General features: G+C 37.6%; 13 protein-coding genes and 2 long non-coding RNA genes across 72 annotated transcripts in view; 8 read left to right on the forward strand and 7 right to left on the reverse strand.

Moving 5' to 3' along the window:
• Positions 1-859: 859 nt before the first annotated feature.
• On the reverse strand, positions 860-2948 carry LOC133737570 (uncharacterized). The gene is made up of 2 exons (XM_062165102.1): positions 2924-2948; positions 860-1515 (listed from the first exon to the last, which is right to left on the reverse strand). The coding sequence occupies exons 1-2, from the start codon at positions 2946-2948 to the stop codon at positions 860-862; spliced, it is 681 nt and encodes a 226-aa protein (XP_062021086.1).
• A 760-nt stretch (positions 2949-3708) lies between these two features.
• LOC133738849 (uncharacterized) lies at positions 3709-9450 on the forward strand. 17 transcript variants are annotated; one of them, XR_009860313.1, is made up of 11 exons: positions 3709-4110; positions 4201-4285; positions 4442-4546; positions 4661-6002; positions 6369-6473; positions 6564-7431; positions 7633-7750; positions 8051-8091; positions 8297-8345; positions 8880-8991; positions 9158-9450. It is a non-coding gene; the product is annotated as an uncharacterized LOC133738849 (long non-coding RNA). The 17 variants fall into 17 exon arrangements; XR_009860314.1 differs by having other exon boundaries at positions 4253-4285; XR_009860302.1 differs by having other exon boundaries at positions 3710-4285; positions 4453-4546; positions 6564-6760; positions 7385-7431; positions 7534-7750.
• Positions 9451-29869: 20419 nt separating this feature from the next.
• On the reverse strand, positions 29870-33276 carry LOC133739604 (uncharacterized). 8 transcript variants are annotated; one of them, XR_009860703.1, is made up of 7 exons: positions 32744-33276; positions 32279-32358; positions 31730-31801; positions 31345-31482; positions 30490-30575; positions 30132-30170; positions 29870-30045 (listed from the first exon to the last, which is right to left on the reverse strand). XR_009860703.1 is itself a non-coding variant. In XM_062167388.1 (6 exons), exons 1-4 carry the CDS (start codon positions 33058-33060, stop codon positions 30533-30535), a joined length of 570 nt encoding a protein of 189 aa, XP_062023372.1. In that variant the 5' UTR covers positions 33061-33276; the 3' UTR covers positions 29870-30045; positions 30132-30170; positions 30490-30532. The 8 variants fall into 8 exon arrangements, 2 of the variants coding, with proteins under 2 accessions (XP_062023372.1, XP_062023373.1); XR_009860700.1 differs by adding an exon at positions 32088-32145 and having other exon boundaries at positions 32279-33276; XR_009860697.1 differs by having other exon boundaries at positions 31730-32358.
• A 14047-nt stretch (positions 33277-47323) lies between these two features.
• On the forward strand, positions 47324-55307 carry LOC133736523 (transcriptional corepressor SEUSS). 2 transcript variants are annotated; one of them, XM_062164044.1, is made up of 11 exons: positions 47324-47465; positions 47612-47799; positions 48239-49668; positions 49751-49870; positions 50128-50176; positions 50371-50585; positions 50678-50746; positions 51545-51642; positions 52233-52326; positions 53229-53298; positions 53898-55307. In XM_062164044.1, exons 3-11 carry the CDS (start codon positions 48586-48588, stop codon positions 54857-54859), a joined length of 2760 nt encoding a protein of 919 aa, XP_062020028.1. In that variant the 5' UTR covers positions 47324-47465; positions 47612-47799; positions 48239-48585; the 3' UTR covers positions 54860-55307. The 2 variants fall into 2 exon arrangements, with proteins under 2 accessions (XP_062020028.1, XP_062020027.1); XM_062164043.1 differs by lacking the exon at positions 47324-47465 and having other exon boundaries at positions 47476-47799.
• Positions 55308-55597: 290 nt separating this feature from the next.
• LOC133736525 (thioredoxin M-type, chloroplastic-like) lies at positions 55598-57243 on the reverse strand. Its single transcript, XM_062164046.1, has 2 exons — positions 56857-57243; positions 55598-56084 (listed from the first exon to the last, which is right to left on the reverse strand). Exons 1-2 carry the CDS (start codon positions 57086-57088, stop codon positions 55765-55767), a joined length of 552 nt encoding a protein of 183 aa, XP_062020030.1. The 5' UTR covers positions 57089-57243; the 3' UTR covers positions 55598-55764.
• Positions 57244-57795: 552 nt separating this feature from the next.
• LOC133736524 (glutamate--tRNA ligase, chloroplastic/mitochondrial) lies at positions 57796-62521 on the reverse strand. The gene is made up of 13 exons (XM_062164045.1): positions 62146-62521; positions 61947-62065; positions 61582-61703; positions 60911-61093; positions 60608-60726; positions 60463-60511; positions 60256-60357; positions 59946-60048; positions 59734-59797; positions 59371-59485; positions 58992-59092; positions 58296-58452; positions 57796-58187 (listed from the first exon to the last, which is right to left on the reverse strand). Exons 1-13 carry the CDS (start codon positions 62376-62378, stop codon positions 57957-57959), a joined length of 1698 nt encoding a protein of 565 aa, XP_062020029.1. The 5' UTR covers positions 62379-62521; the 3' UTR covers positions 57796-57956.
• A 1219-nt stretch (positions 62522-63740) lies between these two features.
• LOC133736628 (uncharacterized) lies at positions 63741-72503 on the reverse strand. Of its 17 annotated transcripts, none has more exons than XR_009859639.1 (16): positions 72354-72503; positions 71631-71780; positions 71200-71426; positions 70503-70640; positions 70330-70416; positions 70079-70138; positions 69485-69589; positions 68921-69066; positions 68295-68440; positions 67528-68177; positions 67336-67454; positions 66991-67061; positions 66651-66767; positions 65715-66040; positions 64930-65113; positions 63741-64253 (listed from the first exon to the last, which is right to left on the reverse strand). It is a non-coding gene; the product is annotated as an uncharacterized LOC133736628 (long non-coding RNA). The 17 variants fall into 17 exon arrangements; XR_009859640.1 differs by having other exon boundaries at positions 67412-67438; positions 72354-72502; XR_009859641.1 differs by having other exon boundaries at positions 67412-67454; positions 72354-72502.
• A 344-nt stretch (positions 72504-72847) lies between these two features.
• LOC133735296 (uncharacterized) lies at positions 72848-78016 on the forward strand. 11 transcript variants are annotated; one of them, XM_062162710.1, is made up of 6 exons: positions 72848-73006; positions 73448-74806; positions 75401-75487; positions 75891-75995; positions 76616-76741; positions 77795-78016. In XM_062162710.1, the coding sequence occupies exon 2, from the start codon at positions 73571-73573 to the stop codon at positions 74402-74404; it is 834 nt and encodes a 277-aa protein (XP_062018694.1). In that variant the 5' UTR covers positions 72848-73006; positions 73448-73570; the 3' UTR covers positions 74405-74806; positions 75401-75487; positions 75891-75995; positions 76616-76741; positions 77795-78016. The 11 variants fall into 11 exon arrangements, with proteins under 11 accessions (XP_062018694.1, XP_062018695.1, XP_062018693.1 ...); XM_062162711.1 differs by having other exon boundaries at positions 75416-75487; XM_062162709.1 differs by lacking the exons at positions 75401-75487; positions 76616-76741 and adding an exon at positions 76445-76561.
• A 2792-nt stretch (positions 78017-80808) lies between these two features.
• LOC133736521 (phosphatidylinositol N-acetylglucosaminyltransferase subunit C-like) lies at positions 80809-86183 on the forward strand. Its single transcript, XM_062164041.1, has 4 exons — positions 80809-82321; positions 83192-83286; positions 85653-85767; positions 85937-86183. Exon 1 carries the CDS (start codon positions 81080-81082, stop codon positions 81983-81985), a length of 906 nt encoding a protein of 301 aa, XP_062020025.1. The 5' UTR covers positions 80809-81079; the 3' UTR covers positions 81986-82321; positions 83192-83286; positions 85653-85767; positions 85937-86183.
• Positions 86184-88252: 2069 nt separating this feature from the next.
• Positions 88253-99964, forward strand: LOC133736520 (disease resistance protein RPM1-like). Of its 4 annotated transcripts, none has more exons than XM_062164038.1 (4): positions 88253-88507; positions 89519-92443; positions 92572-92659; positions 99409-99964. In XM_062164038.1, exon 2 carries the CDS (start codon positions 89544-89546, stop codon positions 92418-92420), a length of 2877 nt encoding a protein of 958 aa, XP_062020022.1. In that variant the 5' UTR covers positions 88253-88507; positions 89519-89543; the 3' UTR covers positions 92421-92443; positions 92572-92659; positions 99409-99964. The 4 variants fall into 4 exon arrangements, with proteins under 4 accessions (XP_062020022.1, XP_062020020.1, XP_062020023.1 ...); XM_062164036.1 differs by having other exon boundaries at positions 89523-92443; XM_062164039.1 differs by having other exon boundaries at positions 88253-88502; positions 89523-92443.
• A 1398-nt stretch (positions 99965-101362) lies between these two features.
• Positions 101363-103418, forward strand: LOC133738996 (putative F-box/LRR-repeat protein 23). Of its 3 annotated transcripts, none has more exons than XM_062166703.1 (3): positions 101363-101512; positions 101606-102453; positions 102602-103418. In XM_062166703.1, exons 2-3 carry the CDS (start codon positions 101978-101980, stop codon positions 103044-103046), a joined length of 921 nt encoding a protein of 306 aa, XP_062022687.1. In that variant the 5' UTR covers positions 101363-101512; positions 101606-101977; the 3' UTR covers positions 103047-103418. The 3 variants fall into 3 exon arrangements, with proteins under 3 accessions (XP_062022687.1, XP_062022688.1, XP_062022689.1); XM_062166704.1 differs by having other exon boundaries at positions 101363-101504; XM_062166705.1 differs by having other exon boundaries at positions 101363-102453.
• A 109-nt stretch (positions 103419-103527) lies between these two features.
• LOC133738995 (uncharacterized) lies at positions 103528-106164 on the reverse strand. Its single transcript, XM_062166702.1, has 5 exons — positions 105943-106164; positions 105404-105533; positions 105125-105325; positions 104473-104640; positions 103528-104250 (listed from the first exon to the last, which is right to left on the reverse strand). The coding sequence occupies exons 1-5, from the start codon at positions 106095-106097 to the stop codon at positions 103747-103749; spliced, it is 1158 nt and encodes a 385-aa protein (XP_062022686.1). The 5' UTR covers positions 106098-106164; the 3' UTR covers positions 103528-103746.
• A 151-nt stretch (positions 106165-106315) lies between these two features.
• On the forward strand, positions 106316-114254 carry LOC133738991 (small RNA degrading nuclease 5). The gene is made up of 14 exons (XM_062166697.1): positions 106316-106483; positions 106744-106800; positions 106949-107014; positions 107337-107470; positions 107576-107688; positions 108547-108654; positions 108766-108836; positions 109966-110025; positions 111575-111630; positions 112218-112278; positions 112420-112687; positions 113076-113257; positions 113348-113643; positions 113981-114254. The coding sequence occupies exons 1-14, from the start codon at positions 106367-106369 to the stop codon at positions 114102-114104; spliced, it is 1713 nt and encodes a 570-aa protein (XP_062022681.1). The 5' UTR covers positions 106316-106366; the 3' UTR covers positions 114105-114254.
• A 681-nt stretch (positions 114255-114935) lies between these two features.
• LOC133738994 (scarecrow-like protein 1) lies at positions 114936-118587 on the reverse strand. 3 transcript variants are annotated; one of them, XM_062166698.1, is made up of 3 exons: positions 118429-118587; positions 117992-118189; positions 114936-116935 (listed from the first exon to the last, which is right to left on the reverse strand). In XM_062166698.1, the coding sequence occupies exon 3, from the start codon at positions 116877-116879 to the stop codon at positions 115131-115133; it is 1749 nt and encodes a 582-aa protein (XP_062022682.1). In that variant the 5' UTR covers positions 116880-116935; positions 117992-118189; positions 118429-118587; the 3' UTR covers positions 114936-115130. The 3 variants fall into 3 exon arrangements, with proteins under 3 accessions (XP_062022682.1, XP_062022683.1, XP_062022684.1); XM_062166699.1 differs by having other exon boundaries at positions 117992-118137; positions 118429-118570; XM_062166700.1 differs by lacking the exons at positions 117992-118189; positions 118429-118587 and adding an exon at positions 117468-117832.
• Positions 118588-140720: 22133 nt separating this feature from the next.
• LOC133739529 (transcription factor LAF1-like) overlaps positions 140721-140882 on the forward strand; it is a 1929-nt gene continuing 1767 nt past the window's right edge. The window contains exon 1 of the mRNA XM_062167316.1: positions 140721-140882. This exon is cut by the window's right edge and continues 108 nt beyond it. Coding sequence (XP_062023300.1) covers positions 140822-140882 — 61 coding nt within the window. The 5' untranslated portion in view covers positions 140721-140821.

Genomic DNA, 140882 nt, shown 5'->3' on the forward strand with positions numbered 1-140882 from the left:
CACAAATGTCAGTATGTATGAGCTCTAAAAGTGCTTGGCTTCTATATGCAGTCTTTTTCCTTAAGTTAGTTATCTTTCCCTTAAAACATTCAACACAATCTTGTAAATCACAAAAGTCAAGTTCATTTAAGATATTGTTTTTAACCAAAATTTTCAATCTCTCTTTTGATATGTGGCCAAGTCTTCTATGCCACAAATATGCAGACTTTTCATTGCATTTAGTTCTTTTGACACCAGTTAAGGTGTTACTCGATGTGTTATTATTTTCAACAAGAGAAATTTCTTGTTGACTGTGTGAACAATTTAACTGTAGGTAATCATTCAATATAACACCAGAACCAATTTGAACTGAATCTTTAGAAATAATAATTCCATTATTGTCAATAAGAAGTCTACATCCAGATTTAACCAAAAGAGAAACTGAAATTAAATTCCTTCTCATGGAAGGTACATAATAAACATTATCCAAAACTAACAACTTTCCTAAACCAAGATCTAATTTTAAGGTTCCAATAGCTTTGACTGCCACTCTCATGCCATTGCCTACACACAGGTTCACTTCATCACTTCTTGGGACTCTCTTCCTTATGAATCCCTGCAGAGAATTAGTAATATGTAAGGGGCTTCCTGAATCAATCCACCAAGTTTTTGGTTCAACATTAACTAAATTAATTTCTAAGGAAAACAGTGAGTTAGTAAAATTACCCTTTTTGATCAACCAATTCTTAAAGCCTGTGCAGTCTTTCTTCATGTGCCCTATTTTCTTACAGAAATAGCACTTGAACCTAAATGGTTTGTTGGCTTTAGCTGCTCCTGAGGTAGATCCTTTTAAGATGGTTTTGGTAGGCTTGAGCTTAGACTAGTTCTGGTATTTCTTCTTAGGCTTCTCAACAAGGTTCACTGAGGTACTCGGCTCTCTTTCCTTCCTAATTCTGTCCTCCTCATCTACACAAATGGCAATCAGCTCCTTGAGGCTCCATTTTTCCTTCTGAGCATTGTAGCTGGTTCTTAGTTGGCTAAAACTATTAGGTAAGGAATGCAGTGCAGTGTGCACTACATAATCATCTGTGACCCCCATGTTGAGGTCCCTTAACTGAGCATTAATCTCAATAAGCTTCATGATGTGCTCTCTCACTTTTCCAGTTCCAGTGTATTTAAGGTCATTAAACTCCTTTGCCAGCCTAGCTCCCTCAGCCTTGTCACTCTCCCTATACATGTCATGAATAGCATACAGAAAGTCCATGGCTAGATCAGGTTCCTCTATACTTCCTCTAACTGTGTCTGACATGGTAGTTCTAATAACATTCTTTGCCATCTTGTTAGCTTTATGCCACTCCTTATAATGTTTCTTCTCTTCATCAGTGCTCTCACTGGTAAGTATCTCAGGTTCATCCTCGGTTAAGCAAAGGTCCATGTTCTGGTTCATGGCTAGGTAAAAATCTACTTGGTTTCTCCACTTTTTGTAGTTATAGCCAGTTAGGAGCTGAATGGTGTTCAAGGTCACAGTAGGGATTCCTAAAGAGCAAAAAACAAAAATAAAGTTTTGTGAGTTTTCCATCTGTAAAGTTCTTAAAAATTTATGTTTTATGTTTTCTGTAACTTCAAGCAATATCAAAACCAAAACAATGCAACCAGAAAACAAAAAAAAACACAAGCAATACCATATTTCAACCAATAGCCCTTTTATCTAAAATTAATATCATGCTACACTTTTAAGCAGAAGACATAATATTCTGAAGGTTCCAAATCAATAAGCCATATCTGTTGAAAGCAAGTTATCCAAAGAAAACAAATCACATCTTTAGACAGAAATTTGTATTCTAAGTATCCATATTTGAAAACAACAGTTATGCATATTGCTATTTGCATTCTAAAATCATACTGTACTACTTCTTTGGAAGCAAAATTATATGTATAATTTTAAAAACACAAGATACAATTTTCAGGTTTGTTAACTCAAGGCTTTCTGCAAGAATTAATGAAGAATGCTTTGTGCAATACGTTCACTCAAGCCTACAGAAAACACAAACCAAAATGAGCTTGTAAACTTGTTTTCTATCCGGATCAATGATCTTTATAAGAACCTAAGCTCATTGTACCTGTAAAATTTTAACAATGCCAAAAAAAAAAAAAAAAAAAAAAAAAAATTTGGGAGATTTCTGCATACATTGTTATACCAAAAATACAGATTCAAAACTCAAGAATTTATCAGAAACATGCATATCAATCACAAACACAAACAACACAGATATGCAAGCACAATGTCGATTTCATAAGAACACAAAAAAACATCCAAGAAATTTAAATTTCATCCGGTCACCATTTACTCTAGCCTATGCGCACGCCGGGAATGCTTCTAGGGTTCTTGTGCTCATCAATTAACAAAACAAAATTGAATCGAAACTGAATTTTTCTGTAAAAACCTGATCTTTGCAATTTTCCCAATTTTGCTGCAAAAACTTTCGCGGAAGCATGAATTCAGTAACAGAAGGCAGCAAAGAATCCTTATTGGCATCTCAATCGAGCAACACAGGGGTCTTGAATCCCTACAAGATGAGTTCATCTTGTGCGTCTCTATTTCCGAATACCCAGAACCAATCCTCGCTTCATGTGACCGTTGTGATAACAGTCACTTTCTTTAGTTTCTGAAGGAGGTTTTGGGTCGGGTCTGGGCTCGGATCAGCATGTGTTGTCGCGTGGGCCAAAAAAAGGGTTTTTCTGAAGGTGGCCAAAACGTGGCCTGTTTATTGCAAAGCAAAATTTTTTTTTTTTTTTTTTTTTTTTGTTTGAAAACCTAAAACGATTTTTACGTCGAAAATAAATGTGAAGAACAATTTGTGAGCGTAAGCTCTGATACCAATTGTAAAACTAGATTACAAACAAGCTCACACAATTACATGTTCATTATTAACTTTAAACATACCATTGACATCATAAGTTGAGGCCATTGCTGCAGCTGCAAAAACAAGGAAGAAGACGAGGTTGAAGTCTTCTGCTATTCACCAACTTATGCTTCTGAATGGGCAGAACACAATGCTTGTAAAACGGGTGGTGATAACAGGGACCCTAACCTCTTATTTATACAAGTACTAGTCCTAAGAATCCTCCCATAAAGGTTTTCCTTAAGGATCAAGTATTGTATCTAAGAATCCTAATCACTATGCCAAAAAGGCCTTCAGACGACACACTTCAGACGACATAAGTTTTGTTTTATGTCGTCTGAGTTTTTCAGACGACATAATTTTTGTTTCTGTTGTCTGAATATACACTAAAACCATACTGGTTTAATTTGGAAAAATGGTGAGCATTCAGACGACACATTTGTGTAGTTGTAGAATGTGGTGATTTCCTATCTCAAATTTGGATAAGTGGTGAGTATTCAGACGACACATTTGTGTAGTTGTAGAAGGTGGTGATTTCCTATCTCAAATTTGGATAAGTGGTGAGTATTCAGACGACACATTTGTGTAGTTGTAGAAGGTGGTGATTTCTTATCTCAAATTTGGATAAATGGTGAGCATTCAGACAACACATTTGTGTAGTTGTAGAAGGTGTTGATTTCCTATCTCAAATTTGGAGGGATATCCAAAAGTTGATGAGCTTTTCCCTCTCAAATAGCCAAGCCTAGTTAACTAGAAATTGACATTTGGACAACATTTAAATGTTGTCTAATTGTGGAGGTTGTTTTAAAAAAATTTGAGTTATTTTGGCTTGTGCTTTTTGACCCCTATCCCTCGCAATAATTAAGTCATTTTCTCTCCTTCTCACTCTGCTCTCTCAACCCGACCTGGAACCCGCGACTTGTGCTTTTTGACCTCTATCCCTCACAATTATCCTTCTCATCAGCTCTCTCAGATCTCGATTCTCACTCTCTCGATTCTTCTTCTTAACCTCTCCTTCTTCTTCTTGGTCTCTATTTCATCTTTCGCGTCCGGATTATGGAGCTCTCCAGCAACCAGTAGAGCACTCTAGAAAAATTAGGCTTCTTCGCTATTTAGGTTCTTCCATTTGTGGGCTTCTCGATTTGGGGATTTCACGGGTACTCAATTAGCCACTTCGACAATCCAATCTTGCTTAGATTCATTCAGTTTACTTTGACATCCATAGCTGGTGAGTTAAATTCGAGATTTTAGATTAGGGTTTTGATTATTTGGCAAAATTTAAGAAATCTGGTGTTTTCGTTTGTGTTTAATCTGAGAGTGGACATTGGGGCTTGCTAAATCAAATCAAAATTATTCTGTCATGGTCTCAGAGGATGGAACTGCTCCGGCTACTACACGAATGGGTAATCCATTCTCTCCTTCTCAATTTTTCTATCTTTTGTGGGTAATGGGTAAAACCAAATTGGGGTTTTTTTGTCTGATTTTGATTTTGGGGTTTCATTCTGATTTTGATTTTGGGGTTTGTTTCTGACTTTGATTTTGTGGTCCCTCACTCTGAGGATGACTGCAGGAGGCGTTCTAGAGGCAATCCAGATTCAAGAGAATTTTTGTGTTTAGTGGGAGCAGTCTGGTTATAGAAGAACATTTAATATTTTTGTACATAGGTATTATTTGCGCATCAGCATTATCGTTTTGAATGTAAACTTTCTTAGTCTTCAAGGTAGAGTTTCTTTGCTTTGGTATATATCATTGAGCTTATGTGTTTTTGGTTTGTACAGGGAGAGGGAATTTCAGTAGCAAGATGATCGATTTAGCTATGAAGACCACCTCAAACTCTTCGTCGACAACTCTAGATCGATCAAGACCAAGCTTACAGTTCAGTAATCAATGGTGTTTCTATTCATGTTATTAGTTAACTGATAAAGATAAAGCCTTTAACCCTCTTAATATGTTCTTTAATTTTCTAGGATTATTCATATGATATGAAGTAGAGTATTCACAATTGTGTTGGGCTTTGATTTTTGAGTGTGCTTTTGTTTTCAATGGGATTTCCTATTGGTGGTGGCATCAAAATGATTTTGTTTTTGGTTTTTGTTTTACTGAAATTGGGAGGTTGCTGTTAGCCTAATCGCCAAATTCAAAACCACCGGAAGTAGATCTTGGTAAGGAGAAATGTCTTTAATAATCTGCCATCTTCAACCCAACTCAACTCAGGCAGTTTCTTTGTCCATCTTCAGTAGATCTTGGTAAGGAGAAATTTCTTGGTAAGGCATTTTCTTTCTCCATCTTCAGCAGATCTTGGTAAGGAGAAATTTCTTGCTAAGGCATTTTCTTGATCTGCTGAAGGAGAAATTTCTTGTTGAGGCACTTTCTTTCTCCATCTTCAGCAGATCTTGGTAAGGCATTTTCTTTCTCCATCTTCAGCATTTCCATCAACAACCCAACTTAGGCATCCTCTTCCTCCTCCTCCTTCTACATTAGGTAAAGGTCATTTTTCATGTTTGCTTTGCTAAGTTCTTTGTTTTGATTTCTAGGAATTTGCTAGAAAATTTTTTGACATTGGAATTTAGCAATAGGTGGTTAACCATATATAGCCAATAAGTGGATGCGTTGAGAGTGTGGTTTTGATATGGGTTTCAAAGTTTTTGACCGTTTGTGTTTGAATGCCACTCCTTGAAATTGGTATCATGTGTTCACTTACTAGTAAGCATAATATTTTGAGCACTTTCAGTACTAGTAGAATTGTGTTTTCTTGTGTCTTGTGTTTGAGTAATAAAGTCTAGAATGAGATGAGATGAGAATGTCTTGAGAGTGTAAGTAACAAGGTTTTAGATAGTCTGATGTTGTAGGACATAATGAAAGAGATGTAAATAAGGATATAGTCAGTGACTGATTTACACCATCCCCTAAAAGATATTAATTGTGTACAAAAAATATATGAATAAGGGATAGTTTACTCCCATTTTCTCCATTTTCGGTACCCTAATTTGCAGTCTTGATGCTTCATGAGCAAGCAGCTCCTGTAGTTACTTAAAGAATGCTAGCTACATATACTTTGACTCCAACTACTTGAAGTTTGACAAGTTCGATGATCTTTGCCCGGTTGCACTTGTTAAAGAGGTACAACATCAATGTCTTCTATTTTGGTTACCTATGTAACATGACCCATTTACATTGATATTATAAGAAAATGTTTGTTTGTTGCGGTGCTGTAAGTCGAAGTTATAATGATAAATACTGCTATGTGACACCTCCCACTTTCTTTATAGTTTCTCAAGTTATAATTTACAGTAGTCATATTAAGTATACCCATCCAGATGCAAACTAGTCATTATTGCTGAGCAAATCATATAACTCTAGTCAGTCCCTTGTAAAGCCACTTTTTTTTCTTCTTTTCTGAAGCATCTCTAAAGAAATTAAAACTTATATATCCTTATTTTTGCATATCCAATATTATCCATCATTGACCAAACTTCTTTTTATTAGTTAACTGAGAGAGGTGGTTACATGGACCCTTGAAGCTATGTGACGCACCAGGAATAAGAGGTGCCTACGGGTGTATGTCAATAAGGATATAGGCATTGAACAAGGGTAAAGCTATGTGACACCTCCCACTTTCTTACATACCAACCTTCTCAGCTCTATCAATCTAGTTACTCCCTATATATGTTGTATTTGCAGGGACATCTACAATCATTTTGTAAGTGATGCAACTGGCCGGAGGAGCAACTCTATGCAAACAGAGATAGGTACTCCAGCTGATCCCTTCCCAGCAAGGTTTGTTTACTTATTTCTTTTAAAATAATGCACATATATAAGAGATCATCAAGATTGGGAATCAAGAAGGGGGGATTTGCAACATATTTGGGATCGGTAAGGTGAGTATTACATATTTCCTTATAGCTTCCTCTCTTTATTGGTTTTTTTTTTTTTTTTGGCTTTTCTGCAGTAGGTGTCTCTTGATTTATTTACCTTAACTCTTGTCTTATAAGTTTTTTAAGCATTCTCTCTCGTTAGGTGGGACTAGTTGTAGCATTGCAATGTGGTCATTAAATTTTTTTTTTTTTTTTTGAGTGCAAGGTTTAGAGTTGGTTAGGGTTTTCTGAAACAAGAATTATTACTTATGATATGATGAATTTTGTTGACCATTCAGAGTTTGAGTTTTTGCATCGTAACACAGGGAATAGAAGTTTTGTTTGATGTTAGAAAGGGTTAGAGTTGGTTAGTGAAACAAGATTTAGTATCAATGTAAAAACAGTAAGATGAATGAGCAGCCTTTTAGTTTTAACTTGTAATGCAGTAGATAAAGCTTTTGTTTGCTGTTAGAAATGAATTATATGGTTAACCAAAATTGTATTGTTTATAATGAATTTAACTAGTACTGGATGCATCTATAAATGGTATTTTCTGTATCAGAATTTTTACCACTGACTGTGTTTGTCCTTCAGGCTTGTAACTTTATTATTATTTAATTACCAGGGATTTATTTTGGTTGTTTTCAGGGGTCGGAATTCATGGTGTCCTACTTTTCATAACATTGATTGGAAAGGTGTGGTGAACTTATTTAGTATTCTGTACCTTTTTTTTTAAATATTTTATTTGAAGAGTGAACAATGCATTAGATTATAATCGTCTTCTGGTAACTACACAGATGTTTGTGAACCTTGGTTCAGCGGGGAGTGGTCTAGCTTTATGCAGAGAAGGTCCTCTCGATAATTGTCCTTTAATGATAATTATTCTTTGTTTCCAGAGAACGGGGGAAGGAGGAGGAGGAGGAGGAGGAGGAGGAGGAGGAGGATCCGACCAACAGCAGAGAGTTTCTCCACTGTTTGAGATTTGCAATCGACATCAATCCGGACAAAGATTGGGTTAGCATCATCAATCATTATCCTTAGCTTTTTCTTCTTCAAGTTATCCATCTGATACACTATAAATCTCTTCTTTCAATTAAACTAAACCTTGAATAGTTTTTGGAAAGCAAGAAACACATGTTCTCAATTGAAAACAAGAATTTGTATCTAATTTAAGGATTAAAATTTTGTGTTTTTGATAATCTCACAAAACAAGAATTTTGTGAGATTATCAAAAACACTAACCTCACATTATAATACCATACAATGGCTTCAGGACTGAAAGTACTGAGCTCTGGCAATTTTATTCTGTGGCAGGTGAAGGAATGCATGTCAGCCTTGCTGCGTTTTGCGAAGAGGTCTAGTTCTGAAAAATAAAAGTTAAAACAATGAAAGTATTTTAGTCTTCCCGAGCTGACAATGTGTTTCTGTGTAACTAAGTATCATTTGAAATTTTCTTTTCCGTTTCATATGTTGAATATAGGGATAGTGCCAGGAAAGCTCTAAGTTCTGCTACTTGATTATGCCTTAAACAGAAATTCAACTTTATTTTTTCTCTTGTAGGCCTCATTTGAGCGAGCAAAAAAATGGGTGCTAGAACTGAAATCACAAGGTATTGCTCGCACTTTCTTGCTGTCTAAACTCACTCAGTCCTTGGCTGCTTTAAACAATTTTAGGCTATAACTTTAATTTCAGTTTTGTTTAGGTGTTGTACTCTGTATACTAACTTTCTATGCGAGTTTGCGTCTTTCAATATAGCTAATTCTATCTACTTGGATCATTCTCTTATGACAAGGCAATCCAAATATGGTCATAGCACTAGCTGGGAATAAAGCAGATCTAGTAGAGTCAACTCTCGGTCAATATGCACTTGTTGCTTTATTTTAGCATTCTTACTATGGTGTTTGAAAGCTTTTAAATTTTTTATTTTATTCTTTTCTTATAAGGGAACACGTAAAGCCATGAAAGATGTTTGTTTGAAATATAATCGATGTCAAGATTTTGCTTCTAGTTAGTTTGTTAGTCATGAGGTATCATCTTGTTTCTTGCTATGTTCTTGCTCTAATTGGGCTCGTCGTTTGAAGGTTTTTGTTGTTTTCTTGCAAGCTAATATGTTCTCTAATCTATTCTCTGATTTGCTTCAAAGGGCTGTAAGACATCTCTTTGTGCTGGCTTGTTGTAAGAAAATGGATCCTTATTTACTGGCTATCATTTTCATGGATGCCCACAATAGCAAAGACAAATTTAATCATGCTTTGGTAAGCTTTTTTCTTTTCTTTTCTTTGGTAAGGACACTTGAGTAATGTGGCTTGATGTTTTGCTATTTTGTTTATTATTCTGCTAAACTGCTTTGTCCTTGGTTGCATGATATCTGATCCAGCAAAACAAGGATATAACTTCATTCTATGTGCATATTATCTGCAGGGTTATGCATATATACTCACGCACCCCGGAATACCTTCCGTCTTCGATGACCACTTCTATGATTCGGGTGATTCCATTCATGATCAGATTGTGAAACTGGTACAGCAGTATGGCTAGCTAGTTCTTTTATTAACTTGTGTCTAGTAGAAATTCTTCCTTCTTTAAGCATTTGGACTTGTCTGCATGTCCAGATTAGTAGATATGGGTCATTTTGAATTGATATTCATGATTAGGTTTGTGTACATGAGACAATGGTGGATTAATGGAAATTGTAATGACTGATTTTGGATGTAGATTTTATGGTTTCGTACTTTCATGAATGGGCAATTTTAGTTTCCAAAATGTATGCATACCAATTGTAACAGGGGACAACTAATATGTGTTATCTCAAATTGCAAGCTACAACAAAAGCACACCAAAATGTGTGGTTGCAACTGCACACAAACAACACAAAAATCAATTAGAAGTGTATTGTCTTTTTGGCATTCGTACAACAGAAAATTGTAGTCTGAATGGAAAAACAACAACAAAAGTTTGATAAAAATGTTGGCTAAAGCGTATCACAACAACAAATAAGTGTGGTTGGATTTAACCAAAGATAATATATAAGACTTACAATTTGTGGTCCCTTTTATATTCAGACCACAAATATTTGTCATGTTAATAACCTCAGACGACAGAAATATGTCTTGTAAATATGCTTCACACAATAGAATTTATATCAGAATGTAGTTGTTTTGTTTCTCATACAACACAAAACTGTTGTGTGATTACGTTTAAAGATACATATCGCAATGGTCCTGAAATGCAAAACTCATCAAACGACACAAGATTTTTATTTGTTTCTGTCGTCTGAAAAATCAGACGACAAAAGTGTTCTGTCGTCTGATACCCCCAAGTTCTGTCGTCTGATTTTTCAGACGACAGAAGTGTTCTGTCTTCTGATACCCCCAAGACACGACACCGTACTAGACGACATATTTTGGTTCATTCAGACGACAGAACAGTTCTGTCGTCTGAAGGCCTTTTTGGCATAGTGAATGCATCACAGTTTAGGACTTTCTTGTAGTCCAAATAATGGATTCCTAATCCAATGATAAATACACTATCACATTAGATATCTAGGTTGATTCTTTTCCAAATCCATGTTGTATACGATTTAATGTATTTGATGGTTTCCTAGTTACTCTAGGATAACTTGTGATGAGTCCACTTTTGATCTTACAATGTAGGCGTAGAAGAGTTTTTGTGTAACCAACCGTTGAGCAGTACTTGTCTTTCAAGTAAGGCAAGTTAGATCAGAAATATTCTACTTCCTTACTTAAACTAATCGAATATTCTCGATTACCACAAGCCTTATATATATATATATATATATATATATATATATATATATATATATAAGCCATGTCCGTAGAGGTCTCATCTATATTCTCTAAGAGAATTAATCACTTGGAGGACTCCCTACCTTAGGTTGCTTAGAGCAATTCCAACAGCTTCTCCATATCTTAATTTTTCTCCATTTTAGGAAAAAATTTGGTTGTTTTTCTCCAACAGATTCCCTATAACTATCACCAAAATCGGGATAATGATGAGAGAGAAAACAAAATTCCCTATATTTACAGCATTCTCTAAAATTTTATGGAAAAATTTAATGAATAATTATGGAATCTGTAAAATAAAGAATCTGTTGGAGTTTGAGCAGAATTTTTTTTGGAGATTTTGATTTTAATTTATTTTCCTATAATAGAGAAATTATAGAGAAGTTGTTGGAGATGGTCTTAGGACACAGTGTCATTTCTCGAAGCTCTATTTTCTTTTGTAATTAGGTGTCTATCCCTCTTTCTTTCTACAGTTGTACTTCTTGGTGCATTTATGGGCTTTATCAATAAAACGTTCTTTCCAAGATTTTGATTTTAATGCCAAACCTCTCTCTCTCTCTCTCTGATTTTTTTTTCCTTTTGTCATTGAATCACTTATGGGACTCACTTGATCGCACATCGGTATCTCAACCGTTCAGCTTTTAGGTATTCATGAATAGATTACTTATGCAAACTTTAAGCCAAATTGATAATTGTTAAGGCATCGAACTAGATCAAATCATTGGACCAACCAATTCTACCCAATCTGAATCATTCATGTTCATAATGGTAAATCATGGTTATGAATACCTTAACATTTTCAACTTAGTTGAAAATATGCATAAGTGATATACTCATTGAGACATAAAAATCTAACAGTTAATTTTTTATATAACCTTTAAAACAACCAAAAAAGGGGATCCCATAGTAGAAGAGTCATATATAGGGCTTATTTCATTTTATCTTCTTGACTATTCCACCTTAAATCAGTTGTGCCTCTAGATTTTGAATTTCATCATGTGTACCCCTGTACTCTACAGTTTTAATCAATCTTGTCCAATTATTAGTTTTTCTGTCAAGTATTTTGTAAATTGAAATCTTAGCTCTTGTAGGTTCCCTTATATGATGATGATTCACTAACGTAACATGTAATAATATTATATAGTAAGTGTTGAGAATTTCAAAATATATCACATAATAGTTGCCAAAAAAAACTAAGAGTTGTACTAGATTGAATGAAATTGATAAGTACGTGGGCACATGTGATGGAATTAGAAGTGTAGGGGTACAAGTGATTTAGGGTATAAAGATCAGGTAGGTAAAATGAAATATTCCCATACATATATAATCTTGTGAGCCATTAGATTTAAAAACATCCAATGGTCTAGATTAGTTGTTTCAATGTCAACACAACACCAAGTGATGTGGAAAATGACATGGCATTACATATTTTTAATTAAAAATTAAAGTAAATTCTTCTTTACTAAAAGAAAAAAGCAAAATCAAAATTTCAGGATTACTATTCTTATCAGAACTGTACACAATCAAAAGAAAAAAAAAGAAGAAAAAATTTTGGGACATACTCTAGATGTTTATTGTAATAAGGGGTTTAAGCTCAATGTCCCCCCCCCCCTGGTATTATGCAGTTTTATCAATCAATGCTTGAGGACAGCCGCATCAGCCCTTTATTCAAAGAAAAAAAAACAGAATAACAAGGACGCCAAATGCCAAAAAAAAACATCATATTCTCCAACTCAAAGCTCTCATCTCCATCCTTAAAATCATTAAAATAGGTTTCACATCGCACCCGCTTGTGTTCAACAGAATCATAGTCTAACGTTCTTGTTTCACTCTAAACTTGTGTTCTTCTACAAAAAGTTTCAGGAACTGCTCCAGCTTATATAGAGTGAGGCTTGATACAAACAGGTTAACAGGAAATATATCCGAAGATCTTGGAGTTTACCCACCATTGAACTACATTGATTTGAGTTATAACACTGTCGATGGGGAAATTTCTCAGAAGTGGGTGCAATGCCAAGTCTGCGAAGCTTGAAAATCTTTGATAACAAGATTTCAGATGAATTCCTCCTCATCTTGGGGAATTGCTTCCGCTTCGAGTACTCAACCTCTCTCGAATTATCAAGTTGGGAATGCTCCAAAAGAATTGGGCAGACTAGTATTACCATTCATCCTCAACCTGGGTGGTAATAAACTTTCAGGTTGTATTCCTTTTGGAAATTGAAGACTTTCCAATCTTGAACATCTCAACTTAGCATCAAACAATCTCACAGGATCAATTCCTAAGAAACTAAATAGGTGCTCAAAGTTATTGAACTTGAATTTGAGCACAAATGTACTCACACATAATCTGCCTTCAGAGATGGGCCGCTTACAGTATCTTTAGGTTCTCAATCTTAGTCATAATCTACTGAGAGGAGATATACAACCATAGTTTGCAGAAATAAAAAACTTGGAAACATTTGAATCTCTCTCATAATGAGTTCTCAGGTTTCATTCCAAACTTGTGTTCTTGTTGTAAGTATTATTTAGTTCCAATTAGCAAAATAATTGAGAGGAAGGAGATGAGAGCTTGGAGTTGGAGAAGACAAAGGTACTTTTTGGCCTTTGGCGTCCTTGTTCTTCTACTATTCTTCTTCTTTCTTTATTTTCTTTTTAATCATGTACAGTTGTGATAAGAATAGTATTCTTGATATTTTTTTTTGTATTTTTTTTTTAATAAAATTTTGTATTTTCTTTTAATAAAGAAAAGTTTAATATAATTTTTAATTGAAAATATGTCATTTCAAAAAAAAAAATGCCATGTCATTTTTCAATCACTTTGTGTTGTGTTGTGTTGACATCATTCAAACAACAAATCCAAACCACTGAACGTTTTAAGATGCGTAAAATACACTTTTCATTCTCACAAAAAAAAAAAAAAAAGATGCGTAAAATATAGTGTCCCATGATCCGGATCCTATATATATAGACACACACACGTGTGTGTGTGTGTGTGTGTGTGTGTATATGGGTTCGAATTAAGGGACACACAATTTTTTACACATTTTTTAGTACTTTTTGTATTTCCTTAGATTCAAAGAGGTTTAATATTGGTCTAAATTAATTGTGAGACTTCTAACAAAAAATAAAACTGGATTTGTTGTAGGACAACTAGTGCATTGGTTGTCCTATAAACTAATGTTCATACGAGATACAAGAAGTGGACTACATATATTGCATAAGACATCAATTCTTGAAGACATTTGGTGTTATGCCCCGTACCTAATTTACTTATTTACTGGTCATTTGGACGGTAAACAATAATTATCTTTACATTTTACCTTCATTTTGAACTATTAGAGACTCCAAAAGTTTATTTTCTTTTTTCGTTTACTTTTTAAGAAAATTTCTTTCGTGAAAGTTGTACAGTACGTTAAACCAAATTCATAGACATGTAGTAGCATGCAAAAATCACAGCTAAGTTGAATAAGTTAAGGTCTATGGAAATGGATTTTATAGGGGGGTGAAATTTGCACCCCCAAATTTACAAACTGCACCCCCTTTTTATTATTTTAATAATATATCATCTCCCACATTTTTAGACTTCCTAAGTGTGATGCCCCGGAATTTCATATTTATTTTCCGGAAATTAAATTGTGGTTATCGGACGGTTTCGTGGCTCGTGGATGGAGTGGAAGTATTTCGGACGAATTTTTATTCGGAAAGTATGACTTTAGGGGGTTTGCAAAGGTTGACTTTTGAAGTGTTGAGATTCTCCGAAAACTTCCTTCACGAAAGTTGTAGAGCGCATCGATACGAGTTCGTGGACATGCGGAACGCGAGAATCGGAGTTCGTATGAAGAAGTTATGGGCTTCAGAAAAACTTTCCATTTTGGTATAAAATGACGAAATTTTCCGAAAATTGCAAAGAAGGCCAGATTTCCAAAAACGGAAACCCAGCTCTTCCCGAGCCCGCGCGCAGGCAGCCACTTCGCCGGCGTCGTTCTCGCTAGTCCGGCCACCATTTGCTTCGATTCAAAAGTGGGTTTTGCTCGCCTCAATCCCCTCTTGAGGTCTGTGGAAGGATTGAAGAGAGATTCGAGCTGTAGAGGGAGCTACATCGACTGGAAGTGGCCGCTTCGGGGATGAAATCGCCTTGATCGGAGTCGGAGATTCCGGCCATCTTTGCCGGTGGTTCTTGAGGGCTTTTGAAGCCCATAGGACGTTGATGCTTCTCCCAAAGCGGCTTGGGACGATTTCACTTGTGGAGGACGAATCGAAGCATTGAAATTCTAGGGTTTCAATCGGTCCGGTTTGTTCTAAGGTAAAATTCGATCGATTGGTTTATAATTGGACTTTGTTGTAGTTATGAAAGTTGAAATTGGGGTTGAGATGAAGAACTTTGGTGTTGGAAGTTTTGTCAAATTTCGAGTTTGGTTTGGCGGCGGTGCCGCCACTGTGGTGGTGTTTTCCGGCGGTTTCCGGCCACCTCAGGGATAGTTTCTGTTCCTGAGTTCGATCTACTCGTCGATACGAGCATTTCGATATATTGTTTGTAATTTTTGGAGATCGTATGAGCATGTTGTGATTTTTACAGTTTCGGACCGTTCGATGTTTCGATCCGTGAGGATTCGAGCTTCCGATCGACTTGTGGTTTTGGCATATCGATCGTAGAAGTATTCCGGAGACATTGGGTGGTCTCGGATGTGGTTTCGCCTCGATTGGCGTCACCTTGAGAATTTTGGTTCGATTTAGGGTTTCGAACGTTATTCCTTGTGATTCGTTAACTGAATCAGAGTTGTGTTTCCTTAGGTACTTGACGAAGTATTGTTTGGACGGCTATTGTGATTGGCTGCTTTGTTCTGTATTGAAGACGCAGCAGGAGTTTTGAGGTGAGTAATCTCACAAGGTTCATTATGAACGGAATTACCATTATTGTTTTGGCGTTAATTATTTAACTACAAACTATAGTTGGTATTAGTAGGCATTCCTGAGCGAATGACTACGTATATATATATTTATGTGAAATATATATATTCTTGTGGATGATGTGTGATGAATAATATGCATGATGGATTCATATTATTGTTGAATGGGACTTTTCATAGAAACAATATTGTGGAAAAAGATGTTTTCTATTGTTTGAAAAGTATTGAGTTTGATGTTACATTTTGGAGTCAAGCGTGACTCATTTTAAATGTATTGGTCTTTGTACCAAGGGTCACAGATGATGAGCAGGGATGGGGAAAGCCGGAACTAGATGGTCGTAACGTTTTTAGGTCAGGTGTGACTTACTTAACGTTGACTTGAGACCAGATGGGGTCTGAAAAGCATGGGTCGCAGATGGTGACCAACGGTTGGTTCTAAGACCAGACGGGGTCTGAAAACCAAGAGTCATAGATGGTGATAGGTTGCAGATGGTGACCAATGATTTATCTGTGTCTAGCTTGAACTGAATTGTTGTTGGTATATCATGGGGGGTAGCGGGGAGCTATCTGATGCTCATGAGTACGTGTTTTTAAAAGAGAGTTTCGGGGATTCTTTCTTTTAAATGTCATGGGAGGACTTGTGAATCATATGTTATTGTTAGGTTAACGATAGGTGTGATTGATGTGCTTATGTGTTTTATCCAGGTTGGATCGATTAATCATATTTGAATTGTTAGGTTAACGATTTATATGATTTTGTCACGGTGTGACTTTTGTGATTTCCTTTTTGGGAAAAGAGTATTGTTTTGGGAAGCATGGTATGTTTTCCTTATTTTCGAGTCGAAAGATGTTCCTCGTGTTTTGCGTGAGTTGTGCGGGCTTTTATCCCGTAATTTGGTGTGAGTTGTTTTGAGTTACTCATACGGGCTTGCAAAAGCTTACCGGGTTTGTTGTGTGACAACCCGGTGCACTATTCAAACGGTGTAGGGGTTAACCTTGCAGGTCAGGGTGATCGTGGCTGAAGCTGAGGCGGCTTGTTGGCAGCAGAACGGGTAGGAAGCATATTTGGTTGGCCTTACCATTTTTATGACTTCCGCTATGTAGTAAACTCTGAGGAGCTTTTACGTTTTATCTTGTTGTTGACAATTTAATTTGTAAGCTTATGTAATATATGACTCTGTGGGCGGGTCAATATTGACATAGTGGGTTCAGGGCATCAATATGTATGTTGTATAAAGGAAAAAGGTTTTCCAGCTATTTGGTATTGGTGGCTGAACGTTCACGCATGTATAATTATGGGGTTATATATCGATTTTTATTTGTGTTAAAAATCAGGGGCGTGACACTAAGATACCCTCAAAAAGTCAAGACTGTTCTTTTTTCTGTTTGGGTCCTCTCTCTCTCTCACATGCCATACATCGAGTCGACCTATCATTAAATTAACAATACCCAAGTCCTGAAACTCTCTCTGGAATGTAAAGTTCACATCTTTAAGGTGAAACCATGGAGGGAGTAGCAGTGAAAGAAAAAATTATAGCTTGCACAGTTGGTTCATCGTCTTCATCTTCTTCAAGTTTGTTACCGCGGCCGATGGAGGGGTTACACGAGTTTGGTCTGCAGAAGAGCAGTGGAGGATCAGTTGCAGACGACTGAGAAGAAACAGCAACAGATTATGAATTTCCTTGCAAAAGCACTCCAGAACCCATCTTTTATCCAAAACTTTGCTCAGAAGAGAGTTGGTGTTGGTGTTGAAATAGGTCGAAGACGGAGAACTGCTATCCCAGTGGTGGAGAATTTGCAAGAATTTGAACGAACCAGAACCAGAGCAAAACCAAGTGAATGATCTCCAATCTCATCACCCTAATCAAACACTGCAAAACCCCCAAACAACTCCTCCAACTCCATGCTCATACCATCACCAATGGCACTCTCACTATACCCCATCACAAAATCCTACCCAACCTCCTCCACAGCTTTGTCTCCCTAATCAAACCCTCTTCCTCTGCACATTCTACCACCACCTCACTCAGCTATGCCGTCTCTCTCTTCAACCTCATCCCAAACCCATCTACTTTCTGCTTCAACAACATCATCAGAGCTCACACTCTCCTCTCCCTGCCCTCCATCTCTTCGCTTCCATGCGCCGCTTTTCGCTCCCCCCAGACTTCCACACCTTCCCTTTCGCCCTCAAGGCCTGCGCCCAGCTTGGCTCTTCTTCGTTTTCAATCACCCAGACCCTTCATTCCCAAATCCTCAAGTTCGGTTTCGCTTCCCACTCGTTTGTCACCAACACCCTCATTCATGTCTACTCAGTTTGCCAGAATCTGAACCATGCACACAAGGTGTTCGACGAAAGTTCCCACAGGATTTGGTGTCGTATAATGCGATGTTGAACGCATTTGTTAAGGGAGGTGAGATTTGTAGAGCGCAGCAAGTGTTTGATGAGATGGCAGACCAGGACTCTGTTTCGTGGGGGACTATTTTAGCTGGGTATGCATAGACGAATCGGTGCGAGGAAGCGATTGAGCTGTTTGGTGAGATGATTGAGTCGAAAATTAGGCCTAATGATATCTGCTTGGTCTCTGCGCTCTCTGCTTGTGCTCAGCTAGGTGGGAGATATGCAATTCTTCAGATCCCGGCGGAATGCTCCGGCCGACGAAGATTGAGGTGGACTTGATCTATGGGGTGTGTGTCAGTGTGAGAGAGAGAGAGGACCGAAACAGAAAAAAGAGAAGTCTGACTTTTTGAGGGTATCTTAGGAAGTCTAAAAAGATTTTTTTTTTTTTTTTTGAAAGGAATACGACAAAGGAGTACATGAAGCGATGCACAAAACATCGAAAGAACGCAATAAACATAACGAGATGCACAAACGCATCTGTAATGAAGAAAAAACAATAAAACATAATTAGATGCACAATCACATCAAGAATAAAAGGTAACCAGGTAACCATGTGACTTAATGCCGTAAGGCATTGTTGCACTGCATATGTCACTGAAGCAGTGTAATTAGGAGAGTAACCGTAACTGTAACGGATGATAGGACCACCTAGGAGAGGCGATTCGCTCACCAAGCGATCGAAAGCGACCAAGGGTACCAATACCAGAACCTCGGATTTAGGCAGACGAACTCTTAGGAAGTCTAAAAAGATAGGAGATGATATATTATTAAAATAATAAAAATGGTGCAGTTTGTAAATTTGGGGGTGCAAATTTCACTCCCCATTTTATATTACGGAGTTTCTCGGAGATTCTAGTAGGGTAGTATCGTCTTTTCTTATGGTGAGTATATAAGGACAGAACCCTAGCATTTTGGAGATACCTCTCCCTCTCTCTCGCCTCGACCTCAAGACCATACGCATGACATAACCAGATTCCGACCTGAAAATTACGCCTTCGTTCGACGTTTTCCGGCAGCGCCACCATCCTAGGTCGCTTCGTTTTATCTTCCTCTTCCTTCCTCAATAAGCGGTCTTCTTCGATTCACACTATACACAACTAATTGGAGGCCGAAAGACTAACTGAACCCGACCCGACTGTTTCTTCCTCTTCCTGCCATCTCCGGACGGTGGACCATCGGAGTTCGGTTCGTATCTTCAGCGCCGACGTCTTCCTGGTCTCGGATCGTCCATTCGGCGATGGACAGCGACGATACGAAGCTCCAAAACTTAAAGCTCCTCCGGCGGTTTTTCTGTAAATTCCGGCGACTCCGGCCGTTATCAGTGATGCATGATGTGAAGAAATTGATCTACACTTCATGCTCTACGTGTTGATGTATTTTAATTTCGATTTCAACCGAGTATTGAAGAATTAATGTTTTCATGGTTTCGGTCACCGTCGCGGGTTCTGTTTCCGGCTACGGTTCAGGAGCTCCATGGTTCGTTTTTGACGTCTTGGAGCATTAATTGAATATATTCTCCCTCTGTTCGTTTTTAGAGATACTAATTATCATTTCTATTGAAAACATAGTTCTTTTTAGTAAATATATATTGAAGCTGGGAACAAGCTTCTCATATCAAATGAAGGAACTATGTTCAAATTGTTTATACATATATCATTAACCAGAAATGATTTTCCCAACCGGAGTCGGGTTTAGGGTTCATGTACCAATCCAAATCAAACTAAAGTTTAAAATGGATGCTAGCTAGCGCAGTTACAAAATTAAAAATTTAATCGATGAATATGATTGTAAGTCATAACTAGCATCCCTTTTACGCTTTGGTTCGGTTCGGTTCGGTTCGGATTGGTATATAAACCTTATATATGCTAAAAAATTGCAAACTTACAATCACCAATAATATCAACCTAGACTCAAATTGTTTTCGTTACAAAAGTAATGCTAATGTTCTAATAAGATGACATGGATGACTTTGCTTGTTTTAATTGGAGTACAATCACTCTTTTTGCACTCTCGTTCCCCATCAAAATTTTTGGTAAACCATATAAAAATGAGGGAGAGAATTGCTCTAATCTAGAAAAGTCATGCTTGATTGTTTTATGACACCATAGTATTGTGAATGAGGATAGTTTAAGGTGGTGTTTCTAGTAAAATGTGAAAGTAACAAAGTCAGTTAATAAGTAGGAGATGTATATCTAGTATTTAGTAATGTGGTGAATAAAATTTCTCTTATTGAGTTATGAGAGAAAGAAAAAAAAAGATATGATTGTCATTTTATTATCTCAAGTAGTAAAATGAGTCCTCAAAATAATAAAAATAGTTAATATATGAGAAATATAACATACCATAACCTTACCCGATTAAAAAATGAAAGATATAATATTCACCCAAAAAAAAAATATTATGTTGCTCTTTGTGATTTTTTAATAAATAAAATGTTGGATTTTACCTTGTTTTAGGCTGTCTTCCGTTTCGTGGAACACCTTAATATCATAGGTGCTGCCATATCTTAGCACACCACAATAGTTTTCAAATAAAAATTATGTTATTGAAAATACAAAAAGAAACAAAGGCTTAGTCTTGTCTGCATCGCAGCCCACGGAATCAACAAAACCCCAGCCGCAAGATAGAGCGCGGACCTCCTCATCTAGCCGTCAGATTAGTATGATTATCATGAAGCAAATGAGAGATAGTCCGCAAACCACATACACGTGGAGGACGCAGGTATAATACTGTGGGATAACGTGTAGCGGAGTGGACCTCAAACAAGTATCACGTTAGAATAATTTTTGGGGAATAATAGGGTGGTGTAAGAGAAAGAATCTTCTTTAGAACCACTTAAGGTCGTAAGGATCCAACTGTCAGCTAATCAAGCTTGATATTTAGCTATAAATGGCCGTTACATTGCCTTTTTTCCGCTCGATATAACGGCGTCAACTCATGCATAGGGGGTCACTACCATCCAATCCCATGATGCATGTGCGTGATACACGTGTTATGTACATGTTATGGAAATGAGGGCATGGCATGTGTTGTATATGTATGTATGTATGTATGACTTTTGTGATAAGTGATAGCAAGTTTATGTTTGTACGCTGGTTTTAGGGTTTCTTGCAGTCCAGCTCTACCTGTCGTCATTTACGTCAAATTAAGGAAAGGTCGAGTCAAAATGACGAACGTATCCTCGTTTAATCTTTTTAAAGGGTTTTGATCTGATTGTGAAGGCCCTCTGTAAAAAGTTTCGAATATAATCCCTCATTCAGTCACTGTATTTTTTTTTTTTTTTTTTTTTTTGGGGACTGATACGACATCATCAATGGCTTTCAGTAGATTTTCTCTCTACAACAACAAAGGTTAAGTTTAAACACGGCTTTGATTGATAACGTTTTACAAAATTGAATTTTGGAAAACTTTTTTGTAAAATGAAACAGTGGATTGGACTTTCTGTTTTGAAGATTTGAGAATGCATGTGGTAAAATTTCTATCAAAATTTTTATAGTCTAAATTACCAAAATTTCAGTGGACCTTGCTTTGTAGTATTTTATTTTATGAGAAGACGACAACATATTAAGAACTAAAATTACAAATAACAAGCTATTCTTTTTGGAGCAACATAAGAAATCACCTAAGCAATTTCAGCTATTAGCAATTAACCCCTATACAAAAAGACATCCCCTGTATATTCAACCCTTAGAGCCTTAATAGAAAAGGAGAATTGTGCCAAGACAACTAGTCGTCCAAGAATAGAACTCAAGACTTCTCACTCATAAAAGAAATAATTATGTAATAAAACTTAATGGTCATTGACAAGTATTTTAACACGTATTAACACTAAACAACTGCTACTATATCAATCCAAATTTCCCAATGAGTTACGTACATGCCATTGTGATTTAGTGCATATATCTGAGTTTTGACGTACATGTCACTGTGATCTATACACTAAACAATTCAACCAAATCCTACTACGTACATCAAATCAAAGCCTCAAAATCTCTCCTGTAGCTTGCTCTCTATATTCTTAATGTTCATAATTTAACCTTCAGTAGCCTTGATAATCTTTATCACCCTGAACTTTCTATATTAACTTATTGCATGCGTACAAACATAGATGGATCTCCAGTACTCCCTAAGATCGAAATCAAACTCAGTCTAAGATGAAGATGAATCAATACCTTATTTTGGACAGTTTGAATTATGATTACGAGTCCCCTCAACACAACAGCAGAAGCATATTTTAATCTCCGCTTCTGTCAATTCTGATCGATATATGAATGAGTTGGGCATGCTTCTGCATGATATGTTAAATTTAATGCCTCTATGGTGTAGGCTTCTCAAAATTTCTATGTCTTTTGATGGTTATTTATGTCAGTTTGATATGAGTGGGCTGGAGATCGATCAATGGTTGATGTGTGGGTTGTACTCATCATTGGAAATAATTCAGATTCAGAGCCAAGCACCACATGGCAGTACCCCATCGATGAGGGTATTCTGTCACCTATGGCCAGAGGCATTTCAATTTTAAGAAGCTACTACCTTAGACCCCACCTTTTTTTTTTCTTTTTCTTTTTTTTTTTCCGAAAGGCCTTAGACCTCATTTTATGAGCTCTTAGAGTTTTGATCTTTGTATCTAGGGAAAAATTCACCAACGGTGTCTGGACACTTAGGGACTTTCAGAATGATACCTGAACTTACAAAGTTATCAATGTGATACCTGGACTCATTTTTTCGTATCAATGTGATACCTACGGCCAATTTCCGTTACGGAGCCGTTACGGAAATTGGTCATAGGTACGATGACTTGACCCCGCCGCCGCCGCCAATGACTTGACCACCACCACTCTCGTTCTCTCCTCTGACCCCCTTTTATACACCGCTGCTACCCACCATTGTGCCTCGCCGATTAGTAGACAAAGAACTCGGAGCCTCCACTATCAAGAAATTGAGGCTCACGTTCTGCGTGTCCTGCGCGGCGGATATCGGCATCGTCGGAGAAAATGTTGTATGAATATAAATTTAGTTTGGGTTCCACGGTGGCAGCTAGTCGAGCTCGTTGATTGCGGCCTTGGCTTTCTTGATTAGCCAATCGACGACCTTGCTAGGCTGGTCGTATCCAAGCCGGTCCTGCATGTCGTAGAATTGAATGGCGGTGTGGGCGACGAGCCTGAAGCTGCGGTCCCTGGGGCCTTTGGTGGTGCAAACCTTGCTGTGGCGGTCCTTCCAGCCGGTGGCCCTTAGAATGTGGCCTTGAGCCTCCACGATTTCGCTAGCGGTGGAGGAAGAAGCAGTCCTTATCCCCAAACCCAATCGAGAAGCAGCGGAGGACGACGTTGTTGTGCGGTGGTGGAGGTTGTTGTGGTCAAGTCATTGGCGACGGCGGCGGGGATGAACTCGGAGTGAGCGGTGAAGCCTCAATGCACAATTTCAATTTGCTATAGGATTTGAAGTTGGGGGAACCAGAAACATCTGTGGTGCATGAAGGTGGATTCAGACACAGCGGCGGTGTTTGATCGGCGATCGGCGGTGGGAATCGGTCGAGCAAGATGATTTGAATCTTGATGATTCAAATCAGGGGAAGAAGAAACCAGAAAAGAAGAAGAAGAAAGAAAGAAAGAAAGAAAGAAGAATAAATAAATAAAGAAAGAAAGAATTTGAGGATAAATCGGTCATTTTGTCTTCATTAAGTGACTCACGTGCATCGCACGTGCAAAATTGGGAAAAATTCACCAACGGTGTCTGGACACTTAGGGACTTTCAAAATGATACCTGAACTTACAAAGTTATCAATGTGATACCTGGACTCATGTTTTCGTATCAATGTGATACCTACGGCCAATTTCTGTCACGGAGCCGTTACGGAAATTGGTCATAGGTACGACGTTGATACGAAAAAATGAGTCCAGGTATCATATTGATAACTTTGTAAGTTCAGGTATCATTCTGAAAGTCCCCTAAGTGTCCAGACACCGTTGGTGAATTTTTCCCTTGTATCTAAGCACTCGATTGGAATCAAATTGAAAAAACATCAGCATAAGAGTGCTCCATATTTTATGACCTCACATATTTGCTGATTAAAAAAATCACAATTTTTATTTTCAAGCGAAGACCACATAATACGTAGAAATAATAAAGAGAGTTATAAATAACTTAGCATAATTTACAACTAGTATTACTACCACTTGTTGGAGAGGAAAGATCGGTACAATGGTGGGCCACGGGCCACGCTTGTCGCTGTTTAACACTACTAAATAATTCATAATAGAATATACAAATTAAATGATCAAGCAACAATCCCTCCACTAGAAAATACGCTTTTTACTCTTTTAGATATATACGAACTAGTAATTCAATTTCTCAGTTCAAAATTAACTGTAAGAAATTCTAAATTCAGAACAAAAAGAAGCACGAAAAATTGGTCCAGATTGGAGTTCAAAATTTGGAACCATCTTGTAATACAGGGCCCTATAGGATGCAAAACTCGAAACCGGTTTGAGTTCAAAACTCGAATTAGAATTAGGATAGTCTCAGATTCGATTTCCAAACCCACTAAGATCCAAGGTCCAAATATGAAGATAAATCCACCAAAAATGATGACGACGAACTACTGCGCCTCCGTGCCAAATGAGGACATTCGACAGTTAGAATTATCGCCAAACAAAGAAAAAAGATCATCCAATCGATTATTTCCACACTCGCCCACATATAGCACAAATCGAAAACATCCACCAAAGCATCACATCTAGTAATGAAGCACCAAACCCACACTAATAGCAGCACCTCAGTGAAAAACCTCTGGTTCAAACAATAACCAAACAATAATGAGCATAAGTACCCTACCAGCCTATAACTACCACAAAAGAAATTTTCGGCGACCACCTCACAGTTCTAAAGCTCACCACCATATCAACACAAAGCCACAGAAAAGTATGTCAACACAAAGAATAGACACTAGAATTCACCACCAAGAGGTTGAAAAGAAAGATCTATTAACTTATATCTAGCTAATAGATCTTTCTTTTTAAGTCTTTTACGTATCATTGGAAAGTTTATGTGCCACATATTGACTACGTAATTGGTAAAATATGGCTTGAACAAATAAATGGTTGTCTTTTGCCAAACAAAAGGCAAAAGAATAAAAAATTTGACAATGACTAAGTTCTTGATGGCCACATCTAAGGCCTAACATTCTCGCTAACATTTTGCCCTTTGCATATTTACTTTTACGGCGTTTTCTCTCTACTTTGCAGTGGTTTATCTTGTTTGGTCATCGTTTTCTACTATTAATGTGTTTTACTCATTTGTTGGAGTTTTGGTCTCATTGTCGCTGGTATTTTTTTATCGCTTTGCTTGATCGTGAGTCTTTTCATGTTGTAGGTTGATCTTGATTTTCTTTTTCTTTTTTCTTTTTCCTTTTTTTTTTTCAATTTTTAGAATCTGTAAGCGTCTTCTTGTTAATTCAACTCGTTAGTGGCTTTTAGTTTGACTAGATAGTACATTGTTGATGAGTGGCTTTTGGAATTTTGACCATTTTCAACTTTGCTTCTTAATATTTTTCTTTGAATTGGGTCGGATCTTGATTTGGAATGTAAATCCAATTCAAACTTGGGGTTTAGGTAGGACTGTCAATTTCGACACGACTCGAAACCCACATGAAATAAAGCATGTTGAACCCGCACGATTAAAAAGCGGGTCGGCCGCGGGTCAACCCGCCATGACCCATTTAATAAAAGGGTCGGCCGCGGATCAATCCTCCAACACGAAATGAACCCGTATAACCCGTTTATTAAATGAATTGAGTTATATATTATATATAACCCGCGTAAATGACCTATTTAGAAAAAGTAATATTATATGTATATAAAGGTTCAGTAAATCTTTTTCTCATTTTAAACTAGGGTTACCACTTCATCGTTAACACTATAAATTCTCTAGTGAATTTAATCAATTTATGCATTTTTTTAGTTAAATGAGTCGCAATGTTAACCCTTAAATGAGTCATTTTGTTCAACATGACACGACATATTTATTAAATGGGTTAAGCGGGTTGGAAACAGGTAACCCGTTTAATAAATATGTTGGGTTTGGGTTTAATTTTCGACACGATTATTAAATGGGTTGTGTTTGAGTTTGTCTCTTGTGACACAACAAATACCTTGACCCGACACGAACCCGACCCAACACAACCCATTGACAGCCCTAGGTTTAGGCAGGTTCTGGTATGAGATTTCTGCACTATAGGAATCCAATTCAATAGTTTGTAAAGAGAATCCTATTAACTAGAGGAATTACATCTTTCTTAGGTGGGAAATTAATTTGGTTATTTAATCATCACAGATGCTATTTTTCACTTGAATACACTTTTGTCGTCTCCCATTGAAAAATAGACGGATAATAATATCCACACCACATGTTTTTTTTTTTTTTTTTAGAGTAATAGTCAACCACTTTATTAATAATAATAAGAAAGATTACAACTTATAAATGTAGAAATTACATCAAAATGAAAGATAACAAAAACAATACTAGATGCCACGAGGCATCGAAAGTAAAACCTAACAAGAATCTTAAGGGATGCAATAAAGCATTTGATGAAGCACCGGGCAAACCCCGAGTTATGTAAAACAGTACCAATAGTTTGGTCAACCATACTTCTACGTAAAGGTATATATACGCCGAATAGAGGGTAACCTTCTATCAAGGTAACTGACGGTAGTGTGACCGACCTTACCTACTCCACGCAAAACAATACGTCGAATAGAGAGCAATCTTCTACCTAAGTAGCCGAGATTCCAATTCTAAAGTGCAGCCGGAAAATGAGCCCACAATAATTCCCTTAGATGCCAGATACGAAACCAAACAGAAGATAAAGCCCAAGCGAAGGCCCATCTTGAATAGTCCAACCCAAAAAAGGCCCAGGTCCACAATTGGGCACCCAAAGACTCTCTGGGCACCCAAACCCGCCCTGAACATGACCTCAGCCAATGCTCCGCCTTCCCTCGCCGGAAATAACCCGTCCCAGTTCCGTCCACTCGATTCCAAGCACCACCACCCACGCCACTAGTCTTACAACCCCATCTGAGGTCATTCCAATCGTGGAGCCCCACACCGGCATCAGACTGCCTCACCTCCATCCCATGCTTGAGCCAAAGTGTCGCGCCGCCATCACCTACGACCTGCTGCGCTGCCGTCGATCGCTGAAACTACCGCATCCTCCCTCGGATCTGATATGGGGAGAAGAAATCAGAATCAGACCTCGGCTCCCACCCCCATTCCAGAATCTGAATTTTGCCGGAAGTTTCCGTCAAACTCAGCTTCAGTCGCGCCTGGATTGGGCGGAGTCGCCCGACTTTTGGTGCCATCCCGATCCAGGAGGGCAGCGCGACATCTTCTTCTATGAATAGAGGAGCCACAAGAAAAAAGGATCTGAAAGGAAGAGGTTACCACAGGCCAAGGTGCGAACCATGTCCTGATACAGGACAAGAGTGTAGTCGTGCGCGACAGAACCGACACCGAAGAAGGTACCGGAATAGTACTCCATCGATGATGGAGGAAGGTACAAAGAGACCGGAGACGGCTCTCTCCCAACCCTAGCAGAGCCAAGCCGCTAGGTATTTTCATTAGCAATATATCCCCACCACATGTTAAAAGTACTCTAAACTATATTAGCCTACCAAGTAAGATCCTAACTCATGCCGTCTCATGATTAGTTAAATAAGAAAGGGAAAATTTTACAAATAGTAGCTCAATTATAAGTAATTCATCACTTTGGTACATCAATTTCAAAAACTATCATATTAGTACTAACATTAAAATCTGAATCACTTTTAGTACAACGTCAGTTAGACCTCTACTTGTATAAGGATATCTTCGTCTCACCATTCTAAACTCAATTTTTTTTTTCTTCGACTCAACAATTATCATTTTTTTTAAAGAGGATCAAAGGATTTCATTCCTACCCCCATGGTGACTCGAACCCATGACCTGAATCTTAGGTAGTGGGTGCTCTAACCACTGAGCTAACACCACTTCGTCACAATTATCATTCTTCTCAATCACCCACCACAGTCATCATCCACTAGTTAGTCCCCTCATCAACGTAACCACTACCACCCAATACCCCATTTCCCAATTCTCTTCTCCATACATTTCCATCAAATTTAGCTCCAAAACGTCCAAATTCTCATTTTTAATCAATTTAATCCAAAATCTAGATTCTCAATCCAACCCCAAAGCTGAAATTCATCTCACTCGATCAATTCTTAATTCCCAATTAGAGCAAGCAGCTGCTCTCTCTCCTTGTCCCTCCCTTCATCCCGTTTCTGTAACCCAATTCCACACCATCTTTACCCGACATTGTTTCAAGCACCTCCACTGAGGTTGCCAGTGTTTGCTACGATGATGATGATGATCAGCTCGTCTATTGTAACCCAGTTGCTGGTTATTCGATGGCATAGGGATCTTGCTCTCGATAGAGAAAGATGAGTTAGAGATGATGCTACGACAGGTTCTGTGTTGTTGCCGAGAAAGCACACTCTGAATTCTATGAGGTTGGGTCAGGGAAGATTACCCTAGAATATTCTCTGGTTGCAATTGCGAGTTAACTTTATATTTGGTTGTTAAAGATTGACTGTGGTAAGCATGTGGTTACTAATAATTGGTATTGTAGATAAAAATCAGTCATCTACCCGTTCAAGTAGAATACTGCAACTACCAGATGATGCTATGCTTTTCCTTTATGGATATTAAATGACAAATAAAATTGCATTCATTTCTAATTCTTCTTAGTTAAAGTATTGACCTCTAGCGAACCTCTACTAAGAACTTTTTACAGTCAATTACCAACTGACGTTGGGGATTGTGAGAGAGAGAGAGAGACAGAGAGACTGTGTTTCGTGATTAAGAGAGAAAGAAGATGAAAAAAAAAAAAAGATAGAGAAAATGAAATGACGAAAATGTCCAGGAAATAGCCTATGTTGCAATAGAGTTAACGCCGTTATAGATGGAGGGTAAGAAAATTGTATTAAGTTTAAATGTTGAGGTACCGATATCATACTTTTTAAATGTGATGTACCAAAGTGATAAATGAACTTTGTTAAGGGTGTTGTTTGTAAAATTTTCTCAATAAAAAATTCTCAAAAGTTCTTCAAGTTGAACACACAAAAAGCTCTAACATGTTTTATTTCTTTAACGAGCCAAGCATGAACAAGCTAGAAATGAATCACATATCTTATTGTAATTAACATGACCTCCCCCATTTTAAGAAAATGTGGGATGCTCCACAAATTCAGTACTTACCAAATGAAGAAAAAAATATATTAAGAAATGATCGCACCCTCACATGGAAAAGAATTAAGGCTTTGACTTCCTATTTTTATAGGTGGATTATTTGTAGGAACATAATTATCCTCATTATGATACAATTTCTTATTTGTCTGACCAAGAAACTACCTCAAAGATAATTTTCAGTTTTTTTTTTTAGATAAAAGATAAATATAAGAGGGTGTGATATTGTTTTTTACCGAAATGCCCAATACCATTTGGTCTAGTGGCATAAGTCTCCCATTTGTAAGTGGGAGGTCGTGAGTTCGACTCACCACTACTAGGATTTTTGCCTTAGACATCGGCCAGAAACCGATGTTAAAAAAAAAATCGTCCGATGTCTTAGTGGGTGATGTTAAAGATCATGAAAACCCAGACATCGGTTTTTAGCCGATGTTAAAAATAACTCTAGACATCAGTTTCTTATAACGTCTCGATGTATAAAATGACTCCAGACATCGGTTGGTTTATAAAAAACTGATTTCATTTCCTCTTGTGACATCGTTTTACAAAAGAAATTGATTTATATATCAATATTAGACATCTGTTCTATAGATAGAACTGATGTTCTTAGTCATTTATGACATCAGTTTGTTATATTAAGTTGTTGAGTTTTCGTTCTTTTTGCTTCAATTTCTAGTTTAAAAGTGGTTTGCTTCTTATGTGCATAAATCAGTTTCTTCACTAGAAAATTATCACAATCAGAATACAAGTGGTAACCAAAAGAAAATTCTCATTAATACTATTTTTGATAAAAAGTGTACAAAGAGTAGGGAGAAGGGGACAATGGCCTAAACTTCTCCATATACAAAACAAAGGGCTTGCAAAGAAGTAAAACAGTCATTGTGTACCATTCCATAAGCAAGGCCATCTTTGCACTACTTTCTGCAAAACAAAAATAAAAATGAGATTAAGTTATACCAAGCTATCCACTTCCACACAGATGAAGTTAGAATCTTCTAGATCCATACCTTCTCATCACTGGTTACATGGACACTCACACCAATTGACTGCAGACAACCAAACTCTTAATCAGAAAACAAAAAAGATTACAGGGAAACCATACCCAGAGGTATTACTTTATATTATAAATGCACAAGTGGTACGGTGATAAACCAGATTGGGATGCAAGCAACCACAGTGACTACAATATTTTACATAGGATGTTTTAGAAGCGAAAGGCCCCCCTTCAGCAATAGTACTAGATACAAGCTCACTATACATCCTGTTGAAAATAAATAGATCCATGCATATCACTACAATATTTGAAATGAAGATATATAACTGGACAACTGAAACTCGACTAACATCTGAAAATGTTGGTTATACCTGTAGACATTAAGCATGTCGAAAAAGATCAATGAAATCTGGGTTAAGAGAAATGTTCCAAGAGAGCTGGCAACCCTTGTGTTTGTCTGCAAACCAAAGAATAATTACAACTGATATCCAAAATAGGACCAACTAAAGGATGGTCAACAACGACTATTATCACACTTAATATTGTTATAACAGACATTGGATACACAGACAAAAAGAGAAAAAAAAATTAACATGTAAAAAGCCCATTTAGGAACCTGACAAACGAAAGAGAAATTGCAATCTTATGTACACAAAATAAACAATATTCAACAAAACAGTCACAGAACACAGAAAATGAAGATAATAATCAGGCTGCATTATATAGTTTGACCAGCAAAGCATAGTATGGATCAATTTTCTACAGGATACCACCATTATATTTCAAGAAATGTATATCTGTAATATATTAAGAACGGTTCGAATCACTTCCTGATCTTTAAGAACTTCGACACTTTGGCATGCTTGCCCAATGATCTCTGACCATTTCTGAATGACAAGTACCTCATAAGCCACACAATATACTATCAGCACCTGCGACTTTGCAAGTGTGTTGTGTGTGCATGCAAGGAGGATATGAACAGGTCCTAAAACAGTGGTATTCATATTTAACCTGATTTGGGAGACTCATCAATCTGTGTAAATATTCATCCCTCTTTTGGGGATCAGATTCTACTTCAATCATATATCACCATAAAATCTTTCTACTCATACATCAAAAATTGATCAATAGACCAAGATGGAGCTTATGGCCTATTGTATCACCATAACAGAAGCAGTAACTACCACCCTAAAAACAAAATGACAACAACTTGGTATATCTGATACCTTGGCTTTAGGAGCAAGACGAGCCATGAGAGCTGCTGCAGCATTACCCGCATTATTTTCCTTGATGAAACTAATGGTGGAGTTGATGACCAGCAGAGTAATAATAACCGCAAAATCTTGCCAGTCAGGAGGCTTCCCCTGCATACAGATAAACAAACATCACAAATCACCAAAAATGCAAGCAGTGTAAAAAAAATAGCAACAGTAACCCGAAAACTTGAAAAACTTGCTCTCTTGAAACACAACACCCATACCACACAATACCATCTACAATACCACAAAACCATATAACACACACCACTGAGTGTACTTACACTTAACAAACCACTAATCTAAGAACAAAAATACCAAAATACACCGAAAACAGTAGTCACTTCATATTTACCTGATTGGGGTGTTTTGGCAGATGCCGCCCTCGTCCACTTGACAAGGGAAGAGAAGTGCTTGATCAATGGCCCTGAGCAAACACAATCCAATCCAAATAACACTATAAGCCAGCCAATAATAAGAAACAAAAACACCAATATGTAAAAACAGATCAGTACGACCCAATTTAGAACAATTTACAGAAAAGATTACCAATTTAAGTACAATAAAGAGAAAGCAAAACTGGGTATCTGATTATCTACATAAAGCTGCACAGTAATACTATACTAAACTCTTTACAAAAGTGAAGCAATTGAAAAAACAAAGCAAACCCAGTAACCAAACAGATCAAAACACAAAACCCAAATCAAAGCTACATGCAGGAGCAGCATGAGCTTCAAATAGGGTGGATACACACCTTTTGCAGAAGTAGATCTGATGTTTTTTTTTTTCATTGAAATAACCAATCGCATTATTGAAGAACTGGTACTACCATGAAGGAAAATAATATGAAAAACTTGCAACAATAGTTACTGACAATGCCTATGAGGTGCATTAAAATTAATACCTTTGAAAATAGCACATCAAGGGTTCAACTTTTCAATTTTCACAAGCGAAAGCAATACTGCTCCGTGGGCAGATGGATACCTTCACATATGTACAAAAGTAGTGTAACTGATGAACAAAGTAAAATAATTGTCAAAGGAAGTGCATCTATGATTGTGCAGAGCCATCAAGAAAGGGATTAAGCTCCTCTGCAGTCAATATATCTCTGAAGTTATGAATTTCATAAAATCAACAGCAGTACTTTTCTGGGTATACCATTTTTGGCGATAGTTCAATTTTCTGTTCCATCCTCAATCAAAAAAAAACCTAGAGGATCTATATCTTCATATGACTATCATGCCAATAATCCAATCCATTCAATAAATTAAAGAAGGAATCACACAAAAGTGAAGAAACTTAAGAAACCCACTCACAAATACTTCAAAGACACAAAACCCAATCCATAAACTAAAAAGATTCAAATTACCCAGACTTCTTTCGGAGTTGCTCCAGTTCGTCTCTGAAACAGAGGCCTTGAACTCTGGAACATCCACCATCTTTGAGCCCTAACCCCTCGCACCCGACCTCTCTCTCCTCTTCGTTCTTAGACGGGTTGTGGTCGGAGGCGGAGAAGGAAGAAGAGGACGGTTCGGTGTCGTTCGGAGATGGAGGAGGAGGTTGGGTGATGAACAGAAAGGAAACAAGAACTCCACGAGACAAAGTGGATCTGGAGGACACTCTCTCCTCCGTCACGATCTCCAACCATCGGAGTGGGCTCACCGTAGCCACCATCTTCTTCGCCATCCTCCGACGAGTCAACGCCAGGCTGCACCTCCGAGATGAGCCACAAAGAAATCTCTTCGAATTCGTTTTCTAGGGTTTTGTGGTTCCGGTTCAGTTGGGACGGGAGTAAGAGAGAGAGAGAGAGAGAGAGAGAGAGAGAGGAGGGTGAGGAGGAGGAGGATAGGTTTCGGGGAAGGGCGAGAGAGTGTGAGTGAAGTAGAGTGGGAAAATTTTGTTCCCCGCGTGTACGAAATTGTTTAAGTTAGTCTTTCCGCGTTTTAAAAAATTTTGGATTCAAAATATAGACATCAGTCAACAGTAAAAAACGATGTCAGTTATATACATATAAATTGGAATTTGAGGAATCGATGTTAATGATAATTTTTTACATCGCGTGAATTTCTCACCGATGTAATTGTCGTGATGTCTAAGAGCAAAATTCTAGTAGTGCATAATAGACTAGTTGTTGTATTTGAGTTGTTTATTTGATCATAAAAAAGAAGAGAGGTGAATGAGGCCATTGTGGAGTTGCTTTCTAATTGGAATGTGGTACTCTTCCTGATCGTGCTTATGGCAAGGTTTAATAAAGCCACTTAAGAGCTCCTTAATTGCAAGTTCTCTATGCATGAATTTCAATTAAAAAAAAACAGAGAGAGGAGATATCAAGGGACAATTTTTTATTTTATTTATTCAAGGTTCAAATATTATTAGGGTATGACTATTACCACCATTTTTGTAGCTCACCCTAACTATAAGTCTATAACATTATTTTGAGGGAAAATTTCGCAAACAGTACACCAAGTAAAGGCCACTAATAATTCTTATACATAAAGTTCCAAGCCAAACATTTCGGTACACGAAATCTGAAACTCGACCCACTATCAGTACACGACGTCAATTTTTGAAACCAAAATGTCCATTATGCCCTCAGTTCTTTTTTTTTTTTAATAAATTTTTTTTTCTGTTATTTTTTTTTTCCTTCGTTTTTTCTATTATTTTTTTCCTTCGTTTTTTCTGTTATTTTTTTTTCCTTCGTTTTTATCTCTCTCTTATTCCTTCTTCCGGGCTCACTCCCTCGCTTCCAACGCCGCCTTCCTCACCTCCACGCTCGCTTCCAACGCCGCCCTTGCCCTCCAATTGGTGAGATTTATGGTCCTACAGCTTATATTTGTAACTCAGCCAATATTTAGTCATGTGAAAAGAAAGAAAGAGATAAAAACGAAGGAAAAAAAAATGAAGGAAGAAAAAAAAATAACAGAAAAAACGAAGAAAAAAAAATAACGGAAAAAACGAAGGAAAAAAAATAACAGAAAAAAAAATTTATTAAAAAAAAAAAAAAAAACTGAGGGCATAATGGACATTTTTGTGTCAAAAATTGATGTCGTGTACTGATAGTGGGTCGAGTTTCAGATTTCGTGTACCGAAATGTTTGGTTTGGAACTTTATGTATAAGAATTATTAGTGGCCTTTACTTGGTGTACTGTTTGTGAAATTTTCCCTTATTTTGAACAAAATATTCTAATGATGTCTTTGATCGTTGTAACTCAAAAGCGCTACATTATCATCGATATCCCACTAAGTATGGACCATCACGGCGGCGATCCTTTCTTTGCTGCACAACCCATCTGGCCATCTATGCACCACCGACCTTATTCCCCTCTTCTTAATCTTTTTGTTTATTTATTCTATATATTGATCCAATTTGGATGATCGAGCATGGGGTTGACAAGCATGCCTTAGAACAAATTGAAACTTTTAAATCAAACCAACAAGAGAAACATCTAAGCATAAAGAGGTCCAATTTTTCTACTTTTACAAAAGAACGAGTGTGGCAAAAAAAAAAAGAAGTGGAAAAAAAAAACATAAATAAGAAGTAGAAGATTGAAATTCTAAACCCAATTTTCTATCGTACTCATTTACTCTAAGGTCTCGTTTGGTTTGCAGAAAGGAAATTAATTCCTTTGTCTTTTCTAAGGGAAGGAAAATCAAATTAGGGAAATCAAAGTTCCCACAAACGTTCATTTCCGGTTTTTAGTAACATAAAGAAAGTTGTTAAAAATTTTGTAATTAATATAATAAAATAATGAAACGTAAGTAATAAATGCAAAGAAATAAGGGGAAAGGGGAAATGAATGTTGGGATAGGGAGGAAATCACTTGTCCCCAAACTCCATATCCCAACCCTGTCCCACGAATAAGAATTCGAGACGTCACGACTGACCACCTAACACCTCACTAACCTTGTTAACTCCCACTAAAACATAAATAATAAAATTTTAGACAAACAACTTCTCTCTTTCTTTTGTGTCCATTAAGCCCAGAAGAATAGGTTTTCATATCAGCATCGAAGACAAAAAGCTGAGACGAAATCCAACCAAGACCGAACTTAGAATCGAAGACAAACCAAAATTCCAAGAAGCTCGTACACGCCCTGTCGCCTCCACCACAACCACAGCCGCCACAACTCTCCTCAATCGCCTCTAAAGATCCCTCTTCCAAAATGCACCGCATTAGCTTTCCCTCTAATTAAAAGTAAGGGCTAAATATTATTTAGTACCCTGTGGTATCGGTCCAACATCGATTCAGTCCCTCAACTTTCAATTTCATCAAAAACACCCATGTGATATCATATTCTCACAAAATAAAGAGCCCAACCACCAGAACACTTGCATCTTCTTGGTATGCCTCAAACAAAATAATATATATATCTTTTTGGATTTTTCTATATCCAGTACTCTGATCTATTATATATATATATATATATATATATATATATATATATAGGATTAAATACTTGTTACTCCTCAAACTTTTGCCTGAAAAACAATTTAGTCCCTCGTCTTTCAAATTAAACTGGATAGTCATTATTCTCTCTAATTCTCACACAACAGGTCCAAAATAGGTCTAAAATGACTATAATACCCCCAAGATCCTTTTATTTTTATTTTTTTTCTCTTTTTTATCTTTTTATTTTTAATCATTTTTTTAATTTAATTTTTTTTTTTGCTTCTCTCTCTGCTCTCTCTCTCCCCCCCCCCCCCCCCCCAATTCCAGCTCCGATCCCATTTCCAACCAGGACCGAGCTCCACTCCCAATCCACCACTTAAACCCCCAATCTCTCACCCTCATCTGCCTCTTCTGCCTCTTCCACACAGGTCTCCTCCCTGCCAGCCTCCAGCCCTGCGCACACCTTCGCCCAACATCTGCAACAGACCGGTTCTTCCCAGACTGGCCTAATCCCCAGTGTTCCTCTTCCTTCTGCCACCAGCACCCCGCCTGTAGATCCTAACACGGCCTCCAGCATTGCCGCCTGCCACACACAGGTCACCAACAGATCTGCAGCCTAGCACCAGCCCGCCCACCATCCGCTGCAGACCTGCACCCAGCAACTCATCCCAGCACTATCCCTGCAGCATCATCCTCCTCCTAGTCCGACAGACCGGTGTCTCCAGTTCTTCTCCCTCTCCAGTTCGTCTTCCTCCACCACGTCCCTCGTCCGGCCAATATCCAGCCCAACCTCACTGCAGACACTAGTAATCGCCACCTGAGAAGACCAGATCCCGCGCCGGACACCACCGATCGCCCACGACCTGCGTCAACGACCAATCTGCAAACCAGAAGGAAATAGCAGAGAGAAAAGAGAGAGAGAGAGAGAGAGAGAGAGAAGAAAAAAGAAAACCAGGAGAGAGAAGCAAAAAAAACAAAATTTAAAAAATGATTAAAAATAAAAAGATAAAAAAGAGAAAAAGAAAAGAGAGAAAAAAATAAAAAAAAAGGATCTTGGGGGTATTATAGTCATTTTAGACCTATTTTGGACCTGTTGTGTGAGAATTAGAGAGAATAAGGACTATCCAGTTTAATTTGAAAGACGAGGGACTAAACTGTTTTTCAGGCAAAAGTTTGAGGAGTAACAAGTATTTAATCTATATATATATATATATTATTTTGTTTGGGGCATACCAAATAAATACAAGTGGTCTGGTAGGGCTCTTCATTTGCACACGTGGTGGGGTGGGTTTGAGTCTCCCCAACCGCAAAATATTGTGTTTATTTAAGATTTTTGGTATATCCGATTGGATATGAAGATATATATTATTTTGTTTGAGTTATTATCGTGCAAGTGGTACGGTGGTTGGGGATTTCATTTGCCAATCTGGTGGGGTGGGTTCGAGTCTCCCTAACCACAAAATATGTTGTTTATTTTGGATTTTTCCATATCCGGTTAGCTATTAGATAGATATTATTGTGTTGGAAGTGTGTCATTATCGTCCAAGTGGTATGGCGGTTGGGGCTTTGATTTGCATATTTTTGGGGGTGGGTTCGAGTCTCCCCAACCGCAAAATTGAGAGTTTATTTTTGATTTTTCCATATCTGGTTGGCCAGGGTTATTTTCGGTATTTGACTTTCATGTGGGTCCCACTTTTGCTGAGTTGGAATACCACGTCAGCAGTTAACGGTTGAAATTGACGGAATCCCGACGGAATGACCTATTGGATGAGAATATGATATCACAGGGGTGTTTTTGATGAAATTGAAAGTTGAGGGACTGAATCGATGTTGGACCGATACCACAGGGTACTAAAAAGTAGGACTAAATACTGTTTAGTCCTTGACCTTTTGACCATAAAACACTTCAGTCCTTAACCTTCTAATTTCACACGTTTAGTCCCTGTACTTTAAAATTTCGGACCAATAGGTCATTGCCGTCTAAAACCTCCGTTAAGTCATGGCGAAATGTCTATTATGCCCTTAGTTCTTTTTTTTAAATTAATATAATTATTTTATTTTTTTGGAAAAGGAATTTTTTTTCCCTTTCTTTCTTTCTTTCTTTCTATTTGTTTCTTCATGTATTCGATTCCTCCTTCCTCGGATCCCTCTCTCTCTGAATAAAGAAAAAAGAATAAATAAAAAAAGAGAAAGGAATAAATTTATTAAAAAAAAGAAAGAACTGAGGGCATAATAGACATTTTGCCGCGACTTAACGGAGGTTTTAGACGACAATGACCTATTGGTCCGAAATTTTGAAGTACAGGGACTAAACGTGTGAAATTAGAAGGTCAGAGACTGAAGTGTTTTATAGTCAAAAGCTCAAGGACTAAACAGTATTTAGTCCTAAAAAGTAATTGCTCCCAATTCCATCACGGACGGCGGCGGTGTTCATAAGCGAGCTCTTACTAGTGTCACCAACCATGATGGAATCCTTGATGAGATTCTGGCAAGGCTACCGACCAAATCTTTGATGCAATTTCGTTGTATCTAGGCTCAATCGATTGAAAAGAAGAAAGAAAAAGAGAACAAGGGCGGTGGAGGACCATGGATCCACATTGGTACTGGATTTCTGCAATTCTTGTGTCATTAGATGAGGCCATACTACTTCTAAAAGAGAGAGAGAGAGAGAGAGAGGCTATACTGGTGGTGAAGAATGGTGAGAAGAGAGCAAGATGGACGACGGTGGCTAGATCCCAAAACTAGTTCTCTTTTTTCTTTTTTGTTTGTTACTATTTTAGATAAAAATTGATAATATAAAAGCATTTAACAGAAATATTTAAGAACTTAACTCTGTTTTTTTTGTTTTTGAAAGAAGGCAAAGCCAATATATTGATCAAAAGTCAGAATGACCCTTATATACCCTTCTGCTGCCATCTAAGACAGACAAGAAGATGTGTTAGTACCCACAGTGGTACATAGAAACTAGGTCACTCATTTGACATTGAATACATCGTAGACATAGCGGGATCCCCCTTTGGTACTACACCGGAGGCGCTAGAAAGACCCGGCCCTCCCAACCTAACTCGGAAACAGTAAATCTAGTCGCCTAGAGACCTCAATTGGTGTACAACTAGAGACACTGAGAATTAAGTTGACAAGACCAAGACCCAATACTAAAACTAGATGCACAAAAGTGCCTAGACTGTCCATGAAAAACGGAACAATTATTGTAAAATAGACAAAACTAAATAACATAGTGGTGGGCCAAAGCCAAAACCCTAGCCCAACTCAAGGCCCAGCAGTACTGGATTGATTCAAGCCCAAACGTCATCTCTCTCACACCAGGAGATAGCACTGCCGCTCAACCTCGCCGCCACAGCGCCACCACCGTACCGCCCCATCCCTTGCTGCCTCAGCCGCCGCAACTTGTACCGCCATCACTAGTCCATAACAGTTGATAGACATCAGTTTTTAACTGATGTCTATCTCAGTCAGCAACCGATGTCTCGTTAAGTGATGTCTAATGTGATAATATTAGACATCGGTGGAAAACTGATGTCACTAGCATACTTAAACATCGAAATTTCAAGAGAAACTGATGTGGCATATATGTTATACAGCATTATTACTTAGAATTTTCGATGTCTAAACAAAACTTTAACATCAGTTCTTTGTGTAGACCTAATGTAAAAAGTAAAAACAAGATCAGTTTCCTAGTTGTATATGATATTTGAGATGAATTAAACATCAGTTCTTTGTTAGTTTGTGTTTATGAATCCAAATTTACACATTACAAAATGACTTGAAATGTGATGCGGTATAGTTTTACATATTATTGCTATTGCTCATATAACATAAGAGACTAACGAAAAACACTAAAAGTACCTGAAAATTGAAAAGCAACATATTTTATTAGCACCAAATGTAAAGAATACAACAGAGGGGGACATAAGGCCTGACCTCCTAGTACAACAACATATAAACAAGAACTACAACTACAAGAACAAGCATAATGGAAATCAATTAATATGTATTGACTAATTCTATAATACTTGATCTGCCCAAACGCTAAACACACTGTAGCTCTTTCCATCAAATCTGCTGATCTTTTGGGAGTTGCCACAAAGATGTCATCTTTCTAATTCAGCAACTATTCAAAAGTAATTCATTAATGTGTGCAACATATGATATGGACAAGAATGGTCAGCGTCAGCAAAGAGGTGAAAAACAAAAACAGGCAAAATTGAATTCTGACAAAACAAAAAAAAAAGACCAATAATCATACTAATGATGACAACTGAGCTCTTATATAGTAAATGTTATAAATATCATCATTTTTAACATATACATTTGATGGAACTAAAAAACCTCTAAGACAACCAAATATGAATTACTTTAATAATTAATCTAGTTTGGCCTTGCAACTCCAAAGATTAGCTTGAGATTTAGAATGTACTTCAGAGTAGATGTTTGTAATAATTATTACATGGAGTCATAAGTTGATAGATATTGATCAAGTCATCTGCAATAAAAATAAAAACAAAAAAATAAAGAAAATCTTATATTATGAAGAAAACATACTACAATTGTTACCCTTAATTAAGCAAGAGGAAATTGAAACATTAGTCTCTATTGATTAAATAAAAACACAGCAAATAAGCAAAAGAGACAAAGGAAATTTCCATCTCCAGAGCATTGCACTAACACTGAATTAAAGAACCCAAACAAATTGCATGTACATAGTAACTTGAATTGGAAAAAATAAGTCAAAAATTACTATCCTTTTGCAATTTAGAAAGGATAGTATAAGACTCACCAACAACTTACTGCACTTTCAGTTTGGTTAGGTTCAAAAGTCAAATCCATTATGTCAATGAATACCCTGTTACCAATCTAACCATATATAAAACAAAAACAAAAAAAAGAGTATTAATTTGTTGCAGCAATAGCAATAATCCAAGCAACACACAACACAAACAAAACAAAAATCAGCACAATGGCCAATTTATCTAGACAACAAGTTAAAAAGTGTGAAGCACTTGCAGATTGGAAGCAAAGTTCATTGTCATATTTCCGTTTTGCAAATTAGAGCAAATTACCAGATTAATGAAGGATATAAGTTCACCATAAACTAAACAATTACATTCAAATAATCAAAAGATTGATATTGTAAATTTAAACTCGTAGGGAAGAAATTACCTATAATCGATAATCGATAAGAAAGGATAGCTTTGGGTTCCAATTGAAAATGGAATTTGAGAGGAACAGATAAACCATAACCTAACAATTAAGAGGGCAAGGCCTAATATACATCAACGTCGATTAAATGAGAAAAAGATTAAATACTACCTGATCGAGATGCAAACTCTAAATTGGAGTGATGGTGACCCATTATGTTTAGGCGATCACGTTCGAGGTGATAGGTTGAACCTTGAGCCCTGATAAACCATCATATAATATTAAGTCCATGTGATACATCATCTTATCAAACTAAGAACAAATAAGAGAAACCAATGGATGAAATGCTAGTGCGAGCTTTTAGAAATGTTAGAAATATTAAGTAGGTGAGTGAAACATAATGCAACCCACCAAGCGAAATGCAGTGTATCGAATCCAAATAAGGATTCAAGTTGGGTAGAAACGCAGAGTTCTCATGTCCATAACCGAGCCGATCCCTATGGCGTTTACCCCAAATACAAACCTTGCCGTCCACCACTAGCGAAGAGTGAACCCACAAGAAATATCCATTTTGCAAAATGGAGTTGAAGAGTCTGGGCAAAGAGATTCGAGACGGATTGAGTTTGAGAGAGAGAGAGAGAGAGAGAGAGATGGTGACAACTTGAGCCAATAACCATCGATGGGTTGGACTGCGTTTGGATTTTCTAGGGTTTGAGAGTGGAAGATGGTAAGGAAGTAGATGGAGGGAGAGATTATGGGTGTCTTTTAGAGGAATGGGGAGAGAAGCATAGTGATATGCGGGAGTGGGAGCAGTTTTTTCCCTTTTCATTTGTGGTCGTGATATGAGGGAATTTTAAGCGAGCTCTCCGCACTTCTAAAATTTCCAGTAATTTTGAAAAAGACATTTTACATTAGTCCCTATAAGGCATGATGTTTATAATATTGTAAGACATCGGAATTACGAGAATATGATGTTAAAGAACTTACGACATCAGTTCTATACTAATCTGATGTCTCTTAGGTGATGTCTATTAATGGTTTTGTAGTAGTGCGCATGCTGCCATGGAACTATGCCACCTCGACCCTGGCAACCCGGTCCGCACCACTACGAAACTGACGACGATGTAGCGCACCAGATCATAGGCTCCACGATCCAAACGTCTCACGCCGGTCCTGGAAACCCACGACGAAGCACCTGCCACCGTGAAACAGAGACGACACCCAGAGACCTGCGCCAAAACCATCATACCGAAGCCTCAAGCGGAAAACCTTTCTCCCATGAAAACCCTGGGCAGTAGCATCAATATCCCGTCAGGCAGCAGACCGCAGTACGTCGGCGAGGCCAGAGGCCAGCCAAGACTTCCGGGTGCCACCGGACAGGACTGATCTTCACAGACGAGGACGCCGACGGCCTTAAAGGTTTTTCTCGCTAGAGAGAAAACTGACTCAAACGATTCTTGAACTTTTTAATGTAACGAATGGAAATGTTCATTGTGTATAGAACTTAACTCTGTTAAGTGAGAAGACAGATGGCAAATTATAAGGCCACTTGACAAAATTGGCACAGGGTTAATGGGACAGGTGATTTCCTCCTCGTTGGGGTATGGAAGGAAATGAAATAATGAAAAGTAAGTAATAAATGCAAGAAAAAAAAGGGGAGGGGGTATGGAAAAAATCACTTTCCCCAATATTTTTCTTTTCTTCTGGAAAGTATTTCATTTCCTTTTGCATCCCAAACAACAACAAAGGATTGACTTAAAAAAATAAAAACACAAGAAATGATTAAGTTCTCTTTCCCAAGTCTCCAATTCCGTGAACCAAACGAGGCCTAAGGTGTTGGAGAGGAAAGATCCCACATTGAAAAAGTGACAAATAAAAATATAACTTATATGTGGGTGACTCACACCCAATTGTATTGAGGTCTTTTGTGATTAAAATCCAACACCTAACGGGTGGTTAAGTTAGGACAATTATCGGTATAATGGTGGGTTATGGGCCATGTTTGTCGCTGTTCAACATGGTATCAGAGCGAGTCCCTCTCCAATTATCATGGACCCAATTTGGGTTCATTTAACTGACCATCGAAAAGATTCCGATTGGATTATTACCAGGTGTCTGATGTGGCCCTTGGATTGTTACGTGATTGGCCAAGTCTCTAATATTGGGACTTGTGCCCCAATTTTCAATGTGAGAATTGGATTGTGATTTCATGTGCAGACCTAAAGTTACGCTGCATGTGAGGGGGCGTATTCGAGAAGAAAGATCCCACATTGGAAAAGCGACGAATAAAAATATAATTTATAAGTGGGTCACTCATACACTCAATTATACCGAAGTCTTTTGTGATTAAAACTCACACCCAACGGGTGGTTAAATTGGGACAATATCGGTACAGTGGTGGGTCACTGCCACGCTTGTCGCTGTTTAACATAAGGGTAGGACTATTCATTTTCACACTGTACATTTAATTTTGTTTTGTCATAACATACCAACTTTGCTAGTTTTCCCCATTATTAAAATTAGCAAAAATGAGAAAGAAAAAGGAAAATATACTACGACGTCTTGTCCACCTGTCATCGCCGCTATCATCATATTCTGGGTGCACTTATCTCGTTTCTCTATGTTCTTGATCTTTCTCTCTTCCCTCTCTTTTTCTTTCTCTCTTTCTCCTCCCTCTGTAGCCTCTTTGACATCATCATTGATTCTCTAATAGCAAGTTTCGTTCTTTAAACTTCAAACAAATTCAACCCTTTTTTGTTTTTGTTTTTTGTTTTGTTTAAGTCATTGGATTCAAAGATGTGTTTCTTATACTTCCTTGGAAATCAGAACTCATATGATCTATTAGATTATTTACATGGTGATCTAATTAACATTTAATTACCAAGTGGATTCAAGGGAGAGAGGCAGAAAGGGGTTGATGACAGTGGTGATGTTGATGAGTTTTTTCTTTCTTTCTTTTTTCTCTTGCTGCTGTTTTGTTTAGTTTTGCTAATTATATTGAGAGCATATTTAACAAGGGAAAATTTTGCAAACAGTACACCAAGTAAAGGCCACTAATAATTTCTATACATAAAATTCCAAACCGAGCATTTTGGTACATAAAGTCTGCAGCCCGGCCCACTATCTAGACACGACGTCAATGACGCCGTTTACTCTTATGCCATTAGTCATTTGTCATAGGGTAATTTAGTACTTTACCTGCCTCTGACTTTGACTCTCTCTCTTTCTCTCCCTCCACAGCCGCGACTGGAATTCCCACGTGCTTTCGTTTCTTATCTTCCTCTCTCTCACTCTCTCCGATTTGCAGACTAACATTTATAATTAAGAGGAAGATGAACCTGAAGCTCTAGGTGACGTCTTTGGGAACAAGGGCAACAGTTGGGGCTCCGATTCCCTTGGTGTCAAGTAAAACCTTTTTTCTTTGATCGCTTTCTCTTCGGTCAAACGGGTCGGGTATGAGCGGCGTGATGGGGCTGAGCACCAGTGCCGGGAAATCGAAGATGCTCGGCGACAAAATCTCCAGGTTTCGGGCGAGAAACCAGATTTGTTGTTGTATTTGGAATTGAACACCGGGATTGGGATTAGAGGGTTCAGCCGGAGATTCTTGGTATCTTCCCAATTCAGAACCTTTTCTTCCCCACTTTCTTTACTCACCGGAAATGTAGGCTTGAACATATGAGCTTTCTTCAGGAGCACGAATTTGGCAACTGCCGGACTGAAATCATCACGCAAGGACATCCCAAGATGTGGGTCTTGAAGATTGAGCCGAACCTGTATCATGGGTTTCAGGGGTTGGGGTTGTTGGGGGAGCTTGGAGTCCATTGTTGTTGCTGTTGGTGCTGCTATTGGAGGTGTGGTTGTTTGGGGATAGGAGAGGGTTTGGGTTGGTATCTCTTCTGAAGGAGGTTTCCATTGATGAGGGTCTGAAATTATAGAGAGAAATGAGATGAGGAGAAAATAAGAGGAAGGAGAGAATAGAGAGATTGATGAGATGAGAGACCCTGTTGTTACCTTGTGTTGCTTTGGTTTGGTAAGAAATTGAACATGGGGATTGGGATCGATTAGATGGTTTCGGCAGAGAAGCTTGAAAATCCAAGGGTGTGGATTGATGACAATGGCTGGAATTGCAGAGGTGATCGGGATTGGAAGGGGGGAAAGAGTGATGGGTGCCCATAGTGTGAGACAGAGAGAGAGAGAGAGAGAGTGTCGGGTGCCCAGAGTAAGAAAGGAAAAGTCGGCTGCTCAAAGTAAAAATCTGAAGAGACCAAATTATCCCTCAAATTAGGCTGAAACTAACGGTGTCATTGACGTTGTGTCTACATAATGGGTCGAGCTCGAGAGTCTGTGTACCAAAATGCTCGGTTTGAAACTTTATGTATATAAATTATTAGTGGCATTTACTTGGTGTATTGTTTGTAAAATTTTCTCTTTCCCATTTAACAATGCTAGCCATTTTTTAGTTAAGTTTTAGCTAAAGTAGCTAAAAAGTCAAAAAGTCATTTTTGTTAACCAGTTCAGAAATACGTCTACATTAGTTCTCTCTTTAGCTAGTTTTGAATTTATATTATTTATTAAATAATTCATTCATAAATTACACATAATAACTTAGAATGAAGGTTTTAAATTTACAAAAATAATAGAGTCTCATCTCGTTCTCTATATTTAGGAGCGAGATAGCTAAAAGTTAAAATGGAGAGCCACTTATAGGAGTCTGGTGCAGCTGTTCAAACTGATAAAAAGCTAAACATGCTCTCTAAAATAGCTAAGAAGCCAAAATAGAAAGTGCTCTGAGAGGATATAATTGGTAATCTATGACAAAAAAGTTGATATAGGGTGTGGAAAGGAATTGATAGGGCTGCAATAGCTACACCTTTACTGTAATTATTGATGATTCTCTTATATGTTTGTCTAGTGAACGTCATGTATCGTGATTTTGTATCGGTCGGTATTTTGTGGTTTGACTAACTGGTTTTATGGTCAATTTTAGGTTTTATTTCAATTTCTTGTTTCAAGTTTGATCTTTATTTATTTATTTATTAATTATTTTTTTTATAGTTTTTATTGAGAAGTATTAGTGGAATTTTCAAAGTAGGAAAAAAAATCAAATGTAGGGTGGACATAGAAAATGATAGGATGGAAAATGTCCTATTCATCAAAGGCTTTATTTTTAGCTTATTGACTATAATCGAAACTAACTCTTTTTTTCCTTGTCAAAGTCTTAAATTGATGCTAAATATGAAATCGGATTTATTTTTCGATTGACTTCCGCATTCCAGGGAACAAAATTGTTTCTCTGATAATGAAAATGAATCGAACTTAAACTCAAAAACTCTTTTCCTTTTTTATTTTTTAGACAATAAAAACATTTCCTTGTATGCTTGGATGGTTCAAAAGAATATGGTAAATGTCCTATCCAGCTCTATTTCAACTTATTGACCGGAATCGATTCCAAATTCTTTCTTTCCTTGTTTGAGTCTTAAACTAACGCTAAACTATATTGACGTTCGCACTCCAGGTGAACAAAATTATTTGTCCGATGTACACATGTTCGCATAGGAGAGTTCAACAATTTGACCACTGGCGGATCCAATCACAGACTAGGACGGGCTCAAGCCCGTCCGAGATTTTGAAGCCAAAAAAAAAAATTAGATGTATGTTCAAAGAAAGCTCATCTTTTTCTCATCTTGTTATTGTTGCTGTTGATGTATGGTTTTCAAAAGACTTCGTTAGAAAGAAGAAAACCCAGAAGGAAGTATCCAACTTCATTAGCCCTCTATAGAATTTGACATACAGCACTCTATAAGTTAGTTATTTCCAGCTGAATTTGAGAAAGGCAGAGACCCTAGAATTTTGATCTGGGTTTGTGTTTGGTGCTTTTATGAAAAATTGGAATTGGGTTTTGATCAGAAGAGAAGGAGCTGGTGGAATTGGTGTTGTTTGGTGAATGGAAAAATGGATTTATGGCCGGAATTTCTTGCAAGCAGTTGGGGCGAAGAATTTGTGGCAGGAGGATGTGGAGGCATTGCTGGTATAATATATGGTTATCCACTTGACAATCTATGTGTGATCTTGTGCAGGATGGAAGTACTATATATATATATATATATATATATATATATATATATATATATATATTGTTTAAGAATTCCAAGCCCGCCCAAGACTTCAATCCTAGATCCGCCACTGAATTTGACGCGACAGATCATTTGAATTTAAATCCGATGGTGAAAATGATTCCAGACTCAGAAACGTTTTTTTTCCTTTTTATTCTTTACACGATAAAAACATTTCTTTATATACGCTTTGGATGACCAACAAACCAAGTTAGGGGCAATCCGGTAATTAAAGCCCTATACCGATCGATCATGGTATGGTGATGGTGATGATGATGATGATGATGATGTGAGTCATTCAGACATGTACACATAACATCCACATAGCATAAGAGTGTAAGAGTGTGGTAAGAATACCATTTGACTTGGTTTCAGAGAGAGAGAGAGAGAGAGAGAGAAGAAGAAGAAGAAGAAGAAGAAGAAAAAGGTAAAGAATGAAGAAAATTCAATCGAATCCAATACAATTTTGACGTCCGCAAGGACACTCCCTCTCTCTCTCTCTCTCTCTCTCTCTCTCTACAAGCTCTCCCTCTTTCTCTCTCTAAGCTTAACCACCGAGCTTGTGCTCTACAGATAATACAGACTGTGAGAGAAACCCTAAAACGAGCCAGCAAGCAGCCAAGGCTGAGAAAAATTCATATCAGAAATTGAACAAGACGAAGCGAATAGAAAAGAGAAACGCCGCTTCACTGTATTGGAATCCGTTTTTTGGGCAACTCTCTCTCTCTCTCTTTCACTCTGAAGAGCTCTACTGCTAGCCGGTGAGTAGTACTAGCCGCTCCCTTTGTTTTTTTTTTTTTTTGGTTTCTTGTCGATTATTAGTGTTTTCATTCACTGGTTTGAAGCTCTTGGATTGTTGATTTGAGGGGCTTGGGGTCCGATCGAAGCCTCTCTAATGCTTTTGGCATTTCTTGCTGCTGTTACTGGTTTTGTTTGACGGAGTTGGTTTTGGGCGTGAAATTGAGGCTAATCAGTATTGGGGGGTTTGTTCAATTTTGTTTATTTTTTGTGAGTTTTGGTGATTTGGATTTTTATGTTTTTTTCAGGGTTTTGATTGGGGGGTGGTTTTGGTCGATAGAGTGAGAAATTTTTGAGATTTCATTTCTGGGTTTGGTAGAGAGAGTTGGATTTGTTTGTTGTTTTTGCTTTTATTTCAATGGGTGAGGTTATGGTGGATCTGAAAGTTGATGTTTTAAACAGAGATTGATGCGGAAGCCCGTGGGAGACTGCTTTCTTCGTCAAGATAGTGGGATTCTAGAATGTGCAGAATCAAAGTCTGCTCCTTGGTTTTACCTTTCTTTGGTATTTCGTTTGTGTTTGGTAAGACTCAATATGATAAGCCGAGACACAATGCTCACCCTTTTCTCTTGGTGCACAATAAGGACTCTGAAGCCTGTGGCCTTCCATGTTGGGGTATAATGCTATCTGAATTGAGCTCCATGCCTGCGGTTTTTTCGTCTTGTTATGTAATCTAGATTTTGTTGAGTTCATGCTGTTTTAGGTAGTTTTACTTGTCAAAAGTATTTTTAGATTGTCATTTTGGAAATATGGTACCTTCGGGGCCGCCCAATCCAATTGGTGGTGCCCAGTCTGTTTCACCTTCGCTCTTGCGTTCAAATTCTGGAATGCTTGGAGGTCAAAATGGTCCACTACCTTCTCAGTCAGCTTTTCCGTCGCTTGTCTCACCGCGTACTCAATTCGGTAACATGAACATGCTTGGAAATGTAGCCAATGTGTCTTCTCTCCTTAATCAGTCTTTTGGAAATGGGATTCCGAATTCAGGGCTTTCTGGTCCTGGTAGCAGCCATCGTGGAGGTATTGATACTGGGGCTGAGTCCGATCCACTTTCTAGTGTTGGCAATGGAATGGGTTTCAATGCTCCTTCATCTTATAATGCATCAAACCTGGCTAATCCTGGTACATCTGGTCAAGGTCAGGGTCAGGGTCAACAATTTTCAAACCCTTCTGGTAATCAACTGTTGGCAGATCAACAACAGCAACAACTCGAGAATCAGAATTTTCAGCATAGTCAGCAGCAAATGCAACAGTTCTCTGCCCCTCACAACACACAGCAGCAGCAGCAGCAGCAGCAGCAGCAACAGCAATTTCAGGCAATTCGAGGGAGCTTAGCTGGTGTTGGACAAGTCAAGTTGGAGCCCCAGTTGACAAATGATCAACATGGACAGCAGCAGCAGCAGCAGTTGCAGTCTTTGAGAGGTCTTGGTCAAGTGAAAATGGAACCTCAACAACTTCAGAACATGAGAAACTTGCCGCCTGTAAAAGTGGAACCCCAGCATAATGATCAGTCATTGTATTTGCATCAACAACAGCAACAACAGCAACAACAGCAGCAACAGCAACAACAGCAGTTACTCAACATGTCAAGGCACTCTTCTCAAGCTGCTGCTGCCCATATAAACCTTCTGCATCAGCAGAGATTCTTGCAGCTAACACAACAACACCAGCAACAGCAACTCTTAAAAGCAATGCCTCAGCCACGGCCCCAAGTACAGCAGCAATTTCCGCAACAGAATCTCCCTATGAGATCTCCTGCAAAACCAGTGTATGAACCTGGAATGTGTGCACGGCGCTTGACGCATTATATGTATCAGCAACAACATAGGCCTGAAGTAAGATACCCATATCACATTGATTTGTTAGTCTGTTCTGTGCGACTATTATGGTTAGTGATGATGCGTACTTTTCATATAGGACAATAATATTGAATTCTGGAGAAAATTTGTTGCCGAGTACTTTGTACCTCATGCCAAGAAGAAGTGGTGTGTTTCTATGTATGGAAGTGGCCGGCAGACAACTGGTGTTTTCCCTCAGGTCTGTTGCTAGGATACTTTAATTAGGTGTATCCATCTAACATGGCGTCTTAACTAATACGATGAGGTTATTGTAAAAGAACCAAAATGTTGTGATTCGTTTGCTATATTATATCCGTCTCGATTTCAAATCACTTCAATCATGCATTTGCTTTATTAGGTCCTTATTTAGCTGATAAACATTTTGATTCAGTTCAAGTCAAATTGTTAATGAGCATTGATATGACCAATCATGAGCGATCTCTTGAAATTTTGCAGGATGTATGGCATTGTGAGATATGCAATCGCAAGCCTGGGCGGGGCTTTGGTACGTTATGTTATTTCATGTTTTAAATTTTCAATCTTTTTAACTGTCTTGTCATGGTCTGCATTTTAACATCTCTGAAGTTTCGGCTTGACAAAAGATCCACATTTGATGTGAAAGTTAAAACTGTTCCTGCTTTTTTTCATGGGATATTCTCTTTTCAGCTGGTATATAACTTATTCTTACCATACTTTCAGAAGCAACTGTTGAGGTTCTTCCCCGGCTATTTAAAATCAAGTATGAAAGTGGTACCTTGGAGGAACTTCTGTATGTTGATATGCCTCGTGAGTATCATAATTCATCTGGTCAGATTGTGCTGGACTATGCCAAAGCAATACAAGAAAGTGTTTTTGAGCAGCTTCGTGTTGTTCGGGATGGTCAACTTCGAATCGTGTTCTCTCCAGACTTGAAGGTTGCACATAAACAAATGTTTTCATGTTATCCTTGACCCTATATGTTCCCTAGGTATTGATCCTCCTTTCTCTGCATTCATTCTTTTTGCAGATATGCTCTTGGGAGTTTTGTGCAAGGCGCCATGAAGAGCTTATCCCTCGAAGATTACTGATACCTCAGGTTATGATCAAATGTCTACTTGTGATGGATGCTTTTCTCCATGATAGCTGATTCATGATATTTTTCTTTTTCCTATTTTTTTTTCCTGAAAAAAAACAAATTCTAGTAGATGATTGGTTGGTTGAGTTATAAATATTAAAAAATCACTAGACATCAGTTTTTGCTAATAGTTAGTTGAGAAGTTCTTCTGGTATCTGCATTGAAGTAACTTGCATTTGCATCACACTTTGGTTTGATACTTGCAAGCTTCTATCCCCTTCATTGACAAATATAAACATTTCCAAATTCATCGATTTGAAGCTGTCTTATGCTAGGATATATACATTGTTTGGATGAAGTAGGAATTGTTAGTTCAATGTTATTTGAAATGTGTGAACAAGAAGGTTGATGCTTCTGCTGTATTCTTTATTGCTACGGTTGTCAATGGATTGGGTGATTTGGGTAAAATGATTCAATTCAAATCTGACTTCAGAGCTGGGGGAGATATGGTAACGATACCAATTGCTTCATATTCAAAATTAGCTGTATAGTTTTGAATGTAACTGAATTGATTTATAATGAGGTTAGTTCTTGACAAATGTCCTCATTCATATTTTTAGTTAGAAGAGTGCAACTGTTTTGAACTAGTAAAGAACTTTTAAAAGTTGTCAGGTCCTACAATACATGTTTGGATTTGAGTATGGATTTTGCTAGCTAGTACATTTATTGGTAATCCTATCTGTTGTTTTTAGACTAGTTTCAGTATATGTTCCACTCAGGTTGTATTGTGCATCTGAAATGTTTACTTGTGATATGCAGGTTAGTCAACTTGGGGCTGCAGCTCAAAAATACCAGGCTGCTACTCAAAATGCATCATCTAATTTATCTATTCCAGACATACAAAATAATTGTAATATGTAGGTCCTTGATCTCTGTCTCCATGCTTCTGTATATTTGAGCTTTCAAATGGTTTTTTTTTTTTTTTTTGGGATAAAAATTTTCCTTTCATGTCTTAGCAAATGTGCATCTCTCTATTTAGCAGTTCATGTGCCATGCGCGAAAACATGCACTTACCCCTCATATACACATGTAGATTGATCGAGTTCTTTGGTTCATGATCAGTGACCACTACTTCTCATGTCTACTTAAAGTATAGTCTCTGTATCTAGTGGCCGTCTCTGTAGGCATATATTGTTTTCATTTTCATAATACAGTTCTTGTTTGGCCGCATATTGGTTGTGGAGGAATACACACACACACACACACACACATATTTTGCAATCACATGGTGCTTCATGACATAACGGGGGGTGTCTAACGTCCTCATGTTAATGTTTTACTTATGCTTGTGATGGATTTTTTTTTTATTTTTTTTTATTTTTTATATCAATCTACTACAGGTGAAATGGTTTAAACTGCTTGCTTATTTGGATTGTGTGAACATTGGTGATAGATTCGTTTTAATTTTTGATAAATGATTAACTTTTCGTGTGTAATTCTGGCTTAGGTTTGTATCGTCAGCTCGGCAGTTGGCAAAAACCCTGGAAGTGCCATTAGTGAATGATTTAGGCTATACAAAGAGATACGTAAGGTGTCTACAGGTAATTCCAATTTCCCAGCATGGTTGATTTGCATCATGATGGTCCTTGTGTATTAGATGCCCTAATTTGATGAGATTTGTATTTTATCACTGCAAAGTTGAAGCATTATCTTTGGCTTCTATAAGGACATGGTTGTATTTTTCATATGGTGCTCGCCGCAATTTTTTTCCTTCTCGTTTTACAGCCTTTATGTTATGTAACTGAAATAACTGAGTCTCGATTTCATTATATGTTCATTTGGTGAACTCTTCTAAAAATTATCTTGTTCATTGGATGATAACTTCCTCCAATAGGTTGTATGTGTTCACATTGTTCACTGCAGCAATATTTGCGATAGAAACACAAAAAGTCCTCTGATGAAAAATTATTTTATTTAATGGTTTGCTGCATTGTTTTCCTGCTTTCTACTCAAGGGACCTGTGTGCTTTTTCTACAAGTATTTATTGAACTTCTGATATCTGTTGTAGAATCTTCTTGGCATTAGTTCTATTTGTCATATTAATCAAATCGATTTCTGGTGGGTTGGCTTGGGAGTTTAAGATCTGAAGTATTATGGTATAATGAGGGCATAGCTCTCTGCTGCTGATACAAATAAAGCCATTAATATACTCTAGGTTGTCATAAATGTACATTGATTGTGTTTGCATTGCGTTTTGATGAGAAGTTATAATAACTACAATCTGAGTGCTGAAGTTGTAGTCTTTGTGCCAGAGATTTGTTTGTGTTAAAAAAAAAAAAAATAGTACCAAATTCTTGTGCTTATTCCTCACGAGTGTAACAGATGAATTTCAACAAATTTTGATCCTTATTTATGGTGCTGCGTTAATGAGCCACGTGACTGAGTTTCCTTGCAGGCTGATTGACCACTTATGTTTTTTTTTTCCCTTTTGGGTGCAATGCAGATATCAGAAGTGGTTAATAGTATGAAGGACTTGATTGATTACAGCCGGGAGACAGGGACTGGACCTATGGGTAAGCTGGAACTTTTCTATTTCAACTAATAACCAAGATATAATTTTGCCCGTCTCAGTTACGGACTTGGGTTAAAACAATTTCAGATGCTTTAAAACCCTGTGTATGTTTGGACCGGGGTATGTCCAAAATACCTTGGAGTGTATATTTCTTATGGGTTATGATTTAGTGTGCATAGTGTATAGCATGCGAATCATACATAGAATTTTGAATTGGTTTAATCTGGATCTAGCTGATCCCATCTGCCATTTAGTTCAGCCATTTTGGACCACGTAGTTATAAACTTGACTGTTTAATTGTTCGGTCTAGACAGTGATTGGGCTAATTCTTTTCTTAAATTCCTTTAAATATAGTGTCCTGCTTTCTGATTCGTTATATACAACCATCTTAGACTCTTTCCTGCACGCATACATGTTTTGATTTTAGTAATGTTTCTTTCCAATATTGCACTACACTGGCAGTAGAAATAAATATGTTAGGGAACCTAATAATATGCCCCTTCAAATTATGCAAGTTTTTCAAATTTATTATATGTTAGTGGGCATCATTATAATATTTGGGTGGGGATTCACATCGATTCATGTTAATGTTATTTTCAGATAGCTTAGCCAAGTTTCCTCGAAGGACGAGTACTTCATCTGGGTTTCACAATCAAGCACAGCAGTCTGATGAACAAATGCAGCAGCAACAGCAACAGCAAACGGTGGGCCAGAATTCAAATGACGCAAGCTCTGTGCAGGCCAATATGCAACTTGCTGTTAGTAATGGACCTAGTGGTATGGCTAGTGTAAATAACGTGAACACAGCATCCACATCTACCTCTGCAAGCACCATTGTGGGTCTCCTCCATCAAAATTCCATGAATTCCAGGCAACAGAGTTCGATGAATAATGCAAACAGTCCCTATGGAGGAAGTTCTGTTCAGATTCCATCCCCTGGTTCTTCTAGTACAATCCCTCAGACTCAAGCAAACCCTTCTCCGTTCCAGTCACCAACACCCTCATCGAACAATCCATCCCAAACATCTCATGGTGCCTTGACAGCTACCAATCACATGAGTGCAGCAAATTCACCAGCAAATGTATCCATGCAACAGCCAGCCCTTTCTGGTGAGGCTGATCCAAGTGATTCCCAGAGCTCTGTCCAGAAAATTATACACAACATGATGATGTCCAACCAGCTTAATGGCTCAGGTGGTATGGTTGGTGTGGGTTCTCTGGGAAACGATGTGAAAAACATGAATGGGATTTTGTCTAGTAGCAACAACACAGGCATGAACGGTGGCAACTGTCTGTCAGGGAATGTCATGGGCAACAGTAATTCAGGTATGGGGGGTGGTGGATTTGGGAGTATGGGTGGACTTGGTCAGCCTGCCATGGTTAATGGAATAAGAGCTGCAATGGGAAATAATTCTGTTATGAATGGAAGGGTTGGAATGGCATCAATGGCTCGAGAACAAAGTATGCATCATCAACAGGATATAGGGAGCCAGCTACTTAGTGGGCTTGGAGCGGTTAATGGGTATAATAATCTTCAATTTGATTGGAAACATTCTCCTTAAATGGCTTTATTGGTCATGCTGGTGTTTGTTCCATTGGTTCTCGATCTAGCTGCTTGTGCAGCATGAGAAATGGCAGAATTGCCTTGGGCCCGTTGAAGATTGCAGTGCATGGATGAAATGAAATAGTTAGCAGGGCTTTCGCTCCCACTTGTACTAATCTGTGATTTATATATAAAAAGGAAATTTGGGTGCTGCTTGTGTGGCTGATGGGGCTGAGTTTCTTGTGGTTTCAATTGTAGGTCATATTCTTTTTTTTTCCTTTTCTTTGAAAATCTGGTCGTCTTGGTATATTACACATCGTTTCAAAGTAGTAATTTTTGATTTCTTCTCCTAGAGTTGTACTTCTGACCTATTCAATGGGGTATGTATTGTTGTTTATTTGCGGTTACAATGGGGGTTTTTAGTATACATGTAAAATCATTAGAGTAACTGAAGCTTTGTTTTTCAACTGGGCACATTAGTTATGCACTGATTCCGTTGAATAGTAGTATTTTCAGTGAGAGTCGGCATTTATGATATGGAACTGCTTATTTTAAAATCTCTTCAGTTGTGATTAAATGTTCTTCACAGAAGCTCAACTGAGCAAAGGAGGCACAGGACATAAGATGGACCTTATATGACATATGCCACACAATCTAATGATTTTCCAGTACTATAAACTGTTAAAATTAATTAGGGGGAGTTGAATTATCAGAGAAGACGGTTTAAGTTGAAATGCTTCTTTGAAAAGTTTAGCTGTGAACTGAAAAAGAGACTGAACTGGTCATAGAATGAAAATTTACAGCAAGACCAAGACAAATTTTATCAATTGGAAATGAGCAGCAGTTTGAAGATTAACAATGAATAGCTTCATGAGCACAAGCATGGTGGCTCACACTATAAGTCTATACACATCATTTCCCTCTTTAAAGATCTACATATTTTTCTATGGTAGCAGACAAGGTGGACTTGGGCACTGCACCAATAACACTTTCTTTCTTCTCTCCACCTTTGAAGAAGAGCACGGTGGGAATACTCCTTATGCCATATTGAGTGGCAGTGTTGGGGCTGTCATCAGTGTTGAGCTTGAAGCAGTTTATCTTCCCAGCATATTCTTTTGCCAACTCGTCGATCACCGGAGCAATCATCCGGCATGGTCCACACCATGGTGCCCAAAACTCCACCAGAACTGGGTTCTCACTTGCAATGACAAGGTTATTCCAGCTTGAATCTGTCACCACTTGAACTGCACGATTCACATGATTCGGTTAGCTCTACAATTTGACAAGGTATTTTCGAGAATCAAGCCATTACAAAATAGAAAACAAAGAACATTAGCGCAATAATAACTTCGACTTACTTTCAAAACTAAACATAAGAGCATCCAACTCAAAACTAATTAAATTAAAACAAAACCAATTGGCACGAGAGAGATTAATGATATTATAGTTGGGTATTATACTAGGGCATTATTGTAACTCTGCTGCAATTCTTTTCCTTCTAGAGTAAGATGTACCATGCAATTTGACTTGCGCAAAACTAAGGATTTGTATTTCGTACAAGGAAGTGGGAAATGTTAGAAATCTAACCTTCATTGTTGGGGGTCTATACTCTTTATCACTGGACGTATAAACCCTCACCAACTCCCCGAGTTAGGTAAAGGGCCAACATATGTGACTAGCAATTGTCATTCGATTATAAACAGATAAAAAAAAAAACAGAAAAACAGTTTTGCATAATCCACTTGATTACTTAAAATGACTTAACCTACCTAACATGAATGTATATCATAATACATTCCATTCTACAAATGATTACTAAGCATTCAGAGCATTATTAGTTCTTCAAGCTTTGCTGAATTTGACCCTATATATGCAGCTCTAGATATTACTTGATTCCTCCTAAGTACATTAAACAAGCAGAAGTACTTGGTAGTTCATACTGTTGCATTAGTGAGAGCACAATAGCAATTAATCAAAAACAAACAAAAAGAGCAGAGATTGTGCAGCTGATTTTACCTTGATCCACAGCTTCACGAGCTTTGCAAACAAAGCCGGATTTCTGGAACCGAGTGCTTTTCGGACGGGCGACGAAGGATGAAGATGAGGAGAACTTCAAACCAGACTTCCTCAATCCATTACAAGTTGGCACAATAAGCTTCTCTTTAGAAGAAAATGGCTGGTAGCATTGTGCTGCACCAACCCTAGTAGTGCACACTGTGCTTAGTTGCAAGCAGTTTTCCAGAGCCATTCTCTCTTTATCTTGCTGCTACCACACACTTTTGGGTTAGTGAATTGGTTGTTGAAAAAGAGGTTGTATACCCTTTTGTTTTGTGATGCCAATATTTTTTTGTGCAAGACTTGATGCAAGTTTTTCCTCTTTTGATGATTTCCTATTTTGCAAGGCTGTAAATTTAACTACGTTGGAAGAGTGGATATTATGGCACAAGATTGTAAGGTGCTTAGTGTGCTGGGATGTATGTGGATAATATTTGTGTACTGAGCTGTCAATATGCCCCACCTGGTGTCCTCAAGAAATTGTCTCAACTCTCAAATTTTCAATGCAAGAAAAGATCCAAATGAAGGACCATAGAGTAAATTGCCAGGCTTCCTTGATCCTTTACTGGTGGACCATAGACTTCTCATCCCTTATACTGGGACTCACCAAAAATATCTCCTCCAATTTTCTCAATGATTTGGACTTTGAAATGGTAGTACTCATTGTCACCTAAAATGTCTAGTAAACACCCTTTCGATTTGAAATGTTTCGACCTGTATTTTGATACAATTCTGTCTAATTTTTGTGAATGAGTAAGCCAAATGTTACGATTTACAGATAATTAGTATATAAACAGGTGTGGAAGAATATTTGAAATTACATACATTGAGGGCGATGGTAGGAACCTGTTAGATTCAGGAAAGGCAAGTTTATGTTTCGCATGAGAGTACACATTAGTATATTGCCAATCAAAAACACGGATATATCTATTACGCTAAAATCTTCATGTGTTGATGGAACAAGAAACAAAGAAGTAATAAAACAGATGAAATATATGACAAAGTGTAACAGCTCATATCAGTGTTAGAGGGAAAAAAAGCCGGTCCAAAACTGTTGACTCTCAATTTGATACTGCCTCTGCGGTCTCCAGGAGAGGCTGATCCTTGGTTAATGCTTCCCAGTCAACTTGTCGCAATTTGTTGAACCTCTCATCCAGTGTCACAAACCCAGTTTGAGGAGTAACAACACCATATTTTCCAGCTTTGTGCAGTAAAAGCACGCTAGCCCCCATATCTGGGCCGTGAAACTTTCCTGTTAACAGCACTCGTAGGGGCATGAAAAGTGATTTTCCCTGCCATTAGGATTTTGATGAACAAAATTTTCAGTTCAATTTCCGTGAATGGAAAAACAAAAGAACAAAGAGTTCGCAAAATGTTAAAGAAGATGTGTTAGAGGCCACCTTCCGCTTAAGTGATTTGCCAAAGCTCTTCACCCAGTTCTTCCAACCAGCATGGCCTTCTTCAAGTGCGGCAAGGAGTTCACCATTGTCATAAGCAGCTATGAAACTGGCAGAAAACTCAGACAGGTTGTCTTCTAAGAGAGGTTTGGCTTCCGGACTGCAGTCAGCAGAGACAAACTCAGAGATATTTTACAGTAGTTCTGTTAACATCAGTAGCCAACAACTATTCCCTACTTCAAACATGAACTCAAAGGTAAGTCCAATAACAGTAAGACGTACACATCTACAAGTGGCAAAATCTAAATGTACTAACTTGTGAATATTCAGCCCCTTCAACAAAATACTCGATATTCAGACCACTTTGCCCATACATACATATACAAGATATATAAGTCCCAGACCAACATAAATTTCACCATAAGACGACAACGACGGTTGTTCAACTCAAGCTTTCTGTTTCTTGCATGCCATGGGTTCACAAAGAGCATTCAATGCCATTTTCAACCAATTCCAGGTATTTAATCCCAAAATATATTATAATGAACCCCATAATATTTGAGAGAGAAATTAATGGTCATCCAGAAGTCAAGGAAAGATATCAAAGTTCTGGAGTGGCCAAGCAAAAGTTGATTAAAAGATGATAAAAACATCAAACCAGATTTCTAAATGCAAAAAAATAAAATAAATTCAAATCACCTGGTTAAAGTGGCCTGTAAAGGATATGCTAGCAAGTCTGAGAGTGCTTTATCTGCATCTGGTACCAAATCAATCCCATCCTTAAGAAGCTCAACTGCATCCTACGAAATGTGGTACACAATGCTTCACTATGGACAGTAATAGAATATTATAATAAGTTCTATTGAGAGACTAAAAGAGGTAACTCTCTGTTACAGAGCTATCAGAACACAGCAGATCTGTCCAGGAGAGCACAAGCTATTCTTAAGAGAAGTATCAACCATGGAAATGCAAAGGATTATATGATTTGTATTATTAAATACAATGAACAAGGACACTGTTTCTGGAAGTTATGTACTAAATAACGTACAAAAGGAAGTGCTGAAGAGATGAGTCTTACTTCTACAAATGAACCCTCTGATTCTGTAAGGATACCGCTACTTTTCCATTGCTCACCAATACGCTTTTTCAACTCCTCTGATGGAAGAGCTCGTAAGTGTTGACCATTCATCCACCTTCAGTTTGTAATTTGTAAGTATATGTCAATTTGAAATTTAATTTCAAAACCTCGGCAATGCAACAGCAGAGCCATTCATTTAAGAATTCAATGAGAAGCCTAATTCTCAAAGTTATGATCCACATTAAGCAAAACAACCATGCATCTGCAAGGTGCTCATTCATCTACTTCTCCAACAGAAGGGATGCTTGGCCGATGAGATAACTAAAGAACATGAAGATGCACAATAGATCTGAGCCAAATTACCTTAACTTGGTATTGTCGAAAATGGCACCACTTTTGTTGACACGACCAATTGAAAATTTTTCAACTGTGAATTACATCAAATATTCAAGTAAGAGTCAATCCAACAAAGGATCTAGATATCCAAACAATAAAGCACATAAGCTGAGAAGCATGTTTTTGAAGATGAGACAGAAACATGGTGAAATAGAGAGGATTCGTAGGAATTCACTAACCTAGCTGCTCCAGGGTGAAAAATTCATTTTCAGTGCCATCACCCCAACCTAACAGTGCCAAGTAGTTCACCATTGCCTGTGGTAGATAGCCCATCTCCCTAAACTGTAAAGTTCTAGTTATTAGATTACAATAATACTTATCAATATTCCCAGCAAATCCCTTGAAATAAGGAAAACCAGTATAAAAATGAAAAAAAAAAAAAGAAGAAAAAAAATTGGGGTTGGACTTCAGGGAAACCAAGGCTGAAACATCTTGTACACAACTTCTTTAGGAATGAAGTAAAGGTGAGTATTATGAAGAAATAACTACCTGGCCCACTGAAGTTGCTCCATGCCTTTTTGATAACTTACTTCGATCAGGTGCAAGAATTAAGGATACATGTGCAAAGGAAGGCATTGGAAATCCTAGTGCCTGTGTAAGAATGCAGTTTAGACAACAAAATTACCTCGATAATGTTGTTGAAAGATACCAGAATTCGACAACATGGAAAAACATGACACAAGTCTAAAAAGTTACCTTATATATCAACGCTTGCCTTAGAGTATTTGGTAAATGCTCCTCTGCTCTGAATGCACATTTTCAGAGAATCAAATGACATAATATAACAGACGAGTCAAATATATAGGAGAGCATTCCCAAATGTTAAAGTGGGTATCATTACCTAATAACATGTGAGATAGCCATGGTAGCATCATCAACTGTGACACAAAAATTGTACACTGGTTGCCCATTGCTTCTCATAATTACAAAATCTCCAAGAGTGTCCAAGTTCCAACTGACCTTCAAGATACTATAAAAAGTTAACAGCCTAGAAAACTAATTACATATTTGATGGTGGTTGTAGTTAATTGGTGAATTACTTAATTTTGTAAGCAGCATACTTTACCATACTTGGGGTTTTTATGCCTCCCAATATATGTATAATATTCATATATCTAAAGAGTAAATAGTGAACTACACTTACCTGCCCTCGAATGAGATCATTGATCTTCAGACTTCCTTCCTTTGGAACACGAAACCTATATGTGTAAGGAGTTCCTTTTTCCAGCTCTTCTTGTACTTCTTCATCAGTTGCACTGGTCCACTTTCCTGAGTATACTGGAGGCAGTTGCTTCAGCTTTGCAATCTCCTTCATTTTTTCTAGTTCCTGGAGAGAATAAGGTTATAAGTTAAAACCCATCTAGTACTCAACAGTTTTTCGCTTAGCAGAAAATAGCAATGCAGAATGAACAAATAACAGGACTCATTACACTGCTTAGAAACCCCCTAGAAAACACGAAATAGATTGTTTATTAGTCATTTCCATAGAAAAAGGTGCCAAGGGTTCAATAAACAAAAACAGAAAACTGACAAATGAATGGTGTTCAAAATAACCGTGACTTTGTTTGGTCAATGAATGTCAAAATTACAACATCAATTGAAATAAGGGAAAAATAAGGCCAAAAAAAAAAAAAAAAACTTTCTACAAGGTTTCATGACACAGTATGCATCTAATAATACGAGGAAGGATAAATCTCCTATTTATAACCAGTATAGAACCTACTATAATCATATCTTTGCTTTTGGGCAGTCCTTTAACCCTTACAAATTTCACGAGTAGACATGTCTCAAAATTCAAAAAATAAAGAAAATCACCTCGCTAGAGCAAAAGCAACGATAGACATAACCAGACTCTAAAAGCTTCTCAGCATACTGCTTGTACAAAGAATTTCTTTCTGATTGCCGATATGGCCCATAATCTCCATCCACACCGGGTCCTGCAGCATTCACCAAAAAAAAAAAAAAACCCAGTTGGACACTTGACAAGATACACAAAATGCACCAAGACTAACAGGAATAAACACTACCAAATGCACCAAAGTCGAAAACTTTACCTCACTACCACCTCAGACTAACCCATTATTCTCAAGTCATTGCATATGCAAACAATTTAAAGCAATACACAAATGCATTCACATATATAAAAGACAAAGACCATAAAACATAAAACATGGTAGTACCTTCATCCCAATCAAGACCAAGCCAAGAGAGATCCTGCAACACAGCCTCCTCAGATTCCTTAGTAGACCTCTCCAAATCAGTGTCTTCAATTCTCAAAACAAACTTGCCTCCATTGGACCTGAACCAAAAACACAAACACACTCAATACTCCCAAACTCATGTTTGGATTGAACAGAACACACAAATAAGATTAGGAACCTGGCAAAGAGGTAATTGAAGAGGGCGGTTCTGGCTCCACCAACGTGGAGATTCCCAGTAGGAGAAGGAGCAAAGCGGACACGTACTTGGTCTGGGGTTGCAGAAGCCGAGACTGAGAAGGTCCTTCTGCCATTGAAGAGTGAGAGTCTTCTGGGCCTGTAGGATTGGCCCAGAAATGGAGGGAAGGATGTGAATTTGAGTCTCATCCTGGGCATTGCGACCAGGGTCGCCATTGCTATTGCTTTCCGGGAATTGGGTGTTTGAGTTTTTGATCAGAGACAACTTGGAGAGTTGAAAAGACTGTTGCTTTAAGCTTGGAGTATTTTGCAATATGGGCTGGAGTTGTTGAAACTTTGCTCTATCTTTACGATCAGAACTAAGACCCCACTCTAGACGAAAGTAAAACCCAATCAGAGTTTTATCCCGCGACTAAAGAGAGATTATTCAGAACACCGCCGTGCACTTGCACCAACATAAATGAATGGTTAGATTGCATTAAATACACTTTTTGTTTATTAAAAGTAAAGTTGATAATAAATATCAAGGGTTGAGATTATTTTATAAGAGTTGGGTCACTTGCACCGTCGGTGCATAGAATAATTTCCATCGACTAAAATGTCAGGTTTTATCCCCCACCTCGACTAAATTTGTGTTGTGGTACAATGTTGTTTATGGTTTTGATTATATATAGGAGGATTTTACCCTAAAAATTTGATACTTTAACCTCTACAAACTGTTTTTTGGATCTTTAGAGATTTGGAAAATTCACAAATAATCACTTAAATTTTGCCCATGCGATACTAATATTCTAATTCTTTGTCATGAAAGACTTATGAGTTCCGTTAAAAACGACTTGGTTAGAAACATATAGGAAAAAAAAAAACTTTCAAAGTGAAGGTACATATCAAATGCTTCTTAAATCTATACTATTATTATTATTTTTTTTTTTGAAAGGAAATCTATACTATTATTAAGAGAAAAGAGTTTGTCAGCCAAAATAGAAAAATTTTACTAAAATATCCCTTAAATATTAAAAAACATTTGAACTGAAATATTTGAGAAAGACAAAATGGTCAATTCACAAATAAAAGAAAAACAAAAGAAATTTAACAAAAAAAAATCAAAAATCAAAAATAAAATATGTGCAGCAATTTTCTCCACATTATGTCGAATAACTTCCCACATAATTTCTCATATGCAAGAGGTTTTATCTTGGGCCTAGGAAGCCTTTGGGTTCCTCTTGACAAAGTCAAAAAAAAAAAAAAACGTTGTTATAATTGAAACGCTTTGACAATTGGAAAACACTTTCTATGATTCGTAAAAGTAATCCAAAATGGAGTTTTAACTTGCTCACTTTTGAGATTTCATGTTAAAAATCAGTAGGTGATTGATCGCCATGCCCTATTTTTCTGGACTAATTTGTAATTCAACCGCATGATTAATGAGTTAACACATGATGACTTTTTTTTTTTTTTGGTTACAACACATGATGACTTTAAACAAGTCAATCACATGACGAGTTTTAACAAAAAAATATGAAATCTAAATTTACCGTATATATATTGAATTTGTGTTCATTTCTGGTTTTAGAATAGTACTAGGCAGAAGGCCCGCGCGGTGCTGCGGGTATACTATTGATATGGTTGAATTTTACATTGAAACTACGTTCTAGATATATTACATATAGTAAAACTATATTACACATTGATCTATGTTATAGATATATTACATTGAAACACATTGTTCTACGTTATAGATATATTACATCGAAACTACATTATAGGCAGATGTTAAAGGCTACAGATGCTAACCAAAAATCTGGTGCCTTTTCTAGATTGCAAATGTGATGTCTGCCAGATTTCCAAAAATACAGATGCCAACAAAGTAGTTGTTTATGTACATTGTGCCAAAAATTGTTAGGCTTGGCCAAAACATGTGAAGACGGGTAGCTATTTATATCACGGTATTTATATCAGGTCTTCAGATGAGTCTTCAAGTGAATCTGTAAGGATGTCACCCCCTGCAGTAGATGAATGGATGCTGCCACTATCTTGGTTTTCGGACCAAAATTGGTTTTCAACGTTGTCCCTTGTTCCAGCAGACATATCCTAGTACGAAATTGAAAGACCATTACAAATAGAAAATACAATAAACAAATAAATAACCCAAAAAAAAAAAAAAAAACAGGAGAAGATCAACTGTATAGGTCATTAGCAACTTAAGAAAAAAAATAGCAAATAACTGTTTAAAATTAGATTCATATTAACTGCCTCTACTTGTTTTCTATTATTGATCAGCTGTAAAGGTAAATGAATTTACGAATTGAACTTTAACAGAAATAATGCACATATTATAAGAGCCTAAACACACTAATCACATTTCATTGTTTGAGAATTAACAAATGAGATAGATAGAGAGGCAAAATTGATCAGAAATGCAAAGTTCAAAAGATTTGCATTCTGTTTCTTGTTTTGGACTACAACATACTAAATCAAATAAAATGATTTCTTTTCGTTTATTTTAATTCTATTTCAAAAGTGTCAGTATAGACTATGTCAAGTGGAATCTGGATGAATGTTTGAAGTTCTTAAATTATGATATTAGTCTTAATAGTTGTGTGGAAGAATGCATACATACATGTTGGCTCAGGGTTTAGTTCCTTTCACAAACCATCTTACATGAGACGTATTGATCAGTGATCGATATGAAAACTTAATCGATGCAAACCTAATTAAAGTGAAATAAAAAGAGAGAAATGTTGCAGCAGAATTCATGTTCACTTACTTGCTAATCAAGCTGCTGCCTAACGGTAAAAATGCTCTGTTGTGCTTGATCCCTCTTATCAGTTACAGTTTTCAGCTCATCCCATTTCCTTATCTACGACCTTAATTGCATCATCAAGTTGCTGAATTTTGGACCTAACTGCTTGTTGCTCTTTCCTTACTCCATCCAAATCACCACATTTAAGCTACAATCAAATGATTGTGAAAATGATCAGCATACAATACATAATAAAGAAAGTCAGCAAAGAAAAATCAAGAGATTGTTAAAAAATCACTCCTAGTTATGCTAGTGCTGTGTGAAAAAAAGAACACATTCATTGAATTAAGTAACATAAATTAGGCCCTTTTCCACTTTATTTACATGATTTCCTGGATCTCTTAATCATAAAAGAAGAGGGAAAAAAAAAAAACACAAATGGAAAAGATGCACACACATAATCCTTTTCACAGCTTATCACAAAACCTTCATTGACAATATATGGTTCATAGAGTGACTTTAAGCGAGCATTATAGTCTATGTCCTGTTTTCCTCTATCATTCTCTGAACTAATAAACAATCAATTAATTCAAATAATATCTAATGTTAGAACAACTACATCTTCTCCTAAACTTCAGCCATCTGATTCTCCTACATTAACTACATAGGCTGTTATGATTCTTATGTATCAGTTTAGATCATAATTGTAAATAGGATTTAATAGGATTTACTCACAGCATTGTAATTGCAGCAGCTAGCTGCATATATATATGTGTATCCTTGCAGATATCAATACATTGAAAACTTACATTCTACATGGTATCAGCCTAGGTCTAGGATCCTCACATGTCATTCCTTTTCCTCTAGCTTCTGTGTCTTCCTCTCCCAGCTTCCATGGCCACCCCAACTTCCTCCATTACTCCTGCCCAAAATGCTGCCCAATTCACCAAATTAACTGAAACCAACTACTTAACTTGGCTTCGCCAACTTAAACCTTACCTTCATGGCCAAAAACTTTGGGACTATGTCGATGGGTCTATCCCTGAACCTTCTCCCACCACCACCACAACTGCCACCGAAACTGCACCCGCCAAAACCATTCCCAATCAGCTCAGACAGATTTCACATCACTAAACTGCACAAATAGATGAAAAAACATAAGAGAACAAAATAAGCTGTGGTATATATATAAAGCTATATTTGCTGCAGCACCATCTCAAACAGAAATTTCCATTCTTATATGACCTCAATGATTTTCTTCGTAATAAAGAATAAGTTTTTGCTTTATCTTGGAGGCATATATTAATACAATACTTGCATACAAAAGGAGGACAACTATTTCTACGGACACTGCAAAAAGGATTCTGTTGCAGTCTTTAGACAGCAGTAGCAGGTCATGCATTAACAAAAACCATTCATGCTTTTCTCCATTCACTCTATCCTACCCTAACTCTCAAAACAAAAAAGAATAAGCAGAACGTCTCCTTATTCACATATTTGAACTTTGATTCATACATCCACACCTCTACCTCAAACACCAAAAGAGATATAGTATCACACTATCACTATTCCAACTATTATTCATCACTTATAATACAATAAAAAATGTAGCCTACTAAACCCTCAATTAAAGACAAAAAAACTTCATTACGTTTACTGTGCTAACAATTCTCATGCCAAATTCAACAAACGTCTAGATAGCAAAAGGAGGTCTTCTTTGCCGAATTCATTCATGATTGAAATACCTGCTGTTATCAAAATCTGGAACCTGCATGTATTTCTCTGAATTTTCTTTAGACGAATTCCATTTCAATCATGAATTCTAGGATTTGAGGAAGACAGTAATCATGAATAACTGGAATCTGCATTTACAGAGGGGAAAAAAAAAGAGGATTGATTATCAAGTACAGAACTGAAGTGTTTTTAGCAGAAATTGAAAGTAGACAACAGATGATAATAAGAACAGAAAAGCTAGTTTATTTATAGGTTCAATTTTTATTAATGAAATAGAGATGTTGTAAAATATGAGTAATATGAATGCTGTGAAAATAAAGATGTTCAACTTGATCTAATCTTGGTATGTACCTTTAGAAAGGAAACAGAAACTGATTTGCCCTCTTCTCCCTTTCACTGCAGTGCCTAAGCCTTTATAAAGACTGCAAATAATGGAAAATAGAGAAGCTTCAAAACAACATATAAAGCAGGGGTTACAATCTCCTTCTGTATTGGAAGACTTTGGGTTTAAATTTGAAATTGCTGAATTTTCAAGGAAAGAACCAAAAACCAATGCAAGAGAAATCGGAAAGAACCAAAAACACACAGACAGAATTTGCAGCCAAACAGAGCCCTTAATTTATCAAACCCATGAATAACTCAACCTTACAAACCAAATCCAAATTACCTACTGAACACCATAGATCGAACACTCACCATGATTTCAACCATAGATCGAACACCAACAAAAACAGAAACAGAAAAACAACACACCAATCACAAAACCACTCACCCAAACCACAAATCAAACCGGAAACAACTGCAAATACAGAGAACTACAAATCAGAAGTACTACACCCACAAAGTGCTGGAATAATAGCAGTTGAAAATCCATACCTATTGATATACCTGCATTTTCCTGGTGAGATGCAGCAGCAAGAGTCCATACCTATTGATGAATAACAACGCCTGGGAACAGGAACTTACTGCTGAGTCACTTCTTCTTCCTCTAGTCCCTTCGCTCTCTCTCTCTCTCTTTGTGCAGAGGAAAGAAGTAGACCCTGTATCTCACCATCAATCAATGTCTACCTCTATATTTCTGCAGAGCAAGGACGCACAGCCACGCAACTGTAATCGGTGGCAGGAGAAGCGAACAGCTGGCGGCGACGCGGTGACATAGAAAACGTACAGGTGTTGGGGCAATTCGGTAATAGTAGACATGAGGCAGGCTAGGGGCAGAATAGTCAGAGCACTATTCATTTCGTTTGTCCTCACTCTGTTTGCGTTTTAGTATAGTTATAACTAGTAATATTCGCCCGCGCTTTGCTGCGGGAATTATTGTTATATGTTACTGGGATAACATTACATAGCAGAATGTTTCTGTTGCACACATTCATTAAAGAATGATTAAAATATGTTACACGAATTTCTCACTGGAATCAATAACTTCAAATCAAACTTGGTATGTATCGTCTAATAAAGCAATAGATGAAAGACAATAATGAGAAGTGTTTGATGGATGTTGAAAATTAGCGGTTTGGCTTGTTATTCTGAAGTTCCTGCAATGTACATTTGATAAATTTTATCAAGAATGAATGGCTATTGCTGATTTCAAAAAGTCAGCATTGTTTGGGGAATGTGCTGATTTCATTTGTGTAGTTAGTGATTATGCTAACCTTGGAGCGCAATATCTTAAGTTTCCAAATTTGTGTATCAGTGAACATCCAATTGATGCAGTTGTAGAAAGACATGAGCAGCTACTGCACTACCTCCACACCAAGTAGAATGGTCTGCTTAGATACAACCAAGACATTTTTTGACTCTGCGAAGGACAATAGGAACCATGGTCATCAAATGCTGAGTAGTCAACAAACTTGCAAAAATAGTGTCAACATTAATAAAAAACACATGCTACTGATTCAATTCAGTGTTAATATTTACAGTTGGATCAGATTTTCAGTGGCTAAAGTTAGATAAAGAAAAAAGAAATAATAAGGAGAAAGGAAAACCATGATGAATGCAGAGAGCAACTGTTGGGAGAGAAAATAAGTTTAAAAGTATACATTATATCAAGATTGAATTGAAATGAAATCTAGTATACATTATATGAACATTGATACAATTTACTTTTAATCAAAAGTAACTTTAGAGTAAATCATCAATTTCATGTTGAAAATAGGAAATGATAAAGAATCAATATAAACAGTTATGATCGTATTTTTTTAATATGAAAAGAGTGGAGAAGTAGTAGAGTATATTTTTATCAATCATAGTGATAAAATAGCTTGCAGAGAAAACTTACCAAGGAAGGGATAAACGATTCTTTAGGTGTGTCTTGCGTTTTGGTCTCCAGCTAAAGAGTGGTTGCAGGTAGAATGCTCTTTTGATGCTTTTAGATATTCATTTCATAAGGTGTTGGCCTCTCTTGGTTTGTTGAGCACTTGATACCTAATCAGCAGCATATCAAATGAAGCATCATAAACAGAAGATTCACTATTGTACCCTATAAAACAAAGTAATGAGAAAAACTTCTGAAAAATACACCTGCCACACATAACCAACCAAGCACAAAGCATGCATATCATAAGGAAAAGGCAGAATAACATCAACTGAATCACAATAGTGTTTTAGTTTCATTGATCAAGAACAGGATAGTATTTTCATATGGTTGAAAGTAAAGTCAATATATATGCACAAACAACACAAACAGCGTAATGAATATATGTGGTAACTATGAAAACACAAAATCATTGAAAACCTGATTCTTTATCAGCAAGTATTGAATTTTGAAGCATTCAATCCTTGACCGATCAAATACAGGATCCGCAAAAAATTTCAAATCAAATTCACACAAAATCACAAATACCTTCCACTTGTTTTGTTTTGAGTAACAACTTTCCACCTCTCTCTTCTGCTTCTTTTCCTTATTCCCTGTTCTCTTCTCTCTCTCTTTGTTTTGTCTCCTCTCTTTCTGTATTGGATGAACAACAAAATCCGAAAATTATGAATCGGAGCATATAATAAGAAATCAAACTATCAAATTAATAAAAATAATAAAATCAAAACAAAGACTTAAATCACCTACTACAACTTGGTCACCTTGTTCTTTTTTTTCGTCTTTTTTTTTCTTCAAATAATCATATATGCAAGTTCACGGAAAATATCAGAAAGTATTCATTTAGACATGCCAGAAACAAAGAAAAGAAAAACTTGTACGTCTTTGAAAATGATAGATGTATGTAAAATTCTAGATGGTGTGCAAAATCAACTTGACCATTTATTTGTACATCTATTGAAAGCATGATTTTTTTTGTACTACCCAAAATGTTGCAGACCCATCTCCAGATCATTCAATTTGATAATATCATGAAGCAGCTAATCCATCACTAACTTATGAAATATATAAACCCTATAAATATGTATGAAAGGAAACAGAGTCTCGCGTGGAAACTGTCTGTACCTTCTAGACATATATGAGCCACCCTCTCCAACTCCTAGATAGATTAGGACGTGTTGTATGCTGAGGTTGTTTCAAAAATAGCAGTGGTTGATGAGGCCAAAAGAAAACAACAGGTAATGGTTAGATGAGGCCAAAAGGGTTGCTTAGAAAGAATATAGTAAACAATGAAGCCTGCATCTTTATAAGGAAAGGAAGAACAAAGAAGGACCTGGCCAAAACTAATGAACAACTAAAGTTTCTGAAAAGCTTACCAAAATGAGGCCAATGATATTATTTAGATTTCCTGAATAGATTGGTATATGACTGTGACCTCTGCTCATTATTGAATCCAGTGTTTCCTAAGGACATACAAAAAAGATACATCAATGAGCTAGAGTTGAACATAAGTAAATACTATGTACAGATTAGAGTGATAAATATCTACATGTGAAGTTTGGAGTTTATGAAGGGTAAAATTTTCTGATATTGGAGTCAAAACATCTTCAGCAGTTTTCCGCGTCAAATCCAAAGCACCACCAATAGTGGTAGTTTCATGATGTGACAACTCTCCACCTTTCCCTGCCTGAGGATGAACAACAGCATGTTATATAAAAACTAATAATTGATCAATTCCAACTACCGCAAAAGCCCTAAAATAGGGAATGAAAGAACTCAAGCCAATAAAAAAAGAAAAAATGTAAGAAACATATTTTCAGGATTTTTGCTTGCTTATTTTATCTAATCTGCCTTTGATTATGATTTCACTTTGGGTAAACAAACCATCTTATATATCCAGCCATCTAAATCAAGTGGCTTTGAATCATCCCACCTTTTTACTCGCTAATGCTTTCTCTTCCTAAATTGGGAGACAATGATTTGCAAAACCGAAGAATGTGCTCCCAATTCACGATCCAAATCATAAAAAGGAAAAGAAATTCCAGCCCCAATATCATTCACCAATTTCTTTTTAGGCAATTAAGGGACTTTGAATCGTCCTTCTGTTTTTCACCAGCTTTTTATTTTATTTTTTATTTCTTCTTCTTGCCTTCTTGGAATTTTAAGGGAAAAAGTATACTTCCAGTAGAACATGAAAAATTCGGGCGAAACAAATAAGAATTTGCAAGAGAAGTGAACTTAGTTACCAGCCTCGCATTAGCTGCTTGAATTGCTTCTCATTGCTTCATCTTTTGTTCTAACATTCCTTGGATTTGAAGAAGTTGTTTCCCGTTGTCTTGCACTGCCAAAAGCAATGTCTCATTCGAACCAGGATGGAATGTATGTTCCACTCGTTCTTCTTCATGAAGTTCGATCAGTATATGCCTTCAACTTCACTTTTGATGAGGAAGGAGACAAACTGCAGCTTCTGGTACTGAAAAATTGATGAATGCACAGATCACTAAAAAGTTTAAGATGAATTTTAATGTGTGAATGAGATCAACCATCTAGCAAGTAGCAACAAAGTCAACAAAACAAAAAAATGGAACCAAAAACCTATTTCAATAATGATCTCATTCACACAGAAGCAACAATGAAGGTTAAATTGAGCATCTAAACTAATTGACCGAGATCATACCTTGCAAGTATGTAATATTCTAGATGGTGTGCAATTGATTTCAACAGCATCAACTTGCTTGCATGAGCTGTAATGATAGGATCCCCACTCAAACCAAAACCAGCCTGCAATGTCTATTGCTTCTTTTTCTTCAAGCAAATTGGTATATGCCTGCGGCATCACATATAAGCAAGAGATTTAGACATAGCCAGACTGGAACATGTGGTACAAATAATCCTAGAGATTATACAAAATCAAAGAATCAAAAACAAATGTATTTTGCACCCTAAAACCCTGAGATCAGATTTTTAAAACCCAAAAATATTAATCAGTTTATAAGGAATAGTAATTAATAAAAACCAAACAATTTCCACTTTCGCTAACGTAGTTCTTGAAACAATGTTGCGAAGACAAATACATAGGACCTATTCAATTTCAACAATACATAGCAGACTCATTGTTGATGAAAAATGTCAATAAAAGCCCAATCTTTCCCACTACACAAATCAACCAAGCATCAAATTTCAAAACCCAGAAAAAAAAAATGACGGAAAAAGAAACTGAAAACCAAAATTCAGAGAGAAGCATATGCTTTGCTGATCGAAAATCCCAATAAAAACTCACCCTTTCCCATGCAGAAACCAATAGATTGAGATACATCGTGAATATCAAAACTAATAAAATAAAAGTTGAGGACCAAGAATAGAACTCTGGCGAATAATCAATCCGGCATAAAGGAATTACCAGAGATATCGAACGGAAAATTTCATATTGGATGTTGCTGTTCTTGCAATATGAAAGAAAATTGGAACTTTTTCCTCTACTCCCTCGGGCCTATGTGTCTCTCACTCTCTTTCTGCATGAAAGAAGTAGCCCCTCAGTCTCTCTGCACACACCCTATATTGTCTGTGGAGCAAAGACACAGTGCCAGACTACCAGGGCGAAAGCAATCGGTGACACAAAAATTGAACAGCTGGAGGGACAGTTTCGTAAAAAACCAGGCAAGAGAGGGGTAGAATGGTCGAGACACTATTCATTCATTTTGTCTGTTGCGAAATGAACAGTAAAAGTGTAGTTTAGCTTTCGTATATTTAGAATTTGAAATATTCTTCAAAAATAGGGGGCAAATTTACGATTTTTTTTTTTTTTTTAAGGGTAGAATAATAATTTGACGATTTCGTGAAAACTGAAGGAGGATTTTGGCTATTAAAATTAAAAAAGAAAATTTAAACCAAAAAGTCCTAAAACCCTCTTCGGAAACTAAAACCCTCCAAACCTAAAATCCCAGGTCTCAATCCTCGGCAGCTCCATCCCTAAAACCCATATCGACTTTCCCACTCCTTGCAAATACCCAGAACCCATTCCTCTCTGAATCTCCACACCCTTCATCTGCTCAGGTACTTCACCACTATTCTTCATTTCCTGTGGATTGTACAGAAAGGCAAAGCATTTTGCTTTGTGTTTGATGTTTGGGTTGCAGCCCAACAATGTCATCATGCCTTTAACCAATGAACACCATTGCTTCTATTTCACCATGCTTGTGTATTATGGAATTAGACTATTATGTTCCTATAGAAACTGTGTCTATATGATTCTGTAAAGTTGGTTTGAATTCATTTTTGAATGTTTCTCATGTAAAACTTAAATTCCTATGCCATGTAAGGACTCTGGGTTATGGGTTCTTTTTTGTTTTGTTTCAACCAATTACCGTTCTTGCATTTTTTGACATTTTTTCACAAATAGTTAGGATGGATTTTTCCTTTTTGATCAACTTACCCAGACCCATTGAAGAAATGTATAACATTTGGTACTTGTTTGGTTTTTCTGTTATTGGGCAGTGAAAAAGCTGCTTCTTGCTTCACCTAACTATAAAGTAAAAGAATTTCTGCATCAAACGGTTTCTTGAGATAGATTGTACTAATTGGAGAAACTACAGCTGCCGAAGATCTCTGGGTCCTAGTATGCTAGGCACCCGAAGACAAATTCTCAGCCATTCTCATTACGCACAGAGGTTTTATTCGTCTGAAAGTTATTCAGTTCTTAATTCACCTGGTCTTCAGCACTGGTTCAAGAATTGGCAAGGACTCAGAAAACAGAAACTGACTGCAAGCACTTTTGCTGCGGCTATTGGGTTTTGGAATCGCAGAAGAGTCGGGCTTTGGTTAGAGAAAATTGGAGCAACTGAGCCCTTTTCTGGTAACCTGGCTACCTGTTGGAATAATATTAAAGAAGAGGAAGCACTTGAAAGATACAAGTTGATAACGGGAAATTCAGTCTCGTTTCCTGAATTTCAAGTCTATGGAAATGTAAATCCAGGAGATGACTGGCTAGCAGCTTCACCAGATGGGGTGGTTGATAACATGCTGTATGGATTGCCTCGACGAGGAGTGCTGGAGGTTAAATGCCCCTTTTTTGATGGAGATATGAGCAAGGCTTTCCCTTGGTCCCGAATTCCTCTTCACTGTATTCCACAGGCTCAAGGTTTAATGGAAATAGTTGACAGGGAATGGATGGATTTATATGTTTGGACGCCTAATGGAAGTAGCCTATTCAGGTTATACCGAGATGCAGCATACTGGGATATGTTGAAATATGCTCTCTCAGATTTTTGGTGGAATCATGTTCAGCCAGCAAGGGAGTTGTACAGTAAATCTCATGCTATGCATCCTCTCATTGAATCGCTCAGGCCACAACCCAAGCATGAACATTGGCAATATATAGTTTATGAAAGTAAGCGCATTGTTGAAAGCTCGGATTTATTGTGGCGTGAAATTCATGGCAAGCTACAAAACTGATGCATCTATGATCTTTTGGTTTCCATGAGTTTTGAAGCACATATATTCCAGCTGAAACTGAGGCAACTAGTTCATTTTTGGTTCACTTTTTATGTGACTTAGAGTCCATGTCAAGTAGCTGGCATATTGGTCTTATCACTCTTATGATTGATGTCAGTTACTTTCATCACTATACTCATAACTCTTCCCAAGTGATGAAAGAAAAATATACTGTGCTACAGGGTATAGAATTTGCAAATTGCAATGTTGCTGATGAGAGTGACCACATCTTTGTATTAAGAAGGTTCTGGCATATTACGGTCATGAAAGCAAAATTTAAGAGGATAACTACATCCCTCGCTATTGTCATAACTCTAGGCCAGAACATTGTAGTTGACTCGTACTCTGGAGAAGTTTGAACAGGTTAGTTTTGTTTGTATTTTTTGGTGTGTAGACACTTTTATACTTTAAGCAACCATGATACCACCTAAACATAATCAAACCTCTCAAGGGAGCTTTTAAGTCATGCATCTGTAGCTTGAAACACAATACTAGTAGGTTACTCAGTACTCAGTCCTTTGCAGCAACTGCTTGGATTTGTTTTCCGGACTAGTTACAGTTTTTATTGTGCATTTTTATCTCTTTTTCTTCAATGTAGGTAACACTTTTTTAGTGATAAATGATAAGTTAACTCTGAAGGCAATCATTAGAAAGTAAAGCCTTCTAGTTTTACTTGCTCTATTTGATTGTAAATATCAAAGATAGTACTGTTTGGCATTTAATGTGTTATATTTGCGTAATTGTGCAATGCATGGCACTTTAAGTTTTGACTGTTTGAGTATTTTAGTGGTGTAGGAGAACGGTGAATAATATCGAATAGACACATCTGTGATTAGTCACATGGTGGATGAAGGTTGTGAATGCCTTTGTTATTCTCGAGTTTTATAGGTTTCAGTTTTTTTTTTTACCACTTTGAGTTTGTTAGGTAAAAATAACAAAAAATTGAAAGTACTATAGATTTTCTACACACAGAATCTATTGAAGCTGGGAGAAGTGCTAGAGGAAGTACAACGATTGGAGGAAGTAGACGATATCGTGTTGAAGGTAACCATCAGTTTAGAAAAGAAAAAAAAAAAAGAAAGAAAGAAAGTTAAAGGTGAAATAGGTGAGATGCACTGGCGGAGATAACCATATGAGAAAATCATATTATGTGATTTGCTCCTTTGAGTTCATATAAAATTATAAATCCTTTCAAAAAAAAAAAAAATTATAAATGTAGCAGTGTTCTTGCCCTGGTTGGTAGTTTATTAAGTGTTAATTTTAGATTGATATTTTATTTAGGCACTGCTAGATGTTTATGGTACTCCAAATGCTCTGTTGCAGACAATCAATAGTTTCTTTTCTTTGTTTTCAAAGAGTTTTTTTTTTGATACTCTTTGTTTTGTTTTCAAAGAGTTAGCCTTAATATCTTTAGACACTTACGTAGTAACCGTCACTTCTGTGGCAGGTGCAGGTAGCTTACTTCTGATCCCCAACAAAAGAAATATGAGGCAGGTCATATATCAAGAATTCGAGATCTCCTTCCCAACTTTGAGGAATTTAGAGAAAAATGGTATGGCGTTATTGTATTTGCTTGCCGTTCATGATACTACATATGCAGTGAGTAGGCTTTCGAAACGTGACGTCCTTGTAACAATATGATGGCTCTTTACACAGAGGAGAATTTCTTGCGGCTACATTTACCATTTTGTGTAAAAAAGAAAAATAGTAATGATATCTATAATAAGTTCATAATACATATGCTGAATAAACGTTATAACTGAAAATACTGTCAGTCACAACTATCTATGTTCTCAAGTTTACGTCGTGACACGTTATCTTTGGTCACTATAACTATACCATACTTATTATTGGCTACTAATTTTTTCAAAAAAAAGAAAAAACATTATTTTTTGTTTGTGACAAACAACTTCAATTACAATAATAACCTGTAATAAACAATAGAATTTAGTAAACTTAAATGGTAATTGTGCCTAATAATTTTTCTTATTGTTCTGAAAGAAGGGTGTTGTGCAATTGTAACTCTACTACAGTAGCCCTCAATTGTCCCAAACTCCGATTGTGGTCTACTTCCAGAGCTCCTTTTCTCTAATATCAGTGGCTACAAGATCATTGCAGGTTTTGCACAGCTCAAACTTCAATTAATAGGCCTTTGTGTTTTGTTTTGTTTAGGTTGAGGTAATAAATAGCGTGGAGTTGATCTTTTTGATAGACGAAGCTAACAGTATGTGAAGGATATGAAGGACTGAGATTTCTCATGGTTGTGTTTTGATTTTACATGATATGATCAAATACAGGGTTGGTCTCGGTCTTCGTTTTTACTTCTGTTGATCCGTGTTAATGCTGATTGCTTTGATTTATCCTATTTAGCATGTTGGCTTATTTGGTTTGCTACACAACTTACGGAAGCACATAGTACTGTCACCTTGTACCAATTACAGCAATTTTACACAACATAACCTACGTGAGAGATACCAAAGTCATGTCCTTTTTTTTATTTTTATTTCTTTCGTGAAGTAAATGAATTTTACTAATGTGGCAACTTGGCCTGAGGAGAAACCTTTGCTTTCCAAATCTTATCATAAGTTTAAGAATATGAGTTATTAGAACGGCTACACACATCGCTTCTATGGCTTGCATGATAATGACCTAGAACTTTCGAACTTCCAGCCCCTATATCTCCCCCTGAAAAATGCATACACACATCTTCGAACTTTACTCACACAGAATCAAACTCTTCCTGCTCAAAACCATTTAGTTCCTTCTGAAACCGTAATCCCAATGGTCATCTTTCACTAAAAAATCTTCCATGACATGACATTAAAGTAATGTCATGGAAGGTTGTCGCTGTGTCTACTCATATTCATATATTCTACTTTGGTTTGAAACTGATTTTAGGTGTATAAGCATCATTGGAATTTTTTCCCTAGTCAATTAAGCAAAGAGCATTAATAAAGCACACAAGATTTCAACTAGGTATACTTTTGAGTTTGCATATCTACATTATTCGATCTGTAACTTCTCATGACCATAAAATTTCTATATGCCAGTTCTTGATAGCTTTTGTTCTGGAACTCTTTTGCTTGACCTAATTCCATAATCTAATGGAGAAAAAGAAAAGAAACAACTTTCCAATTCTCTTCAGTAGAATCTGAATAGATATGCTGCTGAGTTACTTGGTTTTGTGCCAAAATAATGCCTCATTTCCCACATCTTTTCATTTGGTCTTTTTTATGTTTTTCTTTGTGCTTCATTGTCCTTATAAGGTTGACTCAGTTTTCAATTCGATATTTTTGCGATGGCTGCAAAGTACTTAACGGGACTTACATTTATGCTAATTGCTTGATTCAGGTCTTGGATGACATTGGAAGGAATACTAGTACTGAATGCTGATATGTTTAAAATTATTGAAGTCATCTAGATCTTGAAGAATTTAAACTTGTTTACTTATTTGAAATAGGAAACTAACTTACAGACTGACATTGATGGTTTAAATGCTATATTGGAAACAATTTAATCTGTAAGTTAACATTCCTTTTTGGTACAGTGATGACATAAGCTGAAACAGAACAATTACGGACTCTCATTTTCTTATCATCCATTTAGTAATCAGATCCTTCATTTCTTCAGACACACAATATGCTAAAATATATTAACCGTTTTCTACAAGGATGGTTCAAATTTTTGGTCTGAAAGCAGTGGTTTAATTCAGGCGTCGCATATTGATATTTGAACCCAGCAAATTTCCGGTTTTTCCCTCATTATATTCTCTATATGCCTCCCATTACCTCCACAAATCACAACATATTGATAATTGGGCAGTTCTTTGTTTTAAGCCTACTGTTATTTTTTTTTTGGGTTACAAACGGGGCACACAAAAAAACAAACAGACTAAGAGCATCTCCAACAGTAGGAATTACTTTTTAGTTAAATTTAGCTAAAGATGTGAAATATAGTTATTGATTTAACAATGTTACTCCAGCAGTAGTAGCTATTTGTAAATAATATACTAAATTTTATCGAATCGTAAACTGACATGCGGACAAAAGAGGAGAGAGAAATATAACTTTTGCTTTAGCTATGCAAGATTCTCTAGTTAAATATAGCTAGCCATTTTAGCTAAAGCTAAATTTAACTTGGCTATAGCTAGTCTGTTGGAGTTGATTTTTACATTAAAAATAAGGGAAAATGATCATTTACCCGATTTTAGGCTAAAAATTGCCCACTTGCTCCACCAACTGTTTTTTAACCCCATTTACCCAAAACACTCTAAGGGATTATTTCCCCTTTACCCAATTAATTCTTTTTTCTTTTTTTTTTAGACTTTTTTGCCCTCTCCTTCTTTCTCACTTAGAGAGAGAAGTCACCTTCCACCTTGTTGTGCTCCGGTGACCAGTGGCCGGCGCGGTCTCAGGCGACCGGTGACCGGACTCAGGCGAACGGTGACCGGATTCCGGCGACCAATGACCGGATTCCGGGAACCGGTAACCGAAATCCGGCGACCGATGACTGGAATCCGGAATCCGGCTATTATTGCCCCCCAGTAATCATATTATTATCTCCCAAAAATCATATTATTGCCGTCCAGTGAATTGTATGAACTCCCAAAACCAAAATGAATACACTACAGGAACAATTGATCAATTTATAATCATATTATTGGCTCCCAATAATCATATTATTGCCCCCCAATACAAAGTCCAATGTCTCTACTGCCTCCCAATAGACCACCAAAAATGCACCATTTTGTATGATTCACAGATAATTTGTCTTTAATACACCGAAAACAACAGGTAACTTATCAATACACCACACTATAGTGATCCCTGTCCCTCATTTCAAAGTCTACTGGGGGCCAATAATGTGTCTACTGGGGGCCAAAAATGCACCATTTTGTATGATTCACAGATAATTTGACTTTAATACACAGAAAACAACATGTAACTTATCAAAACACCACACTATAGTGATCCATGTCCCTCATATCAAAGTCTACTGGGGGCCAATAATGTGTCTACTGCCCCCAGTAGACCATCAAACAAACCCCACAGTTACATTGCAATTCCTTCCTCATTCTCGGGGTTCACAGTGTATAAAAAAAAAAAAAAAAAGTGCTATGGGCACCCAAGATTATGAAGCCGGCCCCTCCTCCTCCTTCGCCGGACGACGACGACGAGCGCGCCAAGAAGAAGCACAAGCTCATCCTCGGAATCAAACACCAACAGCAAAATCGCAAACCTGGGATTGAGGACCTTGGGTTGGCTCCCTTTCAAGGTGGTCTCGGCGTCTCGGGCTGTCTAATCGGATTTGGAATCGGGTCAAGGTCGGGCTTTCGTGTTTGAGGTCGACGTTGATCTCCAGATTTGTGGTTTGACTTAGTGATTGACACGGTGGTCCGGTGCTGCTTCTGATGGGGACAGGAATGGTTGCCTGGGCTCGATGATTTGACTTAGTGATTGGCACGGTGTCTGGTGCTGCTTCTGATGGGGACATGAATGGTTGCCTGGGCTCGATGATGGAGTAGCCAGCGGTGATGGCCGAGAAGCCGCAAAGGAGGCAGATCGACGACGGTGGTCTGGGTGAGGAGGCGGATGAGAGAGAGAGAGAGAGATATCGTTGACGGTGGTCTGGGTGAGGAGGGGATGAGAGAGCGAGAGAGAGAGAGAGAGGGGGAGTGTAATTTATGAATTAAAATAAGGGCGAAACTGTCAATAGCTGTTAGATTGGGTAAATGGGGTTAAAAAACTCTTAGTGGAGTAAGTGGGCAATTTTGAAGCTGAAATTGGGTAAGTGGTCACAGCCCCTAAAAATAATTATATATAGCTAAAAATTGAATTTAGCTAGTGTATTGGAGATGCTCTAAGAACTAGAGTAAGCACTTCTTCTTGCTCTAGACATAGAGGCTATGTTATTTTTAATATTACATAGCTTCACCACCTAAATATACTTTAAAATTACTTAATTTTAGGGGTGATGTATGTGTGAATTTGATCAAATCTTTAAAAAAAAAGAGCTACATAAGTTCATTTCGTATTTAACACATCAACATGAGTAGAATCGGCAATTTTTTTTTTTTTTTTTTTTATCTCATTCATCTCATGATGTCAGTGAGATTTAAATCTGTGATCTTTACAATATCAATCATTCCAAATAACCAATAGGATAGACCGGTCCTTTTTTGTTGAGTGAGTTCAACCCGCTTCACTTCGTAATTGAATTATCGGATAATATCGGAATTGACAGCGGTATAGATTTTCCCGTTTTTTGTCCCTGCACGTGTTAAATCCATGTGGCAAACTGACCAGAAAGACAGAGCCCAAAGTAGCAAAAACTAAAGAAGAATTGGTATTTTTGCTTTTGTCAGTTGCTATAATAAAGAAATGAAAACAGCGCAGATTCTTCTCTGTTTCCTTCCATAACAGCCTTTCCCCCCTTTTATGGTCTTATCAGATTTTCCCGTTAGGAGATTGGATCCTAAAAACAAGTCCCTGAAAAACTGTCATAGTTTCACACCCCACAACCACATTTGGGGCATATACTCTGTTTCATAATTGTCCATCGTTGGTCCTCTCTCTCTCTGCCTTGATTTTGCTGAAAACCAACGTCTTATTTTTGGTTTGGGATTTCCGGATTGTGATGGAGAGTGAAGTGATCACCTCTCCGACTCGACCCAGATGGCGAAAGGTTGCATATGGAGGCATGCAACCGGGGTTTGATGACAATCACACGGACGATTCATTCCTCGAAGAAATGGTGATGAATGCCAATGTTGTTAAAAGGGACATTCTCAAAGTCATGCTGGATTCTGTTTCGATATCCCAGTACCTCTGCATTGTTGCTCTTGTGGGTTTGGTCTGGACCTACACCCTCAGATCAATCCTCAATGAAAACTCACTCTTGCTTCTTGATGTCACTCTTCTCGGTTTGGGATTCCTTGTTCTGCTTTTAACTAAAGAAATGCTTTCATTCAATCTGTTCCTGCGTTACTTGCTCAACATTTCCTTTTTCATTAGTGGTTTGTATGTTTTAGCTCCAATATACCAAACACTCACCACTTCCATTAGCTCCAATTCCATTTGGGCCGTTACGGTTGCACTACTTGTCCTACATTTATTCCTCCATGACTACAATGGATCCACCGTCAGGGCTCCCGGGGCTCTGCACAATCCCACATTGACAAGTTGCATCTCTTTGAATGCTTCTGTCGTGGCCTCGGTGTTCATCGCTTCGTGCCTCCGGTCCAGGCTGCTTGTTTTCGCAATCATGCTTTTCTCTTTGCAAGTGTTCCTTTTCGCTCCGTTGGTTACTTACTGCATTAAGAAGTATTCCTTTCGTTTGCACCTGTGGTTTTCTTTTGGGCTGATGATTGCGACATTGGCTTTTGTTTATACCCTGCATTTGTTACTTTTTGTGATGTTGTTAGGATTGTTGATTTTTGTCACTGTGGTTTGTCCATATTGGCTGATCCGGATGCAAGAATACAAGTTTGAAATAGCTGGTCCTTGGGATGAGGCTAAGCTTTGCTTTGATATCACTGATTGAGATTTTGGTGCCCTTTCCTCTACTTTTTGTGTTCTTTGAAAATTGATGAGGAAAATAAACAGTTTCGTAGATTTGGCTTCACACCTCTCACCATCCATCATATTTGGTCAAAATTTTCATCTGCATAGGAATATGCACTCTTCCATTTTATCGTGTGGGTGGATTTCATAGTATTCCATTGTCTTTCCTTTTAAGGGGATTAAAGTTGGGCAATTGTTATGGTGTTATAGGAAAACGTGACACACTATTCTCGTTTGGGAATCATATCATGATCTTGCATCTGTTGTCTATCAAAGTTCTGAACGGACATTACAGTGTGGCATGATACTTCAAAGGGTAAGTTTATAGAACCCCTTATTTTGATAGTTCATGGAATTATGTACCTTAGTTTTGTTGACTTTTGACCTTTGATGAACTGTTAAATGCTAGAATGTTTTAAAAATCTGTGTTGTTTTAACATTCATTTGAATACCATCTGTCCACTAATCTATGTGAAGATACAATCTGTACTGAGGTAAGTGAATAATTTGGGCTGGATACATTTCTCTCTTGTTTTAAAGGCATAAGGTGTTTTGTGGTGGAGAAAGGGAAAATGTATGACGGGGCTACTGTGTGATTGCACTTTATGGGGTAACTTGGTCGGAGGGAGTATGGTGAAACTTTTGGGAATTTTATCAGGGTTGGGAAAGAGCTACTGTGGGGTAGAATTAGATTCTGATCTTCACTTTGGCTTCTGGTTTATCTGAGGTAGGAGATGTTCTGACTTCTTAAATAGTTGTAGATTGGAAATCAGCTGTAAGTAGTACTGTAGTACTCTATGTTTGAGGACAGGTTTTGTTGTTTACGTTACAGTATCTTTGGTAGACTACTCGTCTTGTTAAGCACTTAATTGTAGTCATACTAGTATTGGAACAGAATTACAAATTAGATAGAAAAATTGATTTGGTCTTCTTGAATTTTTCTGAGAAGCTAATTGTGATGCATAAACAATTTTTTGATATGTGTTATGTATCGAACTGCCATTTCAACCTGTCCTCTTTACACCTTTATCACGGTCTGCAAATGTTTGGATGTTTGAGAGTGTTAACACTTTTTTTCACAAGATCTCCCATTTGACACTTTCTATATATCCGTGTTCCTTATAGGCTTATCAAAATTGTGCTTCTTCATGTTCTTATTTTTTGTTTGTTCTTACCTTTTCCCCAGAAGTTCACTACAATAAGAAGATATTTTATCAAAAGCTAGAAGTTCCATTACAATAAGAAGATAACCTACGTCATCAAAGCTATCAAGGTCTCATGGTATATTCTACACCTAGTCATCTTGTTTGCCTTCAATTTTGTATCTACAAATTGTACTGTGGTAGTTCAGATATTCTTTTAAAGATAGATGACATGCCAACCATTTTTTTTTTTTTTTTTTTTTAAACAAAATGTCTTAAATCACTAAAGAATATTAGGAAGCATGCCAATGAACTTTAATCCTGACTTTTGATCAGATAAGACGCTGATGCTGGGTATTGTACTTAATGTGATTGTTATTGGATTAAAGTTTCCTAAGCTTCCATTCTGTGTAGGCTTGTCCAGTTGCTGTCGTTATTTTATTTGATCAAGTGCACCAATGAAAAGAAGACTAGAAGAGGATAGGTGCAGGGCTAGGACTTATGACTTCCATTGTTCTTATGTACAATTGATAGGATAATGGTTGTGTGACAGTTTTGTATTCTCTATAAAAGAAAAGATGGAAATTGGTCTTTGACTCTGCTCCTTAATTATCCAGAAGGCATAGTATAGGAAAACCTGAGGAACCAAAAAAATATACAGTGTCTTTTACCAAATAAGGTATAACATGGCTTAGTGCAATACAGTAGAGTATAAGACCCCTGCCTACCAGCTTAGGAAGGCAGTTTGCTTGATAAATATGTGGGAAATTGCTAACTAAATGAGCCCAGTTCTCTCAAGCACAATAGTTAGTCTGGCTTGAGCTTACATAAGTAACTACAGAAGCAATCCTAACCAAGTTAAGCTTCCTACTTGAACCTAGTCTCACTGTAAACCCGACTATCCTGACTGGACAAAGAGAATCTAGAAGACGACTGAAAAATTTACACCCAAAAGTTTATATAAAAAAACGGCTGTATTAGAAGTATTCCTTTCGTTTGCACCTGTGGTTTTCTATTGGGCTGATGATTGCAACCTTGGCTTTTGTTTATACCCTGGATTTGTTTCTTTTTGTGATGTTGCTTGGTTTGTTGATTTTTGTAACTGTGGTTTGTCCATATTGGCCTATTCAGATGCAAGAATACAAGTTTGAAATAAATGATCCTTGGGATGAGGGCATGAGGCTATGCTTTTCTTTGATATTACTGAGTGACATTGGTGCCCTTTGCTCTACTTTTTGTGATTTTTGGAAATCGATTGAGAAAATAAATTGTTTTGTAGATTTTGCTTCCACGTCTCCTACCATCCATCATGTTTGATGAAGTTTTTCATCTGCATAGGATATGCAACTCCTCCATTTTATCCTGAGTGTATTCCATTGTCTTTCCTTTGAAGGGGATTAAAGTTGGGGCATTGTTATGGTGTTATATTCTGATATGGTAATCATATCATGATCTTGCATCCGTTGTAGATGGTATGGGATACCAGAGGTAGCCATTTAACATAACCTGAAGTTCTGAAGGGACATTACAGTAATACTTCAGAGTGTAATTTTATAATACCCCTTCTATTCATAGTTAATGTATTCATGTACATCAGTTTTTGTGGATGAACTACTTTTGACCTTTGATGAAAGACATGATAGAAGTCTAAAAAAAAAAAAAAAAAAATATTTATTTTGAATACCATCCATCAACTATTCTTTGCAGAGATGCAATTGCTGTGTTGAGGTTGTTTGGCAATGTGAATCTGAGTTGGGTAATTTGGGCTGGATACTTTTCTCTCTTGCATGAAAGGCATAAGGTGATTGGTGGTGGAGAAAGGGAAAATCTGTGAAGGGGCTATTGTGTGATATTGCTTTATGGGGTAGTTTGGTTGGAGGGACTATAAAGGAAGTCAAGGAATGAACTTTGTGAATTATATCCGGGCTTGGGTGGAGCCCTTGTGGTGTAAAGTTAGAATTTGATCTTCACTTTGGCTTCTGTTTAATCCAAGTAGGGAATGTTCTGATTTCTTAAAAGTTGTAGATTGGAAATCAGCAGTTATTACTGTAGTAGTCTATGTCTTCGCATATGTTTTGTTGTTCATGTTTTAGTGTCATTGGTGGACCACTTGTCTCGTGCTCGCACTTAATCGTGGTCATACTAGTATTTGAAAATAAGAGATACAAACTAGAAAGCAAAACTGATTTGGTCTTCTTGCGTTTTTCTCAGTGATGAATCTATGTTAGGACTGATTTTATCTGATTTACCTAAATAAAATACAAGTACACAAATAAGTTTTAAGCAGTTCTAGGAATATTGGTATGTGATGCATAAACTATTTATGTTGGAATTTTCCATATGTGTTGGTCCCAAACTCCCATTGCAATCTGCCCTCTTTACATCTTCATCAAGATCCACAAATGTTTGAAATTCTTAACCCGTTTTCTTCCAGAAAGATCTCCCATTTGACACTATATCTGCTTTCATTATCCGCTTATCAAAATATTTGATTTCACCCCCCAGAAGTCAAATACAATAAGAAGGATATTTTATCAAAGCTGCTTCAGAAGTTCAGTACAATAAGAAGATAACCTGATGAGAATGAAGGTTACGTCATCAAAGCTATGGAGGTCTCATGGTATATTCTACACCTAATCATCTTATCTCCCTTCAATTGTGTATATACAAATTGTACTATGGAAATTCAATTTATTTTCTCTGTTAGACAACAAGCCAACCTCCTCTTTTCTTAAATCACTAAGCAATAGGAAGCATGCCAATGAACTTTAATCCTGACTTTTGATCAGATAAAATGCTGATGCTGGGTACTGTGGTTCTTTATTGGATGAAAGTTTCCTAAGCTGCCATTCCGTGTAGGCTCGTCCGGTTGATGTTGTTAGTTGACTTGATCAAATGGAACCATTTCAAGAAGATAAGAAGAGGACAGGTGCAAGGCTTGTACTTATGACTTGTATTGCTCTTATTGCAGCAGATAGTATAGTGGTTGTGTGACAGTATTGTTCTCTATGCAATAGAAAAGATGGAAATTTGAGATTTGGCTGCTTTGGTTTTACTAAAATCCCATATTTCTGCAATGCTTTGGCAAATTGTTCATTGACTCTGCTAGTTTATTCTCCGGAACACATATTATAGAAAAAAAACTTTAGCAACCAAGTTAAGAAGTGTACTGTGGCTTTTGCCCCAAAAAGGTACAAGGATAACATGGCTTAATACAATATGGGTGGAAAAAGATTGAAAGTTATAAGTAGATCTTTTATTTATTATTTTGAAGTTGGTTGGGCCAGAGCACCATTCGAAGAAAGTACTCATCTAATTCCTTGGAACCCAACTCTATAACAAATACTTTTCCTTCTTGAATAGCTTCTAGTTCAAATTACTGGTGGCGACTGGAGTTATTCTTAGCTGCTAGATTTTGTTTTCATCTGGGCTTGTTTAGATATTATTGCAGTATCGTGTAGGTCTGGTCTCCACTGGTTATATATTGGGGACTTGCTCTTTTAAAGATATTTTCTTTTATTTTTCCTCCCTGTTCTGTGCGAGTTCCCCTTCTTTTGGTTTTTTATTTGAGCTGGCCTTTAGGTTTTTGGTTGTTCTTTTGCTTTGTCATTTTCTTTTCTTTTCCAAAATGTTTTGGTTTGGGTACCTTGTTTCTGTGTTTGCCTCTTTGAGGCTTGGAGCTGTACTGCAATGAGAAGAATTAATGGATGATTACTTTTACTAATATACAAAGCTTCTTAGGCTGATCACTGCCATGCTTGATTTCAACATTAAGTGATCCCAGTTTTCTCAAGCACAAGAGTTAGGTCTAGCTTCTGCTTAAAAAGTAAATTCAGAAGCAATCCTAACCAAGGTAAGCGTCCTACTTGAATCTAGTATGATTGTAAACCTGACTGTCCTGACTAGACAAAAAGCATCTAGAAACCGACTGAAAGTTTATACCTAAAAGTAAATTACATGCACCAACTGGAGTTGTTATTTGGTGTTTTTATGTGTCCCCTTAAGGAATCAAGTGGTTAATCTAGTCGTAACTTGTAACAGTAATTAATGTTTACGGTCTAGCTGTTTCCCGTGACTCATGTCATGGAGGTAGAGGCAGGATATCATCCTGATACTCACTTTAGTAAGCTTGGATGGGGAAGTCTGGTTGCAAAGTGGCAGGAAAAGAGTATGATAAAGCACAAGTGGAAAATAAGTCGAATGCTCTTGAAACCAAATGGAAACCTCGGAAAGAACTAACTGGGAAGGAATGATCAAGGTGGAATCACTACAATAATATTTTTGATGTCTGAGTAATGGTGGCATGGTAAAATCGAGGTGCATAAACTTGTTAATTCTAGTATTGTCCTAATGCTTTTGTTCTACCATTTTGACTTTCATTGTAATAGTCATGTTTTTCATAATTGTAGAAAGGTTCTGATTATGCAAAATTTCATAAAATGGGCATTCATCCTGAGATTGAGGAGAAGCAGACAGGATTTTCATGATTCATGAACACTCTGGCTAGCGGTGAACATGCTTGTGCACCCTCATCTTGTGTACTTCCATCTGAGATTTCGAAGGTATCAAAAGAAGGATACTGTTCCACTTGAAAGTACTGGTGATTCGGATGAGTCCAACCAAATCAAAACCACTCAGGCTGTGGAGTGGTATATTCTTGGAGTGATGAAGGCAGTTCAATTTTTGCCTGGGGTGAGCTCATGTGCTTTAGAACTCAGTTATTTCATCTCCAGATAATAGTGAAATTTTTTCTTCTGAAGCTTCAATGGCTTAAATATAAATTTACTGCCACTTTGCGTGTGTGCGTGTGTATATATATAATGTATATTGTTGATAATGGTTAAAAACGGTGACTAATATTTGGATGATTAGCATGTAACCATGGTTAAGGCCAACTGTATATGTGCCTAAAAGCCTAACTCTAATTTGTGTATTCACCAGAACTTGTTGATTTTCTATATGAAGAGTACACACACAAATTAGAAAGAAACAGTTGATTTGATCTTCTTGGATTTATTTGAGTGATAAAGATAGGTATATCATATATAATCTAATGCACAAACTAATTAAGTAGCAAGTGGGCAACTTGCTTGCAACAGTTTATTTGGACTTCTCTGGTGAAGGATACCATTGACTAACTTTGTTCATTTCTTTAGGCTCAGATAACCACCAAATGGGCAAACCAATCCTGGTTTGATTTACCCTCTTTCAGGAGCAAAACTACCAAATCAAAAACCAATCAAATTTTCGGAAATAAAACCATATTAAGGAAGCAGCATGTCAATGGAATCGTATTCTGGTTTCTGATCATAGCTGGCGTGTATGTGATCGTTGTTGTTCCCACTCACATGTTCGGTAAGGTTGTTAATTTTATTTGATATACCATATGTCTTTTGCAGAATCATTTTTTTTTTTTAACCTCAGTTTACCTGGCAAGAAACAATGAAAGATCTTGTTTTCATGTTGGCTCAAAATATTCTGTGATTATCAGCTTTAAAAGAGTCTTTTTCTTTTGATAAATGCTTTAAGAGTCATGCATCTTGGGTTATCAGGTTATGTACCAATTTTGTCCATGGCTTCAATCTCATCACCTTCTTTTGAACTGGATATGTCCTTTGATATCTGAATATATAAAAAGTGATACAGTACATACGAGTCAGGCTAGGCTAATCATTTCACTCCTCTGAGCTCTAACCTAGGATGAATTTACAACTTGGAAGATTTCAACTGAACCAGCCCCAGTCCTGCTCAGAATGCTGAAACAAACTTAATCTTATTCTTAAACTGTACAATCTTAAGCCTTGTAACGCCAAAACCAGGCTCTATCATCTTAGTCTTTCCTCATTAGAAACCATGGAGGTTCCTAATTGAGGTACGTGGATTCACTTTACCATCACAACCGATACTGGCTGGTAATGATTAGAACTGTGAACTTTGATTACTAGTATTTTAGTGTGTTCAGCAAAAGGAAAAAGAAAAACTGTTGAATTTTTTTTTTTTTGGTCAGAAGTCTTCAACTTGGTGACAGAATATAATTCCAACAGTAAAGTAGGTAATCACAGAGTGGACTTTCCAGATACTAAAGAGTACAGTCACAATTTTTTTAATAGGCAAGTATCATATAATACGCTGATGATTCATACATATATATATATATATATATATATATATATATATATATATATATATATATATATATATTGAAGCACCCACATGTCTAATAAAGTAATGCAATGCACTAATTTGCCATTTGCCATTCTGTTACTAAATTCTTATTGAAATGCTACAATATGCTGTGATAGAATGTTGATCCATTGTTCCATTCAAGGCCAATAGACTCTGATTTCAGATATGATTCTGTGATTAATTAGGCAGATATATACCATAGAAGCCAATATGACCTCAGCTGCAACAGAGTTCTTGATTGGTAAAATTGAGGAAGTTCTTGAGAAGGAAGCATCCTCCATCGCAGGTGTTCGTGATCAAGTGGATGAGATTAAGCAGGAGCTGATAAGCATGAAATCTTTCCTAGAGGATGCTGAGGGAAAGAAAATAGACACAGAAGGAGGGAAGGAATGGGTAGCAAGCATTAGAAACTCTGTCTATGATGTTGAAGATATTATTGATGAATTCATGTACCGCATGCATGAGCAGCGAAATGGAGGTCGATTTGCAAGGTTGCTATGCAAAACCACTCTTATTCCAAAGAATTGGTACAGGGGTCGGTTTGCAAGGTGGCTTCGCAAAACCGTTCACATTCCAACCAGATTTCAATGCAGGGGTCGTTTTGTAAGGTGGCTTCGCAAATGCATTCAAATTCCAGAGTATCTTTGGTACAGGCGTCAAATTGCCAAAAAGTTGCAGAAAATCACAAAAACCATCAAAGAGATTCCAGAGAGAAAAAAGAGATATGGTATTAGTCGTGTGGAAGGAACAGGTTCCAATGATATTCGCAATCGGGTGCAGAACCAAGCAGAGTCATCTCTTTTCATTACAGAAGATGAACTTGTAGGATTTGAAGACAAGAAGAAACTGTTAATAGGATGGCTGATGAATGAGGTACAACATCAAATTGTTGTTTCTGTGGTCGGGATGGGAGGATCAGGAAAGACAACTCTAGTTGCCAAGATCTTCACCGATGATACTGTAAAGAAGCATTTCGAATGTTATGCATGGATTACCGTTTCACAAACTTATGTGATTGAAGACTTGTTTCGAAGCTTGATCAAGGGATTTCACCAGTCAAGGAAGGAAATCGTCCCTGGAAGTTTGAATTCCATGAGCTACAAGGAATTGCTAGAGATACTGGTGAACTACTTGGAGTTCAAAAGATACGTAGTTGTTTTGGATGATGTGTGGAATATCCAACTTTTGAGAGAAATAAGGGTATCACTTCAAGATAGACAACTTGGAAGTCGAATCCTGCTAACAACTCGAAACGATGACGTAGCATTCCATTCTTTTGGAGTTGAAAGCCTTGTTCATCGCATTCAACCCTTGGAGAAGAATGATGCCTGGGAGCTCTTCAGTCGGAAAGCATTCTTAACTTATCATAATAAGTGTTGTCCAACAGAGCTTGAAACATTAGCTTTTGAACTAGTGGCAAAGTGTAAAGGCCTACCTTTGGCTATCGTGACTCTAGGTGGTCTTATGTCTTCAAAGAAATCATCTGCTGAGTGGAGAGAAGTGCGCAACAACTTAAATTGGCATCTTACAAACGATCACTTTCTTGAACCGGTGAAGAGCATCTTGTTGCTTAGTTACAATGATTTGCCATACCGTTTGAAACATTGTTTCTTATATTGTTCCCTTTTCCCAGAAGATCATTTGATCGGAAGATACAGGCTTGTTAGATTGTGGATAGCTGAAGGGTTTATTGAACATGTCAATGGGGTCACACTAGAAGACCTTGCAGAGAGGTATCTTATAGAGCTAACTTTTCGCAGCATGTTGCAATTTGTAAAGAAGGATTCTCAATCTAGAATCCCAGAACAGTGTCTGATGCATGATCTGATGAGGGAGATTGCTCTCTCAACTTCAGAAAGAGAAAAGTTTGGTGTCGTATTTGATAGGAGAGGACTAATGGAAGAAACTAGAGTTCGCCGTTTGGCAATTCATACAACTGAAGGAGAAATTGAATTGTGCACAGGTATGTTGCAGCTGCGTACATTTCTTGTGTTTCCTTCTGGCTTACGTTCTCCATTGTTATCAAATACATGGTCTTCTGGGTTCTACTTGTTGAGAGTTCTAGATTTGGAAAATGTACCAATTGATAAGCTTCCAAACAATCTAGTGTACTTATTCAATTTAAGATATTTGAATCTTAGAGGAACTCGGATTAAAAGGCTTCCAAAAGACATTGGAAGGCTCCACAACCTTCAAACCTTGGACATCAGTGACACAAACATAAAGATACTTCCTAGTGGAAGTTCAGAGTTGATAAACCTGCGCCATCTGTATATGGGACATTTCAATGATACTGGATTTGAGACCTTCATATGTGCTAGTGGGATTAGAGCATCATCACATATTTCTATGTTCAAGAAGTTGCAAGATTTATTTTTTGTTCAGTCAGATAAAAACATGATCAGACTTCTGAGAAAAATGACCCAACTTAGGATGCTTGGCATTACAAATGTAAAAGAAAGTGATGAAATAGAGCTCTGTGCCTCAATTCAGAAGATGAAGATCCTGGTCTGGTTGAATTTATCGGTAAGTGATAGTTCGGAGGGAATTCTTCGAATTGACGCACTTGCTTCACCTCCTCCGTATCTTGAGTCCCTTTTGTTACGGGGTAAACTGGAAAGCATACCATGTTGGTTTTGTTCATTGCAGTGCCTCACACATATAGAGCTGCTTTGGTGTAGACTTGAAGAAGATTTACTGCCTCAAATTGAGGCGCTTCCCTGTCTGGAACGTATTCTCCTTGATAATGCTTATGTTGGGAAAGAGATGAGTTTCAGTAGAGGCTTTGCAAAGCTTACACATTTGGAGTTGTTCAATTTCCGAGTATTGAATAAGGCAAGTGTAGAAAAAGGGGTGATGCCAAATCTCCAATACCTGGGACTTCGAAGCTGCAAGAAATTGAAGACATTGCCGCATGGTCTTGAATACCTTACTCATCTCGAAAAATTGTATCTGGAGTCTGTTACAAGGAAGCTTGTAGAGTCCATACGAGAAGGCGGTGTGGATCGTCCAAAGGTACAACACATCCGCATAATTGACCATCATTACAAAACATCTTCTGGGTTGTCTTACGAGAGCTTGTCCTAGTATTCTTTCCTCCTTCCCAAAAGGTACATAATATTATTTCATTTTTCTTGCATTATCTTTCCTAAACTTTATAACTGTATGTGAGAAATGTAGTACTTCTCTGCCCACATAATTAATAGTTAATTGAATTTTTATTTGGTTGGTTCCGCAGGGAATATGCACAGGTGGAGTACTGTTGTTCTGTTTCTTATTGGCTTCTTGTCAGATCGAGAATATACCCCAAGACTTGTTATTTTCATGTAATTGTTGTAAAACTAACATAGAAAGTGTTTCAGAAAATGGAGAGAGCTTTGCTTCTAAGAACTTGAGAGAGAGAGAGAGTTTAGATGCAGATAATAAGTGTAGTATTTTCTGTTTTTCTCCTCATAACATGGATGAGAAATGGACTACATATAGTGGAAGATAGGGAACATGTAGCCTAAAGTCCTCCATAAAACAAGGACCCCTAAAGTCCTCCATAAAACAAGGATTCCTAAAGTCATCCATAAAACATGGAAAGGGTAAGCCTATAACAACATAATGATTTACCCTATATCTATTTACATGATATAGCCATAATGATTTACAACACTCCCCCTTGGATATTTCATGTCAATAGTGTTGCATGGGTTGTGCGCTTCTAAGTTGTCTCATCAAAAACCTTGCCAAGTAATAAAAACCCTGTGGGAAAAAAACAACCTTGGTCGAAGGAGAAAAAGAGCACAACGCGTATGAGTGTGGAGTAGTAATATCACAGCTTCGGAGATAAGTGGAGTCTTCTTATTAGCATCATAAGTAGGTAGTATGTCTACGAGAGGGATGCATTTAGATTTGCTACACCAAAACCTTGCCCGGTAAACCCAGTGGGAGAAACCCGTGGTCGAAGGGAAAAGATGAGCAAATGCATATATGTCAAATCAAAGCATCTTCAGGATGTAGTATAAGTGGGGTGACCATTCTAAAGATGTGCCTCGTTAAAACCTTGCCAGGTAACAAAACCCAGTGGGACAAAATAACCCTGGACGAAGGACGAAAAGAGTACACGATGGTCAAGTGTATATGCTTCGGGATACTCCCCCTGATTTCGACTCCCCCTGAAAATTACATGTTAGGTAATTCAGATAGTTTACGTAGACCAATACCTTGAACATGCTTCTGGAATGTAGACTTTGGTAGTGACTTGGTAAAGAGGTCTGCACGATTATCTTCAGATCGAATCTGCTTGACTTCAATCTTCTGATGCTCCTGTTGTTGCTGATTGAAGAAGAACTTCGGTGCAATATGTTTGGTGTTGTCTCCTTTGATGAAACCCGTCTTCATCTGCTCTATGTAAGCAGCATTATCCTCGTAGATAATGGTTGGTTCATCAGTGGTGGAATGCAGTCCACATGTGCTTCGAACATGCTTTGTAACGGCTCTTAGCCATGTACATTCACATACTGCTTCTTGAAGAGCTAGTATCTCAGCATGATTCGAAGAGGTAGCAACAAGTGTCTATTTCGTAGACCTCCAAGAAATTGCAGTATTCCCAATGGTAAAGACATAACCAGTTTGGGAACGTGCCTTGTGCGGGTCTGATAGATAGTCTATATCAGCATATCCAACAAGGCGAGCATCATTCTGAGGATCAAGGGGGTTTGATCCATTCCTTGATGCGTAGGGATAGAATAAGCCCATATCCGTTGTACCTCTAAGGTAGCGGAAAAATGTCTTTCATGCCATTCCAGTGGCGGCGTGTTGGCGCAGAGCTATATCTAGCTAACAAGTTCACATCGAATGAGATGTCCTATCTAGGGCATTGAGCCAAGTACAATAATGCGCCTATTGCACTTAGATATGAGACTTCTGGTACCAATATCTCTTCGTTATCATCTGCAGGACGATACGGTTCTCTCTAGACTTCAGACGATCATGGGTGTGCTTGCTTTTATCCTCATTAAAGCATCTTAACATCTTCTGGATGTAATTTGGTTGATGGACCAAAATTTCATCTGCACTGTGCTCGGGCTCCAGGTCGAGACAATAATTTGTTCTCCCAAGGCCTTTCATCTCAAATTCCAACTTCAGGTGCTTTGCGGTTTCCTTGATCTCTTCAGGAGTATCGATCAAATTCATGTCATTGACATAGACCGCCACAATTCTAAACTAGGAACTTGTTTCCTTAATAAACACGCATGGGCATAGTTTATTATTCACATATCCCATCCTGATTAAATATTCACTTAGACGGTTATACCACCTCCGTCTGGATTGTTTCAATCCATAAAGTGAACGCCTCAAAACTAATGGAGAGCGTGTTCCGTGGTCTAGAACTATTTGCATCGGGTATATTAAGTTCTTCAGGAACTTTCAGGTATATTTCTGTATTATGATCCCCCTAGAGATAAGTTATGACCACATTCATAAGCTGCATATTCAGTTTTTCGGAAACTACCAAATTGATAAGGTAGTGGAACGTTATGACGTTCATTACGGGAGAATACGCGTCCTCGTAATCAATCACAGGGCGTTGAGAAAATTCTTGCGCCACTAGACGAGCTTTGTGTATCACAATCTCATTTTTCTCATTACGCTTCCTTATAAATACCCATTTAAATTCTACAGGTTTAACATGGGGAGGTGTAGGAACAACAGGTCCAAAACACCTTTCTCTTTGTCAAGGAATCTAATTTGACCTGGATTGCTTCTTTCCATTTTGGCCAGTCGTCTCTACGTTGACATTATCAACGGAGCGAGGTTCGATGTCATCGCTAGTTATAATTTCGGTAGCTACCGCGAATACAAATATATCATCGATGATAATCTCATTTCGATTCCAAATCTCACTTAAGCATGCATAATTTATCGAGATTTCTCTATTCTCGAGAGTGGGTTCAAACGTTGGAGCGTCCCCCAACGTTGTCTTTTCTAGGACGGACCCATAATCTGGAATTATCTCGTGAGATGGATCAGTTGAGATCGCGATGTCTAGTGGATTCGTTTGTGCTGGTTTTACCCTCTTCCGGGGATAGGAATCCTTCGAACCTAGTGGTCTACCTCGCTTCTGGGCAGGGACATGTGACTGGTTAGCCGCCATGGTCGTACCTCGTCCATCCGGGACAACGCGTCCTACAGGGACATCTATTCTTGCAGGCACATTTGCAGCAGGTATATGTGATCTCGTCACTTTAGCTAGATCAGAGAAAGCGTCTGGCATATTTTGGGCTACACTTTGTAGATCTAGAATTCTCCGCACTTCACTATCGCATTGTGCGGTTCAGGGATCGAGATGAGACATAGTGGGGACATTCCACGTCAATTCACGTCGTTCATCAGGAACGGTAACGTTCTTATCTCCCCCTAACGGCGGGAAGACTGTCTCATCAAAGTGACAATCTGTAAACTCTCCGACATTATCAGGTCTTATGGACTTTATGGGATAATCCGAGTGGTGATCCACAATTTCATGATCTGGGCGAGAGTTTAGCAAAAGCAGCATTTTCTTGCGGACAATAGTGTAACATGTGATCACTTTGTCGATACATCAACCACAACCATGAAATATTTAAATTGTCCGCATGGTGGTTGGAAAGGTCCACAAATTTTCCTTGCATTCTGTGCAGAAAAATGGTGTGTGTATATACTAGTCTTTGCACATGATGGTCTAGAGTTTAACATTCCTAACGAGCAAGTTTGGCGTAATGTGTTACTAAACACAGGACCCTTATTCAGAAGGGGATGCCCGTGTGATAAGTTGAGGATACGGTGCATCATACTTTGACCTGGGTGTCCCAAATGGTCATGCCATAGCAAGTAGTTGCTCGAATTGGTTAGCTTCTGGCTAACAAATTTCAATTTCTCCAATATACGCTTCTGGCCGCACATTCAGAGGTTATGCAAAGATATTACACTCATTTTTCTTAGGGGTTTCAACGTGATAAATGTTGGTTCGAATATCCTTAATACTCAATAACGTTCTTCTGGAACGTGGAGAATATAAGGCCTCATTAATGGTAAATTCAGTACCATTGGACAACATAAAGTGGGCTTTGCCATAGCCCTCTATCAGGTTGGATTGGCCTGATATGGTTGTCACAGAGGTATGCATGGGCAATAAGTTTGAAACATATCTCCGATCTCGGAGTATGGTGTGCGTAATAGCACTTTTAACCGGACAACAAACTTCCCCACAGAATATGCCTATTCATTTATTTAATTCAATGGATCACATGTATGAATAAGTTTATTGAATTAAATATATTCGAACATAACCACATTTCTATAATCCAAAATAATTGAAAACATAAATCACCAAAATCCGAAGATGTTTCATTCATTAAGATGAAATAGATATGGCACAAGGGGCCAATTATACCCATGTCTTCGAGTTCTAATCCTCGGTATGTTCAGTAACTGCCTGAAAATCCATGATCTCTAGTGTGGAATCGATAGAAAATGACCCTTTAATAAAGTTGGTATTTCGAGTTCTGCGACTGGCGTAATACTCATCTACTGCTTAGGCTATCGCACAACAGGTGCGGGACCAGCAGTCAATTCCTCCACATTGATAACAAAGATCATGCTGATCGATTCTGGTGGCAGCGGGCCGGACCAGTGTTCCTTTCAACTCGGGCTTGCTGAGTTATGGCATCATGGTTCCTACCACGTGGAGCCTGATTACATGGCCTCTTGGGCTTTGGCCAAGTGGCAGACGGTCATATGGGCTAATTTCGTTCTGCCAATCATGTCTTGCTTCAAGCAAGAAAATGGTCATTTGATGGTGAAAGTGCTCTTCTAGAGCGACCCAAAGAATCTGTGTATCCTCTTCATCGGATACTCAACTTGGAGTGTTTTCTCCATATGTTTCCTTTGAAAATTATGGCACTCATATTAAAAGCCTCAATGACGACATTGTTAGCATTGATTGTTGATCTCATCTTCTTTGCAGTTAGATGAATTATCACATCTTGAACCACTTTAGATAGTTTCTTCCGGAAACCTCCAAAGAAACAAAGTCAAGTTTGTTGAGATTTGGTATTTCTTACAGGAAAGGAACAAATAATCTTAGTGCTTTGGGTAATATCGTCCATAAGCAACTAATAGGAACTTCAGGTTCTATAACATGGTATGAAAAATCGGATTAAACATGTAAAATCTACTGGTTTTATCATGTGTGGTGAATTTATGAAGGAAACTTCAAGTTTCTTAAATGGCATTATCGAAACTACAAGTTCGATATGTGTATGAACTACTGGTTCATTTAGAACTTCTAGTTCATTAGGTACCTGCATTTTCTACACATATATTCTAGTGCGAAAATTTAGACAAGTAACACAATAATATTGAATAGAGCAAATTGAAATAATATCTCACAAATTGAATAAATGGAAATCACAAATCAATTGAGATATTAATTGCATGCTAGTAATATAACATATTAATTGTCACACAATTATGTGAATAAATGCTTCTGGCAATTAATTACACATATGAAATATGGTGAATTTATTTGCAATAGCCATAATGACATGTACATTGTCTGGGTTCAAATCTCAGTAGAATCAAATCATTTTTCCTTTTATTTGATTCTGCTGGACCAAAGGAATGGGCTTGATAGTGAAGCCTATCGGGCTTAGTCTGCGGGCTTGTGACCCGGCCTTTCATGCGTAATTTAAATGGTGTGTGAGGCCTGCTGGGCTGCTAGGTCCCGCAGAGGAAGAGTGGGCCTGCTGGGCTCAAGCTGGTCTGCCAAGGAATGAAAAGTTATTACTCAACCCTTTTGGTAACTCCAATTAAATACGACCAGGTAAGAGTATGAGGTTTGGGTGGAGCGAGGCTCTCTTAAGTACACAGCCTCATTGTATCTTGCCTAGACATCACATCGAATTGGGTGAGCCTACTTGGAAAGATTCATAATATTTCAGTGTTGTCAAAACTACAGGTTCGATACTATATGTGAACTTCTGGTTCAATATTTATGTATGAAATTTTGGTTCAATGTTTATGTGTGTGAACTTCCGGTTCGTTAAGTACCTGCATTCCGCACATATATATTCTAATGCAAAGAATTTAAGCGGGTAAAATATTTAAATTTAATATGAGCAGGTAACACCACAAAACATTATCATAATAAATAATGAAGGAAAGATGTATCATTATCACAAAGTCCAAACAAGTATATATAGATATTCGTCACAATATACATGAATTGATAGCTAAATTAAAAGCTATTGATTTTCCTCTTTCTTTCCCTTTTTTTTCAATCATGCCAATTATAATGCAAGAGAAATAAGTGTCTCTCATAGAGGATTAAGTTAAACTAGATGCTTCAACAAAAGTCATAAACTGTGACTGCAGTTCCTACTGAACAACAGTCAAAAAACGAACTGAAACACTAAGCAAAACTACCCAGAAAAATATGAAAATTTACAGAGATGTACTAAACATATAAGGACTCCAGCATACAAAATTTGGTGAATTTTGGAGTTGAATTACTATTTTAAATAAATACTGGAACACAGACATCAGAAGGTAAAATGAAACAGCGAAATTGGTTTTTGTTTGGAAAAACCTACTTGGTTGTAGAGCTTGTAGACTGATGTTGATTGAATGATGAACTACCTCTTCTCTGCAACCCAAGAGTTATTCACCTCTTCTCTTGTCAATCTGCAATCCGAATCCTAGAGCTATTCGTGCTGATAACGTGTTGTAAAACTAACATAGAAAGTGTTTCAGAAAATGGAGAGAGCTTTGCTTCTAAGAACTTGAGAGAGAGAGAGAGTTTAGATGCAGATAATAAGTGTAGTATTTTCTGTTTTTCTCCTCATAACATGGATGAGAAATGGACTACATATAGTGGAAGATAGGGAACATGTAGCCTAAAGTCCTCCATAAAACAAGGACCCCTAAAGTCCTCCATAAAACAAGGATTCCTAAAGTCATCCATAAAACATGGAAAGGGTAAGCCTATAACAACATAATGATTTACCCTATATCTATTTACATGATATAGCCATAATGATTTACAACAGTAATGATATTGTTGGTGATTGGTTTTATGCATAACTGGATCATTCGTGTCCACGTTCAATTGTCAAGTGTAAGTTACTGGATAAGTAGAAAATAAAACTCTGCTTGTTCACCCGACGAGTGTTTGTGGTATAGGTTTATAAGTTCTAACAGTTGGTAAGCCTTCACCCTTGACATATAACTCGAGTAAGGCTTTGTGGGAGGTGATGAAAACCTGAATGAGTTTGAGATCAAAATGATCAATGGAAAGAGGGCTTTGGTGTTTAAGGCTGATAGTTCTGGGATAAGCTCTGGCTCTAGGAAGAGGACTAGGGATATGAACGAGGACCATAGCATGGCTGATATTGATGCTGAAGCTGAGGAGGACAGCGCCTCATCTCCTAAGATGCAGAAACCATGAAGATTCTAAGTTGGAATAGCAGGGGTAGTGCATGGTTTGGTTTTGTTGCACAATCTCTGTATTGTGCTTCTTCCTTTGACCCAGATGTGTTCTGTATCATGGATAGAAGAACTTCTGATACTATCTTAAATAAAATGAAGAAGTTACCTTATGATGATTGCTTTGTTATTTCTGCAAATGGTCAATGTGGTGGTATATTATATATGGTGTTTTTTTTTTTTTTTTTTTTTTTTTCTGAGAATATATATGGTGCTTTTTTGGAAAACTAGAATGGTTAAAATTAGAACAAGATGAAATAAGTTTCAAACGATGTATAGTGCTCCACTTTTCGCGGAGCTGGATTCTGAAACCTTAGTTTCGTGAAGCAGGGCGGCGGCTTTCTCCGTTTGCCTTTGACGCTCCGGCGTCGCTATCTCGGTTCGGTAGAGCAAGTGGGGAAGACTTTTCCCGTCGAATTGCAGTGGAGAGGCCAAGGTTGTGGATCCGAGGCAGAGTTTGACGCGCGGTGATCGGACTGGTGTCGACGTCGGGTTCTGGATTAGTGTGTGTGCAGTCGTCGCAAACGTGGGTCGGCGGTGGTGATCAGATCTGTGCAGCGGATTTGGAAGCACAGTCGGGTCGAGGCTTGGAGGCGGACTTGATTTCAGGTGAAGTTTGGTGACCACCCACACCAGGCTCCGTCACGTTTTTCCAATGGTTGAAGGGAGAGGCCGACCGCCGGAAGTGCTGGAATGGCAAAGGTCGGTTGTGTCGGGATAGTAGCGGTTCCGGCGAGTCTACCAGGGATCCGGTGCTCTCCGGTCCAAACTTCAGAGTGAGGGCAGTGGGAGTTGGGCTGAGCTTTTGGACTTAAGCCCACTTTCTGATTTGGGCAGAAGTTGGGTCGAGCCTTTTGATGAGACGCATCAATACACAAAGATATTGATGTGTATGGCTAGGTATGCCATGATGATTTTTCAATGTTTTAAACTAGACAAAGTTAAATGTGTCAATTTTTTTATATTGTTTAGCTATTACTTGGTGTATGAATTTGAGCATATGAGATTGTTTCTAACCTTATTATATGAGGTAAGACTTATTGAAAATCGTCTAGCTTTGTTGGTATTGCTTTAACTTTGCAGGTATGAAAATTTGTGATGAGCCCCTATATGCAAAGCACACATGGTCTCACTTCAGTGATAGACACATCAAACTACTATACATGGTACATGTAGCTTATCGCATATATAAATGAGGTTTGCAACAATCAGGGGGAGCATCCAGAAGCATACTACTTAGGACATATGCGCGTTGTGCTCTTTTTGTCCTTCGACCAGAGTTATTTTTGTCCTACTGCGTTTTTGTTACCTGACAAGGTTTTTAATGAGGCAACAATAAGCGCGTTCAATACCATCATTCATTGGTGGACATCAAGGGAGAGTCCATGTAAATACTCATTAGTTATGTACTTTGATGTACACTTTACCTCTATATAAAGGAGGCTTTAATGAGACTGCATGAGAACGCTTCTACTTCCTCCCAACTATTCTGTCTATCTTCTCTCTACTTTATAACAGAAACTACTTTTACATATTTGTAGTGCGTGATTGTTGGAGTCCAGAACAGAACTTCGGGTAACCAAATCGAATTTTGATTTGTGAGATTCACTGACCCATCCATGTCTAACGAAGGCTCGGAAGAAAAGCACGATATCCTTGGTAAAAAGGTTATTTCCAATTTCTGATCTTTTATAATAACCCAATTGGTACAGATATCCTTGGTTATGGTGTTTCAATTAGATTGTATATGATTTATGCAGATTGATGTGAAACAAGCCCAAGTTCAAGGACTTACTGACAATACCAAGAGGATTTTTGTGGGAGGTCTACCACATGATCTAAGAGATGAAGAATTCAAGAACTACTTTGAGAAGTATGGTAAAATTACAGATTGGGATGTAATGTATGATAAGGAAAACCACAAACCTAGGGGGTTTGGATTCATCACTTTTGAGTCAGAGAGGAGGCTGTGCAGGATGTGTTGCAGAAGAGGTTTCATGACTTGAATCACAAGTCTGTGGAGGTAAAGAGAGCTCACCCTCAGAATAGGAATAACAACAGGCTCATGAAACAGTATGATCGCTACAATGTAGCTCCTAATGGGTATAGATACGGTGTAGCCTGTAGGGTATATGTCTGATAATAATCCTGGAACTTTGGGGCATTATAATCCATATTGCAGTAGTTATGTAGCACCTTATGGATATAGATATGGTGCTGGGTTTTTGCATGATCTGAATCCTTATAATGCTTGGGTATATACAACTGATTATGGCGTATGGGGTGGCCAAAATGCTAACGACTCCAATATCCGAAGCTGGACGGAGCTCCCTGATGATGTTACCGCAATGATACTGTCACGTCTTGGAGCAATTGAGATCTTGAAAACTGCTCAGAAGGTTTGCATGACATGGCGCAAAATAAGCAAGGACCCTCTTGTGTGGTGCAGAATCGACTTGCACCATGATGGTTCTTATTATAGTCCCTATGTGCACCAACAGTTGGACAAAATGTGCCGCCAAGCCATTGATCGTAGCTGTGCTAATCTGGTCGATATCAGCATCCAGGACTTTGGCAATGATGCACTTCTTGAGTATATCACTGATAGGTATGTACATATTTGAAACTATTAATTATGTCAAATCTTTTGGTTCATATATGCATAAAAGTGAAATCTCTAGCATGTTTAGAAATTCTCCTGTGTATATTCTCTGTGTTTGTGTAATGTCTAACATTGATTTAAAACTTTTCAATAGTTCACCTAGAATCAGACGTCTTCGTTTGGATAGTTGCCCAGTAACTGACAAGGGATTAAGTAAAGTAGCTTCCAAACTTCCGCTGCTGGAGGACCTCGAAATTTCACACACAAACTCTTGCTCACGCGAATCTCTTGAAGCAATAGGGCGCTCTTGCCCTCTCTTAACATCATTCAAGTATAAGGACGGATGGCAGGTATGGTTCAAATTTGATGATACTAATGAACAAGCACTTGCCATAGCCGGAACAATGCATGGTTTACGCCACCTCCAGCTTTTAGGGAATGCGGTGACTACTGATGGATTGGCCAAGATCCTTGATTCTTGTCCTCATCTCGAGTCACTTGATCTGAGATATTGTTTCAATCTTAATTTGGGAGGGGATTTGCAGAGAAGATGTTCTACACAAGTTAAAACACTTCAAACTTCCGGAGGATCATTGTGATGGTTACGAATCAAGTGGTCAGTCTATCGGCGGCTCATACATGCAGTAGCTATTTTTTATTTTTTCGGTAACAGCTCATACAGAACTACTGTATGGTATTCTCAATCCATAATAGCTCAAACGTTATGGACTTCTAGGTTCAATACTGTCACATCAGTTACGTACTTGTACCTATTAAAAGTGATCGTCTCAACCTTTCAAATTTAACATTTAAGCCGCATTAGAAACAATAATCCGTCGATTCAAATCCGGTTTTGAGTCATCCATATGTCAGAGTAGGAAGTTGCTAATTGGTCTTGTCTCTCAAATTATGCTTGTGCCAATGGCTCTAAAACTGCATTGCATCTGCTGCATGTGTTTTGTTTGCCTTCACATGTGGCCTTTATATTCCCTATAGATGCTCTGCTTTTGCCTTTTCTGTGTCAGTTCTAGTATAATTTACAAGGTCAGCAGAAATTGTTAAATATTTGATGCATGAGAGTATTTGCCAATGAATAGTTGTATAGGAATTTCAGTCTGTAGGGAACACTACCTTCATCGGCTTTTAATATGACATATATATAGCTAGGTTAACAGTTCAGTTGTAGTCTAGGGTACATAATTCTGCAAAAACCTTTACAAACACTTTCATTCATTATCTCTACTCAAAGGAGTGTAACCAACCATCTCAAGCTTTCAAATTTTGACATCCGAACCCCATTCAGAAAGAATAATCCTTCAAATCCGCCTTAGAGTCATCCATGTCAATGTCAGCTGCACACTCATCTTCTGTGAGAGGAGGAAGTTCCTTGCTCTTGCGTTTCAAATTATGCTTGTGCCACTCACTCTTGAAGTGATCCCTGAACTGCTTGGAATCACCAAAAAATGCATTGCAAGTGCTGCATTTGCTTTGTTTTCCTTCCCCTGTGGCCTTCACATTCCCAGTAGAGATGCTCTGTGTTTGCATTTTCTCACTCAGTTGCATTACTGGATCAGATGAATCCTTCTTTGGCAAGTCAGAAGGACTAGTTTCTTTCTTCTTTGATGATTCAGAATCAGCCGATTCAATGAGTGAGCGTGGCAGTTCGTCCTCATATTCTTCGTGTTGATCAATAACTGTGTCACCCTCTGCATGCACAGAGAGAGCAAGGACTTCATACTTTCCATGCAGTGTCATCAACAAACCCTCACAGTCCCGATACAAACCAGGGTCCAGTTCACAGATCTACAAAACAATAAAACGCATGATGACCAGCAGATAGAATTCAGAACAACTCCCACAATGGTTGGTAGTGCATAAACAACATAAAAGTGTGCAACTTAATTTGGTAGTGGGTAAAGAACATAAATATGTGCAACTTGTTTAAGAGCAAGCTCGAACGAATCTTAGTTTCCATAGCAGTTTAGGAAATGACCTTCCACATAAGAAGGAAAGACTTGGACTTACAATGGATAGCTGATTTCCTGATGGATCTTTTGAAACAATGGAAGCATTCCAAGTTGTAAGCTTCTCCAGGAGTGCTGAGACTTCCTGTTCAGGAACCGTGAGTCGCAACCTCATGGGAGACCGTTTGATCGGGAACTGCTTTTGCAGCTCATGAATGACTTCAAGGGCCTGCAGAAGAAGAGTATTAGCCTTCAGTCCTATGCGACATGATTCATATAAGTTGTACCTTTCAATTGAACATGAAGATGGTGAAGCATATATCACATTATTCACGATATTCACAAACATAGAGATGATAAAGCATAAATCACTCATATACTGACATTGTATTCAATTGAGCTTACAAGTGCCAGTATTATCCAAATTAGATACAAAATTCTGAAGTTGCATTCATATGAAAGTTACATTTTCATATGCAACTTTTTGATTCATATCATGAAATTCTTTGAGAATCAATACTTCCCCAGATAGACACATATAAAATCCACAGATAACTACACAACCCACATAAAACTAAGAGACTCTTACAGACTTCATCTTTATTGTTTATGAAATTATACAGAACTCCATTAGGATAACAGTGTGTAAAGAACAGGGAGAATTCACTACTTTAGTTCTTGCACAAGGTACAGCAAAGAATACATTTACTGACCTGCTTCTTTGAGCCACTGTGTGGATCCACAGCAAAATGAATTTCGTGCATCAACCTCTCAATCAAACTGATAGTGTAAGGGCGGCGAGTCTCTGGATTATAGGTTTTCTGCATCACAATAGTAGCGATATCCCGAAACTGACTGGACAACTGAGATTCTCTCTCCTTCCCAGCGACCTGAAGCTCCCCTTTATCCAAGATCTACAACATAAAAATATCTCAACTCAACATAGCATTCACAAAGCTAATGGAACCCTAAAGAAATGCAAATTCTCTGACCTCTAAACAAATCTTGGTCTGATCATCCGACCCAAACGCAGCTACCAAATCCTTGGTCTTGGCAAGAACACCTTTGGAAACATTCGAGTACACCGTCTTTGACTGCAACACCTCATCCAAATCTTTCTCTCTGTCACAAACAAAAACCATTACCAAGCTGCTTTAGATTTTTTAACTCTATAAAATGCCATTTTCCTTTATAGATAGTAAAAACCAAACATATTTCCCATAAATTCTTCACACAAATTTATATTCCAAACTATCAATGACAACTTGACTCAGCATTCTGTTGCACAAATTTATACTTGCATTCATAAAATCTCCACAATCTTCATCGACGTTGCACAATCGAAAATCATGGTGTACAACACGTACATATACACTCTCCAAAAGCAGAATCCATAACAAACTGAATATTTTTCTTAACCTAACCTAGTTCACGAAAATAAGCTGAAAGAGCAAAGCAGTGAATCATCTAGGATCATAATTTCAGAAATGTAAAAGAAACTAGGGTTTAGAGAGAGAGAGAGAGAGCTTACACGCCGGAGCGCCACGAGAGGACCTTGTTCTTGTAGCAAGCAATTTCGAAGCGGTTGCCGCGCTTCTTGAGACGCACCACCGCCACGTTCGTCAGCCTCTTCTGCCCAATCGGCTGCTGCACCTTCGACACTAACCGAGACCCTCCCTTATTCATATCTCTCTCTCTCTCTCTCTCTCTCTCGCTCTGCTCTGGCCTCTGTGTGAAGAAGAAGAAGAAGAAGCCCTATTTGAATTGTGGGAACCCTATAAACAAAAAGCAAAATGAAAGCTTCTCTCTCTCTCTTGCTTTTGAAGCCCTTTTTAGTAATTTTACCAATCGGGTTATCGGGTCGGCCCAAATAAGACGCTAAAGGGTTTATGCATCGCTCTCTTTTCTCTGTCTCTGTTTCTTCCTTCAAGCTTTGTTCACAGAGAAGAGAAACCATGCCTTCGTCCCACAGTAAATGCGAAGAAGAAGTTGTAGCTACCGAGGAAGACGACTCAAACAGAGACGAGACCAATGCCAAAAGCTCGAATTTCTATGACGTTTATGGGCCTCAAGTACTCTTTCTTTCTCTCTTTCCTCAGCTTTTTATTTATTTTGTCTGTATTTTCATGAATTCGTTATTAGGTTTTCTATGCTTTCATTGCAATCAAATTTAAATTTAGGTTTATCTTTCTGCAACTTTGAAACTATTTGGATTCGGTTTTCGGTTGCAACCGTTAAGAGAAGCAGAAAATGGTTAACAATCTGTAGTATATGCATTTGTCTATACCGAACTCCAGTGCATTGTGTTTAATCTTATATGCCGTTTTTGCAGGCTAAAGCGTGTGTGGAATTTAAGACTCCAGAAGCTACTTCAACTCTGAATTTCGAAGTAGGTATTCTAATTTACCAAAAGTTTTTGAACTATTTTTTTTTTTGGTTGTTGTGACTTGTGAGTGGTGGTTTAGAACCTGATTTCAAGTTGACTTTTTAATCAATTGAGAAACGAAAGAATGACTGGAGTTTGTGTTGCGATGCAGGAGGTACAACAACTAGTGACGTGGGTGCTTGCTGATGGCTTCATGCCTTCGTGGGTTTTTGTAAAGGTAAATAAATGCAGTGATTCTTTGGACAAGTATATATGGACAAGTATTGCCAAAAAATAGGACACGACTTGTTTTGCTATTCGTACTGAAATCGCTATATTCAGGTGATAAGCCGTAAAAACAGTTTAGCCATAGATAATCTCCTAGTAATGCCATCATATAGGTGGAAGTGGAACTCTCATTAAACTGTGAAATGTTACCCTGCCATGTATACATATATATTCGTTATTTGTTTAGGCCGCGGGTTGGTAACAAGCATACAGTAGAAAGAAACACAAATTCTTGGAGTTTTTTTTTATACAGTACTCTTCGTTTTTTGCAGAACAAGCCCCTCATTCCCAAAGTGGTTATGCTTTATGTTCCAGGCCTAGATGCAGCTCTATACTTATCACAGCATCGACTACTTAAGGGTCTCGAAAAATGTTGTGGAAAACCAAGGCCTGTTTTAGCACTCAGGTCAGTGATGAAGTTTCTTTGTTCCTGTGACTTTCAAAGACTCTATTTCTTATTTTCCTGTGCTATGCACTTTTTATTGATTTTTTTTTTTGGGTTCTATGCCAGCTATATGTCACATGAAAATCAGACGATTGATGCGCTCCTAACATGCAAACTGAAAAGAAAGAGGGAAGAGAGTGATCCAGCTAGGACAAAATCTAACCTGGAAACTCAACAAGGTTTATAACATGTTCTCATTAACATTCATACTGACCTTACTCTTCTCTTTAATTTCCTTATTTGCATGATAAAGCTGGGAATTAATTAGACTTCAATAATATTTTTCTAGGAGAATGCTGTTCCAACTTGTGTGAGTGGAATAGCAAGCCAGAAGCAGTTAAAGCTTATATAGGTTTCTAAGTTTTCAGTAATATGCATGAACTGAAAATAGAATACATATCAGGTTTCCTACTTGTTGCATTTGTCTAGTCACTATTTTGAGACCACTCATTCCAGTACTGCTAATGTTGTTTTGGTAATATTGCTCACTATTGTTTTCATGTACATTGTTTTCATATGCTAAGTGTCCCTTGTGAGTGTACTGAGGTTCATTGCATACTAATATGCAAGAGTTGGAAAGTTCCCCACATCTCTCTTCAATGGGAAAATGGCATCCAGAAAGAATAATTTCTTATTCATATAGACAGATCGCTTATCTTGCATATGTCAAAAGCTTTCCCATTTGAAATTCATGCGTTCATGGTATAACATGAGTTCCATTAGTAGGGATAGACTCCGGAAATCTTCCCCCTTTTCTGTTATCTTCTAGAACTCTATACCAAAATGATTTTGCATTTCATATATTGATTTGGTTCTTATCATCTGGTTGAGTTGCATATTGGCAATTATCATCTTTTCTTCACTCAATTAAGTAATTTCCTCACTCAAATCATGCATTCTCTGAATAGACGATGTTGTTAATGGAATATGCTAAATGCAATATCTGTTCATTTATAACATGTATATATGCATTTCTCTGTGAAATCAATTTGCCAATCTTTGTGGATGTTATACCAAAAAATGTATCTGTGGTACAGATGATCCATCCTCTGTGGAACTTCTGAAAGATCTACCATTCCCAGTTACATTTTACACTCTTACAACAAAACAACTGGAAGACAATGGATATGTCTTCAATCAACCAGGTTACATGACAATGCGGTTAAGTTCTTACGTTCCTTTTCTTCTATTTAATTAAAGCTAATTTCTTAACAAAACAATTGAAAGACAATGGATATTGCTTCAATTTAATGCAGGTTTTCTTTCTACTCTTCCTGCTCCTTCTGGATCATCTCCTTATGAAATGTTAGCACTTGATTGTGAGATGGTAAGTCCTTCAACATCAATTTTTGAAAATAAGGACACGTTTCAGTTTATTTCCGTAAAGTACTAGATAACTGTTAGCTTGTGGGGAAGTTCAATGTTGAAGCATATCTTTTCCATTTATCGTCACTCATTAGCTGATTCCTATATGGGGTGTTATCCCACCAGTGAAGATGCCACTTTTGTACTGTGATACACAATAGTGTTTTGCTTTGTGTGGTTACTTGATCTATTTTGTGTTTTGCGTAGTATGGATTAAAATTAAAATCTTTTGTGTTTGAGTTTTTGTTGGACCATTGAATATGATCGTTCCAATGTGATTTAGCTTTTCTTTAAAGTTATGATATGTTTTTTTAATTGACATATTCTTGAGTTCTTGACGTACATTATCCTTATTTTTATTGAGATTTACTGCATGGGTATCCCATATCTTTGCATAGTAGCTTTTGTATTGTTGAGTGGTCTTTTATGTAATTAAGTATCAGGTATCATGTAGTCCATAAGTGCTGAGTTCAATTTGGTTACATAAATTTAGAAATATAAAGAATGTTGGAACAAAAAAATAGATGGAACAATAATGCTCTTTCGCCCTCAATTACTTTGCTATTGAATTCTAGCATTTGATAATGTCAATATAACTTCTTGTATTTGGGTTTTTCTGTTTGTCCTTTTCTTCCATTATGTTGTCTATAAAATTTAAAATTCTAGCTCTATTAGTGATCTTTCAGGGTAACTTAATTGGGCTGGGTTGGTGTTCTTTTCTTTGAAGGGTTTTTTCTCTTTTTGGAGAGTTGCATTATGGGAGGGATAGTAGAGGCTTGTAGGAGAGATGGCATCACCTGGTGTCTTTCTTAAAAGGGGAAGGACATTATGGGAAAAGCAATAAGAATTAGAGGCTTAGTTCTGTATGACGATGCTCTTTTATATGAAATACAGTGTGTTAGTAGGTAATGATTCATGAGAGGTCACATAATTATTTGAGCTCTAAGTTCCAAATCCGAAGCTCTATCTTTTTACATTCTTAAAGTTTATTTTTGAATGCACACTCTGCTTTAATTGGAACAATGCATTCTCATGTTATCTTGGTGTTGGTGTTCTCATGTTATCTTGGTTGATCCATTTTGTTTCCTCAGTGTGTCACAGAAGAGGGTTTTGAGCTAACGAGAGCGACGCTTGTGACTATAAAAGGAGAGGTATGTTCTCATATTTTGTTTCCCTCATTGTGTCAAAGGAATTGATGTTTAATGTGATTTGATGCAAGGGTTTCATGCCTTTTATTTTTCAACATTTACTTAATTAAAAAATTGCATCTGTAAGTTTACAAAGTTTACATGCAAGAGTTTTTGAATTGATAGAACTCTAGAAGTAGCATGTGGTCTAAATGTGTTTCTCTTTACAAAGCTGGATGAGGTCCCAATTCCAAATCTCCCCCTCCCTGAGGACTTCAAAAAAAGTAAAAGTAAAAGTAAAAGTAGAGAGCAGGAGTGGCTACTTATTTTAATTTAATTAGACATTCTCTTTCATTCTTCATCCTCTTGTACCCCTTGTGATTTTTAGTCCCCACTTAACTCCCAGATGTGCTAGAATTGCCCTACACACTTATAACTTTTGGCCATTGCTGGATTATTGTTCTCAAATATATGATGATAGGGAAGGAGAAAACATTATGGGGATGCTAGAGCTTCAACAACTTTTCTTATTCTCAATTCAGCATACCATCCTGCTGATGACACATCTGAATCTAGAAATCTCGGGTCTAATAGGGCAACATTTGATATGTATTTGGTTCATAGTCCGCTGGTCTTGCCCATGGTTTGCTCGTGTGATCTGGGGTTTAGACCCCTTCGTTGTGCCCTGCTTAGCTATTTGCTACCATTACCTGCCTCCTAAAGATTGTAGGGTTTAGTAGGACACACCACCGCCCCCGCCCACCCGCCCGGCCGGTCAGTAGGAAGGGTTGTATAACTGGGGTTCTGGTGGAATGGTGCAGGAAGGAAAGGGTGAGTCAACTTTCCTAGAAGTGGTCCTTTGCTACTTTTTGACTACCTGTTTTAAGATAATCAATAGCAATTAGAAATATAGGACCGTCTAAATGCATTACTTTTAAATTATGGGGGTTAGAAGAGACTAATACGGGACATGGCCAAAGTTCAGGGGCATCGGTGAATTTTACTCTCTTTTTCTTTAGTTAGTTCAATTACATAAACTTCTGCAGCTTGTTTTCTGTGTATTCAGCTGCTTCTGATTTGTTTGGATGGTGTTTTATATATAGAGGTATTTGTGTCATTTGTATCTAGTACTAAGTTACGTTGCATGAGTTTGAAAGGAATCTACTCTAAATTCACACTGCATTCTTATTCCATAAAACTAATTTATAATTTGTAAAGGTTTTGAATTGTAGAAACAAGTCGTTCTTCTCTGATATCTTATATGTCTACTCTTTTATCTCAGATATGTGGTTAGTATATGTCTTGTTGTTAGTATGATGATAGCATCTTGTTATCCTTTCTGGAATGAAGTATTAACTTAATGCAAATGCCGCATATAAGCTTTTTGGGATTCCTGGTATGACATGATATCGAGATCTTGTGTCTTCTGAAAATTTGACTGGGAAATATGAATCTGAATTTCGAATGCTTTGATTATTAATGTCACCCTAGTCTTTGAAGTTTCTTTTCTCTAGTTATATATGTATGGCTTTGTTTCTATAATTTTTTTATCTTTCCCTTTGATGATTTTCAGGTTGTGCTTGATAAATTGGTTAAACCAACAAATGCTATCAAAGATTATAACACCAGGTAAGTTTTCATTAAAGTTTTCATTAGCCCTTTATTATAGTTGTGTGAGTCCTGACACCATGTCCTGTGGTTGATGTTTACTTGAGTAGGATGCTATTTTCTTTTGTAGGAATGTGATTTAGTATACCCTTTTTTTTTTCTTTTTTTTTCCCGAGAGAAGCCAAAATTTCTTATGAATTTATTAATTCAAATAGTTCATATGCTCAGAGTTCCACTCTCATTGTAGAAACTTATCTTAGTATACTCATCCTTGCTTTTCTCCTAGTGATATGGCTAGCCATATGAATATGACCTTAGAGTCTCCTCTATTACATGCATTATCCCACAACTATAATTTTTTAGAAAACTAAGCATTTCTTTAGATGTTAGTTTTGGTTCGCTTCTTAGTGTTCCATTGGTTATACGTGCATCTAATAGTCTATCATCATGCATATGTTCATCTCAGAAGCCCACTTATTCTCATTCTACCAGTAATAGGTTAATTGCAAGTCTACTGTTTGATTAATGCATTATGAATAAGAAGATATTTTCTAATCAATAAAGAAAAAAAAAAAGTTAAAAACATTGACGAGAGACTTTCTGTGCAGGTTTAGTGGAATCACACCTGAGATGTTAGATGGGGTGACTACAAGCCTCAAAGATATTCAGGTTCATTACTTGGGTCTTGCTCTGCATAATGTACACATGCATGCAGTCATGTACTTACATGGTTGTGGGTTCACATTCTAGTTTGCTTAATTTGATTATTTAATGTTATATTGCGTTATAGCAGTTGCTTTCTATACGCAGGAGGACTTCTTAAAGCTGGTTTACAAAGAGACCGTCCTAGTTGGCCATTCGTTGGAGAATGACTTATTAGCATTGAAAATTGCTCACAATCTCGTGATTGATACAGCAGTATTGTACAAGCACCCCGGTCAACGATCTTACAAATCTGCTCTTAGAGTTCTTGCCAAGAGATATCTTTCTAAAGAGATCCAGCAGTCAGGGAATGGTCATGACAGTACTGAAGATGCAAGAGCTGCTATGGAACTGGCGCTTTTAAAGATTAGACATGGTAAGTCTTGTGCATATATTGTACCGTTGACTAGTGAATTTTATGGATGTTTGTGGAGATCAAAGGGTGTAGTTTGTAACTGACTTATACATAGCTTGCCAGAGAGTTTGTGATGTCTCTGAATTAGCATCACTAAGACCTTTTATTGTACAGTAGTGTGCCCATGTCGACCTCACCTCTTTTCCTAAAAGACTTGTATGTTGTTATGATGAGCATACATTTCCTTCCATTTTATATAAAAAATAGAAACCAAAACCCAATTTCAGAATTTGGCACCTTTTTCTGAGAATTTTTTTTATTTGTTAAAAGTAGAATGATGTTTTTGCATCCGTTAATGTCTGGAAATTATTTGTCATATTGTATATCCATGCTTCGTTTGTTGGATCAGGACCTGACTTTGGCACAGCACCATCAGTTTTCCGGAAAAAGCTGCTAAAAGTTTTGAGTGATAATGGAAAGACCACCTCTATCATTGATGATGTTACCATTGTGAAGCGCTATGCTTCTGAATCATCCCATGCATTTCCTGTTGCCTCTGATGAGGAAGCTCTATCTAAAGCTGTAAAGGAGGTACACTGCAAATGCTGTATTCACTTATTTTTCGAATCTTTATTTGCTACAAATGTGTACAGACTTGTTTACCTCTGCTATTGGTTGTAGGCAAGGAACGAGAAAGTGCAGTTTGTCTGGACGCAATTCTCAGAATTATATCGCTTTTTAAAGAACCAAGCAGAGGATGCTGAGAAATTAGATGTAAGACTTGCTCAGATGATAAGCTTGCTTACATGCCATAAGAAGTCTGGAGATAAAAAGGGTATTAGATGGAGTTTGACGTCTGAACTAAAGGAAATTCTTATCCACGTGGACACTAGAATACGTACTCTCTATGCTGCACTACCCACTAATGCCATGCTTATCATTTGTACCGGTCATGGAGATATAGCAACTGTAGATAGGTACGTGCTACATTACACCTTGATAATCAATATGGATGTTATCTTTCCTTCATGGATTCTGATTCAGTAGCTTTTAGGGGTACAAGTCTTCTTCCAGTTACAGTAGCCTTTAGGGGTATAAGGCTGTCTTCCACCTTGTGGAACTGGAAGACACCGATCAGCTAGTTATGTATCGTTTTTTGGTTCTTGTAAATTTTTATATTGTGCAGGCTTCTTATCACATTATGTATTTATCATTGGGTTGAAAAAAGTGTGAAGTTTGATTGTTGCATTCCAAGTTGACAAACTGCAGTTGATTCATTTCTGACCCAGTTTACTTTCTTGTTCATGGATGAAGATTAAACAAAATGCTTTCGGAGCGTGAGGAAACCACGATGTGTCGGGATAGCATTGTAAAGGTCTTAGCGGAGCTCAAGGCCCAAGCTGAGGTAGCTTTATGTTTTGTGGGTGTGAAGAGTTGAGTATAGGATGTTAATTTGTCGTCCTGAATGCATTTTTTAACCTTGTCATTTATATCATAGTTTTGATGTAATAAACTTCATTGTTTGAACGTATTTAACAATTTATGTAAAAGCTGTTCGATTTATATCAGAGGAAAAATATTCTATTAACTGAAATAATTTATTACAAAATAGTTCATAGGACAACCAGAGAGAGATTTTCTCCACCCCCATCTCCACCCAATTTGACAACTTAAAAGTGCTTGTCTATTATGATACGGGCAACCTGGGAATCGAAATACCAAGAAAACTCTAATTTTTTTTTTTTTCTGAAAATATGCATAAGGTTCACAGAATAGAGAAAGCATGTGTCTGCAGCTCTTAATGATAGCACCAAGAGGGTGGGATTCAATATCCCCATGAAGAATTAAATTGACTAAGATTGCAGAGTCTGATTCAATCTCAAGTTTAGAGATGCTGCAATTAGATGCCATTTTGAGGCCAAGAACAAGACCACAAGCTTCAGCATCTAACACTTGACCAATACCAAGGTTGGCCTGAAAACCACAGATCCAATCCCCATTATAATCTCTTAAGACTCCACCAGCAGCAATGTGACCATTAGCACAACATCGAGCACCATCAACATTCAGCTTTGCAGTTCCAGGGGGAGGCTTTTTCCAAGACAAGATGTTTAAATAATATTCACTAGTGACATTGGCAGTTCTCATTGATTGATACCATTCTATAGCAGCATTGGAAGCAATGTGGCTTGTGATTGCAGGGTAATGAAAACTCTAAAATTTAGGTTCTGCAGGATTTGGGTTTTGAATCAAGTAATGAAGTAATAAATAACAGAAAAGTACAAATATATATTCTATTACAAGCATAGACTTCTTACACCAATGTTAGATAGTCCTAAGTCCTTATTTATTTAACTCGGAATACATTTATCAGTATAAGTCTTGTTCCCATACAAAATTACAAGTCAAGTCTGAATGAAAGCATAGCAGTACTTGGAGCTTAATGATAAATGCACATTCACCATCACCTCCATGCTGAAGCAACAATCAAGCTTTTGTCTTCCCATCCAAAATGAAGTCCACCCATTTCTTCCTTTATCTTGTACCTGTCACAATACATTCTGATAAGGTCACGAATCGAATCAGTAACACTTCTACTCATAGGAGTTGAAGTAAACCCAGCCATGGCCATCCTGGCTCTCCACTTCCCTGCAACCTCATACCGCTCTATTCTTTCCTCTCCTTCGCATGCAACGATGTTTACTATGTCCCGTGCAAGGCACTGCTTTTCAACATTCATCCTATCCTGGCTCTCCCTTGGTATAGCTGCTTCAAGGGAATCAAAAACAGCAGAGTAATAATTGTAGGCTTCAACAAATCTTGGGAAGAATGGGGTAGTATTGGTGTTCACATCTTGTTCCACAACTGTGACAAGTTTTGGCCTCAAGCTCTTGGCCAGCCGGAGAAGCTGGTCTCTCTGGTTTACCGTCGAAACACTCTCATCGGGCATGTGGTGAAGCTGAAAAGCAAAGTTTACGACAAGTGCTTCCCCTTGCCTACAGTCCAGCATCGAAGGACTGACGATTGAAGTCTTTGAGGCAACTGCTTGAAACTCGAATGAAACACCAAGTCCTTCTGCTAGCTGCTCTAGCCTTTGTCCTATGGTATTAAGGCCCCCAACAGGACGCTGAACTGACTCAGGGTCATCAACCCCCGTTAACCTCAAGTGCGGTGGCTTACCAGGCAGTTCAGCAAGTGCTTGTATGAGTGTTATGTACTGATTCCCCTGGTTTATGTCAAAATCTATTATATGGACTCTCTTTTCATCTTTCGTAGCTTCTATAATGGCTCCATTTGCTGCCATGAATCCAAATTTAAAGCAAGGGCACAACTCAAAAAGTACTTGCATGGCTGCAAGGCGATAAGAGGATGGGGGTTCCTTGCATTTCAAAGCTCTATAGAGATATTTTCCTGAGGAAGCCATGCGAGCTGCAAGGCCTTCCACCATATATGCTGCAATCCTCTGAGGAGGATCTCCCTGAATTGAGACCAGCTGCCGAAGCTCATTTATTATGGTTGATGCTTCTTCGATATTTCCCTCTGAAAGTGCACCAGCACAGTCAAAGAGCAGCTGCTTGGGTGTTCGAGGAGATACTCGTGATATTTCTTTGTTGCTGCTGATGCTGCTTAGATAAGAATCAGATGATGAAGACTCCTTGGGTGAGTCATGGAGCAATGCATTCTGGATTGGTTCAGTCCATTCACCGTCAATTTCCATGCTTTGACCATTTCCAATCATCTCCTCATCATCTTCAGCATCGTTGTCCTCAAGCAGTGCTCTCTCCAATTCTTGAAGCTTCAATCTCATCTTACCGTCATCAAAGCTAACAGCCTCCGGGCTTTGACTCTCTAAGTAATCTGAGTCAATGTTGGTTTGGTAAGCATCATGAAGCCTCGTGGACATGAAAGAAGTACTAGATGGATTTTGAGTGGTCAAGGAGGAAACAGATCCAGCTCTGCGTGGATAAAATGAGGCACCTTGCTCATTAAACGAACTTCCAGAAATGCTAGAGCAAGATGGATGCGCAACTTCTTCACTTGGGGAGTCTAGGAACTCATAACTCTCGGTAGAGTAAGAATCAGTCGTATTCATGGTATTATTCTTATCAGCACCAAATGTTTGGGTGTTAGTGTCATTGCTTCCCTTCAGAGAGTAGAGTTTGGATTTTCTGTACGACGTGGCAGACAGCTCCACTGGCCTGACTAAAGACATGGTTTTCTTTTACTTCTTCAGTTGTTGAGGAAGACTTTATATTATAGAATTTAGATCTGCATCACAATACATCACACATTAGATGGTAAATTACTTTCAAACTCTTATTTAGATTGTAACTTTAGCAAGAAACTAGATTGTTACAGATAAAGTAACACAAAAAAACAGTTCAGCAGACCTTGATGGACATAATACATCTACATTAATAATCCATATGCAGAAGCATGTGTCTTTTTCAGAAAGAGAGATAGAGAGTTCTATCCAATGAGCAAACTCATCATTACATAAAACTGATGTAGTTTGTAACGCTATACCAAGCAACTAGTAATTGCAGGAACCATGTGCATTTCTAAACAACATTATTACCACTAGGAGCATATCAAGATATCCACTATAGAAGTTAACACAGAGCAGGAGTGAATAGGGTTCAGTATAACAATAGTGATTGAAGAATCAAATAATCAAGAAGCCCACACGTTGTGATTTTGTTGGATGAAGTGATCCTATGATGTTAAATTGGAAAGAAATCCTAGTAGCTCACCAACTCGAGGAAATTAAGAACACAATTGCTTAATTGGGGAAACATACCTGTTACTGATGACTTTCACCAGATTTCCATATAGATTTAAGGGTTGGCCAAAAAACTAGGTGGGTTAGAAACTTTTGACTTCCTTTAAAGCGTTAACGAAATTCCAACCTACAATTTCTTGAAAACTTGTTTAAAGGCATGTAGTTGGAGTTATTTTCCATAAGTTCCCATCAAATTCTCTTTACCAGAAAAAGAAGGTATGACCAATACACAGGCATGAAATGGAACACCAGCGCTAACTATTTAGTTTTCAATAGTCACTTTGAGGCAACAAGTTCAACAAATCCGGAAACATGCATAAGAAAACCTTGTCAAGAGAATCCAAACAAGATGAAAGAGTCAATTGTGCTTCTTCTTGAGATTACAGACATGCATGAGAAAGATCCATGCCTAACTAATTCATTGATTTCACACACTTTCTGTAAATAGGATAAGGATTAAGGAACCACAATTCATCATCACAATTGAGTTCATATGAGAAATAAACTAAGAAACTGAACAAAAGAAGAAAAAAGAGATATACCTGATGCTGAAATATGAAGAGGATCAAAGATCATGTGAGCAAGCAGTGATGATGTCCGGTAAAATTCAGAGGAGAACCCAGATGAAGATGAAGCTGAGAATTTGGTTTGGACTTTTGGAGGAAGAGAGAGAGCTTATGGATTTGACCTTGTGATGGAAGACAAGAGAAAAGGCCAAAATCAACTCCTTGTAGTTATTGCTGACCCCATAAAATATTATGAGATTGTGAGTTTAGGTAGGAAGCAACAAACAAGTAGAAAACAAAAAAGAAATCAACCCAGAACAAATGATTAACAAAGAAGAGAGACCCAGTTGAGAGATACTTAAATATTAAAAGATTCAAAAGAAACTATGTGGTATTTAGATGGATATATGCAGCAACCCATATCAAGAATCTGACCAAAAAGCAAGACCCAATATTTTGAAGAAATTTCCAACCTTACGGAAAAAAGCAGTGAGAAACCGAGTTCCACCCAACAATTCCCTTCAAGGAAACTTCTTCTCTTTTCTTCAGATTCTCAGTTTTGTTCAGTCTGCATGTTTATACCAACTTGTCTTTTAATTTGACTAAGGTTGTTGACAGAACAAATGTGTCGCTCCCCCCATTATAGTGTTTCTTACTTTGGCCAGTCAATCCTGACTGTACAATTTGCATTCCGCTGACTGAATAGACGGTGGCAGATTGGGTCTTGCAGAAAAAGTCGAGGGAGTTGGGTGAAAAGTACTACTTGGACCGGTGGTGGTCATAGGTGTGAGAACAGTGAGAGCTTTGTACGGTAATGGTTGAAAAATGGGACCAAAGTTTTGGTTGTGCTTGGTGACGATGACGGTGATGAAACACCCGAACCATACATAATTTATAATTGAACGTGTAGTCGTGGTGGGATTGATATTCCTGGAAATGGAATTACAGCGCTTCTGGGTTCTGTGACAAAGTCAAAGGTTTTACAGGTCCTGTTTGTTGCTGCTCTGAAGTTTATCCAGACTAGTCATACATACCATAACACATCATTAGATTATGACCTTTTTGGAAATGGATATATTAATTTATCGAGTTGATAAATCATCAGGCGTAGTAATTGACTAATTTTTTATAGTAGTAGATTATGGAAATATACCGAAGACTTTATTAGATTAGTAGATGTTTCTACTGAAGAATACGGTAACTAAGAAACATGATGGGGAGAGAGAGAGACGACACCACATGTATAGTGGTTCACCTTGCCCTTGAGGCAAGGCTACGTCCACTTAGATATTTCTACTATGAGTGATGCCAAGTGACCTTTGTAGTGATACAAGTAGAGGTGGCAAATGGGCCACTAAGCACGAGCACGGCACGGGCCCGACACGCTTAAAAGCGGCCCGGCACGGCCCAAGCCCGTTAGTGGCCCGGCACGACCCGAGCACGTTAGAATAACGGGTCGGGCTGGGCCTAAGAATATTGGCCCATTGGCCCGGCCCGGCCCGGCACGGCCCGAGCACGACATATTGCGGGCCGGCCAGTTACAAACACGAAATTTCATTTTGTTTTTAAAAATATTAAAAAACTACAATGATGAGATTTGAATATGAGACCTTTTATTTAAAATATCATGACAATTCCACCAATGCTTTCTTTTATATTGTCAAAATAATGAAACAAAACATTATATCCTTGTTTTGACATAAGTATTTTTTCTAAATATTAAATATATGTTTATTAATAAAGACTAATCTCATAATAATACAACTATAGAATGAAGGAAAGAATAATAGATACTAAATCTTCATTATATTAATAAAGATTAATCTCACAATAATATACTAAAACAATATATTTTGAGTTTTTTTTTCTTTCTTTCTTATAGTGGAATATAAAAAATTATTTGAAATCTAATCTAAAAAAACTAAGATTAAGAAAAACGTTGTAGAACTTAATTTATTTTAATTTTCTAAATAGTTAAATACAATTAATTTTTATTTGTTCAAATTAAGATTTTTAAATCGTGCTTTATAGTGGGTAGGTACGAGCATGGCCCGTTATTGACCCGGCACGAGCACGGCCCGGCACGATATGGGCTCTGGCCATGGGCCGGGCCGGGCTTAATGTTTAAGTAAATGGGCCGGCACGAGCCCAGCACGATAATAAATGGGCCGGCCCAAGCACGGCACGAAGCACGACTAGGCCCGCTTAAACTGGGCCGGGCCGGCCCGTTTGCCACCTCTAAATACAAGTGAGAGGATCATGGATCCATCCTCTCTAAGAAGGGATGGACTCCCTTTTATAGCTAAAGGAGTCCCCTTCCATTTACATATTCTCGATGTGGGACAATAATACATATATTGCTTCTCTTGAAGCCTCTTGAAGATCATGAGAGGGTGGCCTCCCTACGAGGTATCGGTCGACCTCCACCATAGCGAGGTAGCTCGGGTGTCGGACTACCGGATGCATGTCGTGGTTGGCCCCACCATGGCTTGTGGGCCCCGTACGAGGTCGTTGCTTATGCTTGGCGGTATGTGATATAGGCGGTATGTACAAGTCCCCCAAGTCCCCGAGTAAGAGGCGCTTCTTGGTTGGGGAGTTTAAATATGATGCCGCCAAGTATGAGTGATGACCTTGTTGAACGCTATACCCATACTAGTCCCCCAACTCCGTAAGTAAGAAGGGACTCTACGGGTATGTTGGTGCCCCGGGGCCCTGATCAAGCTAGTACCTACAAATAAGATGAGTGCACACAAAGCATATTGATTGCGCTAGAACAATCTAACTGACATTTGAGTCAAATGCACCGAGGTGCATGAATGTTTATGTGAGATGCATGTTACACATGGTGTGGATGCTCATATTATGTAATGTTGACATACGACGTATAAGTCAAAAATGTATGTGGTTGTGATAGCATACAAAGTGCATATGATGCAAAGATGTGTGATGAACACGATGACACATAATGATATGTAATGTTGTATGCACGTGATACATATGTGTTGGGATCGGGAGTGTTATTACTCGCCGAGTCCTCCAAGTCACGCAGTTAGTAAAATGAGAATTCGGACTTAGATTATGTTCGACGATGCCGGTGAGACTAAGAATGAAGCCCCGGTATCGAAGTTACGTGTCATACTAGCGAGGTTATGGCAAGACCATGATAGTCCCCCAAGTATGAATGTAAGAATTGCGATCGCTCATATTGAGCGAGCAGTAGGTTGTGTGAATTAGGTCATATGGTCCTATTAATGGGATGTAAAAGAAATTTAATTGTTGCGACCAACAATAGGCGAAAATTTTCAATATTTCCATTAATAGACCATAACACGAAAGCATGAGCGTGAAGCCCGATGATAGTCCCGGTCGGGTACTATCTCCACTTGTGATAAGTGGTATGAATAAGTCCCCCAAGTGTAGAGAACGCTCGGGAGGTGAGATTACTCAAAAGCAAGGGACTGGACCTTGGCTTAATGTAAGGGAGCTACCCTTTAGTTATCCCGTTGGGATACCTCGCTCGAGTAGAGGATTTATGAGGGCATGTAGGCCTCGTGTACCCGGTGGGGTAGATAGGCTGGAGCCTTAGCACCCTGTGGAGTAGATGGGCTTCGAGCCTCTTGTACCCGATGAGGTGAATGAGGGTTTGAGCCTCGTGTACCCGGTGGGGTGAATGAGGGTTTGAGCCTCGTGTACCCGGTGAGGTAAATGAGGGCTTGAGCCTCCTTAACCCAATGGGGTTGAATGAGGGCCGGTATGCCTCCTTTACCCGGTGGCGTGGCCCCGGGTAGAATGATGGCATTAGCCTCGTAACCCCATTGGGCTGTCCGGTACCCGGTGGCGTGGCCCCGGGTAGAATGAGGGATTGTGCCTCGTAACCCCGTTGGGGTACCTCACATGGTTGGAGGGTTTTATGTAAGGAATTGACCTTGATTTACCCCTTGGGGGTACCGCGCTCCGGGCGAGGATTTTAAGTGCCGCACGTAACACGTTGTTTAGTGTCACATGTATATATGTAGCAATTTTAATTGGTTTGTGGATATGATATCGAAACTATCACATTTTATAGGCATGCTTAGATTATAGTAATCATTTATGAAGCTTGTAAAACATTGCATTAGCTCAAATTGAAAGAGCGTAAAAAAAAAAAAAGATACTGTGACTTATCTTATGCCGATTTGGAGTAGATTGAAATTGGAGTCAACATATAAGTACCAAATCATGTTGGAGTTGTCCAAGCATGACGCTCCATGTAGTGATACAAGTGAGAGGATCATGGATCCATCCTCTCTAAGAAGGGGTGGACTCCCTTTTATAGCTAAAGGAGTTGTCCAAGCATGACGCTCCATGTAGTCAACATATAAGTACCAAATCATGTTGGAGTTGTCCAAGCATGACGCTCCATGTAGTGATACAAGTGAGAGGATCATGGATCCATCCTCTCTAAGAAGGGGTGGACTCCCTTTTATAGCTAAAGGAGTCCCCTTCCATTTACATATTCTCGATGTGGGACAGTAATACATATATTGCTTCTCTTGAAGCCTCTTGAAGATCATGGGAGGGTGGCCTCCCTACAAGGTACCGGCTGACCTCCACCATAGTGAGGTAGCTCGGGTGTCGGACTACCGGATGCATGTCGTGGTTGGCCCTACCATGGCTTGTGGGCCCCGTACGAGGTTGTTGCTTATGCTTGGCGGTATGTGATATAGGCGGTATGTACAGTAGATATTAGTTTACTACTACATGAAGTGGATAGATTAGTCTTCTGTTATATGAAACGTGTCTTTACATTAACGGTATCTGAAGTCTTTAGATCTCACGCGATATATTCTTAGAACAACGACACGTATTTTTTTCACTCATGGATAGTTGCCTTACAAATTTGTTACCTTCAACTTGGTAGGCTTCAAGAGTAAGCAAAAGTAGTCACATGCGACAACAAATCATTCAATACGTTGTACTCTAGTTTAGTTTATAGATATACACTACCCGGTTAAAGAGGAAGAACTCATTTCTTCCAAGTGGGTGTTCTCTTATATCATTGTGCATTTCGCAATTATGACCTTATCAGGCTCTTTCCTAGGGGTCATTGAAAACCTAGTCCTCCACAACATCTTCATCTAGCGATACAAGTTAAAATGGTCTCGTGGCAATTAGAACAAGAAGCCATGCAACCCCCCAGGGGGGGCGGGGGGGGGGGGGGGGCAGACTTAAAACGACGAATTGTGTCATATGCCATCTCCAAATTGACTGATATAACACACACAGATTGTGTTTCATAAATGAAACATAATACAGAACCCGCTACATATGATCAAGGTTTCAAATTTATCCGAAATTTCCGTCATTTGGAAGTACCGAAACGAAATTCATATGTTATATCATTTCAGTTAGGAGTTTCCTAAAATTTTTTGAAATTTTCCATACATTTCCGTGAAATTCTTAATTTTCGAAATATCTACATACATAATATATATTTAAAAATTTAGACCGAAATTTTGTCCGAAATTTCTCCAAAATTTCAGTGAAATTTGTATGTCACCGACAATGAATTTTTTACTTGTACTTTCATAGAAATAATATGAAATTTTGATTTTTTTTTTTCAATCAAGTTGAATACAACAAAAAAATCTTTTTGTTTTCATCTGCTACCACATACAATACCCATGTGATGAAGTACCAAAATAATTTTCAAAATTCATGCACTTGGGAGCAGTATTGTATGATACTAAATGGAATCAGTTCCACCATATGGATTGAACCACATTGTAGTAGCTCTTATTATTAATACTTTATATTGCTTTTGTTGTACTTGTTCATTTTCATTCACAGAATTTTGGTATTACCTTCCCCCCATTGTATTTTTCTAATAATTAGTGAAAAATGTGTGATGGCCAAGCCTCCCACTGGATTCCAACCTGAAAAAAAAAAAAAAAAGTAAATCACATTCACATTATCAATATACAGCACATTTATAATTACATACAGATAAAAACACTAGTTTAGCAACCTACTACAGTACTAGTTAATTACTCGTCCATATTAAATATCATAATTCTATTATAGATGTATAATTTTAGAGAGGTTACATTGTAAATAGGTTTATTATTGGTTAGTTTAGTCTATGTAAAATTTTCATTCAAAAATATCATTTTATAAATGCAAATAATGTGATTTCATTATTTTTAACCGAAATTTCCACCGAAATGGAAACTTTCTCTGAAATTTCCTTAAATTTAAAGTATCGAAATCGAAACCAAAACCGAAATTTGAATGCTTGCATTTGACAACTGGACTTAACTATGGACAAGCCCCGTGCAAAGCTTCTTCTAGGGCTGGGCATGGTCCCAGACCGGCAGTGATTTTTCAGGGATCGGGACCGGGACCGGCAGTATAACTTCGGGTCGGGCTTGCAGTTTCAGATAACAGGGACCGGGCTAAACCCGGACCGGGACAAAACGGACTGATTTTTTCAATTTTCCGGTCCTGTCAATCTTTGCAGCACTGCTGCATTTTGCTACTTGGCTGCTTGACCTGCATCTGTTTAGGCAATTAGGCCTGCAATTCTGCAAAGCAAAGGTGCAAATAGAACGATTCTGCAGTTCTGCAATCTGCACTAGAACGCAATCTGCACTAGCAGCAAGGCTGCAATGTTGAAAATAAAATAATTTTGCAATCTGTAGTTCTGCACTAGCAGCAAGGCTGCAATGCTGAAAAGCTGAAAATAAAACCATTCTGCATTTCTGCAATCTGCGGTTCTGCACTAGCAGCAAGGCTGCAATGCTAAAAATAAAACCATTCTGCATTTCTGCAATCTGCAATTCTGCAGCAAGGCTGCAAATAGAGACTACAATGCAATTGGAAGAGTACGGTGAGACCTGGCCGGAAGAGTACGGTGAGTACCTGGATGGTTGGAGATGGGATCGATTTGCGATTTAGGATTTGGGATTGTGGCCTACTGAGAGCTGAGAGGCAGTGCTGATGAGAAGTTGAGAACTGAGGATGTGGCCGGAAGACTAGATTTCTGATCTCCGGAACTCTCGAACAGAGACACGAGAGTGAAAGGCAGCTGAGAGAGTGAGAGCTGAGAACAGAGAGAGAGAGGCGGAGAGCTGAGGATGGAATATCGATTTGGGATTTTAGGTTTACTTACCAATCGCATGTGGTCAGGTCCATACTAACACAATAGACTAAGAAAACTAACCTATAAATGGAAGACACGTACACAAGGTCGGGTTTTCCGATCCACGCATTCACCGCTAGTCAAGAACAGGGACCGGACCGGCATCACTTAGAACAGGGACCGAACTAACCCGAAAGCACCTATTTTATTCTAAAACCCAACCCGAACCAGCCGGTCCGGATTGGTTCTTTCTGGTTTTTCGGTCATTTATGCCCACCCCTAGCTTCTTCAACAAAGAAGTTGCAACTTGTAGCCTCCTTAAATTGGCCATGTGCCACCCAACCCTAGGCTCTTTCCTTTAACCACTAGAGCTAGGCAGCTAGCCGTTGCATTCCTTTTTTTATATATATATGAATTACCTCTTTACATTTCAACAGTAATTTTCTTTTCAAATAACCCAACCTCTCTTCATAATCTTCTATAAATATTCATATTCATCCACTCTCTAGAGTTATGGATTACAATCAAAGGGCTACCTTTTGTTCTACACAATAAGCTTGCGTTGTCCATGGTTGGATCTGTCATAGGTAGGGTTTTAATATTTGACTAGTTAGCCTTGAATTGAAAGGATGATGAACAGAGGATTCGTTTGATTATTGATACTCATCGGAGATTTAGAGTTTTCAGGCATTTTTCATTCTCTGCAGTAGTTGATGTTGATCTTTCGATTGTGTATGAGAAGGTACGTGGTCTGTGCAGAGATTGTGGGGTTTTTTGAACACCCTACTGATGGTTGTGACAGGTTTTGCCAAAGAGAATGAGACACTGCTTGCGACTCCGCCAGTGAATGCAATGGCGAGTCTGTTCATCTTTGCAACCAACGGTGGTCCTAAGGCTGCAATGAGTTACTCCAAGACTGTTGTTGAGGGTGGTAGGGCTCCATCTGACACTAGGGTTGGCCAATTACCGCTAGGGCTGCTGCTGGTATGAGTTTTTTTTCAGGCCGAGGCTGCTTGTAGAGTAACACAACATAAGAGTCAAGCTTCTTTCTTCTCTGCTTATCTCAATTCAGGTTTGCAAGCAGTGGGCTTATTGAAGAAGCCAGTCATACCGGTGACCCCTACTCTAGATCCGAAACGTAATTTGGGAAGTGGCATGGTGAGTGGTTCTCTTGGTGCTTTGTTCATTCAGGCCTGCAAGCAAGGGGGCTTTAAGATTTTTGGTTTGGGTGGTGAAGCTAATGTGTTTAGTGGGCTGATGAGGGTGGCTGATGTATCCTTTATGCATCTAAGGAATAAGGTTTTGGCTTTGCTGGCACGGGAAATGGTTAGAGTTGAGGAGTTGGCTATGTCCCTTCCACAAAAGGATGACGCTAATCATCTCCCCTTAGAAAAAGAAGAAAGCTGGACGTCCAAAAACAAAGCCAAATTGATTGGAAATGCTGAAGAATAGATGGCACATCGTGTCAAGCTCAAAGGAAGGAAACATTCTCTGAAAATGCTGGAGAATGAGGATGTTGTGATTGTGGCTCCTACAGTGAATGAGTCAACTGAGACTGTTGAAGAAGTGATGACTTCGATGATGAAAAAGGATATGCATGTGGAGGGGCATGATGTCATGGAAGAGATGGAGGTATAGGATCAGGTCCTTGATTCATTTGCAAAGAGTCTGCTTCTGGTTGAGGATTGAGATGACAAAACATTTGGGCATTGTTATGAAAAATGCAAAGGTTGGATGACATTTTATAAATCATCACAGGAAGATTTTGGTTATCATACCCTTGTCTATTATCATAGTCCCTTGGGCATGCGCACAGTGGAGGCTGTACTTTATTGGAAAATTCTCCACATCACCGGGACAATACAAATTCGCCATTGTAGTGGTAGATTACAACACCAAGTGGGTGGAAGCGAGCCTTTGGCTACAATCACGACAACCAAGGTAATCAATTTTCTTTGCTGCAATATCTACTGCAGCTTTGGCATCCCAGAGACAATTGTCACCGAAAATGGGACACAATTCAACAACGATACACTCAGGGAATATGTGGGCAACTTTCGCACCAAATTACTGTACTCTTCACCGACACACCCGCAGACCAACAATCAGGTGGAAGCCATAAAAAACAAAAATCAAATATTTTTTTTGAAAGGAAAAAAAAATCATATATTAATACCAAAAGATGTGACGTCTCGGTATGTATCATCAACTTCAATTTAATAATTTTCAGTAAATTTAATTGAATTTATTTAAAAACTGATGATTTTGTGAGGGAAAAAATTTAAAGAATATCAAACATAACAGAAACTGCAGAATTTTAAAGACATTACCATTAAGGTTGGATATTAGTCGGTTGTTGATCTCAAGTAATTTTCTTGAACTTTTTCTTCTTGTGGATTTTTTTTTTTGGGGGCATACTGCAACATGTGGATTTAAGAGCAAGAAGCACAGGAATAAAAGATATTAATTTAATATTGAATGAGAAAAGAATCACGGATGTCGTCAATCATGGTTAGGAATTAGTGGAGTGATTGGGGTATCTGAGAAAGATTAGCCTAACTTGCATTAAATTAAATTTTTTTGGTTCAATCGTAATCATTCTTCCGTTATCTTATCCAAAGTTTGACTCTGGTCCGGATACATTGAACAATTTGGTAGATGCTTCATCTATATGCATTTTTTTTTTTTTTTTGAAACGGGGTTTGGAACCCAACCTAACTGGGAGGCTCAGCCAGTCAGCCCCACGCCGAAATTCCTTCTTGGTTAATAGATGGATATTTGTACAGCGAGGGGGACATATTACCTAAACATCGAGCACTAGTACAAGCATCCTCATAGAGAACATCCTAGATAATCACAAGTGTCTCATCTAACCAATAATCATCTAAGTAATCAACACTAGCAAGATGGGCCAATCTATGTGCCACACCATTTGCTTCACGATAAATAGAGCAGAGTGATGAAGAAGGAATTGAACGCAAATAAGCTTTACAATCCTCTACAATACAAAAAATTATTGTTAGAATTGTCCTCTCTCTCGCTCTCTCTTTTTATTTTTTATAACAATCGGATAGTTAAACAATTTTCGTTTTGGTCAACTTTTTGTTAGAACTATCCTCTCTCTCTCTCTATTTTTTTTTTACTTACAATAGGATAGTTTAATGATTTTCATTTTGGTCAACTTTTTGTAGAGATATCTTTACATATGTAACAGAACATGAACAGTTAAATCTTGAAAAATACATTAATTGAAATCAGAATCATAATTCCAACATTATAAGGGTCGTTGGTTTGATTCTCACTGGCATACATAAGGGTGAGGTGGGCTAAGGATTTTTATTTTTTTTATTTTTTTAAATCGGAATTAATGAGCTCGTTCGCCAAACTTGGCCTAAGATTATAACGAAAAACCTTTAATCCACCTAATTATTCAAAATGAAAAGGTGGAGCAATAGAAATTAGTATCCCGAACAAATCTCCATGGAGTTACTAAGAGCATCTTTAGCAGACTCTATTTTAGCTCCTTAGCTATTTTGGAAAGCATGTTTAGTTTTTTATCTATTTTAACAGCTACACCAGACTCCTAAATATAGAGCAAGATGAGACTTTCTATAATTTAAAACATTCTTTTTAAGTTATTTTATGTAATTTATAAATACATTTAAACTCTTTAATCATCATTTAAAAAATAATATAAATTCAAAAGTAGCTAAAATAGAGAGCATTGATACAGACGTATTTCTAAAGTGGCTAGCCAAAATGACTTTCTAGCTATTTTAGCTAAAATTTAACTAAAAAATGGCTAGTATTGCTAAAGATACTATTAGCAGACTCTTTATTGTGGCTCCTTAGCTATTTTGGAGAGCATGTTTAACTTTTTATCTATTTTAGCAGCTGCACCAGACTCTTAAGTGGCTCTCTATTACAACTTTTAGCCATCTCGCTCCTAACTATAGAGAGCGGGATGATGCTCTCTATAATTTAAAACATTCATTTTAAGTTATTTTATGTAATTTATAAATACATTTAAACTATTTAATATTCATTTAAAAAATAATATAAATTCAAAACTAACTAAAATAGAGAGCATTGATGCAGACGTAATTCTAAAGTGGCTAGCTCAAATGACTTTTTAGCTACTTTAGCTAAAATTTGACTCACAAATGGCTAGCATTGCTAAAGATGCTCTAATAGCACCAATTGCATCTACCATCAAAATTGCTTTATCACAAAATATGTTTGAAGATGACTTTATCGGCTGAAGATACTACTTTGTGGATGTCTCAAACTAGAAACTTGATGCCTAATAAACTGGTATTCGCACCAAATTTGAAACTTTCTCCGAACCACATTTCACAATTTCTCCTCATATCTGTCTAGTTTATTAAATATTCACATTTGACTACTCTCTACGTGAATAAGCTTAAGTTTATCTAAAGAGGGTTGAGTTGTATAAATTCACAAGACATATATGATTAAAAAGGATACTTGTTTAAATATCGATGGGCCTTCAGCCCTGAATAATAAAGGTGAGTCTTGAGCCCAAAACCAACTTATATGAATCTGTTTCTCTCAATTTTTTTTTTCCATTTTTGTTTTTTGTGGTCTAAAGGTCTGATGTTCAAAGTGTAGAAAAAGGACAAGGTTGGATATTCTAATAGAGCAGATTTTGCATGTTTTAATTCTGTACTCTAGATTTGAAGGCCCCAACAAACCAGAATATGTAGTCAGGCCTTCCTGCTAGATAGTTTAGGAACTGGTTGTCTGCGTGGTTTTTGTTTGTAATTTTTTCTTTTCCCTATCGAAAAAATATACCATAATATCTAGTGTTCATGAACCTTTCAGTTGAGACCTAGCTTATACAATATATTAACATTAATTCTTCAATTTATGAAAGGCATCCAATAGCTATGAGACCAGATAGGGGGACGACCATCAGGTGTTCTTCAGGAGTTCAGTAGCTTTCATCTTAAGATTTTTACCACCCGGCCTGGGACGAACATGTTTCTTTTTCTCATTAGATACTGCTAGTGGATCAACTATCCCCATGCATAATTTCCCAGACTAAGAAGAGTACTTATTTAGCTCAAGTAGGATAGAGCCTACATGACCAAACAAAAAGAAAGTAAGATGGATCTACCCTAAAGGATGAACAGCATTAGTGGTTATTAAGCAAAGCATCAGACTGCAAATTTAGCAACGTCCACAAAGCATTACAGGTTGTGAAATTGTACGGCTGAGCTTGATTACCATTTAATTAATGTTTCCCCGGGAACATACAATAAATGGATAGAGAGGGGCAACATGGTTAGACCCCGGACTCTTATATTTTTAGGGTGTAGGCACCATAGGCGGTATCTACACTATCCAAGTTGCAACCTTATCAGGCTGATCAAGGATGTATGGGACATTTACGTGCCAAAAACCCTTTTGAGGGCGTTGAACGTCAATCACTTGCACCACCACTCGCCCAAACCTCGGTGGCGGCTCGATCAACACTGACCTCCACTATGTAAGTGACTCCTTAATTTGGATCCGCGGCTGATTGTGACAAAAAGCACTTAGCAAACAAGTACATGTTGCGAATCGTTAGCCGTCACCATAGAAGGGAATGCTCAATGATGTGCTCAGACTCTTTCCGTTCCCTTGTTGTAGCTTATTTAGCAAACAACCTCATACATGTGGTTAAGTGGCATATAGATGTGCTGCGCAGTAATGTTTTGGGACGTCAACTGAACACCGTGGAATCAATCGAGGGTTTCTCTCCTTTCGCACATCTATTAACAAACAGTAGTACTAATCTGCTTATTGATATTAAATGTATCAAAACATACAGAAAATATAACACTCAAAGTAATCGTTACGAGACAGAGTAGATAAGGGGTTACGTTGTATAAGATTACAACTGAAAAGAGACACAACAAAAATGGGATATAGACATCTATATATATATATATAGATTGAAATCTTAACTAGTAAACTGGGCTGTGCGTGATTATTTATAATTTGTGGCATAATCGTACCGTAAATTAAAAAGTTAATTAGGTTAGTAGGTAAGATGTCATCTATATCCCGAGTAGTGACCAAAAAAATTGTTAGTATAGCCTTGCAAGAAACATGCCACAAAGCTACATGTTCCTGCAACTTTTAACATTACTGATTTAAGTGCATCATCTTCTTGCTTATTTTTGGTAAATATTAAACAATACAGCAAACTCTCAACAAATATTGCTCAATTGAAAGGCTGCGCAATAGTGATAAACTACATTAATTAATTTAGACCTAACTTCAGTTCATTGGAAATATTTCTGATTACATAGCACATGATTAATTAATAAATATCTGGCAATAGAATCGAAGAGGCAGGTTTAAATGTTTAATAAAGCAAAACTGATATAAACCTTTCATTTGGGTGCTGATTTTGTGGTGGAGTTCTGTACATGACTAAGAGTGTGAAGAATAGACAAGATTAGACATGCACCGTAGACAAAGTCTAGAGAGAATTCATGAGGGCAAATAAGATAAAAAGTGCCCACAACATTAAGGTAGCTAAACTGTCATTATCGATGTTAATTACGTCGCAATCTAACTTTTGAATAATGTATAATATTCAGAGATATAACAATCTGCAGTGGAGAAATATCGTTGTGTGGTTAGTTGAGATGAGACTTAATCCCCTGTAAAGCCAACTAACTGTACTTGACTCCAAACAAAACACATTACTTTAGTGGGGTTTTAATAGGGGTTGGTTATTGCAATTGCATAAGCATATATGAATGCATGAAACAACAAGCTAAGAAACTATAGCGGTCTGAACTAATATTGCAAATTCTTGTGGGTTGCTTCAGTTTATGTTGTTTTGGATAACACGTCACACTATTGGAGATCGAACTCTCTGAATAGGCTGCATGCATGTCTGAGAATTTCGTTGCCGTTTAAGACTTCTCATATATATGATTAATTTATACATAATCCGTGTAAGTGACCACGTTTGCTAATTAATAAACAAAATTAACACACACGTACTTCCATCATTACTATTGGTTCAAGAAAGTAATTAATTGAATAATACGAACCCTAATTAAATGGTACCTTGGAAGTTAATTTTAATAGTTCAGTAAGAACTGGAGAAAGATGCAGCTGATATTGTTCTTCTGATTCAGCTGGTATGTAATTTTGTGACAGCTAGGGTTTTCTTCCTTGTTAATTTTTGGGAAAGATTTTCATCAATGGATTCGTCTTCCCTTGCTCAAAAAAAAAAAAAAAAAATCCCATTTTATTTATGAAAGCACGTACATGCATGCTGTGAAAATTTAATGAAACCAAACATGCATTAATACGATGACATATCATGTAACAAATGCACTCAATGAAGAGAACAAAAAAGATGGTTGTATTACGTGGATGCATATATGTGTGTGTTTGTGTTTGTGTGTGTTAAAGAGAGTTTGATATCTGAATAGTAGTCAAAGTAGTTTGGTGCATTTTTTTCATCAATGGCTGCTGATATAATAATTGTATATGAAGGGTGTGGGTTGGGAAGATTTTATATCGAAGATTGGGTTGCTTATATGGGTTTCTTTGGAAGGTAAGAGAAAAAGGTACATGATGGTTTTCATATAAAGACATCTGAAGGGCATCTGAAGGAAATGGATGTTTGTCTGTGCAAGTAACTGAAATGCTTTGCATTTACTGTTTGAAAGCTCTTGCAAACCCTTCCCTATATGCTTCCTGGAGAGAGAGAGAGAGCTATATGATCGAGTTGGTATATGCACCTCAGAACAGCATAAGATGACTTTTCACAACAGTTGGTTTGTGCTAAATTGATTGAGAACGTTGAGAAGCAGCTTTGGTGAAGATTATATAATACCTCATGATATATACAATCAAGTAATACTGATGTGATTAAAGCTCCTATGACGGGCCCTTATAGACTTACTAATTTGGAAGTTCTCTAACCGTATCATTTTCTACCAAGACTATCAACAATCACATTACACCTGTGTGATCTAGATAGATATTAATAACTACTTGACTGCTTAACCACAATTATGCATATTTGTTTACTTAGCTTTCGTATACAGTACTGTGTTTTTCTTAATTTCTATCTTAGTAATTACATTCGAGTATAAATTAACACTTAGCAAATGAAAGAACTCCATTTTTAGCGGACTCTATGATAAGACTTTATCATTCATCATAAGATATTGTAATCAAGTAATGTTTGAAGTGTTAAACCTTAAGAACACCATACTGCTGGTGTGTACGTGGTTGTTTTAAATGAATTATATAATAGAGTTCATTGTATCGATACCTTATATAAAAGTAAAGTGGCTCCATGCAGAGTAGATTAGGTTGGTTTCGTTTCGTGCTAGTCTACGGGCTACATTTGAACTCGTCCATGTACCGCTATAGGAAACTAATATAATTGTGCGCATAATATGTTCATCATTTATTTATTTAATTTAATGTATCTTAATATCTGTCTCTTGCTCTACTAAAATTAGATTTCGCAAGCACCTTGTATAAGGTGGTCATAGAGTCTACCACCATCATTCCTATCTTTGCACGCTCCCCACATCCAAACTAGGTTAAATATAGGATCGAGGACAAAGGTAAATATATTTTCTATAGGAGCTTATCTTTTTTGGCTGACTAAAAATTAAAGAACACAAATGACTTATGCTACATCAGTACCATGTATCCAATTAACAGACACATTAATTATAAAACTAACGGTAGGTTGAGTTGAAATATTTTAGCAAATACAAGATAATGAATTGTCAAAACTATAGGCAGTGATTTGTCAAAAGAAACAACTAGAGGATGGTGAAATGTAATTTTATCAAGTACAACACATAAAATACGAAAAGAATGGTATTATTGGATTGGTATATCCACCATTACTTGTCACTAGGACATGGATTTGGTGCTTAGCGTGCAATTGGTTATTATTGATGTTAATACATAAGCTAGCTAGCTATACTTTCAAGCATATTTTAGATGGAAGAAAGGTGTTTTCATTTCGTGGGATGTCAAATCTCAATCAACTAAGAAACAATATAGAATCATTAGCTATAGGCGTTTTCTCCAAATGTTTCAACGTTTTTATTTGACTTGTCATCTGCGGGGAACAAAGTATGGACAGACGGCTTACCCATACTTTTCTTCATGTTGTCCTTGCACGCCATTACTAGCCTCAACCTAGCCGACCCTTTGTCTAGCTAATTTTACAGGAAAACCATCGCAAATAAATATGAAAGGAAAATGACAGACACAGAAAAAAAAAAAAAAAAAAAAAAAAGAGGAAGCAGAACTTCGTACCTAACGGCTTGGGCTTGTACTTGAAATTTTAGGCTTGAAAGTAAAGATATGCCACATACGAGAATTAAAGACTCAAGCTTGTGACCTGCTAGAAGTAAAAGTGCTTACAGTGGGGTTGCACTTCAATGTAAGAGAAGAGGGTTTGTTAGCCAAAATCGAAAATTTTGACAGGAATGACCCTAGAAGATTAAAAAAATTTAAGAATTAATTAAATCACAAGAACAATTATGACATTTACAAAATATAATTTTATTAAAAAGAAAACCAAAAAAAAAACCCACAACCCTTTTTTCTCTTCCACTATCTTTTCTTTGCAATAACCGTCTTCTTTTTTATTTTCTTAAAAAAAAAAGAATATTTACTTTGCAATAACCGTCTTCTTTTTTATTTTCTTAAAAAAAAAAAAGAATATTTACACATGCAGAGCATGTGCGGATAAATGCGAGTATCATTTAATTAACTACATTATTTGAGCTATCTATTTTTAGAGTAATGCTATAAAACTTACCTGTTAGCTTCATAACCACACTATAATTCCTTAGGTTCGTCATTCTTATGATCGATTAAACTAGGTAAAAATTAACATCCAATTTAAAATATATATATATATATATATATTTTTTTTTTTTTGGTAAAAAGAGGTCATCCCGATATTGTATTTCAGCAAGCAGTATCAACACGATACACCCCAAGGGGCCGTCAAAAAGAGCCGTATTACAGAGTACCCTAAAAACCTATTCTAGAAGCAGAATAAGAACCCAACATACCCCAAGTACACCCACCTTTTAAAAATTAAGCACCTTTATTCTAACAAAGATCTAGCAACTCCGAAGCAAACATAAAAAATTCAACGAAGCAGCTGATCTTTGCGACCTGAAAATAAATCAAATAGAAACAAATGAAGTAGGCGAGTCCTCGCCCACTCCCCCTTCAACTGAAACCGAGGCCACAATAGGACTAGCCTCCTCAACTTGCACCCCTACCACCTCAATGATATTGGCATCTGCAGTCTCAGAAGCCTGACTATGAGTCTTCCATTTTTTCGGACGTTTGGGTTTCACATCAAGAGTCAAATCCCGAGCTAGCTTGGACTTATTCTTACTGCCCTTCGGTCTTCCCATCTTCTTCTTCTTGGGAGATATCAGAAGATGACCATGCTTATGTTTCAGAGCCAAAGTTAATCCATCCTCAATTGAGAGTCCCGGTTCTGGAAGAGCCAAGAATCGCTTCCTGGTTCGAGCAGATTCATTCAATACCTTCCGTTTCTTCCCAGACAGAGAAGCCAACTCCTGAATAGTCACATCCTCATCCATAATAACAGGTGAAGGAGCGACAACCACATGCATTTCCATCTTCTTCATAACATCCATAACAGGAGGGGAGGAAAAAGTACTCACCCAATTCTTCAGTAATGCATTATCTAGCCCCGCTAAACCTTTCTCCACTAAGCTGGGATTTCCCACACCCTTAGAGTGCAGCGATGCCTGTCCTTCCACCGAAGCCATGTCGATCAGTTTGGCACGGCAATCTTCCTTAGAACCAATAATCATGGCATTGCTCCCAGTCCCGATAGCCCCTGCGCCAGACAACGACACCACACCCTTGGGCATCGAATCACCAGAACCCCGGGACGAGCTAGGTGAAAAAATAGAGAGATCCGCCAATGCCGCCGCCGCCGGCTGAAGCATGAACTCTTCTCGTTCCTTCACCAGAAGCTGATCGCAACCCGTTGCATCATGCTCAAAGAGCCCACAATCTCTGCAGAATCCCTTCACCTTTTCAAACACTAGATCGAGTTCAGGTTCAACCGTGGGAGCAAAGGTAAAGACCCTCCAAACCCTAACCCTACGCCTCACGTCAAACACAAGCCTAATCCTCTGTTCTTCCTCCTTTCGGCTAAGAGCCGTTTGGTCAAACTTTATGACCCGCCCAATGGAGGATCCAATCAACGCCAAGGCCACCTTATTGCGCAGAGCCGGAGGTAATCCCTGGACAGCCACCCAGGTCTCCAAAGTTTGAAGGGGAATAGCCTCCACAGCACCGAAACCATCATACTCCCCCACAATCAACATGGTATTCCTATAGAACCAAGGTCCACCATGCAGGATCCGGTTTCTTTCCGCCTCCTGAGAAAACTGGAATACATAACGATCGCCAACATCGCGAATGGTAAGCCCATTCTTAATCCTCCAAATAATAGGAATAGTACCCTTGAACCCTGGAAATTTCGCTTTCGGACCAAGCAAGCGCCCCACCATATACCAGTGATCATCGTGAAGAGCAGCTGCTCCCGCCGATCCTAGATCAACCCGAGCGGAATCAGCCAACTGGAACGCAGCAGCTAAACTAGCAATGGCATCTGCCATGGATCTTGAGTTGAGATTTGGGAAATTTTGTCGAAGTAAGATCCTCGAGAAACCCTAGCACAGAGCGGCTAGGTCTAGATAGAAATGAAACTTATTATGCATCAACAAGTTATTTAAAATATTAGTTATACCTAACTCAAAATTCATTAAATTATTAAAAGAAAAAAATACAAACGCAATACCAAAACCTAAAACCATAAAAACCCCAAACTGTAAATTTTAACCGTGTTTTCTCGATAATGACACTAACAACTATATTGTAATAGCCAACTGAGTACGACTTTTCGCACATGCGTACAAGAATGCAAGAAGACTAGTGCCTTTTACTATAATCTTTATTCATTTGTAATTGAGGTAGAGATTCAGAGTACCGACGTATACTTACATCAATAGGAATATATGATTGGATACCATCAAGTAGACTTTTTAGTTATTAAAAAAAAAGTTGACTACAAATATTAAGCGTTGAGATCACATAATAAATGCTGAGTCATTTACACTGTCGGTGCATAGAATTTTTTTTTATTGGACTTGTTGTATTTTTGATTTCTCTAGAATTGTGCTTCACTCCTTTTGTTACTGGTCTAGTTAATGACTTAATGGTGTAGAAATCCCTGAAAGCCCAATCTTCCTTAGATTCAGGTCAAAAACCACTATTGGCTTTATTTACTTCTAGCTCATGTATGCAGTACTGAATGTTAGTTAACATGAGCTATTGTAATCGTAATTGATGAAACAATATAAAAAGTTAAGTGTTCTGAAAAAAAAAAAATAACAAACTTATATATATTTTTTATTATCTCATGTTTAATATGAAAGTAATGGGATAATGTGAATTTTTGTTGTTGACACTAATGTCATACCCGTACGATGTACGTGTTAATATTAGTGAAGAGAAAAAGAACGTGGAAGTTTCCTTATCACCCACTTCTTCAAAATTTTCATATTTATGTATTTTTTACGTTTTTATTTTACCATATTAACCATTTTAGATGATTTTTTTTATTATGAAGAAATTTTAGGCAATCTAGCTATATATTAGTCACTTTCAATTGAGTAGTTTAAGGGTGCCAAGAGAGTTTTCTTCCTCAACCTACGGTGCAATCCTAGCTTTGGGGATGAGTTGCACACAACATCTCAAGGCCAACGGAAGAGCTTCCTTCAACATTGTGTCACAACTTAGAGCAGACCTTCAAGATTCAAGATTACTGTTGGAGGTATGACATGATTGTTAGGGAATCACAGTTAACGGCTAATCTCGAATAGATAATTTTCACTTAATATTATTTTTAGCGTTAATGCCAACTTCATTAATGAAGCAAAATTACACATGAAGACTAACCCTACAAGGATAAAACATAAAAACACACTATGTAAGAAATTTCATATTCGAGGTTTGCGTACGAATATCAAAAGGTGTCGATCCTTGAATCTAGAAAGTAATAAAAAAAGAGAACTTAGGGTCAGACTGACTATGGCGAAATTACTTAAAAAGGAATGTCTCCAGGGATATGATCCGATCTAAGTAAGCTGAGATGACCCAACTACTGAAACCAAGGCTAAACCCTAATCCAGTGGGTTTTTACAAAGAGCCAACCATCATTAGCCAAGGACCTAACTGCCACCTTTCTTTAGAAACCGAATCATGTAAGTAAAAACAGCACTCTAGTTTAGTCAATCCTAAGAGAATGAGTTCAGAGCACCAACGTACACTTGCACCAACAGAATTGGACGGTCGGATAATATCAAGTGCATTTTTTGATTATTGAAAAAAATGCTGACTATAAATATCAAGACATGAGATCACCTAATCGATGCTGGGTCCAGGGCCGGTCCTGAGATTGTAGAGGCCTGAGGCGAATATATACATTTTTTTTTCCTTATCAAATTATTTTTTATTTAATTTAGTAATTATATAATGATAACAGCGAAAAGAAACATATAGTATTTATGTTATATAAGTACTTCAAAGACATATGACTCGAGAACATGTCTGTACGAAAAAAAAAAAAAAAAAAAAACTAATTCAAAAATATACAAAAAACTTAAGAAAATATATGCAAAAATGTCATTAGTGGGATTCAAACTCATGCTGAAAAATACCCCTAAAAGGCAGCCTTGCCACTACTCTAATTTATAGCATTGGTGATTTAGGCACATAGTTTATATATATTATATAATATTTATTGAAAGTCAGAGCTATGAGGCCCCCGGAAGCTGGTGGCCTGAGACGGTTGCCTCAGTGGGCAGCCCTCAGGGCCGGCTCTGGCTGGGTCACTTGCACGCATTGCCGTTGCATTGAAGAATTTTGTAATCCTAAATGAACCAAGCAAAGGTAATTGAACAAGATGTACCTCTATTTATCGACAATATCTTACGTTTTGTCCAAACAGGATCCGAGGTATTCTCTTTCTTGGGCATAATGCCTTCTGCTTGACCGAAGGCATGCCCTAGATCTGGTACAGTCGGCATGCCCTTTGCTAGAAACCCTAGCAGATCGAGCGAAGCACTTTAAATCTGATTCTATCAATTGGATACGATAGCATGGTATCTTTTTATTTTTCTTGTTTCATGCTTTGATGAAACTGTATTATCTTCATGCAGATCGAAATTAGTGAAAGGTTCCGGTTATTATATAGACGTGATTTTATGGGCTTAGAGCACTCAGGTATCAAGAATTATAAATATATGTAGGTCAGTTAGCTTAATGTTGAATTGCTAGAATCATATGAGGCTGACCAATTAGGGTAGATCTTAAATGCCAACCTAAAAAGCAAAGCAAATATACTAACTTTTTAACTAAATATGGGTACACATCCTGTAGTAAGTATATATGACTGTATCAATCACGTGACTCTTCTTCATATCAAGACTTAATACACTTGAACAAACTATCTTTTTAAGTACATATAAGCTGCATTACAAACTAATTACTAGTAATATCAACTTATTCTAGCCACTTCTGGGTATGCCAGCTTGAATATTACCAAATTGGAGAACTACCAACTTCCCTTTACATTTATTTAAGGTAAAACTGTCCATCTACCTTATAAACTGCCTCCAATGAGAAGCATCATGGGCTAAAACAGCAACGTTTAATAAATTGCAGTAATTAACGTTCACATGGACATGGACCTCTATACTTTCTAAAACTGTGTACCAAATTAACATAAGGTTATTACTTATTAGTTATTACCATTATTTGTTTTGTCCTAGAATTGCATTTTGAAATAATTGAACTTTTTTTTTTTTGAAATAATTGAATTAATGTCAAGATTAATAGTGGCACTACGGAAGTAAGGATTGAGATTACTTCTCCTTTTTTTTTTTTTTTTAAATTTAAATAGGATCCTTTGTTCCTACCCCGGATTTCATTTTTAACTGATCTTGTTGGTTTTACTTAGCATCATTTTAACTGATGTGGATTTCATTTTTTTTTTACCACCAGTACAATACGTTTATGTGAATATGTACAATACATAATCGATCATTTGTTGATACAAAATCGTTATTAACAAAGCCATTTTTCAAGCAGTACGTCGTACAAGGAGAAGTCACCCGTTAAGCAAAACTATAAGCTGCCCAGATTTTTAGGTCTGATTATATAATTAATAATGTAGTACATGAAAATGGCTTAAGTATAAAGATAAAATCAATAATTATAGGTGTTGTTTTTGTGCGTGTGAGAGAAGGAGAGAGAAACAGTTGGGAATATGTCATAGAAGGCGTCTTGGCAAATGACATAAATATAAACAAGAAATAAAAAAAGAAAGAAAGAAAGCAAGAAAGATAGGGTCATTTTGGCTCTACAGTAACAGGTTTCATATACATATTTATAGGTTAATTAGCTTAATGTGTCGTGTAAAACCAACAAAAGTGACTGCCTATCCATAACCCTAAACCGACCCCTCGGCCTCTTTCTTATTGGATCTTCATAATTTTTTCTCGGTCTTCTATATATTGTTCGTGTGGGATACCTTTACTGTGGTCTTGTATATATAGTTGGTTAATTAGACAAGTACTTCCAACAAGTGTCAATAAAAAGTTTAATTTGCCATGGATGATTATGGAGCTTCTCCTGCTGGCTCTGCAGATGAGTCAAAGTCGACGTCTTGCC

This window comes from Rosa rugosa, chromosome 3 (genome assembly GCF_958449725.1).
Source record: "Rosa rugosa chromosome 3, drRosRugo1.1, whole genome shotgun sequence".
In the NCBI taxonomy this organism is placed as follows: domain Eukaryota; kingdom Viridiplantae; phylum Streptophyta; class Magnoliopsida; order Rosales; family Rosaceae; genus Rosa; species Rosa rugosa.

What these genes read in the sequence shown, in the direction of transcription:
- LOC133738995 (XM_062166702.1), bottom strand. Translation starts at nt 106,097, where the DNA reads ATGAATAAGGGAGGGTCTCGGTTAGTGTCGAAGGTGCAGCAGCCGATT. An exon ending in CTCTCGTGGCGCTCCGGCGT is followed by an intron (nt 105,534 to 105,942) that starts GTAAGCTCTCTC and finishes TGTTTGTGACAG; the next exon opens with AGAGAAAGATTTGGATGAGG. An exon ending in AGACCAAGATTTGTTTAGAG is followed by an intron (nt 105,326 to 105,403) that starts GTCAGAGAATTT and finishes TTTATGTTGTAG; the next exon opens with ATCTTGGATAAAGGGGAGCT.
- LOC133736521 (XM_062164041.1), top strand. Translation starts at nt 81,080, where the DNA reads ATGGAGAGTGAAGTGATCACCTCTCCGACTCGACCCAGATGGCGAAAG.
- LOC133738991 (XM_062166697.1), top strand. Translation starts at nt 106,367, where the DNA reads ATGCCTTCGTCCCACAGTAAATGCGAAGAAGAAGTTGTAGCTACCGAG. An exon ending in AGGCCTGTTTTAGCACTCAG is followed by an intron (nt 107,471 to 107,575) that starts GTCAGTGATGAA and finishes GTTCTATGCCAG; the next exon opens with CTATATGTCACATGAAAATC. An exon ending in TTGTGACTATAAAAGGAGAG is followed by an intron (nt 110,026 to 111,574) that starts GTATGTTCTCAT and finishes GATGATTTTCAG; the next exon opens with GTTGTGCTTGATAAATTGGT.
- LOC133736523 (XM_062164044.1), top strand. Translation starts at nt 48,586, where the DNA reads ATGGTACCTTCGGGGCCGCCCAATCCAATTGGTGGTGCCCAGTCTGTT. An exon ending in ATACAAAATAATTGTAATAT is followed by an intron (nt 51,643 to 52,232) that starts GTAGGTCCTTGA and finishes ATTCTGGCTTAG; the next exon opens with GTTTGTATCGTCAGCTCGGC. An exon ending in GATACGTAAGGTGTCTACAG is followed by an intron (nt 52,327 to 53,228) that starts GTAATTCCAATT and finishes GGTGCAATGCAG; the next exon opens with ATATCAGAAGTGGTTAATAG.
- LOC133738996 (XM_062166705.1), top strand. Translation starts at nt 101,978, where the DNA reads ATGTCTGATAATAATCCTGGAACTTTGGGGCATTATAATCCATATTGC. An exon ending in CTTGAGTATATCACTGATAG is followed by an intron (nt 102,454 to 102,601) that starts GTATGTACATAT and finishes ACTTTTCAATAG; the next exon opens with TTCACCTAGAATCAGACGTC.
- LOC133736524 (XM_062164045.1), bottom strand. Translation starts at nt 62,378, where the DNA reads ATGGCGACCCTGGTCGCAATGCCCAGGATGAGACTCAAATTCACATCC. An exon ending in TTCAATTACCTCTTTGCCAG is followed by an intron (nt 62,066 to 62,145) that starts GTTCCTAATCTT and finishes TTTTTGGTTCAG; the next exon opens with GTCCAATGGAGGCAAGTTTG. An exon ending in GCAAATCACTTAAGCGGAAG is followed by an intron (nt 58,188 to 58,295) that starts GTGGCCTCTAAC and finishes TCCTAATGGCAG; the next exon opens with GGAAAATCACTTTTCATGCC.
- LOC133735296 (XM_062162710.1), top strand. Translation starts at nt 73,571, where the DNA reads ATGCTAGGCACCCGAAGACAAATTCTCAGCCATTCTCATTACGCACAG.
- LOC133738994 (XM_062166698.1), bottom strand. Translation starts at nt 116,879, where the DNA reads ATGTCTTTAGTCAGGCCAGTGGAGCTGTCTGCCACGTCGTACAGAAAA.
- LOC133737570 (XM_062165102.1), bottom strand. Translation starts at nt 2,948, where the DNA reads ATGGCCTCAACTTATGATGTCAATG. An exon ending in CTCAACTTATGATGTCAATG is followed by an intron (nt 1,516 to 2,923) that starts GTATGTTTAAAG and finishes TTTGCTCTTTAG; the next exon opens with GAATCCCTACTGTGACCTTG.
- LOC133736525 (XM_062164046.1), bottom strand. Translation starts at nt 57,088, where the DNA reads ATGGCTCTGGAAAACTGCTTGCAACTAAGCACAGTGTGCACTACTAGG. An exon ending in TCGTGAAGCTGTGGATCAAG is followed by an intron (nt 56,085 to 56,856) that starts GTAAAATCAGCT and finishes TGAATCGTGCAG; the next exon opens with TTCAAGTGGTGACAGATTCA.
- LOC133739604 (XM_062167388.1), bottom strand. Translation starts at nt 33,060, where the DNA reads ATGGCGAAGAAGATGGTGGCTACGGTGAGCCCACTCCGATGGTTGGAG. An exon ending in CAACTCCGAAAGAAGTCTGG is followed by an intron (nt 31,802 to 32,743) that starts GTAATTTGAATC and finishes GTGTTTGCTCAG; the next exon opens with GGCCATTGATCAAGCACTTC. An exon ending in TGCCAAAACACCCCAATCAG is followed by an intron (nt 31,483 to 31,729) that starts GTAAATATGAAG and finishes ATCTGTATGCAG; the next exon opens with GGGAAGCCTCCTGACTGGCA.